The sequence below is a fragment of the Vigna angularis genome, chromosome 6, assembly GCF_016808095.1.
Source record: "Vigna angularis cultivar LongXiaoDou No.4 chromosome 6, ASM1680809v1, whole genome shotgun sequence".
NCBI classification, from domain to species: Eukaryota; Viridiplantae; Streptophyta; class Magnoliopsida; order Fabales; family Fabaceae; genus Vigna; species Vigna angularis.
The window spans coordinates 29,449,017-29,570,913 of record NC_068975.1 but is presented as its reverse complement, the minus strand read 5'-3'; the positions used below and the strand labels follow the sequence as shown (position 1 = coordinate 29,570,913).

The following is a 121,897-nucleotide window of genomic DNA, read 5'->3' as shown; positions in this document are numbered from 1 at the left end:
TTTATTGATTAAATTATTATAATTATTGGTTAACTTCATATCTAAACTGATATGTAAATTGTAACACATTCAAACATTACATAATCGTTAAAAGACCTTATCATCACTCGTTTTGTGATAACATAAAAAAAATCGATTATCATTTGTATGAAAGTGATACATGACATCCTATGTTTTTTAAGACCATAACATTTTGATTAAACTAATGCAGTATTTTGGTTAAATATAATTGTGTATTAAAATATAAGTAAGTAGTGTCAAGTTGATTCCAAGTTTTATATGATTCGACTACTTCAATAAAATAAATCTTATTATGGATGACAATATGGTTTAAATCTCATGTCAATATGGATGAAATTAATTATAAGAAGTAAGTCTTAAACAATTAAGGCACACCCGTTGAAGTTTAACTCAACTTCCAAAAAATTGAGATTATATAATTCAAAAATTGGTTCACTAAGACAAGATTTGCATTGAAAATTATACATAAATAAATAATTTATTCTAGTGAAAATATATCCACAATTTGTTGACACTTCAAGATTTTACATCTACGAGTATTCAATTAAAATATTATTACTCAACATCCAATTTTTTTAAAAAACCTGTAAACTTTATTCTACTCTAACAAAAACTATAATTTTTTTTCATGTAATTTTTCTAAAAAAAATTGTAAATCTTCTCTTGCAATTTTTTTGACAGGAATTAATTGCAAAACCTTCCTCTTACAACTACCAAGTTTCTTATATAATCAAGAGACTCTTTATGTTATAGTAAAAGCACTAAAATCAACTCTCTATTTTTGTTATATTTTCTTATTTTCTTTTTTATATTATTGAATTTGGAACTTGGTCAATACTCACTTTAAAACCAACCTATCAATCCTTCATTAAAAGTTTCACATATAAAGAGAGTTACTCCACAATGAAGCTTCAACATCATCTTGTCTCATAAAATAAAGCTTCAACATCATCTTATTTCATATATACAATGAAGCTTTAACATAATCTTTTTGTGTTCTAAAACAAACATTTGATGATGCTTATGCCAAATTCTTCTATTATTCCTCTATTAATTATAACCTTAGCTTTGATATCATGGTTAAGAATCACCTAATAAGAAAATTGTGCCTTCTAGCAAAAGCACACCCATATTTAGAACAGAAAATTTAAATAAACAAAAAGAACTTCAAAGAAAGCAAAATTGTGAATGAATACCAGTTGAAAGTAGTTTAGATACATCAAAAGCAAAGAATATATACAAAAAGGAAGACGAAAAAAGAAAACAGAATTAACAAAACTATTCTATAACACAGTAACCGAACGACTTCCGAGTTTCCACCGTTCGGTAGTCTTCAGCTGTTTGATTATTTAGTCGTTCGGTAGTCTTTAGTTCTTTACCGTCGTTCGACAAGATCCGGTTATCCACCGTTTGATAATCAACAGAAGAAGAGATATGTGAATATCTCTATCAAAATACTTAACAAAAAGTATTCTCTAAAAAACCTATAATTTTTTTTACAAAATACGAAAATATTTCTTGTGCAATTTGGAAAAATTTTGTTTTATTATATGACATACAACTGTCCAAATATATCATACATGAAACTTATCAAGTTGTGGTGAAAACACTCAAAACAATTTTTTTAATTTTATAGATTTTTAATACACAATCTCATATTCGATATTCTCAATATAAATACTTAATGTCCTTATTGAGAAAATATGTTGAAGATTTTATATCAACTTAAAAATATAATTATATTCTAATATATATATATATATATATATATATATATATATATATATATATAAATAAATAAATAAAATGAGTACAAATATCATCTTAATAAATTAGTTTTATAAGGTTTGTAGATGGTAATTTGTTTATGACTTCTTAATATAAAATATATATCGTGTCTTCCCTTAAAAATAAACAAGTAGTATTTGAGAGAATTCGTGATTATTCTTTATGGTCAATCTAAAATAATACAAGTGAATGATAAATTAGATCTCTAGTTAAAAAGAATAAAAATATGAGCTACATTCAATGAAAATGAATAATCTATTTAAGTTCCAAGTGGTATTAAATAATGATTCTAAAATTAATTTCTAAAAATATATATGTAGTGACTCTCCACGAAATGCATGAACATACATTTTTTATATTTACTTTTTTTTATCATATTTTTAAAATAGAAATTAGGGTCTTCATAATTGTCAAATTTTTCTTTGATGATATGGTAACTAGGAATTATCTTTCCACATTCTTACTTTCTTTTGTACCATAAATGTTGGCCTTATCCTACCCTAAGCTATTTGTTTGCTTTTCTTTTTCATATATTTCAATTTTTTCCTGCTTTCACAAATCATACCTTTTATACAAATAGTTTGTTAAGAAATAATTAATGACAATAAATTTAATGGTGGAAGTATTTGAAGATAAGATTGATTAATAAACAATTAATTGCATTTTCTATATTATACTAAATACTCAGTATCAAATAGACACAAAGATAAAATATATATTAAGAAAATATAAATTATTTTGAAACCCTATTGATTACTAGTTAATGAAAATATTAATTTTTAAAAGAATTATGTTTTTATTAAATTCTTTTTTATATATGTATATTATAGGTAAAATAGTCGTTTGATTTCTATGGATGATCAATTTAATCCTAAAAAATTAATATAAGGTAAAATAGTTTATGATATTTGTTACTATGGGCTCATAGCCGACCGATCGGTAAAAATCAGTTCGACCGATGATACTTCGCAGGTCAATGAACCGATCGGTAAAATCAGTCCGACCGATGATACTTCGCAGGTCAATGAACCGATTGGTAAAATCAGTCCGACCGATAATACCTCTCAGATCAGTGAACCGATCGGTTAGATCAGCCGTTAAGGTAATTAATGGTAATAACTGCCGGGGAGTTAATGAGGATAATTATCATTTATTGATAATTAATAGTCATTCATTGGTGGTTAATGAGTTAGACCCAACGGTAAGCTCTTTATAATTTATAAATATATTTCTGGCAAAGGAGACAGGTAACTTAACTTGAACTAAAAACTGGAACTCAAACTTAGAGCTCTGATAACTAAATCTTGATTACAAGATTATTACGCAAAGTCACTGACTTGAGCGTCGGAGTGTCTTTTGCAGGCACCCTCCCCCGCAGCTTGAACAAGGAGAAGAGGGAAGACAGCACAACTGGACATCGGAGCAGACAACTTTGAATGTCTCGGATTAGGGTTCTACATCCTGCCGAAACAATATTATATTTTTTTAATGGCTGTAGCCCCTAAAAATGTAAAAGGACAGTTCAGTGTATATTTGAAATTAAAAGATGACAAAAATATTAAAATTAAAATTATCAATCAATTCAGTCCCTACAATTATAATGGATTAATAGTCCACCAATTAAAAACCTTAATTAAGTACAATTTTTTTACTGATTTTAAAAGTTTTAAGAATTTATTTTTCAAAATTTGATCATAAACTGTGTGAATTTTGTCTTACTTGATCATTATTGTCTTTAATGGTTTGTTGGAATTCAAACACCTCCTTTCCTCTACAAAACACTAAAGCCACGAAATCATTAATATATACCATTAATATATTATTAATTGGACTTTTGATTATTCATGTATATTTATAATAATGTATACAAATCATAAATGTTAATATAATACATTTATTTATTAATTATTTTTATTAAACCATACAAATTGAAAATTACACAAATTTATTTATTAAACATTTGTTATTTGAGTACATTTTATACATTTATTTATATTTAAAATATTTAGATTTCTAAATAACTATTATATCCTGCAAATAAAAGGGTGGATGATAAACAATTCATATAATAAAAGTATACAAATTATAAATTGAAATAATACTTCATAAATAAATTTCACATCTTAGTTTTTCATAAAGGTATATAAATTGAATATATAGAAAATTATAAGTGTAATCAATATGTTCGTCTGTTTATATTTGAAAAAAAATATTTGATATCAAATTAGTAAAGACTCCACTATCTAAGCAGTTAACATGTATTAAATATTATTACATGTATTTTTATTTTAAAACTGTATTTATAATTTTTAGAATGAATTTTTAATTGATGAGAATTTAATCATGACTCAATTAATAATAATAATGTTTTTTCTTAAATTGATTCATGTTAAAAGTAATCGTTATATAAAATGACAGTTTAGTCTTTAGGTCTCAGTTGTTCAATCTCAAGAATAATACGTGGTTGTACTTATAACATGTTTAATCGTTTGGATCGTGCAGTCTAATGTTAACTGACCAGTCATAACATACAATACATAATATATATATAAATTAATAAATAATTTTAATATATAAATCAAAGTAAAAGATATCCAACATTGATACCAGAGTCCTTAGAAGTCAAGTGAGTAAATATGAAAAAAAGTTTAATATGAATATTAAGATTTAAAAAGATGAATAACACTGATAGTTTCTTTAAACACGCCCCTGGCCAATAAGCTTCAGTTGATTTCAATCCCACGACACACCTGCATATTTCTTAAACCAAATTAAACCCTAAACTAAACGCGCGTTTCAACTCTGGAAGTAAAAGATTCAATTTTTTGGTTTGTTTTTTAGTCATGATATTTTCCCAATTCTCTCCCTTTCGCATGTAGAGGAGTTGTCATGTTCTGGGTACAAATGCAAGGCTAGCAAACCCATCCGTTACGTATTCTGAGTTTTTCATTCAATAATACATTTCTTTTATTTTTGTAATTACTGCAATTTGTTTTTCTGTACAGCATATAGCAGTTACTAGGTTGCAGTGACGATATGTTATGTGGGATTAAACAAGTTAAGCCTTTAATTTCCGTTCACCATCAATGTAAGGAAAAGGTGGAGAAAATCTCATCATCATCATCATCGTTTTCTTTAGCCGATTTAATTGCTTGTGTGATATTGAAACACAGTGTGAGGTCATTCAAATTGGCATCTACAAAAAGTCCCTTCTTCAGAATTCACAAAACTCAGAAGTTTGGTCTGTTTTTTGCAGGTGAATTGAAAAAATGGGTCTTGCTATGGGAGTTGCAGAGAGCTGGTAGAAGATAGGGTTGAAGAGTAAAGATGAGTTTTTCTTCTGATCAATTTTTAAGTTTTTTATTATAATTTTAATTTGCTAGGTTTTAAATTATGAGTGAAGTAACTAAGATTGTGGTAATCCACAGCAGATAGAAGAAGATCTACACTTTATATATATTTGGAGATGTCTTGATGAGTGGAGCAATCTCTATCTGTCTATGAATAGGTAATTACTGCTTTCTAAGGTTTGGCATAGCTTTTGCTGTGTTTAATTGTTCTTAAAGGAAGATACTTTTTTTTTATCACCAATTATATTTATATACTTTGTACATAGGTAATTGTTTATATATATATATATATATATATAATATCATAGAAAGAAAATAATACATGACACATTATTGTAAAGAGTAGAAGAAAAAATATATAAAATATTAGAAACATAAAAAATATCATGTATAATAAATTTTCTTTCACATTTTAGTGAGTATTTAAATGGAAAGTTATATCCATTATGTGTATATAATTCATTATAGACACAATCGATTATATTTGATATATAATTGGTTATTTTTATAATATAATTATAATTGTAAATTTTATTAAAATATAATAAATAATTAAAATAAAGTATTCAAATAATAAATTAAATATTTTAAATTTTGATATTTTTTAAATTAATTTATTTTTAGATATAACTTTGTTATTTGTTGAAATTTTATAATAATTTAGTATTGATTTATATTTAAAAATAATTTTTACATTAAATTTTTTTAAAATTTAATTTTATAAATTACTTTTTAAATATATATAATTTTTTTTATGTTACATCAATTAAATCAACTACTAAATTAATTTTTTTTTCACTTATCATTCTCTAAACTTTATTCGTACTCTCTTTCTTAATCAAATCGAAGTCCTTCACTCTGCAAGTAAATATATCCCTATATATCGATACGGTTCTAAATATGTGAATTACATAATATTATTGCAAAATCTATATTTATAACATTAATAGTTAATGCATATTCGTATTACAAACTAACCAAAACAAATCTTCGTACATAGAAAGTTTCCTTCCAAAAGAAAGATTATTCAGATATCAACTTCTTTACAAAGGAGCATAGTATGTAAAAGAACTATAGGATATCATAAATATCCCATTAATTTGGTACACTAGATGAAATGGAGTTAATTTGACCCTTTTTTTATCTCATAAATGAATTTTTTTAAATGATGAGATGGGTTTGAGAATGGATTATTAATATACAAACCATTTTCTTTAGAATTTGTTAGGGTAATTAATTATGGATCAATTAGGTGAATTACTAATTTGATCAGGTTACCAATAAGTCCATGATGGCATATGATCCAATTTTTGAAGAGATAAGATTTCTCATTAATGTGCTAATAGTTTTTTTAATGTATGAACCAAGGGAGAGACCGACCAAATAAATAGATATACATAGACACCGGAATGGAATGGAATGTAATGAGATTAGATTGCAGTGATTTTGGGATACAAATTCAAATAGATTACATTACATATTAGCATGAAACTTCATCTCAAACCAACAAATATATATCTATGAACTTGGTTCAAGTTAGCATTGAGATATATAATAAAAGCTTAATATAAATTAGGGAAATTAAGGAAATTTTTAAAAATATGAAAAAAAAAAGTTTCTTTTCCAATGAATGAAATTGATCAGCTGTAAATAAAATCCTTTCTTGTTTATATATTTTGAATATATATGGTGCTTGTTTAAACAATACTATACCTTCATCTCCTTTATTGCTTCGAATTTGAGGGAAGGGTTTTAAGATATTAATTATCTATCTTTTTCTTCCTTTTTGTTTTGCAAATATATTGAAAACCATACAAAATTAATGTTTTTCCCCCTTATCGTGGTTACATCATCTAATTTATGTTATTAAAAGAAAACTATTGACTGAGAAATCCTCGCCATGCACGAACATTTAACTTTATATTGCTGTATTTTGAAGATTATAGATGATTATCAAATTTTTTTATTCTACACAAATTCATTTGTTCTAAACAAATTTATTCCCTTTAACTTTATTTTAATGCTTGCTGACTTTATTCCATGTTGAAACCATTACTGCTAATTTAAAGACTTTCACTATAATATTATATATACTTTGTTCTAGGTTTTCTTAGTTTGAACACGTAAAAGTGGATGAGAATATCAAATACACATTACCCATATAAAGATCTTGTTGATAAGAATAGTGCATATGGAGCAAAAGGTGACTTTGGAACTTCAAAAAATGTGCGAGAGATTTACCAGTGTTGAAGATTATGAAATCGGAGGAGGTTACTCATTTTATATTTACTGCAAATCTATCAGTATTTATTCATTTATTTTAATCTCTTTTAACAAGCGACCATTGGTGAGATATATGAATATAAATAGGTATTGCTCCATCTACAAAATCTGAAGTTTAACCATTGGCAAATCTTAAAAAAATGTATTAGAATATCAAAATACAAATATAAAAATTTGGAGATATCAAATATATAAAATATATTAAAATGAGAAAAAAAATCATATATATATAAGTAAGACATTCAAATGGTTAAAAGTCTCTGTTGAAATTTGAACGTGATAATTTCTAGAATATTTAGCAAGAAGGGAGAGTGATTATGGCTCTAAATTACATAAATCCAAGCTAGTCAAATGCTATGATTATATTCATTCCTTGTACCATTTCTTTTTCTTCTACTCCATTCTCAAAAATCTTAACTTTTTTAGAAATCCAATAATATGTTGTTGAGGTCAAAAATAGCATCTCGATCTTCTTATTTTATATTAGTAACATAATTAATGTTCTTGTTAGTAAATTATAATTTTGCATTGTAGCCTCATTCATTCCTTAGTTATTATCTTGTGGTGTAGTACATTATGTGTTTTGAGAGTTTTGTGAATAAGATTGCATGTATCTATATTGGAACGCACCCTGGCAACTATATATCAATTACATATGTATTTAATTACTATATTAATTTCTAAAAGAATATTATTTATGTATTGAAATGATTTTATTTCTTATTTTTTAATTTATAACTATTTAAATAAATGTGTAGTCTAAATAATATATGATTATTTTTTGTTGTATTGTATATTATTTTTCTACCTAGTCCTCTTAATTTATTGGGGTTTTGTAAGGTTCTTTAAATGGAAGCAAAAGTTATAAATCAAATACAAACAAAATAAATAAATATAATAAGGATTGTATATTATAGAATATATACTGTGAATTAATATCTCAGTATATGTGGAAGATACTTAAGACATAAGATATACTATTTTGTAATTGCTTTTGGTTCACCTTATAGGAATAATCAAATCTTTTAATGCTTTTAGATGAATTTCCTTAAATTTACTTTACTCATTTAAGTCAATATACTTTACATAGTTTAATTACATGAGTGAGGATAAGAAAAACTCTCCTGTCAATATATTTGACATTGACATAAGATGAATATAGATGTTGAAGATTCATTAGAATAATGCAATAAAAAGAGAGGATTTGAAATAGAAAAAAATAAAGTAAGAAAGAGTACTAAATTAAAATTAATCATATGTTAAGTCATTATAAAACTAATAAATGAATATGATCAAAATAATTTCAATACATAATGATCAAAACCTTATTTTAGAAACAAATATAATATTTATGTACTTAACATAAGCTATATATATATAGTTGCTCAGTTCAATTACTGTGGACTTATGAAATCTCAAGTACAAAACTCTTATTAAAAAACAAAAAATAACAAATGAATGGATAAGTTTGTAATTTCAAAGCATAATTAATTCATTAACAAAAAAATTAATTATATGATTATAAAATAAAAGATCCATGTTCTTATTTTTGCAAACCTTTGAATGTTTTGTTGGGTCTCTAAAGTCAAATAATTTGATTGGGAGTGAAAGATAAAATGAGGTAGTAGTGATGAATGTAATCATGGCATTTGATTGGCTTGTATTTTTGTGTTTTCAAGCACTGATCCTAATTTTGTTATTCTCCTGAACTATTGTATGAAGTTTATGTAACTTGACATGTTTAAAATTTCATATAGAATTATTTTACCATTGGATTTGAAAAACTTGACATATTCTTCCTTTATCTTATAACAGTGATCACTAAATAAAATGGAATAAAAATTTCTTAACTAAATCTTGAGATTGAGATATATCTTTTCTAAATATTAAGTGTATTATATGATTGTTCGAATGTAGATAGAAGAGTCAGTATAGATAAACACCTTAAAAAAAAAAAGAGTACAATTACTATCTCAAACTAAATGATTGTGACCCAGCTTAAACCTAGAGAATAATTATACTTAAATATTAATTAACTTTCGATAAAATATGATTATTATCGATTAGGTTAATCGTCGCTCGGTCGTAAGCTAATTCGAAACTTAACATGTATTAATGGCTAGAACTGACAAAATTTTTACTGATTTTAGTATAAAGTGTTTTTTACGTATAACCTTCAAATTTGACAAAACATACATCTAGAACAAACAATTAAGTGAGAACAAACTTTCATACTATCAAAACATTTACAATACAGTGACACATTCACCTGACCCAAAACATTAAGGTATAATCGTATTACAAAAATTTTTAGTAAGAGAAATAGAAAAAGAAACTAATCATACTCTAACGGGTGTGTGCAATGATTTGCATACTATACCCAAGTCAATAAGGGCGTACACTGCAGAAGAAGGGGATAAAACAGGTATATGAAAATACTACTACATACTGTTATCACGGGATAATTTTAATTCTTTTAAAAGTTAATATATTAAAACCCCTGAGGTTAACATTTTCATATCATTTAAGTTTGCTTTTATTTACATAAAGAAACAAATATATAAATGTGAAAGGAAATAAATTTAGTAAAACAACAATATATAGTTTTTCATCATGAAAATAATGAAGTAAGATTGCATACCTTCAAACATTCTATAACTTTATACACATATTGTATAAGTTTGATTATCTAATTACTATATTAGAAGTGTAATTTCATTTATTGAACTCATCACTGCACTTTAGCCTACTATACAAAAGGAAAATAAATTTATCTTATATTTTGACAATTAAGGAGAAACAGTGACCCTTACTTCATAAATATACAGAGACAATTTGTGTAATCAAACATATCAAACAAAATATACTAATAAGACATGATTTCTAATACTTCTCTTTATGTTTGGTATTTCCCCTATGATATATACTTTTTGTGTTGCAATAAGGCGCATTGTTTCTGTAATTCTTCATGAGCTATCACCTTGATTATCACTCAATTTTCCCATTATCATTGTATTTCTTTTCAGTTGTATTTATCACATTTTATTGAATCCCAAATCAATTATTTTTAGTAATGTGCTTATTGTTGTTTTCATTAGCAGTGTACACATTGATATTGATTTTCCCTCTATCTTTTATTTAAAAAAAATTTCATTGCTGCTTTTGAACTTTAGAAAAATATCATAAAACTTGAAAAAACAATGTATTTAAAGTATTGGGGTACTCTAAAGTGCTTAAGTTTCTTTTTTAAAGTATTTATATACTCGAAAGTATATATGCATACTTCATTAGGTAAACATTTCTTACTTAAAAAAACACTAAAAACAATTCTTAAATAATTTTAAACACAAAAAAGAATTGATCATTATAATAACTAATTTAGATATTAATTTATAAATTAAAAATTATTAATTTATTTTAAAAAAATTTAAACAAAATTTAGAATATGTTGTAATAAAGAAATTTTATACATCAATGATTTGCACAAATATGTAAAAGGTAGGAAAAAATGTGCCAAGAATACTCACTCTCAGCAGAGAGTTACATCAAATTACTCAACCATGGTTTCCATTGACAAAACCATAAAATCTATGAAAAAACCATACTAAAAATAGGTCTTCAACCTGCAAGAAGATTCTCCATGCCATTTATCTTTTGGCACATCTTGTGTTAGTTTATAAAAGAATTTGGATGAACAATTTAAATTTTGATAGCCAAAATATTAGTCTTTATAGTAACAAATTATTGTTATTTAAAGATTTTTTTTAATTAAAATCCTACGTTTGATTTCCTGTGTTAGACATTTGAACACCAAAAGAGAATTTCCTGTGTTAGACATTTGAACACCAAAAGAGAATTTAAATACTTAAACATTAATGAGTTTATGGGTAGAAATCAAATGTAGGATTTTATGGCTAGAAAGCTTAATAAGAATTGAGTTAAACTCATAAAATAATCATACATTCAATCTAAAATCTTAAAATTTTAAAATAATAAATTTATATTTTTTGATATTGTTTAATTTGTTTATCTTTATTTTATGAAACTTAAACTTATTTTTAAATTTTTCAACAAAAACCAAATGTATAAGAAAAGGTTTTGTTGAAAATCTTACTGATTTTTCTTATTGATATCATTAATATGACTGAAAATTTAAACAATTTTTTTGTATATGTTTCTCATTCCTATTGTTGTTTATGGAAGGTTTGGAAGTCTTGAGGGTGGATTCAAGCAACAAAGGTAGGACTATTTGTCTATGCTTCTCAGGTAAGAATTACAACTCTAAAAAGTGAGATATCTGTACATAAATAAGATTATAGTATAAACTCTCAAATAGGCTGATTAAAGACGAGTGTGGATTTACATTGAATGAGAAAGAACCATTATAAATTTTGTCCACTTTTCTAAACTTCAACCTTTTCATTAGTAAAAAATCTTTTAATTGAGCATTGCCTTAATCTTAATTGTAACTTTTAGATTAATATTGCATAACTCAATTGAATACTTAATATAATTGTCAATTAGATATCATTTTTCTATAACTTTTTATTATTGTAGTGTACATAATTAATTTTATTAATGTAAGCCTTTGATAATATTAGAGGTGTAAGACCCTGAAAAATTAAAGGAAAATGTGAATCTCGGGTCATTAGTAGAGTAAGAAACCAAACATGTATCAAGTTGTAACAAAAGTTAAAGTTTATATGCAAAATACAATGCTGTCAACTTTGACATGGTTTGGTATTTTAATTATAATTAATTGTACAAATTAGATATTAAGTTGATTCTTGTTCCATTAGAAAGTAGACTCGAATAGCTTTGATTCTAGTACTTATACGCGTAATTCCGACATCGGGAAGGGGTTCAATCGGACTGACAAAGTTGTCAAAATCAGACTCACTCGCTGTACGCGTTTTGGACGCGTTTTGAACGCGTTTTGACTCAGTAAACGCGTTTTACTATTTAAACACGTTTTTCTGGTTATTTAAGAGGGTTTTGGGGCTGAGAGAATTCCTAAGTTGAATCTGAGAACTGTTACCTAAAAACATTGGACCAGAGAAGTTTTAGAGCTAAGTTTGGAGCCACGAGAAGGAATTCTAAGGCAGAGGAACGTCGGGGAACCGTTTGAAAGCAAGCTTAGGAGAAAACCGTAAGGGGAGCTAACCTTGTATGATTTTAAATTTGGTATATGTTTAGGATTTTGATTCTCTTTATGATTTTAGAATGAAATTCTACTTCTATTGTATCTTTTGAATTGATGTACGGTTTGGAATTGGGATATGTTTCTGTTTTGATGGTTTTGAAGAGATCTTGTTCGTATTAAGTATTTTGAATCGGTGGAAGTTTTTAGGTATACATATAGATCGAAGATTTTGAATCTGTTTATGGATTTAAAAGGAGACTAGGTCTTGATCGGAAATTTTGGATTGTACTAATTATCCGCTGCCTTTTTAATTATATGTTTAGTTTAGATGTTTATAAGATTTGGATGAATATGGGTTGTTGATGGGAGATAAGTTTTTGGATGTCTAGAAAATCTGTATGATGAAAGGAATAGTCGTTATAGTCCGGAAAGTGAATTTTCGTAATTTTGGAATAGTAAATTCGCTTGAGTGAATGAGTTAACTCGCTGAAGCGAGTTATGCGTAACAAATTTAGTGTTTTGATGTTTTTTACGTTTTGGGAGTTCTGGATGTCCGTTTTGGACATTCTTTAGGTCGATATGGGGTTTTTGACCCTTCTGGAGCTATTAGTGAAGGTATCTAAGCTGTTTGAACTACTTAAGGGTTCAAATTAATAGACCATAAAGAGTTATGTGTTAATAAGTGATGTTTCTGTGAGGCTGTGAAATGTCTGAGTATGTGAGAATTATTTTCTTGAGATATGGCTAAAGATGATAATATGTTGACATGTGTATTTATTAATGGAAATTGTATAATAGAGTTCCAAGGAGGAACTCCTTATTGATTTTGTGTCAAGTACTGTACGTATGAATATAGGAACTCCGACTTAGGGGTTCATTCTTATGCTCTCAATAGTCTCGATCTCACTTAGAGAGAAAGCTATGTGGTGGAGAGTGGAAAATCCTTACCGAAGATCCACAGTGTGAGTGGACAGAGTAGGAAGGATGTAGCTTCAGTGGTGATATTCATATCCGAAGATCCAGTTTGGAGGACAGAGTAGGATAGAATAATTGAGCTAGCGAATAAGTACATCCATGTCCGAAGATCCAGTTTGGGGACAGAGTAGGATAGGATGTAGTTGAGTAAAAGTACCACTGCAAGTGTAGAACTAGCTAAGAGTTCAATATTCATACGATTGTCCGAATGAATGGAGTTTACGAATGATAATGGTATGTTTATTATATTATTGAGTAATTTAACTTATAAGATGGAAGTTTGGTTATTAATTTAATTTACCATGATGTTTTGTATTGCATTAGCTCACCCTTGCTTTGTCTGTTGTTTGGTTGTTATTTTGTGTTATGTATTTTGATTGGCGATGATCATCCGATGGATGGGAGCAGAAGTCGGTGATATGCCGGTGGAGCAAGCCTTAGATGGAGGATCGACTGAAGAATAGTTTTAATATTGAAACCTATGTTTTTATTTCTGTTCTTAAGGTGTGGAGTGTAATTAGTTTGAATTAACAGTGAGGGTTTGTATAATAATGAGGAAAACTCTTATTCCTCCTTCTATCAACTGTTCTATTGTATCAATGATGTAAGAACTCTATTATAGTTTGATGCTATAATTATGGGGATGTTACAAGAGGGGCATAATTTTTTTATTGCATCGTTAACTATAAATTTGGTTGTTATGTTCAGGAGTGGTAGAACTTAGTTCATATTAAGGGGTTTCGGTCCCTCCAATTTCTTTTGCACGTAAATTAATGTATACTTTTTTTAAAAAAAAATTATTACATTTTATATAATTGGCATTCCAAAATTTTAGTACATCTATTGTGGTATCTCTAAAATTTTAGTACATCTATTGTGGTATCTCCAAAATATATCTTCAAGATCATTGTAGTTGACCATATCAGTAAATTAATGATAAATTACATTAACTAAGTATTTTATTTTCCTAAATCCTTGAGAGTTGAATTTCTTAAGTATTTTTTTGAAATTTTAGAGAAATTATTTTGTTCAAGTTATCATAGCGGTGGTATTGTTGTTAAACACATTTTTTGATGGTGAGAAGTATGTCTGTAAAAATGTTAAAATGAAAATCTTACTGAGGCCATCTATACAAAAAGGACCATCTCATTTTGGTTGGAAAAGGATTTTAACAATGAAAATCTTATTAACATTCTATGTTAATTACTTGAAAATAACAACATTACATATTATCCAAGTGATAAGGTAAATCACATCAAAATATGAGTATTATTCTAGCTGGAAACCAAGAAACTCCATTGATTTGAAATGATAAAACCTTCAGATCATCTGGTGAGAAGGAAGATAACGAAAAAACAAACATGAAAGCGGAATTAAAGAGGTGAGTGAGAATGATTTTTCTTTACCTTATAATTATGATGAGTTGCATGAAGAATTCAAATAATTACATGAAAAATCTTTTGCTTATATATTTCTGGGTTGTAACAGTAAAATCTCAATTCTATTAAGAAATTATATCTAGATCAAACTAGTAATTGATTGTATATTTCTTCTCTCCATTTTTATCTATCTTTTTTCTAGATAAGTTATAATTCATCAAATGGCTTCCTGATATAATACCTTTCATGTAAGTTTTTTTTTTCTTTTGAACAGCAGAGAGTAAATCTGTATTTATAATGGTACATTTGAGATGTACCAACCCTTTTACATTTATGTACAAACATAGTTAACCTGCTATATTCTAACTTTTATGAAAACCCAGTGAACATATCTCTTTTACATATTCAAATCAAAATTGGTTTTAGGGAAATTAAAAACTTTTGGGGGAAAAGTTTTTCAAAACAATACGTGGAGATATTAAGAATTTTTATGAATCTAATTCATTCAATCTTTTTGGTTACCAACATCTGCTTTAGTTACTAGATTATTCACTATTTTACTTACATGATGTAAGTGATGTTCTTTTAATTGATTGATTCAAGAAAATAATTTGTTGTGGACCGACCTCTATATTCAAGAAAATAATTTTTTCTTTGGAAGACAGATTTTACCAAAAGATAAATTGATAAAATTCTTTTTGTCTTAAAGGACATGTTGGTAAAATTATATTTGGTGCCACTGATTCTTTTTAATAGGATTTTGAAAAGTAAATTTGAGGTATTGATGATAGAAAAATTCAGTGTTCCCTGTATTGAAGTGACATCTTCTTAATAATTATATTATTATAATATGAAGGTGACACATACTCCCACGAGTACCCTCTAGTAAGATGATACACCAACATTTATTTTTGACAAATTTTATAATTTATTTTTGACATAAATTTTATAATGGAAGAATGAGAAATAACATATGAGTGTAGAAATGTGTGAAAGTAAACTTTTACAATTTGATAAGGTCTCATTTTTAATAGGAAAAAGATATTTTGATATATATTTTTTACAAAATTTTAATATAATATATGTGTATTTTTTTATTAATCCATTATTTATTTGTTGTGTACGTACTTTAAATTTAATGACAAAACGACTCATGTTATGCTAAAATATTGTAAAAAAAACTGTGTTAATATATAATTGTCCTTTTTAATAATCTTTAAGCTTTCGTGTGTTTATCTATGGATTAAAGTAGTGTTCTTCATGTTCTTGATCCAGTGTTATGCTCCCTGCTTTCCCCCTTCCTGCTAATCTTTACATCACTTACATCATGTGGGTGTTGAATTGTGCATTATTCATGGTGAGCATGTAGCAATAAGTAGTTGTAAGTTTTTTTTTATGACTTCTTAGATGTTTATTATACTAAATATTATCATTTGTTTTGTTTTGGATGTTCAAACCTAAATGGATTTTATATTTTCATATTTAAACCTATTCTGCCTTTTTCCTCTCGTTGTTTAGATCATCTATTGGGATACAAAAATATGTTTCAGACGATCCTGGTATATCTGTAGAGATGTGCAGTTCCCATGAAGAAACGTGAGGCAATGTTTGTTTGCTTTTCGCAGTGGGTGCAATATTTTGAGCATATCTTCAGCTGTAGAAATTGGTTTAACACAAAACTGCACCTCAAATTATTGCCTCTCATTCACTAAGTGAATCAAGATTCCTTGCTTGGGAGCACATATAGTGAAAGTCACTGATTATAGAAATCATGCTTCTCTGATCATTCTCACCTATGAAATCAGATCATTAAAAAATTAAGAATTTGTTTGCGAAACATACAGAACCTCTGCATGTCTTGGTCGAACATCAATTGGTAAAATTCATTACTCGTGTTATGAAATGGATCACCCTTTCTACAGGTAAAATCTATACTGTGTTATGAAATTCTACAATCAAGTAATGATCATGTTCCTTAAACCATTTACTTTCTGTGCAGGTTTTGTAATTCATAATAGAAGATGCATCAAGACAGATAAATGGTGTGGAGAATTTTTTGCATAGTTGAAGACCTAGTTTTAGTATGGTTTTGTTTTCGTTGAGTAATTTGATGTAACTCTACTGAGAGCGAGTATTCTTGTTGGCACAGTTCTTCATATATTTTATGGTTTTGTTTGTGAAAATGGGGTAACTAGATTTAGCTTTTTATATTGAGAGTAATTTCCTTCTTACAACATGTTCTAATTCTTGTTTCAAAAATCGTAAGTATTACTGATTGTTGCATCTTATATTCATCGATCCTCAAAGTAAAAAGAAAAACAAAATATTGCTAAAGAAAGTCAACTGATTGAAGAAAAATATTTCTGAAAACCCTAAGATGGTTTCGCGTGCTTGATTCTAGTCATCATCCTAACATATATGCGCTATGTCAGAAATAAATAAGTTATTCCAATTTATATACAAAGAAATATATACATATAAGAAAAGAAAATGCTCCTTATACAATTTTTCAACTAAGTTCAAATACTAACTTATCAATCATCTCTAAATCAAACATATCATTTTGCCAAAACATCAAGCCTCTGATACTGCATAGTTTTATGTAAACAGATCTAATATGGTAGTAATTATTGTATGGGTATAACAAGAAAAGAATTATACTTTTTTTTTCTTTTTTCCATGCCTCTCAATTTTTATTCAACAGATCAGTCGAATGTTTCTGACATTGAATCATGTGACTTTGTCGATAAATTTACAACAGAAAAGAAAAATACAACCATCACCCACACAGCGAAAAGCAATCATCCTAGTAACTCAACTTATATAAATAAGCAATTTGATTTTCTCATATATGTTGTGTTTTAGGTTTTCCTCGGGATGTTTTTGTTGATTGTGATGATCATTTGACACTGATCATTTGAAGATCTGTGATGTTTAATGTTGATGGGTTTGAGGTGTCATAAAGATACAATTCTTATTTATTTCTCTTACTGCATGAGTCGACATTGGTCTCTACTTTTTTTTTTCAAGGTAATGAGGTTCAATTATACACCGGAAAAAGCAAAAGAAAAATTACAAGAATTTTCGTAAACAAATTAAAAAGGTGATTTTTAAAATTGAAATTAAATTAAATTAGTCCGCCGCGTGGAGAGTCGTTTCCATCATGCAACACCTTCCACTCATCACAATAAAGAAAAGAAAACATTTATTACATAAACCAAATGACATAAGTTATTTAATATTTGCTTTTAAATTATCATACGTTTAACTTTTCATAATTGCTTATTTATGATATAATTGAGTGGAAAAAAGAAGATAAAGAGAATACGCAACATTGACAACGGTACATTTTGTTGTTTAGTTAAAGAAAAAACGAAAAAAATAGGAAAGAAAGAAAAATATCCTTTAAAAATAAAAATTTTTAAAAATTCATTTTATTCTCTCTTCTTTTCAAATTCTAAACTTTCTATCTCGTATTACTTTCTTTCCTTTGAACTGAACAGGAGATTTCAGTGCTCATCTCAGTAGAATTATATATATATTTTTTAAAATACATATTTAACATATACTTTTCATTATTGTGTTGGTTTCACTAAATAACTCGTGCTTTATTTAACGAGACTCTGACATAATTAATTGATTTTATGGTTCTCAAATTATATTTCATTTAGTTTTTATATGGAAGTCTAAATACACGTTTTGTACAATACCTCATCAACAATTAATAAAATTATATTACAAGGAAAATATTAATATTTTTTTCTATTTATCTCAGACAGAAGAATCCAAAAAAATTATCAAGTTTTTTTTTTTTTTTGTTCTTCTCTTTTTTACTTTTGACTTTTAGTGGAGGACAAGTCATACATGCAAAGACATAGAGGGTGTGAAGGAGTTAGGGCCATATATAAACAACCTAAAGGCTCAGAAATCTGCCATAGTTGTAATTGCAGTTTGCTTAGTCTGCTTCAGAAATGGATTCTTCAATGGCAAGTGCTGGTGGTTCTGCTGATGAAGGTTCTCAAAGCCATAACAATGGAAGGAAAACCTCCTACAAACGTCTCTCTTCTTCTCAAACATCAAGACTTGAAAGGTAATTAGGTTAACATTCTTTTCTTTCAATTTAATTAATTAATACTTTGATTTGCTTCATTTTGAGGGAGCATTTTGCTTTTTCGGTGAAACAAATTAAAGAGTAAACACATAATTCGTCTAGATTTAATTCTGCATGTTCCTAAAAATCTTTTATTTTTTTTAAATCAAGCTCTATAGATCTCTCTCCACATTTAATTCCTCTTGATTTTGCTTTTCTGGGGTTCGTTAATTTTAATTTTTTTTTTTTGTGAATTTTGGTTTGATCTATTTGCTCAAGGGTTTTTGTATTAAATTTGGTTTAATGTGGTTTTTATTGTCTCTAGCATCACGATTAATGTCCCCATATTAATTTGTACCACGCCCTTTGCTTGTTTGGGTATGTTGTGGAAGGAAAATCAACTTTTTGCGTTGGGTCGAATCGATTTCGATTAAGAGAAGTGGAAAAATTTAATCTCTGCGAAGTAAAATTGATTTTAGATTCGGATTAACAAATTGTATTTTTTGCCTCCGATCTTTATAATTTAGAAAATAATTTTCACAGTTTTCAGTCTAAAGCACACTTTTCACTGCAAATACATGACCAATTTAAACATGCATAGCAAGTTTACTTCACCAACAAAAGAAAAAGTATTCTTCTCTTTCAAAATATGAAACCCTAAATCAAAACTAAATCTTTCAAAATAAATTTTATAGAACTCCAAAACATATGAACCCTCAATTGTTTTAAAGAATCACATTTGGTGCTTGATTGTAATGATGAATGTCAAAATCGTGCACATAAAAACCATAGTGAAATCGATGCTGATAAATTATACTATACAATATATTAACCAATAAGTTTGTATTTTTTTCAGTCGGCATTTTTTTTAATATTTTACTATTTCTTTTATCTCTTGACTTTGAGACGTTTGCACTATATATATCATTATTTTGTTAAATTGACTGATGCAGTAAATTTTTTCTATCTATACGTGTAATTATAATTAGTATATTTAATGAAGTGTATTATCTTTTTAAATGAATTGTTCTCCTCTTATACAAATCAAATTTAATTTCAATTCATAACTTCTTTTTCCTTCTTACTCAAAATTTCACATAGAGCAAATAACAAATTATTTGAAATGATTATAAATACAACTTAAAGTTAAATTAACCGTAGGGTATGTATATGATTAAGTTGAAGAAGTAACATGTTTTGAACTTATCAAAGGCTTTGATTGTTTTTGCATAATTTAACGACAAGACAAAATATATATTAACACATAATCCGAAGATATGTTTCTTTCTCTCTTGTGTCTAGCTGAATAGAAATATTACTACTACTACTAGATATATATTTATTTATTTATTTTTATTTAGTATGTATAACCAACTATTTCTTAAGTATAATCATCATACATTATCTCTTATATCAAAGACATACGAAAGCAGTTATATATAACTCATCGTCAATTTTATAATAACATAAATGATTATGTTTTTATAATAATGGATTATTTTTCTGCTCATTTTTTATCATTTTATTCGAAATTGATTTAAGGAGATATTTTTAATCAACAAGAAAAACAGAATATAAAACTGTATATAAAAGTCTCAGCACATGTTCTTTTTGGTAATGCATTTGTTAGTAAATACTGTCGCTATTGGATTATTGAACATCTTTGACTATAAAAGAAAATTACAATATATTACAAGAAAATTATTAAATATGAAAAAAGTATTGTCTAAATTAATTTTTAATTTAAAATTAAAGACCAATTTAAAATCAATAGTTAAAATTTTGATAGTTAAAATTAGAAAGTAATTTAAATTTAAATTTACAAATTAATTATAATCTTTCATTCGTAATAATGAAAATTATTTTAGATGTGAATAACTTTTATTTAATGATTTGTTTTGCTAAGAAAGAATTAACTATTGGGGTTTATTTTTCTTTATAAAAGGTTCATCAAGGATTGCCCACACCCTGATGAGGCGCAACGACGTCAATTGGCTGCTGAGATTGGTCTTGAGCCAAGGCAAATAAAGTTCTGGTTTCAGAATAAGAGGACCCAGATCAAGGTATTCATTCTCTTTAGTCTAATCGTGTTAGTCATTTTGGAAAAAGTGTTTTCCACAGTAACATTTTGTACAAAAATTTTATAAAACTATGAAGTAAAGTGAGAGAAATATCATATACAACTCACCATTTTTGTGCATGTTATACGTAAAGAATCAACACGAGAGAGCAGATAACACTGCTCTTCGAGTTGAGAATGATAGGATACACACAGAAAATGTTACAATGCAAGAGGCCTTGAAGAGTATGCTTTGCCCATCTTGTGGGGGACCACCGTGTCTTGAAGGAGATCGTGAACATGCTATCCATAATATGAGACTTGAAAATATGCACCTAAAGGAAGAGGTTCGTGAAGTCATCCATTGATTCATTTTATATTTGATGTGAATATACACAATATTTGCTTGCTACTGTTTTAAATGCTAATTGACACATTATTTATTTATGTGATTGGTGTTCAGCATGAGAAGGTGTCTCGTCTACTTTCGAGGTACTTGGAGAGCCAGATGTTACCACCTGATCAGTTCCAACAGGGTTTTTTTCCCATCATAGGATCAAGTTCAAATGCTGCAGGACTTGGAAATCCACTGAACCAAGTGATCGGTGGAAGTTCGAGTCATGATCCAAATCTTGCTTTGCATATGATGGATGGTGGCCATAACTTATTTGCGAGTGAAGGCATAGAAAAAAACCTTATGGCTAAGGTTGCTGCTACCGCAATGGATGAGCTAGTTAGGCTTGTTCGGATTAATGAGCCCTTTTGGATTAAGTCCTCATCTCAAGATGGCAAGCTCTGTCTACTGCTTGAAAACTATCAAAAAATGTTCCCAAAGACCAAACATTTCAAAGGGCCAAACGTGCGTATTGAAGCAACAAAAGAATCAGGAATAGTGAACATTAATAGCCTTCAGCTTGTTGACATGTTTCTTGATTCGGTGAGCATATCATAACCCTTTTTCTGTTGACTAGTTTTCTCTTAGTTTTTATTTAGTATTGCAATACGCTATCGATATGATCATTGATTTCATGTTTTCAGGACAAATGGGTGAATTTGTTCCCAACAATTGTCTCAAAAGCAGAAACACTGAAAGTAATCGAAAGAGGTTTGCCAGGAAACCGAAGTGGAGCCTTGCAGCTGGTATATATTCTCATGCAAACCTTGCTTTTGTAATTTTATTTCATTTTTTTTAACTATAAGTTTTTAATTTGTTGACAATATATACTTTTATGACAGATGTTCCAGCAAATGCATGTTCTTTCACCCTTTGTGCAACCTCGTGAATTTCAATTCCTTCGTTTCTGTACACAAATTGAAGAAGGCCTGGTGATAGCAGATATATCATTTGATTCCTTCCAGCAAAAACCCTCTATTTTTCAGTCTTGGAAACATCCCTCTGGATGCTTGATCCAGGAATTGCCTAATGGCTGCTGCATGGTTAGTAATTTACATATTAGTCATCTACTTTAGTAGATCTTCAACAATAAGATTGAAATTTTAGAGGCCATTCTATATAACATGAAGGCCTAACTGATAATGTAATGGTTCACCTAACCTATTGCTTTGTACCACTTGCTAGGGCAATATATTTATTCAACAAATTAAATATGAAGTGAATTTTCTTTTTTTCAGTTTTTCGTTTTAATTTTTAAACACTATTTTATGTACGTGCGAACTAGCTAGTATAAAATAAAAAATTTCAAATTCTTGGACATTATAAATAAAGTTAATCTATAGACTTATATTTCACTGTGGTTAACTGTTAATATGGATGAATTATAGAATTAGTTTGATGCTAAAACAAATAAAACTTTTTGAGCTTATATCCAGATTTAGAAACTCTGTTATCTTTATTTGATTCACACCGATCACTTCATATCACATAATAATGTAATAAATTCTAATAGTATTCAAAGTAAATCACTGATCACTTCATATATATTATGTTCTATGTTAGGTTACTTGGGTTGAGCACGTGGAAGTGGATGATAAAATCCAAACACATCCGCTGTACAAAGATATTATTGTTAAGGGCGTTGCATACGGAGCTGAAAGGTGGATTATGGAACTTCAAAGAATTTGCGAGAGATTTGCTGCCTTTTATGTTGAAAAGATACCTGATCATGACGCTGCAGGAGGTCAAACTTTCTCATATTTAACTCAAAACCCTAACACTTGCACATCTATCTCTCTATTATGATCGATGATTATGTCCTTATAGCTAACTAAAAAAGTTTACCTTATCCATTGTTCAGTGATCAATTCTCTTGAGGGAAGGCGAAGTATAATGAATTTTTCTCATCGTATGCTGAAAATCTTCTGTGAAAGTATAACCATGGCAGATGGCTTGGACTTTCCGCTTTGTGATCTGGCGAACACTAGTGGGGTTAGGGTCTCTATTCGCGAAAGCAAAATCAATGGACAGCCAAGTGGCATGATTGTTGCAGCTGCTACCTCCATTTGGCTTCCTCTCCATTATATGAAAGTTTTTGAGTTCTTCCTAGATGATAAAAACCGTGCTCAGGTTCAAAATACTATACCTATAACTTCATTATATGCAGGAATCATTTTATTAGTTAGTTAGATTTCAATTAATCTTGCTTTGCGCAATGATTAATATTTTCTTTTCTTATATACTCAGTGGGATGTTCTTACCTGTGGAAATCAGGCACACAAGGTGGCACACATCTCAAATGGAATTCACCCTGGGAACTGTGTATCTGTTATTCGGGTAATTTATTCAAATCTTTCTTTTTGTTTCGTGTTTCAACTTTGTTCTAAGACAGGTTAATTAGTTTAATTTTTAGTACAATTACATCAAACACTTTCATAAATTGAATGGTTAAGGTAACAACAACTTTGAATTAGGTTTTAATAAACACAACCCTAAGTTGACCACTGTTTCTTTAAGTATTTGTGTTGATTTGACCTGAATTTTTCATGTGTAGCCATTCATCCCTAGCGAGAACAATGCACTGATTCTTCAAGAGAGTTTCACAACCCCGATGGGATCGTATGTTATATATGCGCCAACTGATGTAGCAACTATGACTGCGGCCATAATGGGAGAAAACTCTTCAATGTTACCGGTTCTTCCATCAGGTTTTGTGATCTGTCCAGATGGAGAACCAAATTCAGCTATGGCATTTGATGGTGCAGATACTGAAAGATTGGGAGGGTCATTGCTGACTGTGGCATTTCAAATACTAGCTAGTGCTGATGGACGCAATATGCCAAATAGGAAAGCTGGAGCAGCTGTCAACTCTCTTTTAACCTCAACTATTCTCAGAGTCAGGGATGCTCTCAACTGCAACAACTAGGACTCGTCTTTTGGTTATGCAGACTTTCTCTGCATTGCTCAAGGACAAAACATTGCTTTGTTTCCTTTGCGTTTCATGACAAACCAGTTTGCTTGACATTTTCACTTTCTTTCGTACATTGCTTCACATTTTCAGCTTGTGCTTCAACTTTGCAATGTCTTTGGTGCATTGCTTGACATTTTAAATTAAATAACATGCTGTTTATTATTCCATTTTCCCCATCTATTTATGTGTGGTAATGATTATTATCCTTCTGGTGCCCATTGTTCTTTCAAGAAAAGCTTATCATTTTCTTCTGGTAAGCAAAAATATTTTTGAAAGAAAGTGTAAATGATTCTGCAACCCTACTACAAAGTAGAACCATCATTAGTCCTTAATCAAATTCTCAGACATGGATTCTTTTTCTTCTCATATTTATAGTCTGATATACCTCACTTTATATTCTATCCTTCCAAACAACCGTCTTCTTCAGACCCTTTTCAACTTCTTTCTCTTCCATTCTTATATATTTCATATGTATCAAACACACCATTACAGAAAGAAATAACCTATAGTTGGGTTATTAAGATGCTTTGAACACTTTTTACTTAGTTGTGAGTAATGGGTTTTGACCTAGTCCTTCTGATTTTTTTCATTTTGTTTGTCTTTTAATTCATTTTCATGTTTTTCCACGTTATAGATTTAAAAAAAAGTCAAAAACAGCACATTCTTTCATTTTACTAAGAAACTGTGAATGGGTTCGTGAATACCAATTTTGCGGTGACCAGCTCGCTTAAATTCGATATTGAATTTGTGGAAGTGATGAAGTCAGAAAGATCGTAGAGAAGGAAGGTGAAAAACGTTGGAAGGAAGAAGATAACGATGATAATAGGCAGGTTGGTAAATTAGACCAATGTTATTCAAGTGTCTAATGTTTGGACGTTAGACTAATCGGTTTCTGGAGATTTGCATCAATCATGTCTTAAAGGAAACATTTTCCTTCCAAAAATATTGGTGATTTGGTGAAGTAGGCATTCCATTGTTATATAAAACATAGGTTTAATTTAGCTTACATTTGTAAGAGAAAATTAAGTGCCTAGAATTTCTACAACCGTCACACATTGTCATTTGTCTTAAAGAATAATTCGAAGGCCTACTTTTCTAGTTTAGCAACTCAGTTAAAAATATATTTAAAGATCTATTTTAGAATTCAAACATAATTCAATCAAAGATTTACCAAATAATTTAGTTATTGACTTAATTTTTAAATAAAGATTAGTCTAACTTAATGTACTCGTCTAATTTTTTTATAAGATAAGTTTTTTATTATTTCTATTTAATTATCATATTAAATATTAAAAATTTTATTAATTTATTTAGTATTTTTTTATTTAGAATGTTTGTAAACATTGATAATGATATGCTAAAACTTGTATAACATTTTTTTATGAGCAAGTGACAAATTTTTTCTCCACCTTAACCATTTAATAGTAAAATTGAAAATTGATATAAGATAAATTACGTTGTAAAATTAATATTATTTGTGTGAAATATAATTAAACGTGATAAATATTTAAGAGGTTGCCTAACTTTGCATTTATGACATAATTAACAATATAATTTTTCTAATAAATAAGGCAAACACAATTTTAAAATTATATTAAGATGTTTAATTAAGTCTTGAGTGTGGAGAATATTAAAACTAAAAATAACAATGTGGGTTGACCTGTTTTGTTTTGGTTTATTCTTTATTTAGTATGCAAAAAGGGGATTAGGTTGACCAGTTTGCAGTAAGTCTTTTAGTAATACATTATTCTCTATTCTAAATTAAAAATGATAATTATACACCTCTTAGTAGTGATTTTTTCCCCTTAGTTGAAAACAAAAGTGGGAGGTGGAAAAAAAATACTACCTTCAATAACCAAAAATTTTATAATGGCGTTTGGTTGACACCATTTAAACCTTAAAAGAAGAAACAGATTTAACACAAAACAATTATTAAAATCTGTAAAATATTCAAGATTTAACAAAGTCAATCTTAATTTAACAATTCAAAGCTCTTCATACCAAATTAAATAAATTAATCAAGTGATACAACTTAATACCAGAAGCCGAAAAATAACAACACATGAAAAATGCATAAAAACAACACACAAGGATACAATTCAACATGCAGATGAAGCAATTAATCAAATCGAATCTCTCCGATGTTCTTGTCTAGAACTTGGACTGTAGATGGTTGACGATAGTCTTGTCTAGATGGAAAGCCTTAACAAGAACGTCGCTATCTATGTCAGGCGTAGACCCAAACACTGCATTACCAATGGTGATGACTCCTGGATTCTGGCTGCTAAGTGCTGCAATGGCCACAGCATTGCCGTACCCAACATTTCTCTGGTAATGAACGAGCCCTGTCGGGAACACAAAAACATCACCCTTCTGTAGAACTTTTCTAAAGTGACGGTTTTCGGGGTTGGAAGTGACGAATCCAACTTCCAAGGTGCCTTCGAGAACGGTCAAGACCTCAGTCGCGCGAGGGTGCGTGTGAGGAGGGTTAGTGCCCCATGGGGCGTAGTCAATCCGAGCCATTGAGATGCCGAGAGTGTTCAATCCTGGAAGCTGAGTCGCAAAAACCGGTGTGACTTTAGACCCAACAGGGTTTGTGGTGTTTCCTGCTATATGAAGACCACTGAAGAGAAAGTCATTTGCTTCGACAAGTTTTGGATCCTTGCATGCCAAGCCATTCACCAACACTGCCACAAGGTGTATTCAAGTTCCATGATAATGCATTAGATGTCAGTTTTAGAAGAAAAAGAAGAAACTAGTAATACGTGTATATGCTAACCTTGGCCTTTAGGGTCTGCTACACAGAAATCTTGGAGAGCACTGATATCAGCTGCTAAAGCAACTGAAAGTGAAAGAGACAGAAGGAGCATTAACAACGAGAGATTAGTCATTTGACAAAGAACTAAATATGTATCGCCTGTTGATACTAATTGATTATTGGTGAATGAATATTGCATTGAGTTAAGGTCTATTTATAAACCAATATTGTACTAAAGAAGATACGATATAAGAAGAGAATAAATCATGGTTGACGTGGTAAGAGTACGTGATAAGGGTTTTGCTCAAGCTGGCATGTGGAGCGTGTAGAGGGGTTATTTCTTGCTGTGGATATAATGCCGGCAGAAAGCGTTGCTGCCATTCGGCTAGTCATCTAGAAAAGAAGAACAGTATGAGGCCGAAATTCATGACAACCTCTGTTTTCGTTTGGACCTTCTGTACATGTTTGTTTTTCCTTTTTTATCTATAGATTCATGTATATAAAGATAATGTAGGGTTAATTCCATCAATTTTTACCGAACCTATCAAAGTCCATATAAATATATGTAATATACAAAAAATAATAATTATATCTTTAATTATCAATTATGATATTAAATAGTGTTCAAATTATTGATTAATATAATAATATATATATTTGATTAGTTTTGTTAAAATGGGTTGTAACCCGCGAACCAACCCGGCTCACAATGGGTATGAGTCAGGTTGGGTTTGAAAAAAGTGTAATTTTTTTATACGAGATAGTTTTCAACCCAGCTCATTTAGAACCCGGCTCATCTGGGTTGAACCCGTGGTGAGCTGGGTTACCAACACACCTAATTTAATTTAATTATTTATTATTTTTTGTTTTAATATTATTAGTTAGCATCTTTTTTATTATATTGTAAATGAAGATAAAGAAGAAGATATTTCAAGAGAGAAAATTATTATAAATTTATCTATTTAAGACTTTAATATTACAAATGGACGAGTCATACAAAAATTATCAATGTTAAAATCTTATTTGTTCGTCTTTTGTGCTTAGTTTTGGATTACGCTTATTGTATGATTATTTTTTTAAAATGTATTTGAAGTTTAAGATTATTTTAGAGTCAAATTTATTTAAATTTAAATTAAAAAATTATTATTTTATTTTATTTTAAAAAAACTTATAATTAAGTGAGTCAACCTATTTAATCCACCAACCTATTTAATTCACCAACCTGTTTAATCCATCAACCTGTAATGAATCGAGTTAGGTTCGAATATTTCATCTTGCTACTAAATGAGTCAGGTTAGATTAACTTAATAAGTAACCAATCCATAATTGATCTGTCAGGATCGGGTTAATCGTTTTCACATTTATGTTTTATGTTTTGATCACACATGAGACTATATTAAGATTGATATTTTAAACAAAAAAAAATTCTGCATAAAAAGCAGCAGCAATAATATATATGAAAAAAAACGCTAACTCCTAAAAATACCAGCACCATTTGCATGATACATTATACCTTTCATTGCCTAATTAGTGGTTAGGGTGTGAATAGATAAGTCTTAAAGCACTTTTAAACTCCTAAAAGGAGGCTTTCCTAAGTGGGCTAAAAAAAAGTTTTTAAGTCCTGAAGTCGGTTAAAATTCAAGAGTTAAAATAAATTTGGTTTTTGCTATAGAATTTTAATTAATTTTTAAAAATAATATTATTTATATATATATTTTATTCGATAGTCTAATATAATGTAATTTTATTATTTTTAAATCAATATTTTTATATTATATTTATTATTGTTATTAAATAAAATATATAATATATAATTTAATATATTAATTTTATCAATTTACTAAAAAAGAAAATTTTAAACATTCAATAAAACAATACATTTTGATAAAGTTCCAAATATAAAAAAAAAAACATTAAGTCTAGCTAAAATGTGATAATGTTGAACTAAATTTAATAAAATTTATACTAAAGTTTTTTTTATAATTACTAAATATTATATATATATATATATATATATATAATTAAAAATTAATAATTAGTAGAATTTAAGTATAAATTTAAGTCATACATAAAAAAAAAATAAACAACATAAAAAAAGAAAAAAATAAACAACATATAATAAAAAAAAATCCATAAACTTATTATTCACAAAATCATTATTTTAAACTTTCAAATTGAGATGTCTTATTTAGTTTTGATTTAAATTTAGATGAATTTTCCGTACAAAAGAAGTTAAATTACTATCTTATATAGTTTAAAAATATGTTTATTCAGTCAAGAAAAATTAAATATGTTTAGTTAGTTAAGAATTTTAAGTTGTTGATTTTTTTATATAAGCAAGCAATCAAGTTTATTGAAACCTCTTACAAAATTTTTATTAATCTAATAAAAATATTTGTATATAATTTTTAACAAATTAAAAGGATTTAGATTTATGATAAATTAAGAATTAATTGCATTTAAAATGAATATCTAAAAAAAACTCATGGGTTGTTCTTACTCAAAGGACTTCTGTGAATATTTTGACCCGTAAACTTTTTCAATAAGAAACTTTTTAATCCTATAAATTTTTCTAACACTAACCATGTGAATGAGATCAAACCTAGTGAGCCAAATTAATATATTTATTAGTATTATACTTTATCATCCAAAAATAGCTAAGTTCCAATTAACAACCAAACAAAATATATTTGACTTCTTTTAAACAATTTTAAGTATTAAAATGTTTATTTTAATGTAAAGTTGGTAGTATTACAAACCGAAAAAGCCAAAAATCGAATTTAAGAAATATTTAAATTCAATATATTGCTTATTATGGTTCTATTTGCATATGGTTGGATGAAATATTTTAGATACCAATGTCAAAACATCATCAAATTAAACTCCAAACTTTTTGCTTATTTCTTTTCACTTTCATTTTCTATCTTAATTTATCCAATTTCACTACAAAAAGATATGTTTATCTGAGCCATGTTTCTTTTAATAAAGTAAATTGTATCGTATGAAATATGGACCGAGCGGTTATTGAATAAGGCCGATCGGTCTATTCGCATTGGTCAACCTGGTCAAATGGTTTGGGCCGTAATTGGACACATGGCGCTAATAAGCTACTTCAAATGGTAATTGGGCCAGCGCTTAAGTTGTTATTGGGCCAATAATTCAGCAGAAGATAAAATAAAAGATATCTTATTAAAGATATTCATAAAGTTGGTTATAAGCAACCAACCGGATTTTAAGGTAAGCCTGTTTATATTTTATTAGGCTCGTGATAACCTATAAATACAGGGCCAAGGCTACAACCCAGGTACGTTTCATTCACGTTCCACTTACGTTCTACTAACACTCAACTCATGTTCTCAAATATTCAAACAGTGATAATCATTCACTAAATATTCAACCAAGAGTCGAGGCTCTTCAAATCACACGCCATTCCAGCTTTTGGAAGAAAGGAAGACGCGTCGGAAGAGATTAGTCTCTCGGTCCCGAAAATATCTACCGAAACATAAATTAAAACATTTATTTTCATTTCTTCGTTAACGAAGATGTATATTAAACTATTTTTGAAGATCTGCACTAAAATAATATAAGACCAATCATTTCATCTAGTTTTAGAAAAACAAAATCATTTCAGTCATAAAACTGCCACTTATGTTTGTTAACCATTAAAATAAGGGATTAACCCTTTTTTTGTCTTACACAACTTAAAATCAAAAGCACACTAATAAAGAATTTTAATAAGTGTTATTTTTTCATGAGGAATGTGCTTATTTTAAATTAATTATGTTAATAATTTTAATAAATATATGTATTATATAATCTATCCAATATGTATGTTATTTTTATTATTACTTATTTAAAAAATTTAGATAATGTAATATTAAAACAGAATAAACTATAAATAAGTTAACATCTTAAAGTCTTATATATTATATTAATTTATATTGTTATATCTGTATATATTATCAAGAATTAATTTACTTAAATTATGATATTAAAGTCTGGTTAATTAACAACAATTAGTGGATAAATTTTGTTGATGGAAATTAACAGGACAGAAACTACGAAAGAAAATGGCAGGAATACTGACATGCGAAAATCTGAGGTCTGGAATACTGACATGGGCAATGACAAGAACTTATATGTCAATACAATAGTAAAATAATACCGAACCAGAACAACAAACACAGAATCAGGCCAATCCTATAAATTAATGAAATGATAGAACTTAATTAACGAAAAATAACAAATACAAATGGATAATGGACACACACAATACAACACTCGCAGAGGAAGCAATAATTAATCAAATTCGATGTCTCCGATGCATGATCTTGTCTAGAACTTGGACTGTAGATAGTTGATGGTAGTCTTGTCCAAATGGAAAGCCTTAGCAAGAACGTCGCTATCTATGTCAGGCGTAGACCCAAACACTGCATTACCAATGGTGATGACTCCCGGATTCTGGTTGCTAAGTGCTGCAATGGCAACAGCATTGCCATACCCAACATTTCTCTGGTAATGGACGAGCCCTGTCGGGAACACGAACACATCACCCTTCTGTAGAACTTTTCTAAAGTGACGGTTTTCGGGGTTGGAAGTGACGAATCCAACTTCCAAGGTGCCTTCGAGAACGGTCAAGACTTCAGTGGCGCGAGGGTGCGTGTGAGGAGGATTAATGCCCGTTGGGGCATAGTCAATGCGAGCTATGGAGATGTCAAGAGTGTTCAATCCTGGAAGCTGAGAAGCAAAAACTGGTGTCACTTTAGACCCAACTGGGTTTGTGGTGTTTCCTGCTATGTGAAGACCGCTGAAGAAGAAGTCATTGGCCTCAACAAGTTTTGGATCTTTGCACGCCAACCCGTTTACCAACACTGCCATAATTCATCCAGTGGAACTGTCAGAATCTCCTTGTATCAAGTGCAAAACTTTTGAATATATACATTGCGAATTCATCAACAACCATGGTAAGCATAAACTTTAAAGTAATTATCATAGAAGTAAAATAGTCATTAAAAAATTAAACTTTTGTATCTGCTGTACCTTTCTCTTGTGGGTCTGCCACACAGAAATCTTGGAATGTACTGGTACCGGCTGCTAGAACAACTGAAAGTGAAAGAGACAAAACTGTCAGGAAAAATGAGGGAATAGCCATTTGAGAAGAGCACAAAAGCACTGGTGGAATTGGTAGCTGCCGGAGATTTATGTGTGTTTTAGTAAAAAGTGGTTATTGGTGGATGAAGATGATATAACATTGCATTGAGGTGTATTTATAAAGCAATGTATATTTAAGAACAGAATTGGTCGTGTTTGAAGTGGTAATAGAAAGAATGATGTAAGTAGGGTTTTGCTGAATGTACTGTGTAGAAATAAATATTTTATAGTATGGATAAGGCCGGCGATGATGCCATTCGGCTATAGATTACAACAAAAGAATCTCAAAAGGATTGATTAATCTAATTGAAGCAGCTAACTCTTCCATTTGTAAGGAAAAATATTCTACAAGAAGAAAGTTAGTGACCGATAAAATAATAAGAGTATTACTGTGTATTCTAAATGCATGGCAACAGTTTCTAATTTGGTTTGAGCTGTTGTATGTACTATAGTTACATGAAATTTCTTGGTCAAACATTTGACCAAGACTAAGTATACGTATGGGAGGAGATTCATTACGAGTACATACTTCAGATCTAAGACAAACAATATACAAAAAAGAAGAAAAAGAGAGAGTAAAGTTTACAAGTAAGATTAATGGAAATAAAGCACTGCAGAAAGAAATAAAAAATATTAATTAAAATTCAAAAATAAAAATTTCTTAACCGGTTTTTAAAAATCAGTTAAAAAATAAAAGAGATACAGCTACTAAGACCAAAAGTAAAAAATAAATTAACTTAACAAAATATTGAAGGTTACTTTTGTAATTTTGTAGGTGCGATAAGAAGGAAGAGAGATACGGGAAGAATACTCTTTGTTTTATGACCTTGGGTTGAGAGTTGCTTTCTACTCATCACGCACTATTCCTTGCATTTCTCCATTTCTCTTTTACCAGTAATATTTAATTATTATAATTAATTTTCATCAACATTCATCTACTTCGTTAATATTAATGGTCCTCTCTGTATCCGTACACCTCACACCCCACCACTTCCATGCGAAAATCAACTCTTGTTTTCTTCTTTTCTCTTACTGTTTCATTGTACTATGAGTTTGCTGGGTTGAGTTAAATATAATTACCTAACAAATTAAAAAAACATTAAATTTAAATAATATTTATATATTAATCTAAAATAATATAAATTAATAAATTCAAAATTCAAAAACATAACAAAAAAACAAACGTGACATATCCGTTTAAATAATCAAATAAAACACATTTAAGTAAAAAACATTTAAATAACTATAACTAAATTAAAAAAACGTAATTAAAGTAAAACAAAAATCAATTTAATTAAATTAATAATAAATGTTTCAAGAATAAAATTAATTTAGATATAATTATGTAACAAATTAAAAAAACACTAAATTTAAATACTATCTATATATTAATTTAAAATACAATAAATTAATAAATTAAAAACTAAAAAACAAATAACAAAAAAATCAACCTCAACGAACGTGACATATCCCTCAATGGATGTGACATATCTATTTAAATAACTAGATAAAACACATTTAAATAATTAAATAAATATTTCATTAAATAAAATCAATTTAAAAAATGTAATTAAAGTAAAAGAAAAATCAATTTAATTAAATTAATAATAATTATTTTATTAAATAAATAATAATAATTTAGATATAATTATGTAGAAAATTAAAAAAAAACTAAATTTAAATATTATCTATATATAAATTTAAAATATAATAAATTAATAAACTAAAAAGAAAAAAAAAATAACTCAGGTCTAAAGAGATGTGACATGTCCGTTTGGTCCAAATGATTTAGACAAGAAAGAGAAAAAAATGAGAATTGGGAAATGAGAAGGAAGAAATCTTAAGGAAAAAGAGAGAGAAAGTAAGAGTTGCGAAGGGTGAGAGGCTGGGCAGCTGTGAAAATAAGGTAGGAATTTAGAATTTAAAAAAAAAAAACACAAGTAGAGGATTAAAGTAAAAAGGGTAGTTTTGTAATTTAAAAAACTTTTGGGAGGTGTAAGGAGCAGTTAGGGTGGTAGAGGGAGCAACTCTCACTTGAGTATGGGTTTTGAGAGCCCATAATAGCCCAAAATAAAAGCCCATCAAATTTACGAATCCTTCAACAATGACAAAGAAATTGGAACAATTCTATTTACACTCCTCTTGACCTATCCTTTCACAATTTTGTATGTTAAAATATTAAAAAAATATCGTCTTAAAAATGTTATTTTTAAATAAGTAAACATATCTATACTGAATTTTGGATTCTATAAACATACTTAATGTGTTTCCAAAGCTAATTCTCACACACACAAATCGAAAGTGGCAAATAATGTTAAAACAAGAAATTGAAGAAAAAATTCTAAAAATCAAGTATTAATTCTATATAAAAACTGTATTGATCATTATAATAATTTTAATTTGTATGCGTGACAGCTGTAGGCACTTGCAAGCAGCGCAAATGACAGATGTTAAGGAAATTTCCTAGTTATGTTTTTCTTCGTCTTTTTTTTATTTTTTATTCTTTTTATTTTTGTTTTCATCACTCATTCTCAATTTTTTTTGTCTCATTCCTCACCTAACAATTTCATGACCCATAGGCCACTTGTTTCTCATCTTTTCAAAAGTTAGTGAGATTTTAATATTTTCAGAAACTATATTAAAAATTCAAGAAAGTAATTCGAAAGCATAATTTTAAAATATTTTTGTATGAAGAATACGTTTCAGATGTTAATTTGTAAAATAATTTAGAGAAGAAAATATGGGATAGAAAAGGAAATAGAGGAGATTGCAAACCACTTTTAGGATAAATTGATTACGTTTACCTTTTCCTAAGTTTGATAAAATTCCGTTCAATGTTCTTTCCTTTATTATTAGACAAATTATTTCAATGAATATAAACACCGTAGTACCATGTATCTTTCTTATCCAGTTATGGAAATCCATGGAGGTTGGAAGTTATGTAAGAGTGATTAAAAGCATAATTTCGCTAAAACATGAAAGTTAGTGTAATTAGGATGGCAAAAACATTATGTGTGTAATATTTGTTGATAAAATATATGATAAATGATTAATATTTGTTTGTATTTATTATTTATGAGAACAAATATTTTAATAGATATAAAACATAATTTCATTAAAAGTCATGTCGTTAGGATTCTTCATGGATAAAATTTATAGTGGGAATTAGTATATGTAAGTATTTATTACTGGTAAGTAAGGAATATTTTAATATCTATACGGATTGGATATTATAAGTATTCATAACTTACAAACAATTAAAATTAAATTAAATTTATATTTTATTAAGTTAAATTTAATTAAAATTAATTTATATTTTATTATATTAAATTTAATTAAAATTAAATTTATATTTATATTTAATTTAATTTAAATTAAATTTATATTTAATTTAATTTAATTTAAATTAAATTTATATTTATATTTATATTTATATTTAATTTAATTTAAATTTTTTATATCTTTTTCAATTTTTAAAAAAATTAAAAAATATTTTTCTTTAAACATCCACATGCATTTGGAGATTTTAAAATATTTCTAGATATTTCTTAAGTGAGTATCTTAAGAGAGAAAAAAATTGTTACAGATCAAATAACAAGTAGACAATATCCATATTTAAAGTAGACATTATCCATCCAACCGTTTTCTTTCCTAACTATAATATAGCCTTGTCTGAACATACAAATGTTGATTTATTATTCACCAAAATAATGAATTTAATGGTTTACGTATCATTCACTAGTGTCGTCGCATTAAAGAGAATATTGAATGATTACAATGTTTTCTCAACGATCACACAAATATACATACATATATACTTAATGTATCATATAATATGCTTTTCTTATACTTCGTACCAGTATTTTAAAAGAAAAAATAATACAAATTGTAACAAATGGTTAAATTAGAAATTGCAAGTCTAGCTTCTCTGTTAAATACGGTCTCAAGTATTAATTTTATATAAAAATATTAAAAAAAAGGACTAATCCATTATAATATAGTGATGTACTTAAATACAATTGTCTCAAATAAAACTAATCCATTATCCAATGTTCTGTCAAAATGTAAAATGTGATATCGTTTACTAATTCTTAACAACTCCAAGATCATATTAATAAAAGGTGTTCATTGATTTATATAAACTTTTACAATTAGAAAACCCAAATCAATCCAATTAAGTAAATTTAAATTTTTAATTAAATTAAATATAATACAGCTGAAATCAAATTAATCATATACGATAATGATTGGTTCAGCTATTGAATGCGATTTACGATTCCAATAATCCAAAACCAAATAAATGGTATTTTTTATTAGTAATTATTATATATCAAATTTTATGAAATAATTATATAAATATTTTTACAACTTTTATATTTTGTTTACTATAATTTAGATTATACAAGTCCGTTAAAAAATAAAAATGTTATTTATGTCTTTCGATGAAGTATTATAGATACTTTTTTTAACGAAATTATCTATTTTTTACAAAACACTTTTTTCGTATATTTATATGGAATTATATCTAACTTTTCTAAACATGACCAATTTTTTTTTAATTGGAGTTAGTTTGTTTCGAATTTATTTTTCTCAAATTGATTCACCCCTTGTATAAAGTACCAAATTTTACGGATCAGACATTTCTATTAATAGATAGAAAACTGTATTGCTATAGCATTTCTAAAATGACAGTTATAGTTTTCCTTTAACACAAAATGATGATCATAAAGAATAAAGCTAACGAAAAAGATTAAGTGTGACACAAGAATATTATTAATACTACATCCATAGAATTTCAGAGACTTAACTTTCAAGAAGGCTGATTTGTCACCGGCTCGGTCCCGTGCACCTGAATAATGGCTTCATCATCTGATGCCGCAATCATACAATCACAGTTTTCCTGCTTATTCCTTTCCTTCACCTTTTTTATTTCTTTACCGCCATTTTCTTTTTATTTCTTCCAGAGTTTCGTGAATAGCAATACCAATATCATCATCAGATTTATAATCACCGCCTTCTTTCTATTCTTACGAAACAAGCATTAACTACATACAGTTGTATTGACATTTTAATCACATCAAAAATAGCATCTTACCAATAATCATACAACATTAATGTCAAAATAAATTAAACCATCGTATCTTGTCATGCCCCCAATTTCATTATGACAAATCCTTAGTCTGTCTCCACCCAGGATAAATCAAGCACGTATGGAACAGCATGTCAATTAAAACCGAAAACTTAGATCATAGGCAACTTACTATAATCAAAAGATATCAAAACAGGAGAGGTGAAGAGAGAAAAAACATGTTACTAACTATTACAAACATCCAAGACTTGATCTCTCAAAAAACAGAAACATTGTCAAGAGAACCCAGTTTATACAATGTCAACAATCAATAATAAGCATACACATTAAGAAGTCAATCTAATTTGACTGCATCACAATTAAAACTTACACCACTCGTTCAAAGCCAATCACATTGATATTTGAAACAATTTTGATAAATGAAGGAAGAGTCTTAAGCTGGAATTTCCTCTTCTTCCTCCTCCTCGTCGTACTCTTCGTCATCGGCAGTAGCATCCTGGTACTGCTGATACTCCGCAACAAGATCGTTCATGTTACTCTCAGCCTCAGTGAACTCCATTTCGTCCATTCCTTCTCCAGTGTACCAATGCAAGAAAGCCTTACGCCTGAACATAGCCGTGAACTGCTCACTAACTCTCCTGAACATCTCCTGGATTGAAGTTGAATTGCCAATGAAAGTGGAAGCCATTTTGAGACCCTTAGGCGGGATATCACACACGCTGGACTTCACATTATTAGGTATCCACTCAACGAAATATGAAGAATTCTTGTTCTGCACATTGATCATTTGCTCGTCTACCTCCTTTGTGCTCATCTTACCACGGAACATTGCTGATGCAGTCAAATAACGACCATGACGAGGATCAGCAGCACACATCATGTTCTTAGCATCCCACATTTGCTGTGTTAATTCAGGAACAGTCAAAGCACGGTACTGCTGGGATCCTCTAGATGTCAAGGGCGCAAACCCAACCATAAAGAAATGGAGCCGGGGGAATGGGATAAGATTAACAGCAAGCTTGCGAAGATCTGAGTTCAGTTGCCCAGGGAAACGTAGACAGCAAGTAACTCCACTCATGGTGGCAGAAATCAGGTGGTTAAGGTCACCAACTGTCATCAAAACAACAAATTAATTAATTAGAAAATTTGGACTTCCAACTAGTGTTCTGTTTGCTTCAACGCCCCAAACAATTTATTCATAAACTAACAGTTGTCGAGTAATTTATGGAGGTATCAAAATTGATCCAGCAGTGAGCAGAAATGTATAATTGATTAACAACTGAAATATTTAGGTGTTCTGGCGGGTAAATTTGATTCAGGTGAAAGAACCACAAAAAATCTAATCTTCAAATTCTTTCTATTTTAATATAAAAAAATCAAATCTTCTAAAACATACTTTTGAAAAAACGTCGACAAGCACAACAATTTTAGAAGCATCAATTCTTTCGAAATCAATTGCATAAAAATCTCAAATAAAGTGACCATATGCCATTGCAGACAGTGACTGAAAAACAAATTGATAGAAAAAGTTAAACAACACCCACCAGCAACGAGCAAGACACGAGACCTAACCCCGCTTGAATACCCCCCATGGCCCCACTAACACCGCGACATTTCATCCCTATTAGAATAAACTTGAACAAAATAAAAATAAGATAAATGAAATCAACTTCTCCCACAACCTAAAACTAGCTTACACATAACCTAATAGCAAGAAATTCTCTCTTAATATTCCAAAAGGTTGATTTTAACTTACACAGAAGTTAAATTTACTTTGTTTTTATTTTATTTTCTTAGAAGTGTTATCCACTCACAGACTTGATCCTAGTTTAAATCGTGAAATTGAAAATTAAAAAAAAAGATAATAACAGAAAACATTTACTCGTCTTTTCAACACACAACAGACAGAACAACACCAAGAAAAAGTGATTAAGAAAAAGAGAAACCAGAAACTTACAGGTGGGTGTAGCGAGCTTGAGGGTCCTGAAACAAATGTCGTAGAGAGCCTCATTGTCCAGAACCATACACTCATCAGCGTTCTCTACTAGTTGGTGAACAGAGAGCGTAGCATTGTAAGGCTCCACAACGGTGTCAGAAACCTTAGGAGAAGGAAACACCGAAAACGTCAACATCATCCGATCTGGATACTCCTCGCGAATCTTTGAGATCAGAAGCGTCCCCATGCCGGAACCCGTTCCACCACCAAGAGAATGGCACACCTGAAACCCTGCCACGTCACCACCAGTCCAGTTCCGTCAAAACACGACCAAATCAATCGAAATTAGTGAGAAACTGGGAAATTAAAAGTGGCGTTGGTACCTTGCAAGCAATCGCAATTTTCGGCTTCCTTGCGAACGACGTCGAGAACTGAGTCGATGAGTTCGGCCCCTTCAGTGTAGTGGCCTTTGGCCCAGTTGTTGCCGGCGCCGGACTGGCCGAAGACAAAGTTGTCGGGACGGAAGATCTGGCCGAAGGGGCCGGATCTGACGGAATCCATGGTGCCGGGTTCAAGATCCATGAGGACGGCGCGTGGAACGTACCTTCCTCCGCTGGCTTCATTATAGTAGACATTGATGCGTTCGAGTTGGAGCTCGGAGTCGCCGCTGTACTTTCCGGTGTGGTCGATGCCGTGCTCATCGCAGATGACCTCCCAGAACTTGGCTCCGATCTGGTTCCCGCATTGGCCTCCCTGGATGTGCAAGATTTCTCTCATTTTCGACTGGCGAGTGTTCAAGAATGTGAGAGAAAGGAAATTAGGGTTTGAAGAAACTAGAGATTGGTTTCGAAGGAAATGGAAATGAATGAGAGGGGTCAATGGAATGGATAACTTGAAGGACGGGTTTGTTTTGTAATTGTGTCATGTCCTGAGGGTTTTTTCGGAATAGAATGGATTTTTTCAAATCATAGTGCTTTGCTGTACTGAGCTGTGAATTGTGATAAGGAACCAAACCAAACGACACTGTTCTGGAATTTGATCTCTCACCGTTGATGCCACACCAGAGAATGTTACCCTTTTACTTTCTTGTATGTTTAATAGAGATGGCATTGTTAAATATTACTATAATCAATTTAATAAATTTCTTGCGTCTAAAAACCAAATTACAAATTCATTACAGTTGTAAAAATTAACTATATATTAAATGTGAAATTTATACTTTTTAAAATAATTGTATTAGTTATACAGGAATTTATACAATAATATTTGTTATGCTTTTTATCTCTATCCATCGCATTGTTTATAGAAAGGTTTTTTCATATAATCAAAATCTAGAAAGAGCAGGTTGGACCAAACGAAATTCTTAATTTTAATTTTACGAAAAAAGGAAATGAAAGAGTAGTTCATTTAGGAGGAATTTAATCGTACGAGAACGGATACTTTGAATAAAAAGAGGGGCAGATTGAGTAGGTGATTTATTTTTATTTTTATTTTTTTCATGAATATTCCAATTTGGATTATAATTTATTAAGACTATGGTGTGGAATATTTAAATGGCAGTTGAATGAGTGAGGTGGGCCGGTGAGAATTGATAGCTTATAGCCCAACCCAGCTGTCAATAATTTCTCCAATGGATCCAACATTTCAATGAACAGTCACGAGTGGTTGTTGATGAGTTCTAAAATAAAAAGTAATGGTTATTTATTTTGAATTTAAAATTGAATATATTTAATTAAATATATTAATAGAAAATTACTAAATTAAGAAATATATTTACTAAAACTGAATAAAATAATAGGGGTGGTAATGCAGGTTGGACCACACATGACCTGTAATATATGGGTTGGACTGGCTAGTCCGCATAAAATATGCATACTGAAAATATTGGCTCGTCCCACATTAGAATTGATTCGTGGATCTGCGGGATAACTAGCATACATGAAGTAGTTTACGAAATTGCAAATTTCATACTTTATGAAATTTCTATCTTTTACACAATGGTTGAATAGTTTCTGCAAATTTCATACTTTGTTAAAAAAATTTAGAAAAAATAAGTAGTTGAAATTTTATATTATTATATTCTCATTAAATTTAATAGTAATTGGAACCGCTATATATGTGAGTGTATTATTGCGAGATTTGTGAGAGAGAGAAAATAATGAAAAAGAGGAATGAGTAATGCATAACAAAGAATAAGTGAACGAAATGAGTTTTGAATGGTTTACAGGCTAGCGGCCTAGCATATCTGCCGGCTAGCTATTTTTGGTGTTGAGTATCATTTATTCCATACATGTATGTAACATTTTTTTCATAATTCGTTAAACGAGAGGTTAGAGTCGATGAGAAATTACGAGAGATTTAACACTCAAAGCCAAAATGTACTTTTTTTTTCTGATTTAAACGTTAGCTTAAACATTGTGTAGTTCTCAATTATTTTTTCTATGGTATACTTGTTATTTCATCAAAAACTAATAATATTTTTTTTAAAATGAACTCATTAAACGTGTTATTTAGTAATATGTTGTATCAAAGACCCTGCTAATCTTTTTTGTCTTTTATTTTTCTGTTCGAAAATGATTTAATTGGTTTAAGTAGCCTCCCAATATATGCTTTATTTGTTTTTTAAAGTTTTTATCAAAATATAATATTCAAGGTGACTAAAATTATGATTTACGACAAACAAATATAAATCTATATAATTTGGAGCTTTTGCAACATTAAAAGACACTAGAAGTGTAAAACATTTTAGGTATAAGAGTTTCGAAAGTCATCTAAGTTAAATATCCTACTAACAGGACCACTATTTTCTTTTATTAAAGTATTTTTATATTTATATTCAATTAATAAAAGTACATGCTTAAATTTCACTTTATTCTTAACCAATTCGACTAATTAGATTTAAAATAAAAAGTTAAAGCCATTATCAAATTTTTATAAAAAATAAATTTAATGAATATTTAGCCGTTAAATTTTAAATGATATTAAGTATACCATTAAAGTGGGCGAGTGGACATTGTAGAAAAGATAAGATTTTGGAATGAGTAGTAGGTAAAGTGAGAATAATCTAATTCAAATTTTCAGTTCTATGTTTCTTCCGCCTGCAACTACCAGGCTCCTCCCTATGACTTCGTCAAATACACAAATCACAACACCAGAACTCCTTCACATTTTTCAAATCTCTGCTTCCTCCCGTTTAAATTTTCGGAAATAATCATTTTTCTAAAAGTGTTTTCAAAGTGCATGTACAACTACACGTAACCAATTATTCACTATGAGTATCAGGTTAGAATTTTAAATACGAGTTTAAGTTTATTTTTGAAAAAATAAAATAATAGAATATTATACTGAAAATTCATTAATTTATTATTTTAAGATTTTAGATAAAAAATTATGTTATTTTTTATATAGTTAGATTCGAATATTGTTAGTATTGTATCACGTTCATAAATAGTGAATATTTTATTTCAAAATCTTTTCTTAGTAGCACTCCAAACTGCACGTATATATCTGTCAAAAGGTACTTTAACCTCAGTAATTCATCCGATCGAGTCATAATAAAGTTTTAAATTCGCAATCAACTATTAAATAACTCTTACAATTAATATTGATTAGACATGATGTTTAAATATGCAAGTTATCTGTGCTTTATGACATTCGATCTCTCTTTTTCCATGACCGTGTAGCTAATATGCGAATTATTTGATTTCATTGATAGCAGACATCAATCTATTTAGTCGATCGTTCTTTCTTGATGGTCTTCGAATAATAAAATCGACATTTTTTAAAATATAATGGAATGCAGGAAGAAAATGATGGGATGTAAAAAACAATTGTCGTATTTTAATAGTAAGAAAAGAACCATAAATGTACTGTATCTACGAAGGAACGAAGGAGACAAGACAGTGGTTACACTGTCCGGTTCGTGAAAAACATGTTTATTTCCTATGTTTGGACGTGGTGATGGGCAAGAAATTGTAGTAGTGGCCATTTGAAGAGTGAGACAAAGCATAACCGATGATGTCCAAGTTTGTAGTGTTTTTCCTATAATATTTTCATTGAAACGGTGATTTTAAGCTTACCGGAAATGGGAGTCCGAAAACATCGTTTCGAAAATTTTCATCCGGAATTAATAGGTGGAGACATGGGAGATTTACTCCAAAATACTATTTCCAAAGGAAGACGCTACACAAAGGGCTTTAAACTGTGCATATTGTCAGGTACCGAAAACACAATTAAGCTTCCGCATATACTTTTCAGAAATGATATCGATACTTTGACAATATCTTTTTACAATATTTTAACATTATTTCTGTGTTATTCTGTGATTGATTCATGTTGGTGTTTAGTGTGGAATAATTTGGAACCAATAAAAAAATAAGAAGTAAATAATATTAAAATATTATCAAAAAAATGTTATCAAAATATCATTCACGAATACATTACACACAAATTCTGGGACCATCCTTTTAGAAAATTTAAGTTTCCAGGATATTATTCAACTTTAACCTGATTTAGCAATCCGAAACAATAATACATTCCTCCGTAAAAAATGTTCCCAAATAAATCTCCTATCACTTTCACTTATTTGGAATGAAAATTTCTAAAATATGTTTCCTAATTTCAATTTCCGGTAAACATTAAGTCACCATTTCAACTACAATAGACCTCACCGCCATCTCCTATGTCTTGCCAACCTCAGAGTGCAACCATTGTCTCCTTCATAGAGACAACAATCAAATAAACCCCAGAAGGATAAAGATGACAGTTTTGAAACATGATAGGGTAGAGGAAGAAAATAATTGGGTGTAGAAAGCAAAATCCTTGAAATAAAAGTTATGATATCGTGGGCATCCCTTTCTAGGGTGTTTTCTTTCTTCACCTCCCTAATTTATTTATTTTTCAAAAATATTTTTAGGTTAAATTTATTTTTACTTTTAACATTAACTTTTTATATTTTTAATTAAAAAATCTAATTCTATATTTTCATTCCAGCACACACCACACCCACCTCCCCCCCTCTCTCTCCTTCTCTTTTCCATTTCCGTCACCAACCCTTACATCCCCTCCCCTTCTTTTCCTTCTCTTTCCTATTTCTGTAAATACAAGCATCTTTGCTCAAAATATATGCATCGATGTTTTTGTCTCTTTTATTTTCTAAAACCATTCCATTCTTACAAATTTCAAGTCTCGCCAATTATTATCTCCTTCACATGTACATTATTTTTCAATTGTCAATATCTTAAAGCAACTGCTCCTTTAATAGATATTATGATATTTTAAACTAATATAACAATTAATAAATAATGTTAATTACTTCTTAACTTGTATATTCAACTTAAAGTGTGATTATATATATAAACCTTCATTAGTAATTTTTTTTCACATTATATACACCATTCTTTTACAGTGTAAATCATCGCCACTTTCACATATATTTATTATCTTTATTTATCTCCATTCGGTATTGTTCCTTATAAAATTATCTTTGGAAACCCTACCACCAAGATTTCGATTTCATCCTACTGATGAAGAACCTGTCACTTGCTATCTCCTAAATAAGATATCGGACTCTAATTTCTATTTTCTTCCATTCCTTTTCGGCCTACTTTCCTTAAAAAAGTTGTGCTTAGTGATTCCATCAGAACGGCCCAGACCAAAAATAAATCAAATAATTATTAAATGCACTTCCTTAACTGATAAATCTACTTTTAGTTATATTTTAATTATTTATTTTTTAAATTTACCCCTTTATTAGAAATTAATTTATGATTAGTAAAATTTATAATCAATTTTATATCCCAGGAGATCCTATTATTTTTAAAATTTATGTGTCATATCCGATACATATGTCATGAATCATGACTTAATAGTAAGATAATATTAAAATTTATTAACAAATTATGTAATTAATCTTTTAGTTGTACAAAATTTATATAAATATTTCTAGACAATGTAACTTATAATAATTGAAATGATTTAAAAGTAACAAACTATATTAAAAATTATAAATTGACAAAATGGAAAAATCTAGCGTAATTTAATTTTTTAACTTTCAATATTTAATTTTCATAGATCTTTCGAGTAAGAATTTGCAAAAGAGATATTACATGATTAATATGATATTCATTTTTTTATTTAATATGAAAATTTATAACATGTTCACTTTTTTTTCTTTTATTTTGTCATCAAGTTATACTTCAATTCATAATTTTTTTTTATTTCACTGTCTTTTGAAAATATAAAAGAGGTATGAAATAGGTGTATTTGGCAATTTCAATAGCATGTGATTTTCTTATCCAAGTCCACCAACCCTCTCTCTGTTTTCTTTATTTCTTCATTTGATTATTTTACTATCACTTTTACGACTTTTTTGCTTTTCATGTTCTTTTGCTATTAAAGCAACACCAACACGGAGGAAAATAAACTTTTTAAATATATATTATTCTTATTCAATCTTAATTCTATCATATCATATAGGTTGGGTTTTCCTTTTTAAATATATATTATTCTTATTTAGTAGACATATTTAAGAGTATGATCTAATAAAAAAATTTAAATTCTTTTCAGAGTAACCCAAACCTATATTTATTGAATTATGTCTACATATTATAATTAAACAACAACAGTTTAGTGTTGTGATTATTATTTATTATATTCTTGTTATTATTTATTATATTCTTGTTATAGTAAGTATTATTTCAATAGGTCAAAATCTGTGTTATATAATTAGTATTTTTAGAAATACTCAACTCATAATTATTCATATAAAAAAATTATAAATTCTTTTGACTTATTTTTTATAAGTGGATTTTTTCCTCTTAACAGCAAGAATTCTGTTAACCGTACCGTTAAAATCTAACCACTTATCGATTAATATATATATATATATATATATATATATATATATATATATATATATATATATATATATATATATATATAATACTATTAATTTTAATTTATAAGTGAAACCAAATTTTTGAATATGTTAAAATAAGCTTAAAGTTGAAATCTTAATAATCAAAATATCCAAAACCCTCGTTCGGCCTAATTTTGAAGTGAGCTAAGACAGTATTATCAAAGTCAATTTTTGCATTTTTGTAATTTTATCTGCTTCAAAAATATATTTCCTTTGTAATAATAAAAGATATTTGGGTGAATTAAAGAAATAATATACAAAAAGCACCCTCTACCGACTTCAAAGTAGATTTTGTAGACGCGCGGAATCAATTTCCATTTTCCAACCAATTTTTAATGAAAGTTTGATCCCTTTTTTATTTTGGTTTGGTGAGGTTGCCACTGTCCCTGAGAATGGAGAATCGGAAATCTCCAAATTGGTAACTCATCTTGCCCCTTCACCACCAGACATCTACGAGTGGCACCTCTTAAAACAAAAGTAATTGTAAAATATATATATTTATATTCATTTGTGTTTATGCTAAAATGAAACGAGGATGACGCCGGTACGAAGTTTCTAGTCAGCTGAACGTTCGTTTCACTTTTTATTCTATTTAATCGATCGGTATACGGTGACGTGCAAAATATATTCTGACGTTCAAATCAAAATTTTTTTTTATAATAATTCAATTATGAGCAAAGTTAGTTTATCTCTAAATTAATTTACTTATAGAGTTTATAGAATCTGACCAATTAATTTACTTCTTAATTATCATTAATGTAAACTTTAATCATTCATCAGTAGTTGCAACATTAATTGTACTGTAACTCCGTTTAATTGTTATTAGAATTGAATGGTTGTGTGACGCTGATAGGTTTCTTGTTAAAGAAATCCTATCTCTCACTCAACCACTCTCGGAAACAGTACAGAGAGTGGAAACTTAACCTTCCCCAACAAGGATAACCAAATCCTGTTTTAGAAACTACTAACAGTCCAAAAGTCCCTCCCCTTATTCCCTTTAACTATTTATACAACCATCATTGTTCCCCCTTCCTAACTGTCAGACAGTTAGGCCAGCTAATGCAACTAACTACTCACATACTCTTCTTTCTCCTAACATACACCCTCATCATCCTATCATTACCCCCCCCCCCCCCCCCTCCATCCATAACCTTGTCCTCAAGGTTAAATTCTGGAAACTGTTCCTGGATGGTGGCTCGATCTTCCCAAGTTGCTCCTTCTTTTCCCCCTGTCTGCCATTCTACCAGAACTTGGTGACATACTTCATCTTCTTTTTGAATTTGCCTACGCTCCAAAATTCTTGCTGGCCAAAAAGCAGGACCGTCAGCTTGCAACTCCTCTGGCAACATCTTTTCAATCCCATGGTCCCCCACCGCTTTCTTTAACTGCGCCACATGGAACACTGAATGAATCCTGGCAGATTCAGGTAACTCCAATCGAAAAGCTACACTCCCCACCTGCTGTAGCACCTTGTAGGGCCCAAAATAACGTGCCGAAAGTTTTGGGTGTAGTCTAGTTGGCATTGAAGATTGACAGTGTGGTCTAATCTTCAAGTACACCCAATCTCCCACTTTTATATCTATCTCCCTCCTCTTCTTATCTGTTTGCTGCTTCATTAATTCCTGAGCCCGATTCAAGTGATACTTTAACTGTTTGAGGGCTTCATCCCTTGTCATCAAATCCTGTGCCACCGCCTCCACTGGTGTTTCCCCCGGAATGAACTGGCTAAACGAGGGAGGGGCTCTCCCATATACAACTTCAAACGGCGTACATCTTGCAACTCCTTGATAGCTCGTGTTATACCAAAACTCAGCCCAAGGAAGCATAGCATACCAACTCTTTGGTTGTTCAGAGCAAAAGCACCGCAAATATCCTTCAACAATGCGGTTAACCACCTCAGTTTGCCCATCCGTCTCTGGATGATACGCCGTGCTCATTTTGAGCTGTGTTCCCTGCCTCTTGAATAATTCCTTCCAGAAAATACTCAAAAATAAGGGATCTCTATCACTCACCATCGAAACCGGAATCCCATGTAGCCTGATGATCTCTTTGGTGAACACATCAGCTACGGTTTTAGCAGAATATGGGTGTTTCAATGCCATAAAATGCGCGTATTTACTCAACCTGTCCACCACTACCATAATGGCATCATACCCTTGGGATTTAGGTAATCTTACTATGAAATCCAAGCTGATTTCCTCCCAAACAGCTTGTGGAATGGGTAGGGGTTGCAACAGCCCTTGAGGATTTGCTGCCAAGTACTTATGCTGCTGGCATACTGCACAACTCGCCACAAATTCAGTGATTGTCTTCTTCATCCCCGCCCAATACAAAGATTGGGCTATCCTCCTATATGTACGGTAGACTCCCGAGTGCCCCCCAGTTTTGGTTACATGGAATTCATCAAGTAACTTTGGTATCCAAACTGAACTGGACGATATCACCATCCGGCCTTTGTAATGCAATCTTTCATTTTCTAAAGTGTAAGCTCCATGAGAGTTTGAATCCTGTTTGAGATCAGCAATCACTTTCTGCAATGTCACGTCCTCCTCCACCTCTCGCAGGATGTCGTTAAAATCCTGCCAGAAGGGCTTGGAAATGAACTGTAATTCTCCTTCCTCCATCTCTCCTTCATCTCTCCTCGAAAGGGCATCAGCAGCCCTATTGGTACTTCCCTTTTTATACACGATCTCAAAGTCATATCCCATTAATTTTGCCAACCAGTTTTGCTGACTTTGAGTGGTAATTCTCTGTTCCATCAAGTATTTCAAGCTGCGCTGGTCAGTGTGCACGGTAAATTTCCGCCCCACCAAGTAAGGTCTCCAGTGTTGAATGGCCAAAACGAGAGCCATTAATTCTTTCTCATAAATTGACTTACTTAGAGAACCCGTAGACAAAGCCTTGCTAAAAGAAGCTATCGGTCTCTTATTCTGGGTCAACACAGCTCCCACCCCACCTCCAGAGGCATCACACTCGATGTGAAACTCTTGTTCAAAGTTTGGCAAAGCTAACACGGGAGTTGAGGTTATCGCAGCCTTCAACGTATCCATCGCTTGTTTTGCTTGCTCGGACCAGTCAAACTTACCTTTCTTCAATAGCTCCGTCAACGGTCTGGCCAATTTTCCATATCCAGCCACGAATCTTCTATAGTAACCCGTTAACCCCAAGAAGCCCCTTAATGCCTTCAAGCTCCTCGGCTCTCCCCATTCCACCACGGCTTTCGTCTTATCACCATCCATCTCCATCCCCTGTTTTGAGATTTGATGGCCTAAATATTGGATCCTCCTTCTTCCAAACTCACATTTCTTTTGGTTGGCCACCCATCCATTCTCCTCTAGCAACCGTAGCACTCCGTCTAGATGCACCAAGTGGTCTTCCCATGTGGAACTGTAAACAAGAATATCATCAAAAAAACTAACACCCATTTCCTAAGATACTTCCGCAATAGCTCATTCATCGTACTCTGGAACGTAGCAGGGGCATTGGTGAGCCCAAATGGCATAACAAGGAACTCAAAATGGCCGAGGTGAGTACGAAAAGCAGTCTTGGGCACATCTCCTTCCTCCATTCTAATCTGGTGATATCCAGATTTTAAATCAATTTTCGAAAAGTAACGTGCACCGGTCAGCTCATCTAGCAATTCTTCTATCATAGGGATAGGAAACTTATCGGGGACAGTAGCTTTATTTAGGGCCCGGTAATCTACACAGAACCTCCAACTCCCATCCTTCTTCTTCACCAAGATCACCGAACTAGAGAATGGGCTCGTGCTTGGACGAATGATGCCCGCCTTCAACATATCTTCCACCTGCTTCTCAATCTCCCCCTTCATGAGGTGAGGGTAGCGATATGGTCTCACATTTATGGGGTCTACTCCCTCTTTTAGTTGGATGCGGTGCTCTCTGTTTCGGTTTGGAGGCAGCCCCTGAAATTCACGAAAAACGGGATAGTGCGCCTGCAGCACCTCCTGTAATTGTCTTTTCTGCTCTTCCGTCACATCATTATCCCACTCACTGCAGTTTTCCCCCTCCACTTTGCACAGATTCCAAACCACAGCCCCTGAGTCAACTTCCACTAGTTTAAACAAGCTCCTGGCATTCACCACCTGTCGCGATAATGATGGATCACCCCTTATACATATCTTCTTGTCCCCCACTTTGTAGACCATAGTCATTTTTCCCCAATTGGTGCTTACTTCTCCTAGTTTGGCCAGCCATGCAACTCCCAAAATTACATCTACACCCCCCAGCTCAAAGACGTAAAAATCTTCCTCCACATCGACTTCCTCCAGCTTCACCGTCACCTTCTCACACCGGCCCCGCGTCATTCTCCGGTGGCCATCACCCAAACTCACGCAGTACGCCGGGGTGTCCGTCACCTTCAATGCTAATTCCTCCGTCAGCTTCCGGCCTATGTAGTTGTGACTGGCGCCGCTGTCTATCAGCACCACCACCCTCTTTTCTCCGATCATCCCTATCAATTTCAGCGTTCTGGCCGACGTTAGCCCTTCCGCAGAACAGGCCGATAACTCCAAGAGCGTCTCTCCTTGGGTTTCGGGTTCTTCCCCCTCTTCCTCCTCTTCGTCTTCCGCCAACACTAATACCCTCAAACTCTTCTCATCACAACGATGGCCGGGCGCGAATGGGCCACCGCACCGGAAGCAACGACCCTCCTTGCTTCTCTTGAGAAACTCCGGATATGGTAGGTTTCTCATCATTCTTCCACGGTTATCGTTCCCACCAGCAATATTCAGTCTCGTATTCGCGTTCGCGATACCCCCATCTCTTCTCGCATTTCCCGCCGTCTCCACTCGGCCTCCTTGGTTCGCCGGATTACGAATCGGGTTTGTTCGTATCACTCCTCCCGATGATCGCACGCCTGCGGAATTCATTCTGAACCCACTCGCAAACCCCCCTTGCGCTCTCACCATCGCATCCTCCACGTCCCGAGCGACCCTCATTGCCTCCGTTAAATCCGGCGGGTTCTGGATTCGAACCTGCCCCTTTATGTCCTCCCGCAGTCCGGCGAGGAAATATCCGAGTACTTGCTCCTCCGGTATGCCCCTCGTCTGTCCCGTCAATACCTCAAAGTTGCGCACAAATTCCTCCACCGTGCCCTCCTGTCTCAACGACGCCAACCTCTCGAACACCGTTCCTCTAAATCCCCCACCGAACCGGTTGATCATCGCGGCCTTCAAACCGTCCCAGGAGCGATTTCTTGCTTTCTCTTTCCAGAACGTAAACCAGTACGCTGCGCTTCCCTCCATACTCACATACGCGATTTCCACTTTGTCTTCATCGCTCATCACCTTCTGAATGTCGAAAAACCTTTCCGCTCTGTTGAGCCAACTCAAAGGCTCGTCTCCATTGAATGTTGGCAATTCAATCCTTTTCCGCCACAGCTTTTGTTCCTCGCCTCTGTTTCCATTTCCCCCATTCTCATTTTCCCGCACGACTTGGTGTCTGTTGTCGTTCACCGAACTGTCATCGGAACTCCCCTCCGGTGGATTAACGCGCGTACCTAAGACCCTCATAATTTGCTGCAAGTCTCGTCGTACAGCCGCTGACTCAGCCTTCATTCCCTCCATCGTGATCTCAATTGCCTCCAGTCTCACAACGGTATCGTTCTCCATCTTCGTTTACTTCTCGCAAAATTTGGATCCGGCAGGTCGGACCAAATTGATAGGTTTCTTGTTAAAGAAATCCTATCTCTCACTCAACCACTCTCGGAAACAGTACAGAGAGTGTGTATAACCTATGATATTATTGACTTTCAAAAAAGAATGCAAGAATAGGAAGAACAATGGAAGCTTAACCTTCCCCAACAAGGATAACCAAATCCTGTTTTAGAAACTACTAACAGTCCAAAAGTCCCTCCCCTTATTCCCTTTAACTATTTATACAACCATCATTGTTCCCCCTTCCTAACTGTCAGACAGTTAGGCCAGCTAATGCAACTAACTACTCACATACTCTTCTTTCTCCTAACATACACCCTCATCATCCTATCAGACGCTTTTTTGCAATCCAATTGATCATCATATCCGATCGGTCAGCTATAAGCTCACAGTAACAATTTGATATATATATTAAAATTTGATATATATTAAAAAGAGAAAATGATCATAAATATAAAAATACCATACCTCCATGCCTAATTCTCTATTCGCAAGGAACCTTATTCCATGTCCACACAACAGTTTCTTCAACAGCCAAAAAATTCAAATTATGTTGTCATTATAACTACCCAATTTCCATTAACTATGTCATTAATGATGTCTCTATCTTTCATTTGATTAAATTAAAGTATTAGCAGGGAAGCTGAAGTGACAAGGACATTTTTTGTTCGTTAGTTTGGTATGTTAGCTAGCAGCAGGCTTGATTGACGTGCATTTATAACGTGTGTTATTGCGTTAGGTAATGAAGATTGAAAATAGGGGATGAAAAGTGTCTTCTTTCGTCTGATTGATCACCCTAATTGCCTTCAACACAATCAATTTGAACAATCTTGTTCTGTAAAAGTTGTTGATGCAATCTACCAAGGATTTAAAATGTTCTTCTAGCAAAATATCCCTGAAGATGTAACAAAGCTAAATGAAGGTTAATAATGGCTAATTAAGCACCACGGGTGGCCCATAACTTCAGAAGTGACCACTAACCAGAATCAGAAAATCAGTTTCTAATAACATCAGAATCAGAAAATCAGAAAGCCACTTTGGACTAATGGGAGAAAAAAAGATGGCTAGTGAGTGAAAAAGAGTTGTTTCCATAGTGAGCAGCAATTACATGATTCGAATTTTACTTTATCACTGGCTTCCAATCTGCATACCCACAAACGTTAACACACTTATATATCCATTTTGATATGGTTCAATTTCCTATAGATGGAACAGATAATATTATGCTCATTCACTACTTCAGTGACTTTTTGTACTGTGGCCAACGTTCTTTTCTTTTGTTTGGGTACCATGTTCAGAATCATACGGGAACATTGTAGTGATTAACAAATGAAATTAGGCAAGTCAACTTCACCTTTTAGCCGAAACGTTACACACCAGAAATGTTTCATATGCTGATCGTAGAACAAAGATATTTGATTGCGTGCTTGTTTTCAGCTTTCTGAAAAGCAGTCTCGTGCTTTCATTGAAGATAAAGTGAGGAAGTTATAATAGTCGAAGAGCAGGGCTCTATGTTATTGGTCGAAGGAAAAAAAGTTCAAGAAGGAGGCTTAACCATTCGTTTAGATTGATATATCATCACAGTATTTGGTGTAGTTGGCTTTAAATGAATAGCCAACTATATTTACATGACTTTCAAGAAAATTTTCAAAAGTTTGTGGTCATTTCTCAAACTTCAATCTTTATCAAGCATCCTATCAAAGATAACAGGCTTGCATTATATTTTCGTAGCTTTTCGTAGGGACAAAAGTAATGTAAAAGAAAATATTAGTTGGCTTAGCTGGAATTGTAAGAATAAATAAAATAAAACAAAAGAATGGAACACAGTATATATTTTAAGGATTTGAAGTCTTTGAACTATAACATGATCAGTAATTTCAGACAGAGTTAGAGGCTATTATGACAAATCTCTGTTCAACAAATTGATAAGAAAAAACGTGATTGAGTACTTATGATTTGATTCATTTTGTTATAGAAAATGCTGGTCATAAGCATGGCATTTGGTAGGGAAGGAAAATTATGAAAAGGGTTTGAATTGGCGGGTCTGTCATGGAAACTCCATATCTCATTGATGATGTTTTGGATTCGAATACCTTTTGGATTAGGCCATGTCTTATATGTTCAAAGTTGGTCTCCACTTTGCAATAATTGATGGTGGCACCTTCTCCATGCGACATTTCCCTCTCACTGTGATACTCTCTCTTTTCCTCCCACTTTAGGGAGGATATTCTTTGTTTCAGACCTTCAAAATCAGATTGCACTGCTCAAAAATTCTTTCATTACCCTACTTTACTCAATTCAACTGATTTATCATTAAACTAATAAACCATTCACAAATCATTAACTTTTATTGATTAAAAATTACACTGACTAACGTTACTTACTGGTTTATTATTATCAATGATTTAGTAGTAATAGAATCTCTCGTGTTCTGCATTGCATTCTTGGTCCACTAGTTCGTATTCTGTGACACTTCATTGGTAAAAGATCAACCTAATACGCCACAAACAAAAGAATAAATATATATAAATAAATAAAGCACTGATTTTAAAGCTTGAACCTGTGACAGATGGAATATGGAGCTCAGAGGAATGAGAGTGAAACCTTAAGGTAGGGGATGAAAGGAGTAGACAAGGTGTCACTTTCTCATAGCACGAGACCAAGAACAGTCAAATTCCATATGATTCCACGTGCTTCATGTTCTAATGTTCCACAATGATTCTGACTTGGCATTTACATCTCCTGTTATTGTGCTCGACAAGGCTTGTATTATAAGTTCCAAGAAAACATGCTAAATTATTCGGTTTTGTTTGTGTCTTAAAATGATTCCTTCGTTCTAAGACACTCTGCCTGCGTGCCTGGGATACCCACCAACCCCACTGTCACTCACTCACACACAGAACCATAATCATAGGTTTTTTTTTCTTCCTTTTAGCTTGAAGGGTTAACTTTTCTCTTTGGGTCTTATCCCTCTTTTGGGACCCCAAAAGTCAATCTTTTTAGTGGTCCTTTCTTCCGATCCTAAAGCATGCATATACATATCCATTATATATAGAAATTAACAGAAAAAATGGCCTAATGGGTCCCTTAAACAGTTATCTGGGGTGCTCCAATTATTAAGGCAGCACCTAGTGTTCATTGTGTAGTGGAAAGAATTATATAGTCAATCACAATCAAGTGATATCTAAAGGCTGCTTAAGAAAAAAAAAAAAAAAGATAAAGAAAGAACAGTTGTTGGAGTTCACTGTGGCAGCTCCTGTGGGTTACATTTGTATAGTCTTTCGGACAACTTTTCTTTTCTCTTTTTATCTTATTTTGCCAATTAACAATGTAACCTCACTTTTCTTGAGTTCTTGCTGGCAACCAATTACGATGGAGGAAAGTGATATAATCCATATTATAAAGCTATCAAAGATCGAAAAGGAATGAATTGTGTTACTGAATCAGGCAGCTCATAAAGCGACAACCATGTCCATATCAAACTGCTAAATAATTGCAATAACAAAATCAATTGTGATGTTACTTATCCAAACTTGGATTAACCTCTCTATTTCACACTCTAATTTGTGGTTGGATCACCACGTATTTTTGCTTTCTGTATTCACAGATTTTTTTCTTACTCGCTCACAACTTTATCATACATAGCTACAATTTGATTTTGGCTTATACAAGCTACATAGAATTTTGTTAGAGCAGGATACATTATTGTTGTTGTTACGTCGTCCACGTCCTTAGCCTTTCACAGAAAATGCTTGGCAAAGGAGTGGAAAGGTGTTCCTCACGTTGTAGCAACGGTTAGAAATCCACCAACTTATATTAGTGAAAAATATGTAGAGAAAATATAACTTTTCTTTCTAAACCAAAATGTACATGTAAAAGAAAACAAAATCTAGCTAGCTAAAGTAGAAAAAATACTGCAACAAATATTTGAAAATAATCGCTAAAATTAAGAAGCGACAATCTTAAGATTTGATCCTAAAATTAAGTAACAGCTTCATTAGATCTTGTGATTTTATTAGTACATTATTTATATATAGATATATAAATAAATCGTATAATGTATTAGTTTACTACTGTTCAAACCAAAGCACTTAATTCTTTATTATTGGTTTCCTCTCACTGTTTCACCAAACCAAAAACCAATCCACCTTCTCCTAAAAAAATATAAAATACTTAAAAAAAAGAAAAAGAATCAGCAGTCCACAAACACACACATTCTCCTTCACTAGAAGATAAAAACCAACAGTGAGCAAAAATCAAGAACAAAAACGCGTAATGTATAGTAATAATTAAAACAACCGATGTCTATTATGTAATGAGCTAAATTAAAGTCAAGTTTCACACGTTAGATGGTTGACTTAAATTTTTGAAATGGATAATAATAATAGTAATTCCAAGAACTAAAACAAGCAACTACCGCAGTACAACGAATGACGTTATCTGAAAATAAGATCATTTAACACATTAATTAAACTAAAAAATAAAAAAGAAATGATAGTGTACGACAAGTTGAAGGAACCGACACACACGTATACAGGAGAAATATTAAGTTGAAAAGGTAGAAAAAATGAGAAAATAGAAATAGATAGATTCGATAATTCTAAATATATATGCATGAATAAAAAAGGAAAAGGGAAATTTGGTTCGGACACGGTAACAGTGTTCTCTCACCAAAGAGGTCGCATTCTGGAGTCGTCAGTTTTCAACTCTCAACAACCTTCTTTTTAAACGATGGATTGATCCATTTGAGATGCACTCACTCTCACTCACGCGCCTTCGCTGTGTTTCCTTGTTTTCTTTCTCTCATTCCGTGGGAACCGCTTCCTTGTCTCCTTCTTCAAATTCTCCCTTTCTTGCAATTTCAGTCTTATAATAACAATGACTTTATTATTTCTAACCTAAATTAAACCCACTCTTCTCTTCTGTTCTGTTCCGTTGCATTTCACTGTTCTCCAAAACCACCATGCCGTTTCCCTGGAAGAAGAACCGCGTCCCTCGAATCTCCCAAATCGTCGCGGATCTCCAATCGCCAAAACGAGGCGGCTCCCTCGTCGTCGAGACCGGCTTCCCCACTTCCCTCATCGACCTCTTCGTAAAAAACCGAAGCCGTTTTAGAAAACACCGCACCAAAAAACCGCCACCGCCCGAAGTCCCCGATCCACCGCCGCCGCCTCCCTCTCCGGCCAACTCTCCGCCGCCGCCGTCGCAACCCGATTCTCGTCTCCCAAACCCTCGGACTGAACAGAACGTCGTCGCTTCGGTTTCGGATCAGGTCGCGGAGTGCTCTTTGAACGTTATATTAGTTGTGAAGATTCTGATGGTGCTGATTGTGGTCGCGAGCGTGAAGAGGCTCACCGTGGGAATCACCGTGTCGACGTTCGCGCTTCTGCTTCTAGAATACGCGGGGCGGCGCGTGGTTTCGGGTTCCGTTGTGGAATCGTGGTTCCGGAAGGTTCGGGTTCTGAAGAAGGAGCGTGTTCGGGGGAGTGGATTAACTGACTTGAGTCAATTGACCTTTTCCGAGAGTTTTTTAATTGATGAAATTGAGGTTGTGAGTGATGTGGGGATTTGTTGTCAAATGCGTTCTGTCAGTGGTGACGTGGCACCAGAAATAGTTGAGGATTGTTCTTCAGATGTTCTTGAAGTTTCTGAATACAAGATTAAAGGGAGTAGAAGTGGTAGGTTTGGGTCGAAGATGGTGAAGAAGCTTGTGCCTAAGAAGTTTCGTGCCCCCAGGAAAGAAAAAAAGGATAAGGGGAATAAGGAAATTGAGTATGAATCGGGTAGTGAAGTTTCAAGCGCCGTGGAAGATGATAAGTTACCCATGTTAGAAATTGAAGAGGAAGATAAGAACGAGAATACTGAACAAGATGAGGTTGATTGTGGCATCACTTGTTCCCATAAAGGAAAGAGAGTAGCTAGAGTTGGGAATTCAGGTTCTTCCACGGTTATGCTTCTAGTTATGATTGTCCTTGTTGGACTTCTTCTGGGTCGTTTCCCAGCTTTGATACTTTCAATTTCATGGTGTTGCACGGTGAAAATAGTTAGAACATTACGGAGATCACTCAGAGTGTCTCTGAAGAAGTGCTCTGTTTCAAACTCTTGATGGGGATGTTGGGGAAACAAGTTTTTTATTTATTTTTCCCACTTTATTTCTAGATGATACTTAGATGGTAAAGATTCATGGTAGTTTATAAAACACAGAGGAGAGAGATCATTCCCGGGAAAGGAACTCCAACCATTTGTTGGGAATCCAACTTCATGCGTTGAACTCTGAAATGTAAATGTATAGACAGATACCAATCAAACAAGTTACATTCTTTTCCTTTGTCTATTGTGACTATAGTGATGTGAATTGTTGTTGTTATTCTTATGTGCAGATATTCGTTGTTACTTGTGTCATGTGTGTTTTGTTCAGTGTTGTTAAGTGATAACGTTGATTGTTAAAGATGAAAAGGTTGAGATGATAGAATAGGATTGTCTAGATGTTAGAAGATGCTGATAGGAATGAAACTTATGGTTTATTCTCCTGATGTTATTAAATAGGAATGAGAATGTCTATGAAGTGTATTTTTATTCAGCAGATTTTGTTAGGGTTCATTTGGTTGACACGTTGAAGTACGTGACAAAGAGAATATTACAGCATTTGTGATGTGGTGTTCTTGAGATGGAGGTTCCGTGGGAGACTGAAGAATATCTCCTTCCATAAGAACCTAATTGTGAGGGATGTGTATGAAAGATAAAGGCTGAAATGAAATGAGATGGTAAGGAATACAATTTTTTTTAGATGTTAGAAGATGTAGATGGGTTATAATAAAAAATGACTATAAAAACAAACAATGCCGATTGGAAGGAATGGATCTTGTGACCTTATTCCCTCAGTATTCCTAATAAGGATTGTTGCTTTGTCTTCCAGATTGGGAAATAAGGATGCTAAAGGTTATGGAATTATTTATATTTATTATAAACTTATAGTTCTTGCCATTTTATTCACTCCAATAAATACTCTTTTTGGTTTACCAACATGTGAAGTGACCTCAATTTAATCAATGTGACCAGTGAATTTCTTTTTTTTTTCTTTTTAGGCAAATTAGCCCCTGCCATTGGGGTTTACTAAGGAACTAAAGGACAATGTGTTCTTAGTGAAGTGTCCTGAACTCAAATAATGGTCAAATAATGTTTTCATTTTTTTTCATTATGTAAATTAATCTCCACCATTGTGAGATGCCATTGTTTGATTAATTTTTATTATTATTTTAGAATATTTTGTATTGTTGTAATGTTTCAGTCTCTCGAGATATTTATTTGACTCTATAAGTATATTCTCATTAAGAAAAACTAATTTGCATTATAGTAGAAATAAAAAAGTTACTTGACCATTATTTAAAATTTAATATTGGATACTAAACCAGGCTAGTGTCTTACAGATCCTTGGATCAGAATGATTTTTTACGCGACCAAAACAAATGTTTATTATATTCACTAACATTGAAGTGTTCAAATACAAAATAAAAAGTTTACTGCTTTAGTACATTTCATAATATAAAAAATTCTGAAAAAATAGCTTTAGAATAGTTCAAAAAATTTCTTCATTTTTTTATATTTGTCAATGTTATATCAACATCTTTAGTTACGGAGATTCGGGACTTAGGGAAAAGATACAATTTTTATTTTTAGTTGAAAAGAAGAAAAAAACCGTTATAAAAAGTAAAGGCCTAGGGCTCTTGGATATAACGACAGAGGACTGCCATATAGCATAACTAGAATCTGCCATGCAGCATAACTGGATATCGTTATTTTTTTTTAAATATATTTTATTCTTTAAATTTTGATATTAAAGTAATATTTATTTCTGTTTAAAATTTTAATATATCTTAATTTTTAAATTTCAAAATAAATATATATAATTCTTTTATCCCAATTAGATTAATTTATTTTATTATTCAAATATATTTCATATGTTAATATTTAAGATTTTTATACAATTAATACATTTTCGATTTAATGTCAATTAAAAAATGTGTTTAACATATAAAAATATTTAACATAATTAAATAAATAGAATTATGTTTATTTAATTTTAAAGTTTAAAAACTAAAATTTATCTATATAAATAAATTTTAATTTTATGTTAAAATTTAAAACTAAAAATATAATTAACTATCTCAAATATACAGTAAAACAAATTATTATTTTCATAATAAGACATACGCGTCTCTTTATGACATGTGAAACACTTCCTAACAATTGTTCTGAAGGGTGGAGGTTGGATTGTAGTGGATGACAATAACATTCACTTTAGGAGACAAAGTGATTGTCACAGCCTCTATTAGATACAAAAATATTATTCAAATTTCTTAGAATTAAATTTGTGGTCCTTTTCTTATATAAAATTTTAACTTTCTTAAGAATTTTAATGATATTATATATAAATAAGAATGGAATTTTTTTATTATGATAAAGTGCTAAATATATTTATAAATTCGTATTTTTTTAAAAAAATAATCATGTTTAAAATCGAAATTAAATAAGAATGATTATATTTTATATTTGTGTATTATACGAAATTAATATATTTAAAACAATAAAGATTTTTATTGTAGTATTGAGATTGATCATCGATGACTTATGAATAAACTCACAAAAAATAATATATCATACTCAATTCAAAACTTTAATAGAAATATTTTTTAATACACTATTATTTTAATAATGACTTTTACTTTGCATATCATTCTACTATAAAACATGTCTTTTTACATCAGAAAAATTTCAATATAACAAATCTTCAAAACTTTATAACTTTTGACCTACTTTAATCATATCCGTTTAAATTATCATCAAAATATGAACTTTTAAGTTAATGATGTCTTACAACATTTCATGATATAATATACTCCACTCAAATTGCTAAATAAATCTTGTTAGCCATATATTGATTAAGGATAATTAAATAGATAACAAATTTCAAAAACTAAAGTTTAAGTATTGTTCTTTAACATCAATCAAGATACTTGATAAAGGTTTTCCGACGTGAGAATTACTAAAAATATAAATAATAAATATATAATTAATGAATAATTTGTCACCTTATTTATAATTTTTATAATATATTTTTTATCATTAACTATTTAATTATAATCAAAATATGACTAATTATAATTAATCTTTTAATTGTAATAGTTTTTATGAGTTAATGCACTCTTCTTTGATCATTAGGTTTTTACGGTATAAATGTATTTTGAATTGTAATAAAAATTTCATATATTCCATTAATGGAATGCTAATTGTCCGAGTAGTTAGACCAGATAGAATATATTATAAATTAATAATTTATTTAAATCTATAGATATAAATCATTAACAAGATAATCCTGAAATCATTTTATCCAATCACAAAAATTCCTTCGGAAGAAACCAGAAAGAATTTATTAAAAGAGAAACATGATCCAAACGACAAAGTAAAGTGAGATCTGCTGCGCACTAAACCAATGACATACAGGAAAAGGAGTAAATATAAAAACAGCTACCAATAACATAACACAGATGAGGGAAATCCATTGCTCACTGTCGAGTCATTGCAACACATGTTTCTTGTCTAAATATTTATTGCTGAACACCCACCAACTGTTTGTGTAAATATCTAAAACAAAACGAACCGCACACCTCGTTGTTAAATAATTAAAATAAATACATCTCCTCCAAAACCTTAATATTAAAAAATATTAAAATCCAATCATTTTATTTATTTTAATTCAATTTTAAAAAGAAAATATATGACAAACTTTAATAATGTAAGGGTATGAAATTATATGGCAGTTGGGTCTTATGTTGAAGCAGTCAGGTCCATGAGGCTAAGGGTACTATGACTTTAGTAAGGGACCTTTCAAAAATCTGAGTTCCTTATCTCAACTTCCCATTCTCTTTCTAAGAACTCAATTCTCCAATTCTCTGTCTTCTCTCTACCATTCCTTCACATTCTCTCGTTGCATGTTGGTTTAGGTGTTGTCCAAGCATCCGCGACGTAGAGGGCTCCATTTCTACCGAACGTTTTCTTCATTCCGACTGGTAAGTCGTTTTTCCCTTCTCCTCCACTGTTTTTGGAATCTAGGGCATGCCACTTTACTGGTTGCATGCAGCTGGTAGCTTTCCCTTTGTTTTCTCTGTCCATCCTAGCTCTAAGAGCGATTTCCATCATCATTTTTGATGGTTGTAGGGCACTGTTTAGGTCCTTGTTGCGAGGTACTGTTAGAGCTTTCTAGGGGATTGTACTGCTCAACTCCAAGGTAAGGGGAGCTAGGTTTTCTTAAAGTTTATTATTATGAAATGTGCAAATGTGTTGACCTCTGTGTGACTATGTTGTTTGGGTTGAAATTGTTTTTTTGAGATTTGCTGTATGAAATGTATGCTGAAAATTTGTGACTGTGGATTTGGTTGGGCTGAGGTGATATTTGAGATTGATATGTTTGATGTATGTATTCTGTTGGAGGGGTGATCAAGTGGGAGGTAAGGAAGGTATGCACTGTTTTGAGTAAACTGGTAGTGTTTTGGGGTCACTTGAGAGGAAGTGAGGTAGTGATTTTGGGAAGTAGGGGTTCTGGGCACATTTGGATTGTTGGGACATCTTAGGCAAGTCAATTGTGACTTGTTAGGATCATAAAACTAGACTAAAACGAGTTACAAATATTAGAATTGGATTTGGGTGCTTAAGTTGTTGAGTTTGGTGTTCTAGAGTGGAAATTGAGTCTAGATCACTTTAGAATTGTAGTAACAATGTCTTTAATCATTTAGGCAAGTCTAACTAAGTATATAACATGAATTAGAAGTCTTAGAAGTTGGCCAAGAGGCCTAGAAATGGTAAGGGCTAGAGTGAATGTGTGATTCTGCAGAATTCGCGTTCTGCAGATGATGCAGAGTCGCTATGCGAGCAATCATGTTTGTGTAGTGTAATGTATCTGTCTTTACTTGCATATTGTCTGTGACTGCTATAACATGATTTTTGTATCTAGCTCACCCTTGCTTGTGTGTTTGTGTTTGTTTGGGTATGTTTTTCTTTTGCAATGATCATCCACTTAGATGTGAGCAGAAGCGGATAGGGTGCCTCTGGAGCAAGCTTTGGAGGAAGACGATGTTGTTGCTTAGTATCCTTAGGGTTCTCCTAGTGTGTTTCTTGTATTTCGAATTATTCAGTTGTTATGGATCTCCCTGTGATTCCTACCCTTTTGAAATACTCCTTTTGATTTAAGTTTTAAATTCCGACTATATTTGGGATGACTGTAAGCTTATCAACTCTATTTACAGTCTATTCTAACTGTTCTCTTTTATTAAGAATGTAGACTTGCTATATTATATGCTTCTATATAATCTGGGATGCATGCGTATGATACATATAATAATTACAAATTATATTTATTTCAAAGGGTTTATCTTTAATTTGTTTATAAGTTTCTATTATTTTGATATTTTGTCAACGGAAATTTTTAACTTTATTTCATTTAATTGGAAATAAGTAAGGAATCAACAATACACATTTTAAAGATTTTAAAGAGTACTAACTTTTATTGTACATATGAAAAAGGAATACTGCCAAGAATAAAATATTTGTAAGCCTTATAAAATAAAGTCAAATTTAAGTGTGGTTGGAAATTTCATATTAATAAAAATAAGTGAATTGAATAATTATGAAAGTTTTACGTGACCATGATGTCATGATTTATTCAATGATTTTTAATATAAGTTATTTAGTATTTAATGTATTAAGACATTCATACGAGAGTACAATAGTAAAAGTAATCTTATATTCTTTTATTTATATATATAAAAGTATTATATTATTTATATATACATATATTCATTATTTGTAAAAAGTTAAAATTAAATTAAATTTATTAAGTTAAATTTCATTAAAATTAAATTAACTTATATTTTATTAAATTTAATTAAGTTAAAATTAAAATTATATTTATATTTAATTTATATTATATTATATTATATTTTATATTTTATAATAATTTTATTTAAATTTTATTTTAAAAATTTATAATTTTTTTTTAAATATCTACATTATGAAGTTTTAAAACAAATGTGTGTATTTTTTAAATGAATATCCGACAAATAAAAAAATAAATAATGAATAAACTTTTTTTTGTTATAAATTGAATGACAATCTGAACATTAACTCATTCGTTGTCATTTTTGTACGAGAATCCGAGAAAATAACATGATATTTAAATTTTACTATTATAACAAAATTAAAATTTCATTAATTTTATTAATTATTATAATATTTTTCTATTTATCTCACGCACATGTATTTTCAAAAATAATAATAATAATGAATTATTTGATTTATTCTTTTATTAGAAAATTATCTTACTATTTTGAACTGATTTATTTATTTATATTAAAAAGAAATACACACATTTGTTTTCATTAATAATTATAAATAAGTTATGTGATGAATTTGAATGGAAAGAGGAAAAAAAAGTGGTTAGTGGTTAGTGGTTGGTTTAGGAAGCAAGAGCTAGGGTGGGCATTTAGTGGTGGAAGGGGTGAGTGAGATTATAGGTATCTAGAAACAAAATAAAGAGGACATTGAACTTTATGTGAGAGGGAGGAATAAAAGAAGACAAGTCTAGGAGTTGGTGATTCTCGTGAAGATGAGTGAATTACCTCTTGAATTGGGTATATTTATTGGACTGGATAAGGTATAAGTCCAATTCTAAGCATACCATTTACAATGACAATGACAACAAAAGTAGTTGGAAACTTAATATTCATGTGAACAACTTTTTTAAATATATGAATAAGATTTATATTTTTTTTAAAATACATTTTTACCTAATTATGATTATAGTTTTTTTTAAGTAATAACATTTCTATTAAACTTGTTAGCATGTTTGTTTGTACAGGTTGAAAAACTTTATTTTCTAACAATTTTATTCTAATTAAATGAATTCATCTAATGAGTATTGATTGTATTTTATTTCTATTTATTTTTATTTCCCAACTTAAAGTATTGTTGTAATGATTTTTTCTTTTGTGTATCTTTTATAAATTTATTATGTTAATTTTTTTTAATTTAAACTTTGGAAGAAAAAAACATACATAATAAAAAATAGTACAATTAATAACTATAGGTTTGATTAAGTTTTGAGTTCCTTTTGGGAACTTTCAAGTGAGTTTCTATTAAATTTTTATTGTCTATTGAGTGTTCAAAATTTTAAATTTTTTAATTAAATCCCTACAATTATATGATGTTTAGATTTTTTTTTAATTATATGATGTGTAACCGATTTTATCTTGTCACTTCATAATATTTATCTAAAAAACCATTATAACATGATTTCTTTCAAAGATTTACAGTATTTAAAGAAATTATTTTAAAGTAAATTAAAATTATAAATTATATAATTAATAAAATTAATTATAAAATATAAATTTAAAAAATATAAAATGTAAAATTAAGGCTTTAAAAAAATTAAAAATTATAAAAATATATTTATAATTTTATATGTTTGCAGTTTTTGTAATTTTATATTTTATATTTTTTTAATTTATTTTATTTTTATATTTTATGATTTCAGAATTTTATATATTTTTTTATTTTATAAACTTTTAATTTTAGATTTTATATTTTTAATTTTTTAAAATTTATATTCTATAATTTTAATTAAATTTAAAAAAATTATTAGATACTCATTATCGTAGTCTTTTGTACAAAAATATTATGTTATGAAGCTCACGTAGCACTAGAATTGTTACCTCATATTGTTAATAAAAAATTAAAAACATTCAATTAAAAAGTTTTATAATTTTGATGACTTATTATACCACAAAAATTCAATAAGGACTCAATGGAAGGTTTTCAAATATATAAAGAACTCAAAACTTAATTAAGCTTTGATTATATTTACAAAATAAAAAAAGTTAAGTAAAAAATAATAAAAATATTAAAATATATGAGATAATAATTGAATAAGATAAAAGTTAATTAAAATAACTTATAAAATTATGTAACTTGATATTCTTATCAAACTTTTATATTAAACAAACTAACGAGTTTAATGAAATTTGAGAAAAAAAATTAAAGGATCTTTAGTAATTTAATGACGTACTTTCTTACATTAATAAAATTATTTTGAGCTCTAATATAAACAGATAAAAAAAACTTAATAATTTTAGAAATAAATTTTTTTTCATGTAGATTTGATTTCAAACATCAATCAAAGTTTTAATGTACATTATATGTTTACACCTAGAAAGTTTTATGAGACAAATCAGTCTAGATAGGAGAAAAATCTATATGTAAAAGAAATTTCAATGTTTAAGTAAATAATTTTTTGATCTATTTCATGTATGAGCAAAAGTAGAAAGATGTAAGTCCTTTTGCAAGGTTTTTAATAAATGTTCTATGTTTCAATTGCACCTTCCCTTCACCTCAATACCTCTGTTCGACAATTCATCTTCCTCTTCAACTTTAAAAGGGGAAAAACCACCATGGATGAAGAAGGAAACTCAAGGAGGAGAGCGAGAGCTTCCAAACACTTCAAACAACCTCTAAGAGCCTCTCCCATACACCCTACGTGATTCTATTCGTATAAGAATGAGAAATGATGAAAATCCTCACGAAAACATGATTAAATACTCACTTTCACGTATGAGGGCTGATAGACTCGCGCAACTACTTTTTGTTGAGACAACTAAATAGGGCTTTTGTACTCTTTTTAACTTGTTTTCCTCAGTAGTAATGTATTTGACAACACATTCTCTAAAGACATTCATGTTTTTAGGCTGCTTCTTGAAGATGGAATCTGAGAACAATCTAAGCTAAAAATTACAAACAAGGGAGTGCGCTATTATCGAGTGGGTTAAATTGGATATGTCAATTATACCAATGGTGAATCTTTCAATGAAATATCTCAAAGTTTTGTTTTCCCTCTACTCTATGTACTTCAAGAAGACTCATGTTGTTGAAATTATTTTGTAATCGATAAATCGAAACTTGAACATCATACTTATAGTACCTTTTATCTGAATACAAATATGTATCTAAATTAGGTAAATAACATATGATTATAGTCTTTTTAATATTTTCAACAATTTAAATCTCTTTGATTTTGGAATTAATAACTTAATTTTTTGTTTTGTTTTATTGAAACCTTCCATGTTTTAACTCTATACACAAAATTTTCAATAATAAAATAAATTAAGAATACGTTTGGATTAAACGTCATAAATTGGCAAAATCACTTTGGAAGCAATAAATAATCCAAGAAGCAACCATGCTAAATCAAACATGCTGTAAAAGTTTCAAACTTTCTACCACTCACTAAGCAAAATATTAATGTTACTAAAGTAGAAAAAACAAATAAAATACAAAATACAGAAATATAAAAGGGCATATATAACTTTGATTATCCTTAAATGGAATATAATTTCAACAAGAAAGATTAAAATTATTTGAATTTTATCCAAATTGGATGGGCCCGTGTTATGATGAATTAAATGAAACTATTGTTGTGGGCCTAGAGGCGAGCTTGCAAAACTCCAACACACACAATTAACTATTATTTAAATTATATTTTCGGTGTAGGAAATTCTAATTTTTCTAAATAAAAATAATTATAACACATAAAGATAATAAATAAACTCTTCCGAGTGAATAATATCCACTTGATTCCATGTAAAACAAAAAATACACTGAAGAATTTACCTAATAAAAATATGATAAAAGAATAAGAAGACGTGAACACCTAACAAAAAGTGCATACAACTTGCAGGGCATTTATTGTTATTAATAAAGCGAAAAGAAACCTGCAAATAACGGAACAGCGCGGTTTGAGTATTAAAAGAACAAATTTTAAGAATGTTTTCCACAGATAAGTTCGAATGATTATTTATTATAAATACAATATTATTTTAATATCCGAAATTCAGGTCAACTTTATTTTAAGCTTTTAAATTAAAATATATATTTTAATCCTCTTAGTTGTAAATTATTATTTTTAATGAAGTTATAGCAGTTTTTTTTTCTATTGTAGTTACCTGTTAAATGTTTGTTTTCAAATTACGGTAGTATGAAAATACTGGTCTTAAGATAATTATATAATAAATTTATTTTTAAGATGTAAAAAACAAAATAAAATAAAAAGATAAATCTTATGAAATCTCATTATTTAAGCAATGCAAACAAGGATCTTAAAATTAATATAATATGACAGTGAGAGTAAAATAAAATCTCTTGAAAAGTTCGCACAATGCATTTTTATTGGAATATTATTATGTATTTTGGTTTTCAAATTCAAATCGAACTATCATATCTAGTAACTTCAAAATATTCCAGTTTGATTCTCAAAGATGACAAAAAAAGGTCAAGTGTTTTGTGAAAGTTTAAAACTTAAATTTGAATTTGTACTTTATAATATACATATTTTACTATCACAAAAATAAAATTTATATTTTAAACTAATTTGATATCTCCATCAAATAATTAGGGGTGATCACTATTAATTGATAATATAAATGTGTTTTTTATTATCACGTCTTTATTTGTTGATTAATCCATTATCATACTGCTGAGTTGGGTAGAGTTTGAAAAAAATGTAATTTTTTTATGTGGGTTAGTTTTCAATCCGGCTCACGCAGAACCCGACTTACTGAGTTGAACTCATGGATTGGCTCACCAATCCATCTAATTTAATTTAATTATTTATTATTTTGTATTTTAATATTATTAGTTATCATTTTTTTATTACATTGTAGATGGTGATAAAAAAATATGTTTAAAGAGAGAAAAATATTATAGATTTATCTATTCAAGACTTTAATATTATAAATGGACAAGTGATACAAAAATTATCAATATTAAAAATTTATTTGTTCGTCTTTTGTACATGTTTTTGAATTACGCTTGGATTATATAATACTTTCATTTATTTATTTTGAATATTGTCTTTGGAGTTTAACATCATTTTAGTATGAAATTTATTTAACTTTGAATTAAAAAAATTCTAATTTTTTTATTTTAAAAAACTTATAATTAAATGAGCCAGTGAGTCAATCCGTTTAATCCACCAACCCGTGGTGGGTCGAGCCAGGTTCAAATTTTTTCAGCTCGTTGATAAGTGAGTCGGGTTGAGTTAGCTCACTAAATGACCAACTCGTGGTGGGTCGGGCCGGATCGAGCCAGATTACCGGTTTTGACAGTTATATCATATACGTTTTCATGCTTCAAAAGTATGAATTTTCGTCACATCCACGTCTCTATTAGTAAGAGGTATAATTGTAGTCTTTTACTATTTTAAATATTAACTATATATTTTTATAAAAAATAAAAGTGATAAAAAAATGTTATTCTCAAAAATTTAATGTAAAATAACACGTACTCTAAAGATTTATACAATTAAACACTTACAGTTTTATATGTAAGTGTATATTTTAAAACTATTTTATTAAATTAAGATTATTATAACACGAAAAATCTATTAAAATTTCGCATGAAACTTTGTAAATATTTAACAAATTAAAAAAATAAAAAAAATATGTGACGAAACAAGCAAAACAAGCCTTTTCTAAGTGAAAGGAAACTAAAGAAAAAAATTAATGAAAATATTTCTTTTAACTTTTCTAACGAACTATAAATATTTTAGTCATTTAAAACGAATATATATATATATATATATATATATATATATATATATATATATATATATATATATATATATATATATATATATATATATATATATATATATATCCATCTCAAACTTTAATATTAGATTTTCTATTTAAATCTATAAAATTTATATACACTGTATCATTTATAATTAGTAAAAAAATAATAACATAAGTCAAAATAATTAGACGTTCAATTATTCTAAATAACTCGAACCTTTTATAAGTCATTCTCACAAATCAATTAGATGAATTTTAATAAGAGCATCGCAAATTTATAATGTTGGAAACACATTTTCATCAGAAAAAACGCAATTGACATTGTAATTAAATTTCATTAGCAATGTGACATTTATTTAAAATATATTATTTGCATTAAATTAAAGTAAAATTTAATTAAATCGTTAGAAGTCACACATCAAATATAAATAAAGCTTATAAATTTCAAAACATATTTTAAATTTCACAATAAAAAACTTATAATTATATTTATAGATTGATGCTCCGGAAAATACTTCATATTAAGAATTACAGCTATAGAATACATATTCTATAATTATTGTAGTGTGGTACTTCTCTGTACAGTATAAAATTTAATCCATCATAATCGAAGATAAAACTATTATTTTTATTGCATAAAAAAAACGACATGAAAATAAGTTCTATCTTCATAATTGCTTAAATCCTTTACAAACTTAAAATAATTTATCAAAGCTAATGAGTTTGAACACCTAGAAAACCTTCACTTTCAACATTAGTTTTTGTTAAATTAAAAAGGTCACAATTAAGGATACCAATGGAGAGAAAATTAATGTTTTAGAGGTTGAATGAATTGTAAACGAAAAGAAAAAAGATGGGGGTGCAAGAGTAAGTTACGAGGGTGTAGAAAGAATGAGCCTTGATCAGTTACAGCTAAAAACTGTTGATGTGGGCTTAACACCAGATTACGCAACTGTAGTCCATTTGGTCTGAAGTAAATCACAACATGTTCGTGCACCTCTAAGTATTCCTTTTTGCACTATTTGGAAATTATTAGTAGCATTATTTATCTGTACATAAATTAGTTGAAAATAGTTTTTCTCTTAAATAATATTTCATTTTCGTTAACAATTGGATGTCAAAAATGGTGTTTTATTTAAGAAAAATTATTTTTTAGATAAGTGTTCTCTTAATTTTTTTTAAACAATGATATATTAAAAGGTAATCTTTTAATAATATTTTAATACAACACATGTGACAGCTTTTTATTGGGCTTAGAGTAGTTAGTACAACAATAAATAGTGAAACAGTAAAAAAATAATACGTATATTATATCAAAATGTTATAAAAAAAAATTGTGTCAAACATTTTTTTTTTAAATTAATGGTTCACATTAAGGTGAGTGTAGTAAATTGCTAAATCTTAGAGAATTTTATTCATTGTGTTGTTTGTACTTATTAATACTTTATATTTAAATGATTAGTTCAATAATGTTTTATTTTAGGATGAATCAACAAATTAACTGCAAATTCACCTTATTATTGTAACTCTCATTTTTTTTATTAAACCACTTTAAACATGTAACTTGTTCAAATATATAATCAGATTTTTTAAATAATTGTTATTGATGTAAAACATCTATTTATTAAGAGTGGTTTTTGTCAAAAAAGGATAGACTTTGATGAAAAATTCCGTGTTTCTTACTTCTGTTTTTGCTTAGTTCTTCATTTACTTTGCAATATAACACAATTATAAATACACTATATTTTCTTTATATTTGATTTTATTTATTTTTTAATTTTAAACTATTACATTTAATATTCAATCCTATATTTAAAACAACATTGTTTGTAAAAGGAAAATGTATAGGCTGTTATTTTTTTACTTGATTAATGATTTTATGTTAATGATATATAACAGTTGAATAACTTTGGGTAAAAGTTATGAATTTTCTTGATTTACTTCAGTAACAATTAAGAGTATTTGTGAATCGACATAATAATTAAAATAAAAAACAGAAGATTCAAACAATAAAAAGGAAGTCAAGATAAAAGATCCTACAAAAAGTGCAATTCTAATTTTAAAAGAAAGGATGAATTATAAACATAGAACTAAAATAAATAAAAGAATCAATTATAAACATTATTATTGTTGTTATTGTAATTATAAAATTAAATTAAATAAATTTCAAATTTTATCGTAAAAATGTTTTATTTATTTATTTAGGTAATTTTATAATTGAGAAATTGTTTAAATCAAACCATACCATCAAATTTAAAGAAACTGTGATTAAACAAAATATTGTTTCTGTAAGGAAAAATGTATTGACCGTTATTTTTTTTACTTGAGTGATGATTTTATGTCATTGACATAACATAACAGTTGAAAGACTTTGGGTCATGTTTAAAAAGTTATGAATTTTTATTGATTTACTTCATTAACAATCAGGAATAGGAAGAAAATGGATCGGTCGAACACAAACGTTGTCTATCCACAATGGATTTATAAAACGGAAATTTAACTCGTAATTCTTTGCATGGCTATTTGTTTAAAAAATACTAGTTTAAAATAAAAAATTAACTCGCAAAAGTTTTTAAAAAATATATTTTATATATTTTTAAAATAAAATTTAAATAAAATTATAATATATATAAAATATAAATTAAAATTTTAATTAAATTTAACATAGTTTTCAATTTGCAAATAACAAAATTGTAAGTACAAAATTCTAAACTCACATACGCCAAAAAAAAAACAGAACACTAAAAAACCAAAAATCCCAAAAGTCTTAACTTTAAACTCGTTACAAGGTCAAGAAAAATCCCAATCACACAAATCATAACCCTAAATCGCGAGAAACAAAAACCCTAAATTCCTAATTTTAAAATTCTCAATCCCAAATAAGAACCTCCAATATTTTGCCACCACCGACAAAGGAAAATCAAAGAAAACTCAATCCCTAAATTGTGAGCAAAACGCGAGAATCAGACCCCCTATATGCGAAGTCGTCGTGAAACGTAGAACCCCCTCCCTCTGCCAGACGAACCAGAAAAAAGTGAAGGGAGAGGAAATCACAACGAGACCACCTCCTTTGCGCGAGCCACATATGATTTTCCCATGTTGAGTTGTCCATCCAAGAACAAAGATAAAGAAGAACTTGAAGCTTTTGGGTTTGCTTGCGAGAAATGTAAAAGAGAAAAGATTGGAAAAAAAATATCAATAGAGATTATGCGAGAAACCAACAATGAGACTAAAGCTATCAAAACGGGTAACCCGACCCACTCCACCACTGGTTGGTTACTCAGTGAGTCAACCCAACTCGACTCACTTATAAGAGTTACTACCTTCACCACCACACACTACTCTCTGCACCTCCCCACACACAGAAAGTTGTTTAAGGGATAGGAGGAGATAAAAGGAAGAGTGGAGGGAGAATGAGAAGAAGAAAGGGTATAGGTAGAGGGGGAATTAGAGAAGGGTGGTGCAGTTGGATTAAAGGAGAATGAGTTTCAACCATTATCATCATCAACATCATCACATTACATTCATTTAACTTCAAACTCTTCACTTTCCTTAATCTCCGATTCAACCTCACACTTATGGGCAAACACACGCTAGGTCAAGCACAATCCCTAATCGAACCTCAACCCCACCCAGTTCCCTCCTCCTTCGTCGCTAGCCCTGACGACGCTCAGGCGGGCTCAGAACTAAACAATGTCCTTCCGCACGTAAACTCCCCTGCTCCAAAATCCCCCTCCATCCCCGTAAGATCCGAAAGGTCTCACCAAACCCTTCCACATCTGAATCCCTAACCGAATCCTCTAAACCGGGCAAGAGTAGAGGCTGGAGCACCAAGCATGTTCCACCTTCATGAGCCATGGTGGTGGTGCCGTACTTAGTGGCGCGTTCACTCTCGTGTGAAGGCAAGGTGGAGATCGCGCTCCGATTTCTCAGGAACGCAGACCCTCTCCTCTATCCTCTAATAGACATTTACCAACCCCTAACCTTTGACAATTTCCACACTCCCTTCCTTGCCCTAACTCGTAGATAGATAGTTAGAAAGATAAAGAGATGGATAGAGGGGATGAGGATGAAATTTGAGTAAAATTAAAAACAAATTAATTTGGTTAAATAGGGGAAGAGGGTAATTAATCAGCTGGGTCAGGAAAAAGAGAGAAAAACAGAGGTGGGTTCTGTGTCTGTGCGTGAAGAACAGAGGACGAGAGAAAGTAGTTTGTATGCAATCAAATAAAGATAAAAATTAAGGGATGTGGAGAGATTTAAGGTATGTTCACTTGGGGGAGAGGAATTGGGGGAGAGTGAGTGGATGAATTTGAGGGTGAATTAATTGTTGTTTGTTTGAGTGGATTTAGAGGTAAATGAGAGTGAATTTGGAAGTAAAGTTTATAAAAATTAGTGTAGGATTTGATTGATGTGAAGGATAAAAAAAAATTGTTTAATTGGTAGAAATTGAAGATTACAAAAATGTCCTTAGTTATTAATGTAATATAAAATGATAATTGTTAATGTTATATTTAATTGTAGAAAAGTTTATAAAGAGTAAAATATTAAAATTAATTATTATTATTATTGTTTTTTATCATTTTTATTATTATTATCATTATTTATTATTATTATTACTTGTTATTATTATTATTACTATTATTATTATTATTAGTTATTATTATTATTATTTATTTATTATTATTATTACTATTATTATTTAGAGACAATATTTTATTCTTTAGGGTTAAATATGTTTTTAGTCCCTAAACTATTGGCCGTTTCTGGTTTTCGTCCCTCTTTCAAAGTAAGGTACGATTTGGTCCTCAATCTTTTCGAAACTTTGGTTTTAGTCCTCGAAAACTAACACCGTTAAAAATGTGTTGACGTGGCTAACGGTAGACTCACACACAATTTTTTTTTCAAATGTTTCTCACTTTTTCTCCCCTTCTCTCTCTTCCTTCCATCTTCCACCCAACTTCATCCCTGGTTACATCTTTTTGAGTCTGCATATCAATGCTTTGTTGCTTTACCCATAAAGGAAAAGAGAATCATGAAAGCTGCTCCAAGTTCCACCACCCTCCGACTTGCCACTTTTGTTCTGTCAAGGTGGTCGAGCCAGTTCCCGAACCCCAAAGACCAGCCAATATACTACACAAACCCTCCAATGCAATTCCTCGACTCACCACTCCTGGAGTTGGAGGCCTCAAATTGACTCGTAGAGATGCAGAATGATAAGTTCCAACCTGCAAAACCAACTTGTCATTCACTTACTCACAATTTTAGTTTCTGATCATGTTCTCATGGAAAATACAGGATATTACATTAGTTTTATAATCGTGGGATTCATAGTACCATTCAGCTAATATTTGTATTTACAAGCATTTAAATAATTTACTTACTGAATCCACAGAAGCAACCAGAGATACTACGACCATGATTATGCAAGTCCTGAAATGGAAAATCGGGAAACCCCATTGCAAAGGGTAAGGAATTCGGAGCCATGCAGAAGTTAACAACGCATTGGATACATCAGTCCTGCAATGTTTCTTGGTATAAGCATGCTTTCTGCATGCATTAGTCAGAATGTTTGAACTTGGGATTTTGGGATTGCATCCTTTGTAGTTATATGCTCCCCCAACTGTTAGAAACGACGCATATATCCATGTTAATGTAACACTCAAGGGAACCTGCAGATATTTGGAAATTTGTAAACACAATTGGTTAGGATATGTTGGTTGGTAGAAGAAACGTAACTCACTCAAGTTGAAGGGAGAGGAATCCAAAGATTTTTAATAGAAGGATACTTTTAAAAACAGTAACTTTCCAAAGAAATTAACATAACTGCTAATAAATATCAGAAAAACGAAACCAGGGATGAAGTTGGGTGGAAGATGAAAGGAAGAGAGAGAATGGGAGAAAGAGTGAGAAACACTTAAAAAAAATTGTGTGTCAGTCTACCGTTAGCCACGTCAGCACATATTTAACGATGTTAGTTTTCGAGGACTAAAACCAAAGTTTCGAAAAGATTGAGGACCAAATCGTACCTTACTTTGAAAGAGGGACGAAAACCAGAAACGGCCAATAGTTTAGGGACTAAAAACATATTTAACCCTATTCTTTATTATTATTATTATTATTTTAAACAAAGAAAAAACATCACCAGTAAATTATTTAAAAGGTACAAGGTAATATAGTAAAAGGGTTTAAATCCCTCCAAATCTTTGCTAATATGCAGAGAAGAGAGTGGATGGCAATCCCGCAAATCTGTCCGTGCTTTTCATTGTAAATCAGTTCAAGTGAACATGAAATTACTCTTAATTCCATCCTTCTCAATCCAAATGCATAGTACAATCTGTTCAAGTGAACAGACTCTTAGGGTTTTAAAAAGGATAAATAAAATTAAATTAACGTAAGATATTTTTAGAATAAAAAAATAGTGGAAAATCGTAAGAAACATTTGGGATGATGGGGGAGCAACTCTCCTCACTTATTAGAGAGTAAAAAAAATTTGAATCTTATCCGATCCACGGTTGTATTTTAAAATGAAATTACATTTTACATGCCTTTACTCACACGAACCCCATCTTAAAAGTTTGTATTAAATTTTATGAATTTTTCATTTTTTGTAATTTTAATAAATTTTTAAAGGCAAAAAATAACCAAGACCAAACTTGTTAATAATTTTGAAAATAAAAATTCAATAACAGTAATAAAGAAAAGACAGAAACTACAACATATTATTCAATTTGGGACGTTTAGGAAAGGTGTTTATTCCGAACTAGTTTGCAAGCAACTTCAAAATATCTCACACTGTCACATTTACACGTTGAGATTCGGCTGGTCCCACCAAAAAGACCAAAACGTCTTTGAAACAGACTAAGATATTCTACACTTACATTTAAATTGTACACATTTTAACCATTTAAAACTTTTATTTTATATTAAAATAAAAAATGAATTTGTCTTTTAAAAATTATCCACCATTAGACCTATAATTGCATCACAGGAAAACTTTTATTTTATATAAAAATAAAAAATGAAATTGTCTTTTAAAAATTATCCACCATTAGATCTATAATTCCATCCCATGAAGTTGAATGAACAACTGCAGTGACTCAAATCCAAATGGGAACACTTTAGTCCCAAACTAGACTCCTGGCTCGAATAGAATATCACAAAGGTGAGCCTCCCCGCAGGTGATCCTGCCACGGTGCCAGGCTGTCACGTGCTAGAATCCAACGCTAGGAGAGATATTCGTTGATGCTGTGAAATCGAACGGTTAAGATTCCCTCTCGCACGATTTACAAACTCGTAATAGAGCTCTTTCTCCTACTTCTATATCCCTTTCCGTTGCTCGACGTGGAGAAGGGTACGGTGCGGTGCTGCGTGCATACAGCGTCCCTCTCCGGTTAGGTTAGATTCCGATCTCACTGCATTGCCTTCTGCTACTAGTTTTGTTTTGTCGATTCACGTGCGGTTTCTGGATCTGGAGTTGATTTAAGGATTTCGTTTCTACATTGCGAAGTAAATGCGTGTTTTAAGAGTTATCATGTCCTATTTGATAGATATGAACTTCAAGGCTTTTGTTTATGATGATTTTTTAGGTTTTTTTTCGCTTGAATTTGCTACTCAATGGGATCCTTACATTAGTAGATACATGTTAATTTGTTCGCATTGTTAAAGTCTGTTGATTAGAGTTCAATTCCACTTTTGTATTGTACAGAAGTGGCAGTTTTGGAAATTTGCTTTTGTTCTACAGCTATCCGATTATATTCTGGGAAATGATGATTGTTGAGGAATAGAAAATGTTAATTACTTTTTTTTACTTGTTTTTATTAGTTTTACTTTGTAGAATATAAATCTTGGCGGTATTTGTGCATGTGAAATTATTACTTACTTTTTTTTTGACGTTGATGCTCCTTTGTTTTGCATGATTCTAGTTGGATGAAAACGACGCTGGTCGTTTCTGGTAGCTATAGGGGTGTTGTACGTTTCCTTTTCTTTTTATAAAAAGAAGGTGCGGCTTATCATTGTTTTGCAAGTTTGCACCGTGAAAGTCCTTAGAGAAAAGACCACGCAAGCTTTGGCCTGAAGCAATGATAACTAGAACCTTTTTGCAACATAAGTCTAGAGAAGATTGTGATCAAATGAGGTTATTAAAAATGAATTGTTTCCTTGTTCTTTTTGGCAACTCGCTTTCCTAGCTTGTTCCCTACAATAAAGGTTAAAATAATTGCCGTCAGGAAGGCAAAATAAACCAATACTTATGAAGTTTCCTGACCCCATGTGGCCTGTTGTGAGCGGTGCATGTTATGCTTTTATACAGGACGTTGTTGTTTTTCATCATTAAACTCACTCCCATTTGGGTCTGAACATTTTTGTTTTGGTCTTTGAACTCAGTTCCAGGATGGTTGTGCAGAACTTTGAAGTTGATTTGAACAAGGCCCTTGTTTTCCAGGTAAAGGCAAAACCTTATAGTCTTCTTTCAAACGTGGTCTCCATACTCCATCTTCAACTAGTTTTTAATTTTTCATATAGGCCCTATTTCTGTTTGTGTGGGTAGTTTGTAACGAAGTGATCTCCTGTTGAATCTTACTGAAGTCTCAATGTTTTTAAAGGTAGGACATCTTGGGGAAGCTTATGAAGAGTGGGTTCACCAGCCAATTGTTAGCAAGGAGGGTCCTCGTTTCTTTGAAAATGAAATTCTGGAGGTATGTCTTTTAACTACAGACAAAACTTCAACATCCAAGCCTGGACTAATTGATGCCATTGACTTTATCTGAAACCAAGGTTGTGGTAAAACAATTTAGAGCAAAGTTATTTTCAATGGTTTCTCCTAGCTACTCTGCCTTTTTAATTTGACCATCTTCCATTTGATCTTTTTTTTTGTCATGAATCTTCAATTGATTTTCTACATAAACCTTATCAGGCGAGTTTAAGTCATCTTGTTATGAGTAGTTGCTAATCCGAGTTTCTCCGTGACTATTTACTCTTAATCTTGTTTTTCATTTGTTTTATGTCTACTTTTCAGTTCATTCGTTCTCCTCAGCATTGCCATCACTTGAGTTATGTTTTACTTTTGCTAATGCTCAATGCTCTACATTTACTAACATAGACAATTTATGCTTTCATAGTTTTTAGACATTGATTGTTGTTAAACTATAGGAACGAGAGACATAAAGCTTAAACCTTTATTGTTTAATAATGCTCAATTTTACCATCATGTCCAATTTTTGTAGTAGAGTCATTATAATCTGTCATAGATTTGTGTGTATCTATTGGCAACAAAACGAGCTTTATGGTAATCAATTTTACCGTAAGTTCTTGTTTTAAGAGTGTATAACCTCTAACACCTAACAATTAAGCGCCAAATTGGAAGAGGAATTAACTCCCAACTACCACTACTTTGAAGGGCACATATTTCATCAATCATAGCTTGTCACCACTCTAGGCGGGGTTAAGCTTCACTTGGAGACTTAGGTATAGCAACAAAAGATAACAAGGACAAAAAAGTATGATGTATGGTGGAAAGTTGATGATAGGTAAGCTTAGTATACTGGGGAGAAGGGTTACGGTACAAGTAGATTGTGTACTTTTTCAGACAGCAGTTGCCCATTCATTAGACCAGATCCAATATGTTAGATAGTGTTGAGATAGGATCAAACGTGACCTCTATATCATTATCCATCGAAGATAGGTCCCATATACCTGAAGAGGTACCAGATAAGCATCTCAAGTTATGACAAAGTCATCTGGTAGTGATGAAGGAAGATTGGTAGTGTAATAAAGTAACTACATATGTCATCATTATATGTGTATAATGTATAACAGACTCAAAGAAAGAGATGCCAATAGACACAAAATATCGATCAAGATAAGGATAGAAACATCGATACCCTTTTTTTGAGAATGACGATGTCCCATGAAGGCACATTTGAACAACCACTTAGGAAGTTTGTCTTGACTAGATGTGAGGTTATGTACAAAACATGTGGTACCAAAAACAAGTGGAGGAAGACTATATAGATGTGAATGAGGAAAATAATAGAGTGAGATACTTGATCATTAAGGAAAGATGATGACATTTGGTTAATGAGATAGTATGTATCTCACCATAAACAGTGAGGAAGATGACTATGAAGAAGTGTTTATGTAGTTTCAATAAGATGTCTGTTTTTGTGTTCAACTACTCCATTTTGTTGAAGAGTATGAGGACACAATGTTTGATAAATAATACTATGAGATGCCATGAACGGCCGAAATTGTTGAGATAGATAATCTCGGACATTGTCACTACAAAAGATATACGACATTTCATTAAATTTTTTTGAATTATAGACATTCTTCTGATGGATTATTCATTAACTAAATTTTAGGACATATAGATTAATTATCAATAAAGGTAATAAAATATTTAAAACCAGAATAACTAAGAGTACGGGAGGGATCCCAAATATCATGATGAACTAAAAAGAGAGATAAAACTTGATTACTAAGGCTATTAGGAAAAAAAACTGATGAATATGTTTTTCTAACTGACATGATTCATACTTTAAACTAGTCAGATGCTTTAAACCCAACACCATTTTCTGCAATTTTGTCGATCTGAGATACATGAGGTAGATTAGCTAACGGTGTTGAAGCAACAAGTGACTCAAGAGTAAATGAATGGGCAATATTGGGTGAATGAGAGGATTTCTTATACAACTTCCAAACACCTATCGATGATATGTACAATGCATTGCCAATGTTCACATTTTGGACGATTTTTAGAATTACCTGTGTGGAAGTGCCTAGAGTACTCGCTTTTATGATACAAAGGCAATATTTTCTCCCGCAGTTGAAGTATGTGTCTCCGTGTTTATTTGCCAAATTATACGAATGAACATAGATGATGTGGAATTCGTAGTAGGGTTTATTGGTGATCCTAATTTTAGGATTGCAACATACACTTGTGGCAAACCGTACAAGTTCGAGGTCATAACAACGTATGATGGTTCTCAGGTTCCTTTGCATTTACAAATGGTACAAGAAGTTCATTAGAAATCATGTAAGCAACGTGAAGCCGCTTGAGATGAGCAGACATAGGGCCCTTAACATGTTGTGTAGGAACGGATTCAACATTGTAGTGGGATGAGATTCGTAATCCAACCCACTTAACCATAACCTGATTTTGGAAGTCCAATTTCAATAGTTATACGTGTTCATCTTCTCAATGTAATACTAATATTAAGGTTAGGAAAAATAGGAGAGTTTGTTCTGGATGTTTATGGGGCGCCGGAAGACATTTTTTGTTTTCGTTGAAGTATGGGAAAAGATAATAAAATAATCCTAGGAGGGAGAAAAGTAGATCAGACCTCCAAACAAACTTTGATGGAGTACATGGAGGGGCATAAGGCCATTAGGTGTTGACGCACGTGCATCAGGCGTCAGTTAGAACAGTAGAGAAGATGCTCATGGATGGGTGGTTTGCGTTGGTGTTTGCCCATTGGATAAATTGGCATGCCGCGATCCCAACCCCGTGTCGATTGGAGCAAATGATTTCCGCCTAAAACTTGTTGGAAAACTCGCTGAAGGCATCGCTAGAACACTGCACGTGAAACCTGAGAGAAAGGTTTGTAAAATACAAAATATCCTCGTGAGACAATGGCTCTACCAAACCAACGCGATAATGAACCCAGTTCTTGATACTTTGTTAAATTATAGGAAAGGAAGGGACACTGACCTAAAACTGTGTGCATGTGAGACAACATGAATGCTTAATTTATATTGAAAAAACGGAATCAATATAATAAATACAATGATTTAATATTCTCTAATAGAAAGATATATCATAAGAATAAATAAAAGTATTTCTCATAATACATATAATTCATATTATAATTTTATTAGATGATCTGCTACTTATTTCGATAATTATGAAAATTGTGATTATAATCTCATGTTCAATTCTTTTACGGATAAAGATTTAAAATTTATGTTCAGGAAATATATTGATAATTTTCATGTAATCTTGAGTTAATACTTGAAACAGTTCTTGACGCGCACAGTCTGGTGGGCAATACCAGTCATTTGGCTGCCAGTTGTATGCTACTTTGTGTATAGCTCTGTACTTATGGGCCTCAGTTGTCCCCATGTGGCTCTAATGGTGGTTGTTGGCATTTTTGTTTGGACATTGCTTGAGTACTCGTTGCACAGATTTCTTTTTCACATTAAAACAAAGACCTACTGGTTAGATCTGTTTCTTTCCCTTTCCTTTCCTTTCCTTTTCATAGTGTGAAATAATATTTTTATTTATGCTTGTAACTGTGTTCAACTATATCCATTTTTTTTAGAATAACACTAAATGTTTATTTTCTTTTTATTTTGGGGATATTGAATGCTGCTGTAGGGGAAATACCTTGCATTATCTACTCCATGGCTGCCACCATAAGCACCCAATGGATGGCTTGAGACTCGTTTTTCCCCCTGCTGCAACTGCTATATTATTGATGCCGGTATCTCTTATCTGACATACTATTTAAAACTTTTTCCCACACTTATTTGGTTGGAAGGGAATTGTGGGATTTAAATTTTCACCAAGGTTTTACTTTTTTACCATGCGTGCTTCCTTTTATTGGAAAGACCAAAAGAGTACTTTTTTTTTTCTTGTTTCCTATGCTATCTAAATCTTCTTTTAAATAGTTAAGTGTGTCACATCGAATTTTTCTTTTATCAACTGGTCAAATACTATTGATGAATTAGTTTAGACGATGGTATATCTCTATTTTTACGCGATATAACATATCAAATGTAATAGTTTTGACGGAAAGTCACCAATGGGACAAACATTGGAATAAGTGAAACAGTTCCAGGTACGAGAGGGAAATGCAAGAGATGTTGATTGGACATAGATGTTTTAATCGTTCACTGATGTTTATACCCTTATTTTGTGATAGTAATTTCAGAAAATCTTAAGAAGAAATTATTGCTTCTGGATTTGCTTTCTGAATTCGCGACATATGTATACCAAAATCTGTAGTTACCTTTGAAAATGGTCAGAAGACTTTTGACGATTAATAAAATTGTTTGATTAGTCTGCAACACAGATGTATATTGGTAAACGTAGGTTGAAGGTTTCCTGAAGTGATGTTTGTTTTTGTATGCTGCGTTCAGTTCTGGAACATAGTGAAGCTCATGGCAACCCCTTCAATAGCTCCTGCTTTATTTGGTGGCGGTTTATTGGGTTATGTAATGTATGATTGCACCCATTATTACTTGCACCATGGTCAGCCGAAGACTGAAGTGCCCCAAAATCTCAAGGTTGAAATACTTCAACTATGGTTCGCGATTGCATTATGATGATTGCTTTGATATTTGTTGCCAAACAAAATAATTTTTATTTTTTTTTTTCATTTTTTCCGCAGAAATACCACTTGAATCATCACTTTCGGATCCAGGATAAAGGCTTTGGGATTACTTCATCACTATGGGATAAAATTTTTGGAACACTTCCTCCGTCAAAAATTGATGCCAAAAGTATGTAAATTACTGTCAAGGATAGCAATATTCGTTGGTGAAAATAATAGCAAATTCAAGAAGTCTTACTTTTATTTATCTTAATTTATTTGACCCCCAAAATTGATGTTTATTGGGTGTTAGCGTGCCATCGTTTGTCAATTTTTGTGGTGCCAAAGTTCTAGAAGTAAACATTCTGTATAAATTGATTTGTTGTATCAGATTGATTTATGATGGAAAGCTCACCTTGTGCATGTTCCTTTCTGTTGTAGCTTTGGTACTCTTACAGCACAGATATCTTAACAGTACTTTTATCTTCTTTCTCTTTTATCACCGAACTTCTCTCTTTCCTTCTTCCTCCACCAGTGCACCTTTCTCCACCATTCATCACCCTTTTCTTCCTCTACCGCCACCTCTCTCTCCCTCACTCATCACCTTCTTCCTTCACTACCGCTCCTTTATACTTTCAATCTTCACCTTCTTATTTCTAAAAAAAATTATATTTTGCATCATGCACTTTTATATTTTGAATTGTATATTTTAAAATAGAAAATAAAAAACTCTAGATTGCATAATTTAAAATACAAAATTTATAATTTGCAAAAATTATGACTTGAACTTTTTTTATCTCTTAATTTATAAAATAATAATGTAGGCGATTTTGTTAAGAAAAAACAAACTAATTTGCATGTAACTTGCTCAAATAAATTTTTTGAAATATAAAAATAAGAAAAAGCAAACTAATTTGCATGTAAGTAAAAATATGATTTAAGAAACGACAGTTTTTAAAAATGACTTTATGTATAGTTAATTTTATCTTAAAAATACATGATTTCTTTTTCTTTTATATTTTCCCTAAATATTTTCTGAAAAATTCTTCGCGTATTTTGGAAGTAAAGCAGCACTAGCTTGGTGAGTTCTTTTTGCGCTTAAAAATGCATTCCATTTGTCACTTGGGTGCGTATTCAAGGCAGTGGATTCTTACAAGTTACAGGACTCTTGGTAGCAGTGATACAACACTTGTTACTTGCAACATTGTCACACGCACAACCACATAGATAGAAATGATTAAGCACTTCAACAGTGTTTTGTAACACTAAAATGACCAAAAAACACAACAAAATCCAATTATATCCTTTATTCATCTAAATTTGCTAATCAAACCGACAACAAATTTATAGAAACCAGTCTAATGACTCCACCAAGACAGTGCCTTATTCCCAGGTCTTGTTTTTCTTGTCTTGTAGCTTCATACCTGAAACTGGAAGTGGTGGGATGCTCTGCTCATGCCTGAACACATTATCAGGATCCACTTTGGTCTTTATTTTCACCAACCTGTTGAAATTATCCTTGAAATACATATTGCCCCAAGAAGTTGCCTGTATGTAACTTGTGCTGTTCTTGTTCATTCCCAAATCAAGATCTCTGTAGTTCACGTATGCCTCCCTTGGGAACTTAGACACATAAGGAGTCATGTAGTTGTAAAGCTTCCTAATCCAGTCTATATGCTTTGTGGCATTCTTATCCCCATCTTGCCAAAGAGATAAGTACTGAATTTTGTAAAGTGTTCCATTCCTGTGAGGAAAGGGAATATCAGACTCTGAAAATTTGCTCATCATTCCACCATATGGGTTCCAAATCATCAAGGGACTGTCTTCTTCTAGCAATCTTTGCCAGAGTCCCTCAAGTCCAGTTTCTGGTATCGGTTCTCTCACAAAATCTGACTTGGCTTTGAAGTAGTTCTTGAATGTTGACTTTCCTTGAAGCAGAACTTCAGGAGGAGTGTCATTTGGATAACCAGCAATATAGAGCACAGACTTGATCCAACTAGTTTCAAGTAAATCTTTTCTTGTCAAACCCAATTCAGGGAAGTTTTCCTTCATCACTTGGAGGAGTCTGTCAGCCCCTCCAAGGAATTGAGCATTGTAAGATGTTGTGATGGTTCTCTCAGTTTTGTTTGCAACAGTGGCTGGTTGAATGATGACTCTGATGAAGAGATCCTCGTCAATAGAGGGTGCCACTTCCTGCCATCTATGAAGAATCTTTGTTGCATCTTGCTCTAGGCTCCTTGTAACTGTAAAAACTGTCACAGTTTCTGGCACAGGAACCAGTTTTATCTTCCACCAGAGAAGGATGCCAAAGCTTGCTCCTCCACCTCCTCTAATTGCCCAAAATAGGTCCTCCCCCATGGCTTCCCTATCAAGGATTTGGCCATTTGCATCAACCAGTTTTGCATCAAGAACATTATCGGCTCCAAGACCATACTTTCTCATCATGGATCCATATGCACCTCCTGTGATGTGCCCTCCAACACCTAGGCTTGTGCAAAGGCCTGCAGGGAAACCATGAACTGAACTTTTCTCATATATTCTGTAATATACTTCTCCAATAGTGGCACCAGCTTGAATCCAAGCACTGTTGTCTTTCATATCAACATCAATGGCGCGAAGTTTGGACAGATCAAGAATCATGAAAGGGGACTCGACTCCAGAAACATACGAGAGTCCTTCATAGTCATGGCCACCACTACGAACTCTCAGATGAATACCAAGTTTCTTTGAGCAAGTCACTGCCACTTGGACATGTGAATCAGTCAAGGGTGTGAATATAAACTCTGGTTTTGGCGCTGAAGGCACCAAATACCTTAGGTTCTGTGCAGAGGATTCAAGGATGCTGGAAAATGAAACATTTTTTGGAGTGTAAATTAAGGCATAAAACGGAGCTGCTTTGTCTGAATAGAAGCTGAGACATTGGACAAAGTTTGCATCATATGAAGCTGAAGCTGCTAACGAAACTGATAATAGGAGGACTAAAATTGCTAAGTGTGAGCTTGGTGACAACATGGTTTTGTGTTTCTGAGGTTTGTGTTTGTATATTTTGTGCTTAAGGAGGTTATCACATGTTATATTTATACGACTATAATGAACTAAGGTCACAATGTGTAATACTATAGTTTACGTATAATTGAGCTAAGAAAAACGTCACAATACAGATGAAGAGTATCGGCATTATCTTGTAGTTAATGTTCTATTCTTAATTATGACATTGTGGAACATGAGCTTTCTGATATATCTTTGATTGCAAGAACATCGACCACTTTCGCATTTAAGATAATCTGTGAGGACTTCCCTATGCTTCATAGTTCCTAAAAAGAATGGTATAAGCAAAGCAACTGTCTTCATTGGCCCCACTACTTTCCAAATATTTTTTAATAACTAGCCATAACTTTGTCTGCATTCTTGCAGCATTTTATGATCATGCAACAACTAAAGAAAATTCTGCATAATTTTTTAATTACATTCTACAAATTTCATAACACTCTATTCAGTTCACCACTTTGTAATGAAGATAAACATAGATGATAGGCCCATAACATAATATCATATAGTTAGTATTAATTATTCCATGCGAGATAATCACTTTTGAAATTTAAAATTTTATTACAATTTCGTCTTTAAAAATATATCAGAGGGTTGAAAGAAAGTTATTCTTAATTTTATATATATATATATATATATATATATATATATTATTTATAAGGTAGGTGAGAAGTTAATTATGTTGGAAAAAAGTGTTATATTAACAATGTGCAATATTCCAATTTTGGGGGTATAAAAATGTTTTTTGGTAGAATGCATTTCTTGATTTGGAGTGGGAATATTTGTTAGGTTTGTTGTTGATGGAAAATATTATTATAGTCCAATGTAGTATAATCTTTCACAATGTAAATATTTTTATATGAAAAGCAGTTTTTCCATTTTGATAGTGAGGTGAGAAAAAGAAGAAATGAAGGCTTAAAGAAACGGAAAGAGAGGAAAATGAAAGAAAGTGAGAGGTTCATCTTCCTTTACGATTGGGGATAGAATAGAATCATGTAGCATGCGCAACACACTAATTCTGCATAAAAAATTGCCAATTTGTTCAAAAGCGTAATGTTAACATTTTATATATTTTTGCTAATGCTTCCAAAAAACAACTGTGGGTTTCATATGATACCTAATCAATTACAATTTAATAGTTTTTAATAAATTGTAATTTTAATTATGTGGTTTCCAGACTTAATATATTTAAAATATAAAATGTCTCTTTCAAAATTTATTTTCATTGCTAACTAATGGTTATTGATCTTAAATTCTTCGAATATTATTAGAATTAGTCATTATGTTTTTTAAGTATTGTTTATTTTTAAGTAAAAAACTCGATCACAGTTTATTTTTAAAACGCGGTTTGAAAGGAGTATTTAAACAATATTAAATCTTAAATATTATATAATATGAAATTGTTGAACGTAAAAAACTAACCTAAAAATAAGTATATAACCATGATCTATTATGACCAAAATGTAAACCAGTTGGTGAAATCAACTATTTTTTTTATTTTTATAAATATCACTTAATTTTTACCCGTTAACCCATGAACTAATAATTAAAAAATTAAAAAATAATTGATTATCAGCTTGATGTGAAATTATTCATTGTGATAAGATCTAACTTTCAATTAGATTAACCTTAGATAACTATACATGATCTATTTTGACCAAAGTGTAAACAAGTTGGTCAAATAAAATTTCTAATAATTAAATGAACTATTTTTTTTTCTAATCTTCATAAATATCACTTAAGTTGATAATTAAAAAATTGAAGAAGTTATAAAAAATAATTGATACTTAGTACTTCTTTTATATTATACCAATTTACTCATGTGAAACTATTAAGTTGGTTGGAACTAACTTCCAATTAGATTAACCTCATGATGATTATGATGATTATATAACCATGATCTATATTTTGACCAAAACTAAACCAATTAATCAAATAAACTTTCTAATAATTAAATAAACTATTTTTTTTATCTTCATAAACATCACTTAATTTCTATCTATCGATTGCTAATAATAATAAAAATTATAGAAGTTATAAAAAATAATTGATGATTAATACTTGTTTTTATATTATATCAACTTATCATTTCATACTTTAACTAAACATAATTACATTTCACTATATCACTTTCTTAATTATAAATAAAGAAAACTATAAAATTATAAGTAATTAACATTTAAAATTTTATTTGGTGAACAATATAGGTAGTAATCCACAGATCCTAATCAGAGTGACTTTTTTTAACCTATCATAAAGAGTTTATAGATAATGAGGAAGGTTTGAATATAGTGACGGACAATAAGTCAATTCATTTAAATATTTTGATATAAATTCTAATTCTAAAGTTTTAAAATAATTAGTTTATAAATATTATATATATATATATATATATATATATATATATATATATATATATATATATATATTACAATGTTGTTAAGATTATTTTAATAATATTTTTGAGATCAAGAATCTTGTTTTCTTTTTATTTTTAGGATTGAAGTTTTGTCTTTCTACATGGTAATTAACTAAAGAAAGAAAGTATTATCTTAACTTACTCTAGTTGTATGTTAGCTTGGAAGCCTGCATCCTTTCCTATAGATCATCTTGTTCATTATACATTGACCAATAATAATCTCTAAGTTAGAATCTTTTCTAAATATCTTGGGAAACTTAAATTAATATATTAATTAGTTACCAATATTTCAACAATAATTTACTGAATTTTAAATAGTGAGCATGATTGTGTAGTTAAAATATATTTTTTATATTTTTATCTTTATTATCATAACTCCAGCACTTGTATATAAATAAACCATTGACTTATTAAAAAACAAATAGAAAAAGAACCCTTCCTCTCTTCTCTCTATCTTTTCCTTATTATTTTATATCGTGGATATGGTAAGTAATGAATTAATTCATCTACAAAATTTAACTTTCTTCAATGATGAAGAAAGATACATAAAAGAACCCAGAGAGAAGAAAACAAGACCGTGAACAAAACTGTGTAAATATATTTTTTTTATCTAAAATAAATGAAAAACAAAAGGGTATATTTCAAGTTATATAAAAGAAAAACACTAGAACAAAGAAACATACATGAATTATAAATTATGGATAAAAAATATAAACCTAATTTTGTCTTATATAATGGTAGAATCTTAGATATACATCTTGAATTTTGTAAATAAACATTAATAAATAATCTTTAATAATGAATAATATAATGAATTTAACAAAGAATAAATTTTGACACTTCTGATTAAACAAATTCTGCTAATCATGTTTAAAGTTCTGTGAAATTCATAAACATTAGTTGTTTTTTTGTATGATTACACTTAGATTAAAAAGCACAGTCTGGAAGGCAAACAGAGTTTGACAAGTTGAGATGCAGCCATTGTTGTTGTGTGCATGAACCTTCAGAACTTCATGCACCACTTTGAGAATCCACTAATAAGTGGTCAATCTTTGAAAACTGACAAATTCAAGTAAACCACTATGATCAAACAAAACATAAACAAGAAATATTCTGGCAAATTAATTATCTGGAGTGTAACATGGCCACCAAAGATGAATCAAAATATTCTTTCAAATTTTGAATTTTGAGTGGATGATAACGTGCCATTCAATTCAGTAGTGGATTCATCACCAAGCCTATCAAATCAGATACTATATATGCATAAATAAATGTACACTTTCACAGGAACTTCCATTTAATTGGAAGAATGTGAAGTCCACTTGTTCTACATCTTAGGATCTAATTAAATAAATATAAATGCTAGAAAAAAAAGCTTCAAACTATGCTAGGTAATTTTCATTTTTTTTTTATTTCTGTGAAAATTATCAGTCAGAAGTTGGTAAAAAAAATGAAGTCTAGAATTTAAAAGATTTTAATATAAGATAAATTCGTGAACATGGAGATAATTTACTACTTATTTTGTTTTTCACTCATAGGTTCCCTTTTAAAATATAAATATTAAATCAAATCAATTTAAATTTTTATCATAAGCATTATAAAGATTTCCAAACTTTTTTGGGGAGAATGAGAAGTTGTTTTATAATTTGTTAGTGTTCAATTGAAATACTTGTTTAACAAATTAAACGCACCTTAACAAGTGTTTGAGCCTCCAATTTAAGAGATGATCTTGCTTTTTCCTGTAAACATATAGAGGGTTACTCCCTACATCACCCCACTTTGCTTCCTGCACCACCACATTTTTTTAAATATCTTTTATATTTTAAAATATCCTACACACCACGTCTTTTCTTCAACGGATGTCAACATCCGTTATTCTTCAACAGAGTGGCGACATCCGTTGCCTTTTCTTGTTTTTAAGTTTAGTTTTTTTATTTTTTTTGTTTTAAATTAATATATAAATATAATTTAATTATTTTAAAATTATTACTTAATTATTTATAAATTAATTTTATTTTATTTAATAAAATAATTATTATTAATTTTAATTTATATATTATTATTTAAATAATATTTAAATTTTTTTTATAAATATATGAAAACGGATGTGCCAGATATGTTGTCTTTTTTTGTTTTTTAGTTTCTAGTTTTTTAATTTTTTATATTTTAAATTAATATATAAATATTATTTAATTTTTTTAAAAATATTATTTAATTATTTATAAATTAATTTTATTTTATTTAATAAAATAATTATTATTATTTTAATTTATATATTATTATTTAAATAATAAATAAAAAACTTTTTAAAAATCTATTTAACGGATGTGACATATCTGTTAACGGATGTGACCACATCCGTTGAAGTTTTTTTTTTAAATAAAAATAATAAACTAAAATATAAAATATGTAAATGGATGTTACGGATGTCAACATCCGTTGAAGGTGAAACATATGTTGACATCCGTTTTATAGAAGGGCAAATAAGATATGGGGAGGTGCAGGGAGCGGTTGGTGGTGGTGGAAGGAGCAACTCTCAAACATATGTAGTATTTTGGACTCATATACCAAGCCCAATTGGTTTAATAACTAATTTAAAATACAAAAAAGACGCCAGTTTATGGGGGTGTTGCTCCCTCCACCACCCCAAGTGTTTTTACCTCCTCACTATTTTTTTTTATTCCAAAAATACTCTACACCTCCTCACTATTTTCTTTTATTCCAAAAATACCCTACACTTTTCCACTATCCACAACAATCTTTCTCTTTCTCTCTCTGCATTAATGGAGCATTCATAAAATTCAGAGGAAACTTCAATATTAGTGCTTCTACCACTTCCATTTTATAAACTTAAAAGTTAGATGCAAATACAAAATAATAAACATAATAATATTAATAGTAAATAATATATTATTATTATTATTATTATTATTATTATATGCTAACTTTATAATGACAAAAGAACTAAATAAATTCCAAATCTTTAACAAATAACTTTTCTTTTATATTTTAAGTATTTAATAATATTTTATATTATTTATTTAATAAATTAAATACTTTATTCAAGTTATTTGAGTCAAACATGTTGGTAAGTTAAAACATAATATAATGTTAAAAATTATAGATATTAAATGTAAAAAAAACACACATATATAAACATTTTTCTAGAAATTTAGAAAAAAAAATTACCATTTATTAAGTAATTTGAAGAAAAAAAATATATTTAACAGTGAAAATAAGATTGAATGAAACTTATTCAGATGTTACATTTTAGCAATGTGTATCGAGTTTTAGTAGACAAAAATACCCTTATATATCATGGATTCTAAGTTTTAAGGTTAAGGATATTTTAATAATTTTCATTCTCAAAACTAAAAAAAAAAAAGAAAATCTCAAACTCTTACTCACCTCCCTCATTCCTCTCAACCCTTTCTCTTTCATCTTTCTCACTCCAACATTTTCTCTGTCATACTATGGTAGCCCAACTGAAAAAAATCAGAAACATTGGCCGTTAAACAATCTTACAAAACATGATTTTATAATGAGTTTTCATTTTATAATTTATCTTATCTAATTTTGTCCAATTTTCACAAGCATAAAGGAATTGGTAATTGACCTAGAAAAAATCAAAAATATTCGTTGTTAAACAATTTCTTACAAAAAATGATTTTATAATGAGTTTTCATTTTATAATTTTATTCTTATCTAATTTTATCTAATTTTCACAAGCATAATGACATCAAAGGAATTGGTAATTGGCTTGGAAAAAATCAGAAACACTCGTTGTTAAACAATTTCTTACAAAAAATGATTTTATAATAAGTTTTCGTTTTATAATTTTTGTCGTATATAATTTTATCTAATTTTCACAAGCATAATGACATCCGAAGGAATTGGTATTTGGCTGGGAGGGTTTTTTTTAGAGACGATGATTAGAGGTTAGTGAAGATGGTGAAATTGAAGAGATCTTGAAGTGAATATGTCAATGACTTAACTCTTTACAAAGGCAAATTGTTTAATGGCAAGTGTTTATGATTTTTTCAATTGGGGATACAGTAGAGATGACAGAGAAAATGTTGGAGTGGGAAAGATGAAAGAGAAATGGTCGAGAGGAATGAGGGAGGTGAATAAGGGTTTTGGAATTTCTTTTTTAACCTTAAAAGTTACAATCCATAATATATAAGGATATTTTTGTCTACTAAAACCCGGTACACATTCTTAAAATGTACCAACTGAAAAACAGGCGTACGCATGTTAACAAATATATATATATATATATATATATATATAATATGAAAGATTAATTCTCTCCAAGCAAAAAACCTTCAATGACTACAAGATAACAAAATTTTCATTACTAGAGTTTATAAGAATTTACAAGACTAATTAATTAATTATAGCCATTAATGATGAATTATTCCTGATTGTCTGATAAATGATAATTTATCTGAATAACTTGCTAATTAATTTCTCAAAATTTATTTTCTATCTAACAAAATGACTTATTCTTATTATTACCAATAATGAATTCTTTAGTCTCTAATCAAAGAAAACTGTGTATGGTTTAGAAATAATTGAATATTTATCTGTGTTAGCAATCCATATTATATTCTATTAAAATAAAAACATTGAAAAGAAAATATTCCTTTCATTTTTAATACTTTTCATTACAATAAAAAATAAAAAAATATGTATTTTAAAAAGATCATAATATTTTACTTTATTTAGATTTTTTTCTTCATAATATATATGTAATGTTTATTATGAGTTTTGGATTATAGAGTTCCATCATAATTTTGTTCTTAAAAAATATATAAAAAGATTGTAAGATGAATGAATATTTAAATTGTTATAATTCTCGACTTCTAATTAATATGAGATTATTGAATATATTGAAATAAGTTTTTGTATGATTTTCGATGTTTTGTATTTTTTTTAATTTAATAAAATTTCATGTAATAACAAATAAGGGATGAACTTTTAAGATATGAACATAGACAAAATGTTAAAATTTATAGTGAAACCTAATATAAACTTATTTAAAAAATGTTATATTATTTTAGAAGATTTGACATAATAAGTGTTCTTATATAGCCGAGTATACCCTGTGAAAAGATTTTAACTTCAGAGACTTCTTCAATCTTTTTTTCGTCAACTATTCTTTCTTCCTTCTCTCAATACTCGTCCTCCACTAAATGGATAAGTGGTGTGCTTGTAGAAAATGCTATCGCTTAAGTTAGTTGAATGTAAATTATTTGACCTTGATAATTGCACTATTTATAGAGTAAGTATGATGTTTGTGGGTCCCCTTACCTATATGGGTGAGGGTAGATCCAATGACCTATTTACCTCATGAGTCAATTCTTTGATCTAAATTATGCCAAGTAAAAAAATAATATGCCATTAGCTTTGTTAATCCGAAAGTAGTCAAACAAACCATTTTAAGACCGGATAGAAATAGGCTAGCATGTGGCTAAGTAGAAACAAACTTGCGTGTGACCGAATAGAATAGGTCGGCTTGCGGCCGGATAGAAACAAGTCGATTTATAATCCTCAACAAGTAACCTTAACCTTTCAAAATAGTAATCGACCTTCGTTATGTGGATCTCGACCTTTGAAAGGTGATACTAAACCTTTGGTATATAATAATTTTTTAAAATATTTAAAATATGTATAAACTATTTTTAAAAAATATATATTTTAATTGAGTTCTTATTGATTATCATTAAGTCACGTGTATAACACTACCAACTTAATAATAAAAAAATTCTAAGATTTTAGTTATTTTTGTAAAAAAAAATAACATAGCACTGTTTATAAATTTAATATTAAAACAAAATTAAATCAAATCAACAAATACAAAACAAACCATTAGATTAAGTAAAGATAATTATTTGATATCATCATAAAAGTTATGACTTTCTTTTTGGTGAGTTTTAGGAGTTTTAATCATACATATTTCTTCCATATGTTTTCATTATTTTGAGGTTTACTAATAGTTTTCCTTTTTTAGAATTTTAATTTTTAATTTGAAACATTACGGTTAAATTCGTTTATATATTTTCTATAAAACTCTTCTTTTTTTTTAAAGTTAATGCCAAGGCAATTAAACTATTTCAAACCACTCCAGGGTGAAAAACTCCAAAGAATTTGCTGAAAATAATAAAGAAATGATTTTCTCTTCCCGTGAAGAACATCTTAAGCCTCTTATTGGACTAAGAAATAAAAAGACACTTTAAACTTATACTTTATGAAATTCTTTACATTTCATTAAACTTTTTCCATTACTTTATATTTTAATTTGCTTAAAGAATTTTATATTTTAAACTCACTATAAAATTGCAATTATTTAACTAAAATAAGGAATAGGAGGCTTTTAAATAAAGAATAATATACGAAAAAATTTAACTATAATAACTATTTTTTAAAAGATTACCATTTTACGCTGCCCCTTGATTGAGAGAAAACTAAGACAAGAAGTTTCGGATACACTATGCTTAATATTATTGATAAGCGCCGGACATTAAGTTGAGTTACTTATACTTTGCGTTTAAAGACTTTTACAAAGTCAACATTTTTATTATTCAAAAATAGATATAATCATATAATATTACACTTGACATTATTTTATTCGTTGAAACTTAGTACTATTGTACCAGAAAAAAACAGCTCCTTTTACTTTTTCTATATAATATGCGCAATTTGTCAACGAAGATAAGTCACAATTCTTGCAGGATCACCATCATTTAAAAACCCAAGAAACAAAGATACCAACCATACCTTCCTAACGAGTAATGTAATACACTCTTACCAGTTCTCTTATATTTTTTATTATAAATAAAATAAAATATTGAATAAACAGTAAATGTATTTATTATTTTAAAATATAAACATATATAATAGATAAAATAGGATTATTGACCAAATAGTCACAAATAGAAGGATTTAAAATTACTTATTTCTATGTGCCGTCCACAGTCTCCAAACCAAATTAACTCAAACATATAAGTAGCTCTCTGTTTGATATTTTTATGGATAACTTAATGCCCAATTTGGCCTTTATCAAATTGGCATTGATTGGTTCATGATTCATAATTCATAACCTAATCTCAACAGATTTTTATTTTTTCAACTTTTCTGTATGCAAATCATGAGAACATGAAAATCACAAGAAGATTCCATGATTAAAAAACTCGTGTCTTTGAAAATTCTCACGTTCCCTTAGGCGCAAAGGTGGACTAAGACCAACACGTCCCAAACACTCCCCTATTGTAGTGTATATAAAAACAGAACTCATCCTCGCATAAGTCACTAACTCAGCCATTCACAACCGACAATGGCAAAACCTTGTTTGGCTTATTTCTCTGTCGCTTTTCTTCTTCTAGTTGTATTCACTTTGTCGTCGGCACAAACCCCAGATTCCTCAATCTACGACTCTTTCCTTAGCTGCCTCACACAACGCACGAACTCCTCAACCCAACTCTCCAACATAGTCTTCGCCCAAACCAACCCTTCCTTCCCCACCGTCCTCCAAAACTACATCCGAAACGCGCGTTTCAACACTTCCCAAACGCGAAAGCCGTTACTCATCGTCACTCCCCTCCGAGAGTCGCATGTGCAGGGCGCTGTAATATGCGCCAAAAGCGTCAAAGTTCAACTCAAAATCAGGAGTGGAGGTCATGATTACGAGGGTATATCCTACATCTCGGATGAGCCCTTTATCATCCTCGACTTGTTCAACCTTCGCGCAATCACGGTGGACATAAAAAACGAGGTTGCAGTGGTCCAGGCTGGTGCCACGCTGGGAGAGGTTTACTATAGGATCTGGGAGAAGAGTAAAGTTCATGGCTTTCCTGCTGGGGTGTGTCCCACTGTCGGTGTCGGTGGGCATTTCAGTGGAGGAGGGTATGGTAACATGATGAGAAAATATGGCTTATCTGTCGATAATGTGATTGACGCTGAAATTGTCGATGTGGAAGGAAATGTTCTTGATAGAAAATCCATGGGGGAGGATCTCTTCTGGGCTATTAGAGGAGGTGGGGGAGGGAGTTTCGGTGTCATATTATCGTTTACTATAAAGCTAGTTCCGGTGCCTGAAACGGTTACCGTCTTCCGTGTTGAGAAGACTTTGGAAACGAATGTGACTGCAACTGACCTCGTGGTGCAGTGGCAGCAGGTGGCGCCAAATACTGACGACAGGCTTTTCCTGAGGCTCTTATTGCAGCCAGTGAGTTCCAAGGTTGTGAAGGGGACCAAAACCGTAAGAGCCTCGGTTGTGGCCTTGTTTCTGGGAGGGGCTGATGAGGTTGTGTCGATTTTGGAGAAGGAGTTTCCACTTCTTGGATTGAAGAAGGAGAATTGTACCGAGGTGAGTTGGATTGATTCTGTTCTGTGGTGGAACGATGATGAGAGTTTGAAAAACGGTGACAAACCCGAGACCCTACTGGATCGGAATCTGAACTCTGCTGGTTTTCTGAAAAGAAAATCCGATTATGTTGTGAAAGCCATTTCAAGAGACGGGTTGGAATGGATATTCAAGAGGATGATCGAGTTGGGAAAAACGGGGTTTGTTTTCAACCCTTACGGAGGGAAAATGGGAGAGATTGCTTCTGATGCGACACCGTTTCCTCACCGGAAGGGGAACCTCTTCAAGATTCAGTATTCTGTGAACTGGGACGATCCTTCAACTGGTGCGGCTCAGAATTTCACGAATCAGGCTAAGAGGCTTTACAGTTACATGACCCCTTTTGTGTCTAGCAATCCCAGAAGAGCTTTTTTGAATTATAGAGACCTTGATATCGGAGTGAACAACTTCGGTGAGAATAGCTTTCAAGAAGGACAGGTTTATGGGAGCAAGTACTTCAATCAGAATTTGAAGAGGCTCGTGAACATTAAGACCAAAGTGGATCCTGAAAACTTTTTCAGGAATGAACAGAGTGTTCCTGTACTTATGAGCAGAGCATAGGGAATCATACACTGAAGAATATCTGTAAGATTTTAGTTTTAACTTTTGTTCCTGTAGTTCTATTCCAATGGTTGCCATACATTGCCCATTATTGATTCTATTATACATCATTGAATTTCAGAGCTTTCATTTACGATATTTCCTGTGTTCTTTCTTCTTTCCTTTTTCCCTCCCCTTTGAATTAATGGTTGGAGACTGATTCACAATGTTTAATATTCAATCACGGGGTGTGTTAGAAATTTTCCATTTCTACTTGCTAATATAAAAACATGGTAAAAATGTCATGTGAATAAAATCTGGATAATTATTTGTAAATATATATTATTTACGTATAATGATTTATAGATATTTTGATACCTTCTTCTAAATAATAATAAAAAATATTTAATTAAAAATAAAATTAATTTATATTTTATTAGATTAAATTAAATAAAGTTAAAATTCAATTTATATTTAATTTAATTATATTATATAATATATAAATTTTTTATAATTTTATTTAAATTTTATTTAAAAATATAAAAGATATATATTTTTTAAAATTTTTGCAAATATATATAGATACCCGACAAATTTTAAAATACATAGGAATATTTTTTAAATAAATATCCGTTGTGGTGAGTAGCCGTATCCCTGTCCGACGTTCATCCTTCTTATATGAATCACATGGCTTGTGTCGGGGCTTATGAAAATCCGTTAAATCCCACTATGAAAGTTGAGAAGTTGTTTGAATTTTCCCAACTATACTTTTTGCGTGACTGGTGGAACTCTTCCTTTTTCATGCTGACCACGTCTTCTGTGGTTCTTATTTTGTCTTGTCGATTTTGTCTTTAAATTTCTCGTGACTTTTGTCCCCTCTTTTTTTAATGCCTGATGTTCTCTAATGAATTTTTAACTTCTCCATTTTTTTTTATATTTTTATAATTCCTCCTGCTTTAGTTTAGAACCAGACATACCAAATTATCAAGAGATTTCCTTGGAATGAGTCGCAGCAATTTGCTTTCTGTTACCTGCAACTGATACTTATTTTAGTTGTTTTTATGAAATGAAAAATTAATTAATTTTGTTAATGTGAAGATTAATAATGATATTTATATTCCTTATAATCAGTGGTTGTCAAATGAAGTAAGTCAAACTTCAAAATCTTGTAAAAGCATAAACGTAAGTTTTACGTATTAGAACACGTTTGTTCAAGTTGGATGGTTAAATTTGACTGAACTCGTGTCATGATAATTATGGATGTCTACAACTCATACTTCAATACATGGATTGCATATGTTAAAAATATACTACTGCTAAAAATCAAATTAAAGGTTTGGGTTATAAAATTACCGCTTATAAACTCGGTCAATTACAGATAAAATCAACTCTAGAAAAAATCACAACTAAATAAACCTAATCGTAGAATACTTAATCATGTGAGTGTTTAGTATAAATAACAAGATAAAAATAGATGATAATGTGTCGCAATTTAGTCTGATCAAAAGTCTACTTCGAAATCTATAAATACATAAATAAGATAAAAAGATAAATGATTATATTTATTAGACATTTAATACTTAATTGTGATAACTGATCGATAATTAAAAATTAACTTGAACGTCCCTTTAATCGGTAGCATAGAACTAAATTTTTTCTCTAAATATCATTTACTCTTCCTACTACTATTATTATTATTATTATGTTATAAGTACGTTTTACTATAAAAAATAAGATATATGTATTGAGAGATTTATCAATAATTAAGTTTAAATTTTAATACTACGTATTTCCTCCTATCATATATAAAAAAAATGTTTTGCATAGAATAATCAATAAATTAACGAACGAATTCAAATGATAAATAATAAAATCAGTAAAATTCATTCTACAACCTATACTTAAAAGATGAACAAATGTTTTTATTAAAAATTGATTGCTTTTGGATGAATACTTAATAAAATGAACCTTTGAATTTGTAGGTTGAGTGGTTAATCATGGTTTGGAAGAAGACATAATTATTCTAATAAAATATGAGCAAACAATAAGAGGAGGTCGACTTACAAATGATAACGACAATTTGATGTCCTAAGTTAGTAAGAAAATTAATTAATGCCTAATTAATACATAAGAATGAATATGAATTTAGTTGATACTCCTTATGACGAAGACATATGTTGTTCTAGAGTTATTAGTGAAAAGAAATTTTCGATAAAATAATATAATTCTTCTCATAGAATACTGTTTTTACGATTGAATCTGTATGGTTGACAGCTAATTTTGTTTTTTTATATTCATGAGTATATTCCAAATATATAGGATACGGACACTAAGGTCAAAATTCAAGTAAGTGTATAATTAAACAAGTGAATAATTCTTTGTTTTTTTTTTTGTAAATTTGGACCCCCCTTTTGTTGTTAGGAAGGTGATCAAGCTTCACTATAAAATTCATTAATATATAACAGGATATATATGAAGCTCAGCTTTTTGAGATAAGATATGATTATTGAATTTATAAGAATGGAGCTAGAATCTATCCTTAAAGCTTTTCAAAATTATGTTATTAATTAATAATAATAATTAAAAAGAAAGAATTTTTTTAAAATATGTTTAATACTTTTTATTGCAGGACAAATAAGACCTTAGAATGCTCCATTTCACTTTGAGAGACATCTTGTCTGAAATAAAGCACTATGATTTTTCTACCTCCCCTACAACGGAAGTCTTTTGTTATCCTCGAGTACACCATGGTTAATACCTTATATGATTAAGTTCAGATGTTACGAAGTCTCGTTGTTTTTGTTTTCTTCTTTTCCCTTTTCATATAGCAGTGTTACAATCTACAACACAAACATCTGTTACACGCATACACGTTGGAATCAATTCCAATTATTTCATCATATCCATATAATCAATTATAACCTCAATGAAATTTATTCTAACCTCCTTTGCATTGACCATAGAATCCGTTCCAGCTTGTATGGGAATACATTTCCTTATTTCATCTCCAACCAGAATTAAAAGTCATAACTCATAATGAGAAATTCAAAAATATATTTTCATGCACATAAGAAAACAAAACTAAAAATAAAAATATATTTTCATACATAATTACTTGAGGAGAGATTAAAAAACCAGTCCATAAATTCTCACTTTTTCTCCCTTTCAAATATATAAATATATACTAACGTGATTTTATCCTCAAATCCATCTTCACTAGAGTTTTTCACTTCCAAACGAACACATCATAACATGACATAAGAGAATAAACTATTACTATTATATTCAAATCCCGAAAATGGATTCATGATATAAAAAAATTATTAAAACAAACATTGGAGATTACGTTTTGACCGTCAGAAAAAGAAAAATAAGAACCTATAATATATGAAACTGATATATTTTAATTTTTTATTATTCTTGAATTTATATATATATTCCCAAATATGTGCAGGACGGAAATCTTAGAATGGATGACGTAAAAACCAAATGAGATAGGATTTGATATGATGATTTTTTAAGCATTTTTTCCAGTGAATTTTGTGTTTCTCCTTAAATATTTATTAGATTTTATTTAAAATAATGAAGTCTGACTTGATATTTTCTCTCAACGAGAGAGAAAAAAAAATTAACTATCGATGGTTAGTGACTAATATATTTTTTAAAGGCTAAATTCAGTATTTACTTAAAAGAAAAATCAATGTTACTTTATTATTTAAATATGATTTGTGGAATAACTTCGGGAATGCTTTTTAACGTGACACTTTTGGATAAAATATCAATTGAATAATGTGAAAATGTAAGTAGTGTTGTATATCTACGTTTGCATATTGAGAGATTTATCATAATATCTCTATTTTTATTTTATAAAAACTTTTCTTTTTCACAAAGGATGGATATTGAAGTATATCCAATAAAAAATATGATATTAAAGATTATTCTTCTTTTTCATTTTTTTAGTTGTTTTAGATATATTTTATATATTAGGATATTCTTTTTTTTATTGATCTTATAATTTTTTATTTTATTTTATTTTATCAGTTTAAACGTTTAAAATTATAGAATGTTAAAAGGAAGATCATCTTAAATTGTTGCAGTGAAATAACATAAATCTAAAAAAAGATCAGTATTATTGATGATAATGTAGCTTATACCTAAGCACTGTCCGGTTCAGATCACGGAAAGGAAAGGAGAAGAGATGATAATTATAGTTTAGATATGTTATGTCTTGTGAGTTTCCCTTTGAGTAGTTTCTATTATTTGCCTTTCAAGCAGAGGTACAGAATCAATTAAGGATTAGAGAAGCATGTGAAAACTTTGGTTCTAGTTGTGAGGCTAATAGGAACATTATAATTTCCATCAATTATTCTTCTATTTTTGTTGTTTTCTATTTTCTATTGTTGTGTTTCTATAGATATATTGGTTTGCATCTGTGTTCATGACACTAAAAACATAGATGACAATGACAATGTTGAAACCATGTTTCGGTTATCTTTCTTTTGTTATTCTTCTTCTAACTGTCCTTACTTTGTCGGTAGCAGAAGCTGCAGACTCTGCAATCCACGACAGTTTCCTTAAATGCCTCACTGAGAAAACAAAAATGGCTTCAGGGGAACTGTCCAAGATAGTTTTTGCCCAAAACAACCCCTCCTTCACCACCGTCCTTAATGACTTAGCCCGGAACGAGCGTTACAGGACCACAAAGACGCCGAAGCCGGTACTTGTAGTCACTCCTCTCAAAGAATTGCAAGTGCAAGGCACTGTAATCTGTGCCAAAACAGCCAAACTTCAAATCAGAACGCGAAGCGGTGGCCATGATTACGAGGGTCTCTCCTACGTCTCCAAGGAACCCTTTATTATCGTCGACATGTTCAACCTTAGAGCAGTCACCGTCGACGTAAAAAATGAGGTTGCAGTGGTCCAAGCTGGAGCCACGTTGGGAGAAGTTTATTACAGGATCTGGGAGAAGAGTAAAGTTCATGGCTTCCCTGCGGGAGTGTGTCCCACAGTTGGCGCCGGCGGACATATAAGCGGAGCAGGTTACGGTAACATGGTGAGAAAATACGGTATGACCGTTGACAATTTGATTGACGCAAAAATTGTTGATGCCAAAGGAAATCTTTTGGATAAAAAAAGCATGGGGGAGGATCTTTTCTGGGCTATCAAAGGAGGTGGAGGAGGGAGTTTTGGTGTGATAGTGTCGTTTACGATAAAGCTAGTTCCCGTACCTGAAAAGGTTACCGTTTTTCGCGTTGAGAAGACTATGGAAACGAAAGTGACTGCCACTAACCTTTTGGTGCAGTGGCAGCAAGTGGCGCCAACCACTGACCATAGGCTTTTCATGAGGGTATTATTGCAGTTAGCGAATTCGGAGGCTCAGAAGGGAAAGATGATTGGCCAAGCTTCGATTGTGGCCATGTTTCTGGGAGGGGCTGATGAGGTTGTGTCGATTTTGGGGAAGGAATTCCCGCTTCTTGGATTGAAGAAGGAGAATTGTACTGAGGTCAGTTGGATTGAGTCTGTTCTGTGGTGGAACGATGGTAAGAGTTTGGAAAATGGTGACAAACCTGAGACCTTGCTGGATCGGAATCTGAACTCTTCGAGTTTTATGAAAAGAAAATCCGATTTTGTGGAGAAAGCAATTCCAAAAGAAGGGTTGGAGACGATGTTTGAGACGATGATTGAGTTGAAGACCATAGGGCTTGTTTTCAACCCTTATGGAGGGAAAATGGCTGAGATTTCTTCTGATGCGACGCCTTTTCCTCGGCGTAAGGGGACCCTCTTCAAGGTTCAGTATTCTGTGAGCTGGGACGATCCTTCGCCTGCTAAGGCTCAGGAAAACACCAATGGTGCTAAGAAGTTGCATAGTGTGATGACCCCTTATGTGTCTAGTAACCCTAGAGGTGCTTATTTGAATTATAGAGACCTTGATATCGGGGTCAACAACTTTGGTCCGAATAGCTTTGAAGAAGGGAAGATTTATGGGACCGAGTTCTTTGGTAAGAATTTTGATAGGCTGGTGGATGTCAAGACCAAGGTTGATCCTGAAAACTTTTTCAGGAATGAGCAGAGTATTCCGGTACGTGCCTCCAAAGCATAATCTTTCAACTTTCTTAGATTCTAATGGCCCACTACTCTTCTTCCAATAATCTTTCAACTTTCTTAAGATTTTAACCACAATTTTTAGAATTCTTTTTTTCCTTATCCAATCTCTTATCGAATATCTAATAAATTCCTCAGATGTAATAATAAAGAATGTATATAAAGTTTCCTAGTTGAGGATTATCTCTTAGATATCTTGCCTCCTTGCCTAATTCCTATTTCCTGCGACATTCTATTATATCTTACAGTTCTGTGTAGTAGTTGGTCCATGTAATTTTTGACTTCCATGTATAAATATACGAGAAAACGACTTCATTATCTCCCAATAACAAGTAATATATTTTAGACAGCACTACATAAGCGTTCGGGTTCCCTGTGTTTTTTAGTTTTTGTTAAACATCAGCTGAGGAATATTTTAACCAGCTGGTTTTGTATGCGCCGGCTGATCAAACGGCGATAGTTCAAAGAAGAATCTTGATCACTCAATAATGTCACTCCAGAAATGTGTAGTTACTAAATTTCATCGTCAAAAATTATGAAACAGTGATGCCACAAAAACTTTTCAACCATTTAATACCTTATTCTAAGGCCTCCCAAATCATAACTTTCTGTCCCTTTCGATACAACCATACTTAGCCTCTACTATTTCCTTTCACCTACACTTCAGAAACGTATGAACCACCACCATGGAAAAACCAAGGCCTTCGGTTATTTCCATGGCTTCCATGCTTCCTTTTGTTATTGTTCTTGTGTTTTCACACGCCTCGTGTGCTTCCCCAACAGACTCAGTATATGAAGCTTTTGTTGATTGTCTAAGAAACAATATTGACTCTCCCAACGTCTCTAACATAGTATTTGCTCAAACCAACGCATCATATGCTTCCCTTCTCCGTGCATACATTCGTAACGCCCGGTTGAACATCAGCTCTACACCAAAACCCTTAATCATTGTCACACCATTGCAAGAATATCATGTCCAAACAGCAGTCATTTGTGCCAAAAGCATCGATATTCAACTTAAAACGAGAAGCGGTGGCCATGACTTTGAGGGTCTCTCATACATCTCTGATGAACCTTTCATCATGCTTGACATGTTCAACCTCCGCAACATCACAGTGGATGTAGAAAAAGGAGTTGCTGTGGTCCAAGCTGGTGCCACGCTTGGAGAAGTTTATTATAGAATATGGGAGGAGAGTGATGTTCATGGCTTTCCTGCAGGGGTGTGTCCCACGGTTGGCGTTGGTGGTCATTTTAGTGGAGGAGGGTATGGCAACATGATGAGAAAATATGGGTTATCTATAGATCACATCATTGATGCTCAGATTGTTGATGTCAAAGGTAGGATTCTCAACAAGGAGTCCATGGGGGAAGAACTATTCTGGGCCATTAGAGGAGGTGGAGGAGCAAGTTTTGGAGTCATATTATCATACACTATTAAATTGGTTCCTGTGCCAGAAGTTGTTACTGTTTTTCGAGTTGAGAAAACTTTGGACCAAAATGCCACTGATCTTGTTGTCCAGTGGCAACAGGTTGCACCACACACGGATGAAAGGCTTTTCATGAGACTGGAGTTGCAGCCTGTGAATTCCGACGTTGGAGGGAGGCACAAAACTATTAGAGCTGAGGTTCTGACTTTGTTTCTCGGAGGAGCAGATGAGCTTGTGTCACTTTTGGACAAGGAATTTTCAACTCTGAGTCTAAACAGAGATAATTGCATCGAAATGAGTTGGATTGAGTCTGCACTTTGGTGGGCTAGTTTTCGTAATGGTACCCACCCAAATGCTCTACTTAACAGAAAGCTAAACTCAGCAAAGTTCCTCAGAAGAAAATCTGATTATGTGAAGACTCCAATTTCCAAAGATGAGTTAGAATGGATATGGAAAAGGATGATTGAATTGGGAGAAACAAGTATTGTTTTCAACCCATATGGTGGAAGAATGAGTGAGATTTCAACAGATGCTACAGCATTTCCTCATCGAGCAGGAAATCTGTTCAAAATTGAATATTCTGTTAATTGGAAGGAACCGGGATATGCTGCAGACAAGAACTTCACAACACAGATTAGAAGGTTACATAGTTATATGACACCCTTTGTGTCAAAAAATCCAAGGAGAGCTTTTCTGAACTACAGGGACCTTGACATTGGTATCAATCATCATGATAACAATAGCTACCACGAAGGAGAGGTTTATGGTATTAAGTATTTCCATAACAACTTCTATAGACTGGTGAAGATTAAAACTGAGGTTGACCCCGAAAACTATTTCAGAAATGAACAAAGTATCCCTAAATTATGATGCAAGGAACCATACGGTGAAACAGATGGATGAAATATGCATTCACCTTATAGTTTTCCAGATGTTTGGTCGTAGCAGTAGTCGAGTTGATGTCGAATAAAAAATGTTTTATGTTGATAGATGGTTTCACAGGAATTGCTATTAATAAAGAATTTCATTAAGAATTTTAAATAACAAAATATAGTTAATTTAATCTATATACAAGGATTGCGTGGATGCTTTGGCATTAAGCACAGGGATGTTGTGTTCATTCCTGAAGAAGTTTTGAGGATCAACCGCAGTCTTAACCTTAACGAGCCTCTCAAAATTAGATTTGAAGTACTTGGTTCCATAAACCTGTCCTTCCTTGTAACTATTTTTACCAAAGGTGTTCACTCCTGTATCAATGTCCCTGTAGCAGAAGAAGGCGCCTCTGGGAATCTTTGAAACATAGGGTGTCATCACATTGAACAACTTGTTAGTCTGTTTCGTGTAATTCCTATCCGCCTCAACCGAAGGATCAACCCAGTTCACAGAGTACTGAAACTTGAACATGTTCCCCTTACAGTGAGGAAACGGCGTCGCATCAGGAGCAATCTCATCCATTTTCCCTCCGTAAGAGTTGAAAAGAATCCCCGTGTTCCCCAACTCAACTATTTTCTTGAATATCGTTTCCCACCCGTCTTTTGAAATACCCATCTCCATAAAATCAGATTTTCTTTTCAGGAAATTCCCGCTGTTCGTTTCCCGATCCAATAGGATCTCAGGTTTGTCACCATTTTCTAAACTCTTCGGATCGTTCCACCAAAGAACAGATTTGATCCAACTCACCTCACTGCAATTCTCCTTCTTCAACCCCAGAAAGGGAAACTCCTTCCCCATAAGCGACACAACCTCGTCGGCCCCTCCCAGAAACAAAGCCACAATCGTGGCTTTTAAGGTTTTCCCTTCTGGCTGCAATAGTAACCTCATGAAAAGTCTCTTGTCAGTCAGTGATGCAACTTTCTGCCACCCCAGCACAAAGTTAGCGGTCTTATCATCCCAAGTCTTCTCAGTGCGAAAAGTAGTAGCCTTTTCAGGCACAGGAAGAAGGTTAATGGTAAATGACACTACCACTCCAAAACTCGCACCTCCACCTCCTCTAATAGCGCGGAACAGATCTTCTCCCATGCCTTTTTTTATCGAGAAGATTTCCTTTCACATCAACAATTTTCGCGTCAACCACATTGTCCACTGTTAAACCAAAACTTCTCAACAAGTTACCGTACCCTCCTCCGCTGATATGCCCACCGGGGCCAACAGTGGGACACACCGCTGCGGAGAAGCCATGAACTTTACTCTTCTCCCAGATCCTATAATAAAGTTCTCCCGTGGTGGCTCCAGCTTGGACCACTGCAACCTCCTTTTTTACGTCGATCGTGATCGCGTTAAGCTTGGACATGTCGAGGATCATAAAGGGTTCCTTGGAGACGTAGGAGATACCCTCGTAATCATGGCCACCGCTTCGGATTCTCATTTCAAGTCTTGCGGTTTTGGCGCAGATTACGACGCCCTGCACGTGCGATTCTTCGAGGGGAGTGACGATGAGTAACGGCTTTGGCGTCATGGGCGTCTTGAAACGCTTGTTTCGAGCGAAGTTTTGGAGGACGGTGGTGAAGGAGGGGTTTTTTTTGGCGAAGACTATCTTGGAGAGTTCCTCTGAAGCGGTTTTTGTGTTCTGTTTGAGGCATTTGAGGAAAGTGTCGTGTACTGTAGGATTTGTTGCTTCTACCACCGACAAAGTGAGGAAAGTTAGAAGAACATAACCACCAAAACAATTCGCCACTTTCACTGTCATTGTCGTCTTTAGTATAGGTCATACATGCATGCCTATACAAACCAACGTATCTATAGAAACATACAAGAATAGAAAATAGAGAACAAAAATAGAAGGAGAATTCGTGGAATTGTATCAGCTTTCTGTCAGCCTCACGGTTGGAACCAAAGGTTCTAGTATGCTTATCAGAACCTTATTTTTTACATTTTATTTGACATAATTTTTATTTATTTTTTTCTGTCTTTTTTACTGAAACAATACAAATATTTACAATTTTATAACAATTTTACTATTGTAATATGTATCAAATGAATATAAAAGTGTGTCATAATACTATTACTCTAATTAATTATGTAAAGTAAAGAATTTTTGACATACTTAAATATTTTACATTCATTTGACATTATCTTTACTTATTTTTTATTTTTGTCTTTTGAAACAATATAAAAGTTTACATTTCTTTTATCATTTTATTTTTGTAACCTATATCAAATAAATGTATAAATGTATCCTAGTATCGTTACTCAACTATATATTTATATTGTATTGTTAAAGGCAAATTGTAGCAACTTTGAAGTGAACCTCATAAGCCATAAAAAGGAAAATATAATTGACCATTTATTCACTTTGCTTGACTTTTATCTTTCTCAATATATGGAATCTTAAAAAAGAGTTCAGACTTAGACCCTGCGGTGCTAAGTTAGTATATAAGCTGCATTAGTTATCATCAAGAATGCTGATCTTTTCTAGATTTATCAAGGATTGGTGACTTCGAGACTCACCATAAATTTTTAGAGGTTCGATTTTTAAGTTAGTAGCAAAACTAATAATTTGTTTACCTCTATCCGGCTCAAACTTATGAAAGACTCAATTGACTCACGGATTTCAACCAACCTTAATCTCTATTTATTTATTTTTAATATAAAGCAACTATTTCCTTAGTTATCATAATTAAAATGTTTATTTGTTACCTTAATTATTGTTCTTAAACATAAGAATATGATCTTATGAGATAAAAGAAGTCAATAAACTTTACACGATAAAAATGAATATAGTGATGCCATGTAACATTTGTTTACATGTAAGAATTTAGTTTTATAATTATTATAATGTAATAAATATCACATAAAAGGTTTAAACCTTTTTATTTAATTAAAATATACCATATATTTATTATTTTAGGTAAAACGTGTTAAATTTAAGATAAGATGAATGAAAAAATTATAGAAGAATGAGATTCATTGCCGAATTTTTCCAAAAGAAAAATAGAGAGATATTTAGCTTGAAGAAAAGCAATTGATAATATATGAAAATACAAAAAAGATATAATACAGTGAACAAAATGTTTGTGTAATTAACTCCTCTTATGTGAGTTTTGTTGATAGACAAGTTTAATCGAGGTTCTGGGAAGATGTCTATATCTTTTTGATACCCAAACCAACAAATTATTAATAACATTAGCAAATTTTCAAAATTGTAATAGTTTCTCTGTAATTTATAGAAATTGAATAATTGATTTATTTTTTACAAATTTAGAGTAAGTCATTATGAATTTTGATGACTTTTAAATTGAAGTTGTTATAGTTACGATGACTTTTTCATAAAATTTTGAAAAAAGTAAAATCGTTATGATTCATTACGACTGTTTTTAAAATTTGTTGAATGAAAATCGTTAAACTAATAACTTTCAATTTGAACTAAATTTGTTTCGAATCTTGATGACTTTAATTTAAATTAAAAATCATCATAAATTATTATAACTTTGAATCAGGACGATTTCAATTGATAAGTTTTCAGAAATTATGACGATTTATTTAGATTTGAGGAAAAAAAACAGTCAACTATCTCGTTTCTATAATAATTTAAGGGATAAACTATCCCTTTTTTAAAATTTGTAGAGAACATTCATAGTTATATTTTCATGTCATTATTTTGAACGAAATATAATAAGGTTCTGTTGTCTAAACAGGACATATATAACATTCTGAAGAGATGCCCTAAGTAAAGCAGTATTATTCAAATTGTGATTTCTAGGGTTTGGTGGGACGTACTGGAATACTCTGTTCATTCCTGAAAAAGTTTTGGGGATCCACCTTGGTCTTGATATTCACCAGCCTATCAAAATTTTGATTGAAGAACTTCCTGCCATAAACCTCTCCTTCTTCAAAGCTATTCTTACCGAAGTTGTTCACTCCAATATCAATGTCTCTATAATTCAGATAAGCCCTTCGGGGATTCTGAGACACAAAAGGCGTCATGTAACTATAAAGCATCTTAGCCTGATTCGTGAAATTCAGATCCGCACCAGCTGAAGGATCCTTCCAGTTCACAGAATACTGAATCTTGAACAGGTTTCCTTTACGGTGGGGAAACGGTGTCGCATCAGACGGAATCTCACTCATTTTCCCTCCATAAGGGTTGAAAACTAGTCCCACCTTCCCCAACTCAATCATCTTCTTAAATATCGACACCAACCCGTCTCTTGAAATCGCTTTCTCAACATAGTCGGATTTTCTTTTCAGAAAACCACCAGAGTTCAGATTCCGATTCAGTAGGGTTTCAGGTTTCTCACCGTTTTTCAAACTCTCATCATCGTTCCACCACAGAACAGAATCAATCCATCTCACCTCCATACAATCCTCCTTCTTTAATCCAAGAAGCGGAAATTCCTTCCCCAAAATTGACACAACCTCACCTGCGCCTCCGAGGAACAAAGCCACAACCGTCGCTCTAAGCGTTTTTTTTCCCTTCACGACTTCGGAACTCACTGGCTGCAATAAGAGCCTCATGAAAAGCCGGTCATCAGTGGTTGGAGCCACCTGCTGCCACTGCACCACAAGGTCAGTGGCAGTCACATTCGTTTCCAAAGTCTTCTGAACGCGGAAAATGGTAACAGTTTCCGGCACGGGAACTAGCTTAAACGTATACGAGATTACCACACCAAAACTCGCTCCTCCACCTCCTCTAATTGCCCAAAACAGATCCTCCCCCATGGATTTTCTGTTCAGAAGATTTCCTTTGACATCAACAATCTGAGCGTCAATAACATTGTCCACAGATAAGCCATATTTTCTCAACATGTTACCGTACCCCGCTCCACTGACAGTGCCGCCGACACCAACAGTGGGACACACCCCTGCAGGGAAGCCATGGACTTTACTATTCTTCCAGATGCCATAATAAAGCTCTCCCAGCGTGGCACCAGCTTGGACCACAGCAACCTGGTTTGTTATGTCCACCTTGATTGCACGAAGATTGAACATGTCGAGGATGATAAAGGGTTTCTGGGAGACGTAGGAGATACCCTCGTAATCATGGCCTCCACTCCTGATTTTGATTTGAATGTTTGCAGCTTTGGCGCATATTACAGCGCCCTGGACGTGCGATTCTTGGAGGGGAGTGACGATGAGTAACGGCTTTGGTGTTTGGGAGTTGTTGAAACGTGAGTTTCGGATGTAGTTTTCGAGGACGGTGGGGAAGGCTGGGTTGTTTTGAGGGAAGACTATGTTGGAGAGTGGAGTTGAGGACTTTGTTTGTTGTGTGAGGCAGCGAAGGAAATTGTCATAGAGTGAGGGATTTGACGATGGTGCTGCCAACGATGTGGAGAGCGTTAGCAGAAGAGAAGCACCATAGAGATAAACCAAACAAGTCTTCGCCATTGTTAGGGCTTCTGACTTGGTGACAATGGAGGGTGAGAACAGTCTAATTTATACATCACAATTACTGAAAATTATCTGTTTAACACTTATACAATTACTTTTTAAACATAATACGATAATTAAGAAATAAAGAAAATGAGGCGGAAAGATCAAATGGTGAAAATGTGAGATGTATTCTCTAACACATCATGTCATAAAATTAGAAGAATAATAAATTCTGGTCAATTTCCTATAACGTATATATAAACTTAACTTATAAATATGGAAATGCTTAAGCAAGTTAACGTTAAAGGTAATATCAGAAAAATTATAAGTTTTATTCTTTCCCTTTTAAACAAAGATTGTTGCATTTTTCTCTCTTATTTTTTTCTTTTCCTTTTATAATTTTTATTATTTACTTCAAAAATAATCAACATGCTTTCCATATATCTTAACGAATAATTTTGAAAAAGTAATATATATATATATATATATATATATATATATATATATATTATTGTCATTAATGCAATAAAATAAGTACATTAATTTAATATAATTATAACTACGAATAGTCAAACATATTTAGAAAAACTAATTTATGAATATAAAAAAATACATTAGTATTTAAAATACATCAAGAAAATTTTCATTTATTCTTTTAAATTATTGAACTTATTGATTGAATTATAACTTAAACCTTATTATAAAAAATAAATTCACCATACCTAAGTTATGATAAAAACCTGATTATATATTTATGACCAAAAACTGATTATGAAAAACATATAACATAATATATTATTTTATATTTCTAAAAGGAATTTTCGTTAGAACTTTTAAAAGGATCATGTCTAGTCTACCAATAATAGGTTGACCACTTAGTGAACTAATTCAACCAGACTCATTTATTAATGAATTCAAAAAATTTAAATCTAGACAGAACAACCATGAATTTGTGAATTAAACGGGTAACTCACTTAATTATAATTTTTTTTCTTCAATCTAAAAAAAATTACAAATTTTGCTCTAATTTTGAAATATAAATAAAATTCAACCCAAATACAATTCAAAAAGAGGTTAAAGGTCAAATACGATTCAAAATTAAAAAAATACAATATAATTTAAATATATTTAGAGATAAGATAGCATTTAGGGTTTTTAATATAATTTAATATTTATAATTTATAGATGAGTTGGTGAATTGTATTTTTAGTGGACTGAGTTCGTTTTTTACCATTATCGAAATTTATAATTTTTTTTAAGTGAATCAGTCTCAAACCTGTGATAGACCTAATTTACTTACGAATTTTAACCACTCTAATTAGATTGTCAGAAAACAAAGAACAATATATAATCATTTAAATGATTATATTTCAAACATTTTTAAATATTTGAACGTGAAACAATAAAATAAATACTATATTATAAAATTAATTCATTATCGAGTGAATTAAGAGAGAATTATCTTTTATTTTTCTTAAAAAAAATTAGAACATATACAAATGAGAAATATGTAAAAAAACAATGAGTTTTTATTTTACTTTTTTTTCCTTCTCTTAAAAAATGGAAGAGAATAGATGAGTGAGAAAAAAATTCAATTAAAAGAAGAGGTGAAGAAAGAAAATCTAAACAAAATATCCTTATAGCCACCTATACGCAGATTATATTTTAAATCATCTCTATATACTTTTTCGGTTCCTTAATGTAATGCATAATTAAAAAAATTATAGTCTTTATATTAAATTACTATTTTACTTCCATTAAAAACTATGAATATTTGTGTTATTTTATATAAGAATAATAAACTTAATTTAAAAAATTATTAATAGTAAAGGTAAATTTAGCATATTATAGTAATATGGTTTTAAAATTTAATAGAAGAATTATTATTTTTAATCAAAAGTGAGTTATATCAAGAACGGGAAAGAGTAACACAATACATAATATTATTATATATTTAATATCTAAAATTATATCTTATAAATAAATTAAAATTTACAGGATTATTATGAAAAAAATGTATTATATAAATCCTACCATTAAACTATTAAATATTGATTAAAAATGTTGTTATATTGTATAATTACCATAGTATAATAGTATATTAGTAATACGTTGTAAGTAATATATTATTTATAATCTATAGTAATATATCAAGGATTATTCCATCGATGAACTCAACTCGTGTTATTTTATCCTTAATTAAATTTTAAAATGATAAAAACAATTTGAATGTAAATTACTTCACATGCTAAAATTAACTACACACTATAAATTACTCTACAAAGCACTCACAAGTGTGTATATGTAATTCCGTTATTTTTTTAATATAGAAAATTTTAAGAAATATAAAAGTAAAAATTCTTTTTCACTAATAATATATAATATACTTACAATATTAATAATATAGTTAATGCTATTCAAAAAATTCTTTTTTTTAGATTGAATGAATACATTTTGTTAACAATATTTTAAATTATTTATTAAAGTTATTATAATATTCTGTGTATGAAAATAATAATAAAACAATATTTTATGATAATCGGATATATTAAAATTTTAAACTGTATTAAATTTTATTACCATATTAAAGTTAAATTTAAAATTGTATTTCATTTTACTAAAATATCTATATTGGTAGTAATGACAGGAATTTAATTTTAAAATTATTTTAAAATATGATTTAATTAAGTTTTATGATCTTCATAAATTCGAAAATTTCCCATTAAGTCTTTGTTAATTTTTTGTAGTGTATTGAGTAATTAAAATTTCAAAACTTTTCATTTCGAGTATATATAGTTACATTTTTATATTAATTAGATTATGTGATTTTTAAATGGATGGTGTGATTTTTATCTTATCCTATTATTTTATTTAGTTTTTATTACATGCAATTTTATAGTTTTTAATTGTATCGAATGGTAAAATTAAAAATTTGTAAAATTATTAAATTTTAAAATAACATAATTACAAAATTACAAATTACAGTGCATAATTATATAGTTATAAAATTATATAATTATACAATAACATCAGGTGAAAACTAAGCAACAAATAAGATAACAACTATATCACTTATTTAATTGAAAAAAATTAAGAACAAAGAATTAAATTTAAATTTTTTGAAATTTTGAATATTTAATAGACTATAAAAATTTTAAAAAAATTGAATTGAAACTTTCTAAATTTATTATGAACTTAAAATTTTATTAAGCCTTAAAGATATTAACGTGTGTCAATTAATATATTCTTTATGTATTTGAATAAAATTAATAAGTACAAAGAATTTCTTAAAAGTCAAAAGAATACAATTAACCACAATAAAATTAAATGTAAGGAGAGTTCTTTAAGAGAAAAAATGAATACAATTAAGGCCGTTAATAACAATAAAAGTAATATGAAGAAAATAATATAATTAATGCAGTTATTAATTAGTATATTATATTAATAAATATGCATTAGTTAAAGTTTTAATGATTTCATTTTACGTATGAAAAAGTATTTGACAATTGAATAGAAATTGTTTACAAAAAATAATTAATTCCAAATTAAATTGCAGATAGTTATTGGTGATTTTGAATTTATAAATAGTTCAGAGCAACAAATAAAATATTTTTGAGGTAAATAAATCTTACCACATGATACAATTGGTAAGTGTATTGAATTGTTTCAACTAATACAATCAGTAAGTTTTCAAGTATCGTTTTCTCAAGAGACTCGTAATATTAAATAATTGTGCGATTAACAACTGACTCAAGAACATAACATCAATTTACAAAGAAGTGCAAAGAAGATAAATTTACACATAATTACAAGGTTGGACTTTGGTAGTGAAGACACTTAGACATGGATTAGACTAGAAATGGTGTGAAATGACATTGCTAAGGTTAGTTTTTACCTATTTCACTCTTGTGCTTACCCAATTTCATCTCTTCTCCATCAACTAACTAAAGTCAACCCACAAATTTACTCAATCCCCAATTCTTTAGGTGAAAGCGCTTTTCCCTATTAAACCCCGATTCCTTAGAAAATCTAACAAAGAAACCCACATTAAAGAGTTAGGGTTTTAAGACAACAAGTAAATCATCTTCCAATGAACTACAATGATTCTTGTTTCAGTTCTAAATCATACAAAGTAAAGATCAAGCCATGAACATTCCTATTACATGCAAGCTTTAAATTGAAAACAAGAATACTAGCAATTAATAGCAAAAGTATATATATATATATATATATATATATATATATATATATATATATATATATATATATATATATATATATGGGTTTGCTAACGCGCGTACGCCTGTTTTTCAGTTGGTACATTTTAGCAATGTGTATCGGGTTTTAGTACAAAAATACCCTTATATATAATGGATTCTAAGTTTTAAGGTTAAGGGTATTTTAATAATTTTCATTATCAAAACTAAAAAAAAAAAAACCCCAAACCGTTACTCACCTCTCTCATTCCTCTCAACCCTTTCTCTTTCATCTCTCTCACTCCAACATTTTCTTTGTCATCCCAACTGAGTCCCAATTGAAAAAAATCAGAAACACTTGTCGTTAAACAATTTTACAAAAAAATAATTTTATAATGAGTTTTCATTTTATAATTTTTGTCTTATTTAATTTTATCCAATTTTCACAAGCATAAAGGAATTGGTGATTGACCTGGAAAAAAAATCAGAAATACTCTCTGTTAAACAATTTTCTTACAAAAAAATGATTTTATAATGAGTTTTCATTTTATAATTTGTCTTATCTAATTTTATCCAAATTTCACAAGCATAAAGGAATTGGAAATTGACCTCGAAAAAATCAGAAATACTTTCTTGTTAAACAATTTCTTACAAAAATTGATTTTATAATGAGTTTTCATTTTATAATTTTTGTCTTATATAATTTTATCTAATTTTCACAAGGATAATGACATCAAAGGAATTGCTAATTGGCTTGGAAAAAATCAGAAACACTTGTTAAACAATTTCTTACAAAAACTGATTTTATAATGAGTTTTCATTTTATAGCTTTTGTCGTATATAATTTTATCTAATTTTCACAAGCATAATGACATCCGAAGGAATTGGTAATTGGCCTGGAAGGTTTTTTTAGAGATGATGATTCAACATATGCAGATGATGAAATTAGAGAGGTTAGTGAAGATGGTGAAATTGAAGAGATCTTAAATGAACCTTTGCCTAAAGGTGAATATCTCAATGACTCAACTCTTTACAAAGGCAAATTGTTTAACAGCAAGTGTTTATGATTTTTTCAATCGGGGCTACAATAGGGATGACAGAGAAAAGGTTGGAGTGAGAGAGATGAAAGAGAAAGGGTTGAGAGGAATGAGAGAGGTGAGTAAGGGTTTGGGGGTTTCTTTTTTTAGTTTTGAGAATGAAAATTATTAAAATACCCTTAACCTTAAAACTTAGAATCCATGATATATAAGGGTATTTTTGTCTACTAAAACCCGCTACACATTGCTAAAATGTACCAACTGAAAAACAGACGTGCGTTAGCAAACCCCATATATATATATATACATATATATATACATATATATACATATATGTATATATACATATATATACATATATATATATATATATACATATATATACATATATATACATATATATACATATATATACATATATATATATATATACATATATATACATACATATATACATATATATACATACATACATACATATATATACATACATACATACATATATATATATATACATACATACATACATATATATATATATATATATACATACATATATATATATATATATATATATATATATATATATATATATATATCTATATAGTTGTCAAAATGGGTCACAACCCGCGGGTCAACCCGACCCACCACGGGTTTGAAAAAATTGTATTTTTTTTATGCAGGTTAGATTTCAACCCGACTCATTTAAAACCGGCTTATGCGGGTTGAACCTGTGGTGGGCCGGGTTGGCCCACCAATCCACCTACCTAATTTATTTTATTAAAATTTAATTTTAATTTTATAAAAAAAAATTATTATTTTGCTTTTGCTTGAAAAAATTATTTAAGTTCCTTATTTTCAAAATTAATTAAACACTTATGTAGGGAGTGAAATTTGTTTAAGTTTGAATTATAAAAAAATAGTAATTTTTTTATTTAAAAAAAATTGTAATTAAGTGAGCCAGTGAGCCAACCCGTTTACCTACCAATCCGATAAATGTATGATATTCTTTTAAGTTTGAACTGTTTTACTTTATTGATTTTGTGATAATTTTTTAATAATGTTTATACTATTTAAATAAAATGTTATATAAGTGTTTTATCTTAAATAAGAGTTTATTGAATGTGATATCTCAATTGTTTTATTCTTAATTGAGTTCCATTTTATTTAAAATGAGGCCATATGCTTAAGTTGATGTCATTTGAAAGTGTCATTAAAACTAAAACGGTCATTTTAGCAAATTTATATATAAAAGTGCAGAGATGCACGAGGAAAAGCCTAGATTTAGTCATAGTGATTCTCTGTTGTTTACTTTGTGAGATAAGAGCCCAAGGTCATATATTCTTATGCGATAGAATGTTTAACTTTGGTACACAAGTTACTTGAGTGTCCTTTTCCTCGCCAATGAAAATTTATTATCTTGTTTTTCAGTGGTTTTTTTGGCAGAGAACATTTTGGTGAAATTTTAAGTAAATAGATTTAATAGCTTGTTTTTAATGGGTTCCTACTTCTTTTGTGATTATGCATATGGGTATCAAATTTATATTTTGCTAATAAAAATGGATCTTATTTTTATACACTTTTTTTTATTCGACCAGGTGAATATTAGTAACTTTTGATTTGATTTTTAATTTTTTTTCTCTCGTTCGCTTTCATGCTATCTATGTTCATTAAACAACAACTTGTAATAGTTGTAAAATGTATTTTGATGCTTTAAGTTAAAAAGAGTTCAGTCACTTCAATATTAAATACAACAATCAATTATTATAACTATTACATCTAAATTTCCTATATATTTATATAAATTATAATGACTTATTATCGACTTTATTATGACCTAATCACTTGACCACAATTATCAGATTCATTTTGTGTTAATCTTTGTAAATACTCTTAATGATGTTAGGTGTTCAATTCAACTGATCAACTATTGAAACGATTAGTCAAATTCTGGTGAGAATGTGGGACTTTATTTGTTTCATTAATTTTTCTGTTAAATCTAGAGCTGTCAAAACGGGTAATTCGGCCCGATCCAACCCAACTCAACACGGGTTGACCACTTAGTGAGTCAACCCAACCCGACTTAACGAGTCGAAAAAATTCAAACTCGACCCGACCCACCACGGGTTGGTAGGTTAAACGGGTTGGTTCATTGGGTTACTTAATTAACTTTTTTTTCATCCTCATCTTCTCAGATTCTTATAACATGTTACTTTGATCGATCAAATTGAAACAGTAATAATTGGACCAATTGATATAAAAGAAAATGAAACAAAAGAAATATATTGTTATATATATTATAAGCTATCAAAACATAAAATTTTGCCAATTTAGTTTAATGAGACATACACAACTATTTGACCAAGAATCTACATATAGCCGTTAACAAAAATATATAGCACAAGATAAAATTGTCATGCTTATAGATAGGTCTAAAAACAAATAAAACAAATGATATATTTCTGAATTATCCAATCTATAATATTTTCCATCTATTAAATTGGAGTCCTGAATGGATAAATTCACAGTATTATGCTCTCTTGAAGCATCTTCTTCTTTATCTCCATCTATAATATTATCGAATCTATATTCTTGGAGTTTTATTTGCAGAGGGGAACTTTTGGAAAAACAGCAGCACAAAAGGCTCTATTGCTAAGTAAAAGTTGTGCTAATTAATTTAATTAGTTTGATTTCAATAAAAAATAGGATTTAAATAATTAATTTAATTTAATTAATAAAAAGTAAGTGGGTTGGTGAGCCAACCCAACCAACCATGGATTCAACCCGTGTGAGCCAGGTCAAAATTGACTCGCATAAAAAATTTTGCATTTTTTTCCAACCCAATCCGACTCAAACTCTGATGAACCGGGTTGACTCACGGGTTCCAATCCATTTTGACAGACTATTTAAATCATTCTTTATGTCGAAATTAACCCGACTAATCCCCATAGAATCATTCGAGTTCATACAATACATTTTTATAATTTTTACATTTTAAATTAAATTTTATTGTATAAATAATCCATTAATACAAAAAATTATTGATTTATTTGACTCACGTCGATTTGATCAATACAAAGGTTTAGTAAATTTTAAAAGAACTTATTTTAAAAATGTAACATCCCAAATTCTCACACTTGAAATTTCATAATATGAAAACTGTAACATTTCTATAGTCATTCATTTGGAAGTATAAAATATTTCACATTAATTACATAATTTAAACTCAGATTTCAACTTAAAGATAACCCGATTTTTTCTTTACTATCCTTCCTCCTCCATCTTCACTTGTACTGGATTAGACGACACTCCTTCATCTGCTCCCGTATAACAAATACGTTATACGATCATCGCAAAAAGATGATTTTTCCGGTACATGCACAAATAAGTAAGGGTGAGCTACCATGCAACAAACTATTAAAATGAGGCATGATACTACTACTACACCTAACTCATATTTATGAAAATGATTTTTGCTAGACTCAATTATCCGGATCTAACGTTGATGGAAGTCTTGGATGGTCGTGCACTTGTGGTGACCTCCACTCCTCATACTAAAAATCATGGTCAGATACAACTTGTCAACCACAAGGTTAGTCCGTTAACACTATGTCCAAAATTGGGACATAGACAAGGACCTCCTGCCCCTCTCACCACATAACTCATCCTTCTCTACTTGAGATTGGAGAATTATTAGAGTATCCAGGATGACCTTCCATACAGGACCCTCAACATCAACGTGTACACAATACCATGCCACTACAAAATCTCTCCGCGAGACTCATATCATGTTCATATTTATCAACTCATACCATACCATTACAAAATCTCTCCATAATACTCATATCATGTTCAGATGCATAATTTCATATCAACATCATAAAATACATTCATCACAGAAATCATACAAGATAAATATATTACAAACAAATTAACAATAATAAAATATTACTATAAATGGTCACCGGAGAAGAATCAAATGTTCGACAATCATTAAAATAATCTTAATAAAATTTCTTGGGGAAACGAGAAGTTGAATCTGGCAGAGCCGGTTAGACAACTTCTCATCCTTTCAGGAAGATGCAATAAAAATTAAATAGAACAATAAAAGTTCTGGGGAAACAAGAAGTTGAATCTGGCACAGCCGGTTAGACAACTTCTCATCCTTCCAGGAATACAATGTAATTAAATAATAAGAATAATAACATGTTTGGGGAAATAAGAAGTTGAATCTGGCAGAGCCGGTTAGACAACTTCTAATCCTTCCAAAAATAAAAACGAATAAGGAAAACAATATAAAGTATGGGGAAACAAGAAGTTGAATATGGCAGAGCCGGTTAGACAACTTCTAATCCATCCAAAAATACAAAAAATAAACAATTAATAGCATACATATGGCATAACATAACCAACATCACATTTTACAACTATCACACTTGGATCTAAACACAGAAGCATGTTCTCATCCAAAATTCAAAATCATACAGGAACAAAATACTTTACATTCAAGATTTAAGATCAACCAAAAGCAACATATACAAGACTCAAAATAATACCAAACAAAATGTAACTCCCCTTACCTCTTTTACAAGATCATTCTCTTGACCAGAGGTTGTTCCCAGAAAACTTCCAGAATTTCCACTCTAAAATTTCTTCCTACTCCAAAACTTCCTAATTTCTTCTTTTCTACTAAATCTCTCCACTTCTTGGTGCAAAAATTTCATTTCCCAAGCTTGGTATTTATAGACCAAAATTTGAAACTATTTAAGTTTTTTTTTTTTACTATTCAAAAATTAATATTTTAATCATCCACCACCAAATCTTCTTATCTGCTTCATCAATGCACCGTAGGAAGTCTTATCCACTGAATACTATTCATTTTTTTTATTATTATATTTTTTACTATTCAGTATTCACTATTTACTATTCACTATTTACTATTCCCTTTTTACTATTCATTTTTTTTTTCAAAATCTTCTAAAATAAATTCTCAAAATTTTAAACTCCTTCCTCTGTAATTATTATAATTATCTAACATAAATTTTAATTTTTCTTGCCATAATTTTATTGATTTTATTTTTATCCGTAAAAATTAAAAATTACAACTATTTATTAAATCTAAATATTTTTCATCGGTCTTAAAAAAAGTTTTAGCTTACAAGTTACAAACTATTTCAACTAATCTTTAATTTGAAATTTATTTAATTTCTTTAAACTATTGTATTTTTTTTACATTTTAAAACATTTTGTATTACTCTTAAATTTCCACCTATTATTATTTATAATTACACTCAATGAAATTTTAAAGGAAAAACTCAATATAATAATAATTTAAATTAAGAAATAAAAAATATGAAAAAAATAAAATAAAATTTGATTAATACTCATTAAATCAACTTTTTTACATAAAATGACTTGTTCAAACAAAAAACATATACAAACAA

The 121,897-nt window shown here is 30.7% G+C and overlaps 12 protein-coding genes, 1 long non-coding RNA gene and 1 pseudogene across 15 annotated transcripts; 7 read left to right on the top strand and 7 right to left on the bottom strand.

The window, feature by feature from the left end:
* Window positions 1–18,863: 18,863 nt before the first annotated feature.
* LOC108342216 (homeobox-leucine zipper protein HDG11) lies at window positions 18,864–24,618 on the top strand. Of its 2 annotated transcripts, none has more exons than XM_017579950.2 (10): window positions 18,864–19,029; window positions 20,975–21,092; window positions 21,244–21,435; window positions 21,552–22,025; window positions 22,127–22,228; window positions 22,325–22,525; window positions 23,046–23,226; window positions 23,344–23,612; window positions 23,757–23,819; window positions 24,037–24,618. In XM_017579950.2, exons 1-10 carry the CDS (start codon window positions 18,911–18,913, stop codon window positions 24,406–24,408), a joined length of 2,091 nt encoding a protein of 696 aa, XP_017435439.1. In that variant the 5' UTR covers window positions 18,864–18,910; the 3' UTR covers window positions 24,409–24,618. The 2 variants fall into 2 exon arrangements, with proteins under 2 accessions (XP_017435439.1, XP_017435438.1); XM_017579949.2 differs by having other exon boundaries at window positions 23,730–23,819.
* A 1,986-nt stretch (window positions 24,619–26,604) lies between these two features.
* On the bottom strand, window positions 26,605–27,344 carry LOC108342498 (putative germin-like protein 2-1). The gene is made up of 2 exons (XM_017580282.1): window positions 27,233–27,344; window positions 26,605–27,140 (listed from the first exon to the last, which is right to left on the bottom strand). The coding sequence occupies exons 1-2, from the start codon at window positions 27,342–27,344 to the stop codon at window positions 26,605–26,607; spliced, it is 648 nt and encodes a 215-aa protein (XP_017435771.1).
* Window positions 27,345–31,546: 4,202 nt separating this feature from the next.
* Window positions 31,547–32,363, bottom strand: LOC108342528 (putative germin-like protein 2-1). Its single transcript, XM_017580316.1, has 2 exons — window positions 32,252–32,363; window positions 31,547–32,082 (listed from the first exon to the last, which is right to left on the bottom strand). Exons 1-2 carry the CDS (start codon window positions 32,361–32,363, stop codon window positions 31,547–31,549), a joined length of 648 nt encoding a protein of 215 aa, XP_017435805.1.
* Window positions 32,364–37,653: 5,290 nt separating this feature from the next.
* On the bottom strand, window positions 37,654–40,430 carry LOC108342972 (tubulin beta chain). The gene is made up of 3 exons (XM_017580928.2): window positions 39,771–40,430; window positions 39,409–39,678; window positions 37,654–38,561 (listed from the first exon to the last, which is right to left on the bottom strand). The coding sequence occupies exons 1-3, from the start codon at window positions 40,162–40,164 to the stop codon at window positions 37,885–37,887; spliced, it is 1,341 nt and encodes a 446-aa protein (XP_017436417.1). The 5' UTR covers window positions 40,165–40,430; the 3' UTR covers window positions 37,654–37,884.
* A 9,142-nt stretch (window positions 40,431–49,572) lies between these two features.
* LOC128197560 (uncharacterized) lies at window positions 49,573–51,938 on the bottom strand. Its single transcript, XM_052879622.1, has one exon. The coding sequence runs from the start codon at window positions 51,936–51,938 to the stop codon at window positions 49,662–49,664; it is 2,277 nt and encodes a 758-aa protein (XP_052735582.1). The 3' UTR covers window positions 49,573–49,661.
* A 4,608-nt stretch (window positions 51,939–56,546) lies between these two features.
* LOC108341983 (uncharacterized) lies at window positions 56,547–58,315 on the top strand. Its single transcript, XM_017579682.2, has one exon. The coding sequence runs from the start codon at window positions 56,947–56,949 to the stop codon at window positions 58,087–58,089; it is 1,143 nt and encodes a 380-aa protein (XP_017435171.1). The 5' UTR covers window positions 56,547–56,946; the 3' UTR covers window positions 58,090–58,315.
* A 3,574-nt stretch (window positions 58,316–61,889) lies between these two features.
* Window positions 61,890–63,306, top strand: LOC108342739 (uncharacterized). The gene is made up of 3 exons (XR_001833425.2): window positions 61,890–62,050; window positions 62,199–62,268; window positions 63,059–63,306. It is a non-coding gene; the product is annotated as an uncharacterized LOC108342739 (long non-coding RNA).
* A 13,560-nt stretch (window positions 63,307–76,866) lies between these two features.
* On the top strand, window positions 76,867–83,399 carry LOC108343157 (dihydroceramide fatty acyl 2-hydroxylase FAH1). 2 transcript variants are annotated; one of them, XM_017581254.2, is made up of 7 exons: window positions 76,867–77,056; window positions 78,044–78,101; window positions 78,262–78,354; window positions 81,678–81,874; window positions 82,035–82,140; window positions 82,799–82,945; window positions 83,050–83,399. In XM_017581254.2, exons 2-7 carry the CDS (start codon window positions 78,051–78,053, stop codon window positions 83,167–83,169), a joined length of 714 nt encoding a protein of 237 aa, XP_017436743.1. In that variant the 5' UTR covers window positions 76,867–77,056; window positions 78,044–78,050; the 3' UTR covers window positions 83,170–83,399. The 2 variants fall into 2 exon arrangements, with proteins under 2 accessions (XP_017436743.1, XP_017436744.1); XM_017581255.2 differs by lacking the exon at window positions 76,867–77,056 and adding an exon at window positions 77,089–77,167.
* A 677-nt stretch (window positions 83,400–84,076) lies between these two features.
* On the bottom strand, window positions 84,077–86,141 carry LOC108341889 (berberine bridge enzyme-like 13). Its single transcript, XM_017579556.2, has one exon. The coding sequence runs from the start codon at window positions 85,981–85,983 to the stop codon at window positions 84,355–84,357; it is 1,629 nt and encodes a 542-aa protein (XP_017435045.1). The 5' UTR covers window positions 85,984–86,141; the 3' UTR covers window positions 84,077–84,354.
* Window positions 86,142–95,741: 9,600 nt separating this feature from the next.
* LOC108341846 (berberine bridge enzyme-like 21) lies at window positions 95,742–97,539 on the top strand. Its single transcript, XM_017579501.2, has one exon. The coding sequence runs from the start codon at window positions 95,775–95,777 to the stop codon at window positions 97,401–97,403; it is 1,629 nt and encodes a 542-aa protein (XP_017434990.1). The 5' UTR covers window positions 95,742–95,774; the 3' UTR covers window positions 97,404–97,539.
* A 4,305-nt stretch (window positions 97,540–101,844) lies between these two features.
* Window positions 101,845–103,583, top strand: LOC108341591 (berberine bridge enzyme-like 21). The gene has a single exon (XM_017579257.2). The coding sequence runs from the start codon at window positions 101,845–101,847 to the stop codon at window positions 103,480–103,482; it is 1,638 nt and encodes a 545-aa protein (XP_017434746.1). The 3' UTR covers window positions 103,483–103,583.
* A 587-nt stretch (window positions 103,584–104,170) lies between these two features.
* Window positions 104,171–105,781, top strand: LOC108341590 (berberine bridge enzyme-like 21). Its single transcript, XM_017579256.1, has one exon. It carries the CDS (start codon window positions 104,171–104,173, stop codon window positions 105,779–105,781), a length of 1,611 nt encoding a protein of 536 aa, XP_017434745.1.
* A 189-nt stretch (window positions 105,782–105,970) lies between these two features.
* Window positions 105,971–107,685, bottom strand: LOC108341589 (berberine bridge enzyme-like 21; annotated as a pseudogene).
* A 1,799-nt stretch (window positions 107,686–109,484) lies between these two features.
* On the bottom strand, window positions 109,485–111,238 carry LOC108342443 (berberine bridge enzyme-like 21). Its single transcript, XM_017580221.2, has one exon. The coding sequence runs from the start codon at window positions 111,233–111,235 to the stop codon at window positions 109,607–109,609; it is 1,629 nt and encodes a 542-aa protein (XP_017435710.1). The 5' UTR covers window positions 111,236–111,238; the 3' UTR covers window positions 109,485–109,606.
* Between the last annotated feature and the right edge of the window lie 10,659 nt (window positions 111,239–121,897).

Bases quoted from the DNA above. Each gene is read 5' to 3' on its own strand.
- LOC108342216 (XM_017579949.2), top strand. From the start codon at position 18,911: ATGGATTCTTCAATGGCAAGTGCTGGTGGTTCTGCTGATGAAGGTTCT. The intron at 22,229-22,324 runs GTATATATTCTC...CTTTTATGACAG, and splicing joins GAAGTGGAGCCTTGCAGCTG to ATGTTCCAGCAAATGCATGT. The intron at 23,613-23,729 runs GTTCAAAATACT...TTATATACTCAG, and splicing joins ATGATAAAAACCGTGCTCAG to TGGGATGTTCTTACCTGTGG.
- LOC108341889 (XM_017579556.2), bottom strand. From the start codon at position 85,983: ATGTTGTCACCAAGCTCACACTTAGCAATTTTAGTCCTCCTATTATCA.
- LOC108343157 (XM_017581254.2), top strand. From the start codon at position 78,051: ATGGTTGTGCAGAACTTTGAAGTTGATTTGAACAAGGCCCTTGTTTTC. The intron at 78,355-81,677 runs GTATGTCTTTTA...TACTTGAAACAG, and splicing joins TTGAAAATGAAATTCTGGAG to TTCTTGACGCGCACAGTCTG. The intron at 81,875-82,034 runs GTTAGATCTGTT...ATGCTGCTGTAG, and splicing joins ATTAAAACAAAGACCTACTG to GGGAAATACCTTGCATTATC.
- LOC108342972 (XM_017580928.2), bottom strand. From the start codon at position 40,164: ATGAGAGAAATCTTGCACATCCAGGGAGGCCAATGCGGGAACCAGATC. The intron at 39,679-39,770 runs GTACCAACGCCA...GTGACGTGGCAG, and splicing joins AAATTGCGATTGCTTGCAAG to GGTTTCAGGTGTGCCATTCT. The intron at 38,562-39,408 runs GTAAGTTTCTGG...TTTTGATGACAG, and splicing joins CAAGCTCGCTACACCCACCT to TTGGTGACCTTAACCACCTG.
- LOC108341590 (XM_017579256.1), top strand. From the start codon at position 104,171: ATGGAAAAACCAAGGCCTTCGGTTATTTCCATGGCTTCCATGCTTCCT.
- LOC128197560 (XM_052879622.1), bottom strand. From the start codon at position 51,938: ATGGAGAACGATACCGTTGTGAGACTGGAGGCAATTGAGATCACGATG.
- LOC108342498 (XM_017580282.1), bottom strand. From the start codon at position 27,344: ATGACTAATCTCTCGTTGTTAATGCTCCTTCTGTCTCTTTCACTTTCA. The intron at 27,141-27,232 runs GTTAGCATATAC...ACCTTGTGGCAG, and splicing joins AGCAGACCCTAAAGGCCAAG to TGTTGGTGAATGGCTTGGCA.
- LOC108341983 (XM_017579682.2), top strand. From the start codon at position 56,947: ATGCCGTTTCCCTGGAAGAAGAACCGCGTCCCTCGAATCTCCCAAATC.
- LOC108341591 (XM_017579257.2), top strand. From the start codon at position 101,845: ATGACAATGTTGAAACCATGTTTCGGTTATCTTTCTTTTGTTATTCTT.
- LOC108342443 (XM_017580221.2), bottom strand. From the start codon at position 111,235: ATGGCGAAGACTTGTTTGGTTTATCTCTATGGTGCTTCTCTTCTGCTA.
- LOC108342528 (XM_017580316.1), bottom strand. From the start codon at position 32,363: ATGGCTATTCCCTCATTTTTCCTGACAGTTTTGTCTCTTTCACTTTCA. The intron at 32,083-32,251 runs GTACAGCAGATA...GAATTATGGCAG, and splicing joins GGCAGACCCACAAGAGAAAG to TGTTGGTAAACGGGTTGGCG.
- LOC108341846 (XM_017579501.2), top strand. From the start codon at position 95,775: ATGGCAAAACCTTGTTTGGCTTATTTCTCTGTCGCTTTTCTTCTTCTA.